We start from the raw sequence: 126,736 nt of genomic DNA, 5'->3' as shown, positions 1-126,736 counted from the left end.
TGGCGAGATGAACGTGAGGTGACAGTGAGTGGCGTGATATAGGGTTTCAGACGTGACGGGTGAACAAACCATGAGCGACGCCCGCACGCAACCCGAACGCACTGGTCCTGAACCACCTGAACAATGTCCACCGGACCCCGCCAGGGATTGAGCAATTTAGACGACGTCGCCAAGGATACTTGGGGGCAGTGTAACCATGCCTTGTCCCCCACAGACCATGCGTGTGTGGATACGCGGCGGTTGTGCAGACGTTCATTCGCCCGTTGCCTCGCCCCGGAATTTTCCTTTCCGGCTTCCCGCTCCTCGACCAACTTCTGTATATTCTTGTTTTTTTCGGTAAAGTCACGTAGAAGGGAAACAATAAAATAATAAAATATATATTAAAAAGCAATTGTTTTATATATTTCATTATTTTATTGTTTCCCTTTTACGTTTTATATATAAATATAATATATAACAATTTCAAAACAATTGTTTATATATTTTTATTATTATTTTATTGTTTCCCTTCTACGTGACTTTACCGAAAGAACCAAGAATATGAGTCACGAAAGCTTTAAATCAAAATTCAACTTCTGTATGTTGAACCGAATGTGGTCGGACAGTTTCGACCGCGACGCGGCTGGTTTGAACTGCAGTTGCACGTCCATGGAGGTGTCAACATCCCTGCCGTACATCAAGTAGAAGGGTGAATAAGCCGTGGCTGCGTGAGGTGCCAACCGGTACGCGGCCAGAACCACGGGCGTGCGGAGGTCCCAGTCAAGCTGCACCTCATCCACTTGATGGCACAACATAGAGGTGATCGTCCGGTGCAGACGCTCGACCATACCATCGGTCTGCGGGTGGTAGGGGGAAGTGCGCACCTTCTATGTACCTAACAGGTCGCAGACCTCTTGCAGGACAGATGAAAAGTTATTTCCCTGGTCGGTCAACAGCCGTTCCGGGGCGCCTTATCCAGGACATAACCCTGGAGAAAGGCCTCCGCAACGGCCGTCGCCGACTGGTTGGGGAGGGGCCAGGCCATGCGCCAGCGGGTGACATACAGCAATCTACTGCCGTAGGCGACCACGCACTCGACGCCGTTCACGACCTGCGAGAGCAGCCCCGCCAATGCCCGTGTTACTGGCATCAGTGTCCAGAATGAAAGGCAAGGAAAAGTTAGGGTAACACAAGGGAGGAGTGCTGACAAGGGCATCGCGAAGAGCCTTGAACGCCCTGTCCTCGACCTCCCCCCACTGAAACTTAGCAACTTTAGCCGTCAGCACATGAAGGGGTTTGGCTATTGATGCAAAACCCTCGACGAACTGGCGGTAATAGGACGCGAACCCTATGAAGCTGCGGACCTCGCCCCTTATAGCACGCAGAGAGGAGAGATCGTCTTCGTCCGTAACGTGAACGGCAATGTGCAGCTCACGAGCCAGCGTCAAAAGCTTCTCCAGTACTATGGCGTCGATGCCCTCGTCGTCCATGCGAGGGTAGGCAGCCTTGGCCAGTGCCAGCAGCCCACTTCGGAAGGCGAGGGGAGTCTCATCAGCCTCCTTCGTCCGGGTGGTGAAGCGATGCCTGATCTCCGACGGGGGCCCATACACAATAGCCATGTGGTGGAGGGCGTTCTGCAGCGTCGCACGCCGAGCCCTCGGGATGGTGAGAAAGGTGGCCAGTGCGTCGTCATCAAGAGCGGACGGGAGAGCCCGGAGTGCCACCTCCTCCGTCCACCCAGCCGTCTCACTATTGGAGATGAAGTGCCGTGAAAAAGCCGCCCAGTCACCACCCTTTGGCTTGAAAACCTGCAGCGCCGGCAAGCGTTGTTGGAGCGCCAGCTTCCAACCCGTTGACTCTTCTCCTGCAGCGGCTGCGGCGTTCGTGGGAGCGCCGGACGTCTGCATGTCCTCCAAAAACGGTGGTCGCGTAGCTGATGACGCGGCCGCGTCCAATTGGCGGGCGCTCCGGGTGGAAGTGACGTGTGGTTCTGGGAGCCCGTGCAACAACACTCACTAGGACTTAACATGAAGGGGTAATGGCCCCTTCCACCCACAACCTGTGGAGGTACAGCCTCCGGGCTATCTATCCTAGCCACTGACCTATTCCTATAGCCCTCCGGCTGGCTGGAGCTAAGGAGGCTGACCCACCGCTGGCACCGGTGGGTCTCTGACCACTGGCCCATCCAGACCCGGCCCTCAGAAGAACGTCGGGCTGAGGGAACCTCAGGGTCCTAGCCTCTCGGCCTCTGGCACCGCACTGAGCCCCGGCCCTTAGAAGGACGTCAGGGCTTGGGGTCCAGGGTCTCGTCTCCAGGTGGCTCCTCGACTTCGGCTAAACGCGAACTGAGCTCTGCTCCCAGGAGCCCGCCTTTTATACGATTCCCCACTGAGGGGTGGGATTCTGAGGGATCACAGATCACCCACAGCCCCCTCCCCTCAGGAGGGGTTCTGGCCACAGGTAGTCCAACCGATCTGTGTTTGTTTATCCCGCTTTCTGCCTAGGGGCAGGGTTCTGGGGGATCACCCACACACACTCCACAGCCTCCACCCCTCAGGCGGGGTCTTGGTCAGGGTTATCAATTACCCTGCCCTGGTAGGTACTGTGTAGCGTGTGTGTGTTTACAGAGTGACCACCACATATTTTTTCGTACAATTTGGGGACGTAAAAATTGCAAATGCTTTTTGGGGGCTCATTTCACGATGGAATTTTTTTTTCAATCCCTCGGTTCAATTTGTAGCCGACATATTTTGCAATCAGGAAATGTTAAAATTGACTCTGTGGACCTTTAGATTGTTCAGTAGTCAATCCCCAAAAGTCTTTGATCTGTCAATAAAAGCCGATGAAAGAGATTGTCATTTTGAGCACAGGGCCCCCCTTTTTGGAAAACCATTCAACTCAATAGCTCAAATGCAACTGTTTTTTGACTCGGGGGGCTTCATTGAGACATGGGGTTAACATCAGTGCAGTATATACAGATCTTCCAAACCATGTTTAAGTATGTTTTTCGTACAATTCTGGGATGCAGAAATTGCGCTATTGACAAGCAAAATAACAACTTTTTTAGCAATGTTTTGCAACAATTAGATTTTTTCCAATGGAAAATTGCATTGAAAAATGGTCAACTTTGCACTTTCATAACCCCTTAAGCTAAACCTATCCCTAATTAAATTGTCGATTTTTTTGGCGAGAATTTTTTTTTATATAATCACCCAATTTTATTTTATAAAGAGCATAGTATGACTAAAGGCAATTGGGGAATGCGCTTCTCATTTTTAAATGACGCGAATATTTGGCCAATTTTGGCTAAAAACGACGTAGTACGTTTAATTTTACAGTTTTTGTTTCATACATCACGTAGTAAGACTAACGTAAACGGAAGAATTCACAGTGGCAAGAATGTAACTACCTTGCCTGGTATACAGGAGGTCGTAGGTTCAACCACGTCCCTCACATTTGCTGTATATTTGTAGTTTGCATGTTCTCCCCATGGTCCCGTGGCTTCAATGCAGTAGTTTGTTACTTGAAAATCCGTGAAGAAATAAAGAATTGCAGTGCAAATCGGCCAGATAGTTTCGTTTTTATTACCGGCGCTTGACGTGTTACGTGTGCCCTCTGGTGGACACGTGCAGTACCACAAACATTCAATTAGTTGTTCAGTCTGCGATGTGGTGGATATGCGCGGTACAGGCCAACACAGTACACTAGCAATTGCCGCTGTCAGGCGTCACCCGCGCATTCCCCGCAATTGTGAGTCGCTGGTGCTGCGGTGTCCTGGCGTTAGTGCCAAGCGCGGTTGGCTGCAATGAAGCCGTGAAGACACCGCACAGTGCCACTGCTTCTGTTACCGCGCCGAGGCACTGCAGTTGTACCATGTGACCACACGGTGGCGATACGACACCATGTTGGTTAAGTTGTTTACCGAGTGTCCATGATGGTTAAGTTGTTTAGCGAGTGTCCATGTTGGTTAAGTTGACTGACTGGATGTGCTTCACATAATGTTTTTTCAGGTTTGTTGAATTCTCGTCTCTCATCTTTTTGTTGTATTTACCTCCGTGATTTGATCTTGACACCTGATGAAGATCGCTTGCGTTGTGATCGAAACGTCGTGATTGTTTTTTGTTTTAATATAATTTGAATGTATTTCTACATACGTGACTTTACCGAAAAAAACAATGAGTTGGTTAGGTTATTTAGCGAGTATCCATGATGGTTAGGTTAATTAGCGAGTGTCCATGTTGGTTAAGTTATTTCGCGAGTGTCCATGATGGTTAGGTTATTTAGCGAGTGTCCATGATGGTTAGGTTATTTAGCGAGTGTCCATGATGGTTAGTTTATTTAGCGAGTGTCCATGATGGTTAGGTTATTTAGCGAGTGTACATGATGGTTAGGTTCTTCTGGGGTGGCTGATCACTATTACAACGCTGTGGGTGATCACGATATAATTTTCTCCGATACCAAGGTTCTTTGCAAACCCACGGGTTTTTATCAGAGATTTGTTCACGAGGCAATTCAGATTTAAAATCCGAACCCTAACCCTAACCCAAACCTAACCCTAACTCTAACCCTAATAACCCTAACCCTAACCCTTAACCCCTAACCCCTAACCTAACCCTAACCCCCTAACCCTAACACCCTAACCCAGTGGTTCTTAACCTGGGTTCGATCGAACCCCAGGGGTTCGGTGAGTCGATCTCAGGGGTTCGGCAGAGCCCCCGCCACGGAGGTCCGGACACACTTGAATTATTGTGTAAATTTGTGATGACACACACGGCCCGCTTGGCCATCACTGGCTGCAGATGATCATGCTACACTGCTTGGCCAATCAGCGCTGCGGGGAATTTAGTGCGTACTCAGTAGTCAACGTGTGACTGTTGTTGTCGTACGTCGTGTGATTTCTTTAATATTTTATCCATACTAACTATGTCGGGCAAAAGAAGAAAGTGGTCGGACGAATATGTACAACATGGATTCTCATGTATCACGGAACGTGATGGGAGTGAGCGTCCTATCTGCATGATTTGCAACGCCAAGTTGAGCAACTCTAGTCTTGCACCGGCAAAACTAAAGGAACACTTCTTGAAGCTGCATGGAGACGGGGAATACAAGAACACAACACTTGCTGAATTCAGGGTGAAGAGAGCCAGATTCGATGAAACGGCCACTCTGCCTGCTCTTGGATTTGTACCTGTTAACAAACCGATCCTGACAGCATCGTACGAAGTTGCTTACCTGATCGCAAAGCAGGGCAAGCCACACACCATTGGTGAAACACTTGTGAAACCAGCTGCATTAAAGATGGCGAATCTGATACTCGGAACAGCGGCCGAAGGTAAATTATCCCAAATTCCCCTTTCAAATGACACCGTCAGTGACAGAATAGAAGACATGAGTAAAGACATCTTGGCTCAAGTAGTCGCGGATCTGATTTCAAGCCCGGCAAAATTCAGCCTTCAACTCGACGAAACCACAGACGTTTCTGATCTAAGCCAGCTTGCTGTTTTTGTACGCTATGTGAAAGACGACATGATAAAAGAAGAGTTTTTATTTTGTAAGCCTCTTACAGCAACAACGAAGGCAGCCGATGTGAAGAAGCTTGTGGATGACTTCTTCAGAGACAACAATCTTTCATGGGATATGGTTTCTGCAGTTTGTACGGACGGAGCTCCAGTCATGCTGGGAAGAAAGTCTGGTTTTGGTGCGCTAGTAAAGGCCGATGCACCACACATCATTGTGACGCATTGTATTCTGCACAGGCATGCGTTGGCAACAAAAACCTTACCTCCAAAAATGGCAGAAGTATTAAAAACTGTGGTGGAATGTGTGAACTATGTGCGAAAAAGTGCTCTGAGGCACCACATCTTCAGTGAGCTGTGTAAAGAAATGGGCTCTGAATTTGAGGTACTTCTGCTCCATTCTAATATTCGGTGGTTATCCCGGGGACAGGTGCTGAATCGTGTTTTTGCCATGCGTGTGGAATTAGCCCTGTTTTTGCAAGAGCACCAACACTGCCATGCAGATTGCTTCAAAAATCCTGAGTTCATTCTCATTTTAGCGTACATGGCTGATATATTCGCAGCTCTCAATCATCTCAATCAGCAGATGCAGGGTGGTGGAGTCAATATCATGGAAGCGGAAGAACACCTGAAGGCTTTTCAAAAAAAGCTACCGTTATGGAAACGACGAACAGAGAACAATAACTTCGCAAACTTCCCGCTTCTGGACGACTGTGCAAGTAAGATCGAAGATGTGTCTGGAATCGGAGATATTTCTGTATCCACGGAACTGAAGCAAACAATTGCCACGCACTTAGATGAGCTTGCAAAGTCTCTCGACGGATATTTCCCTACAAGAGAGTCATATCCAGCATGGGTGAGACAGCCGTTCACGTTTGCTGTTGAAACAGCAGATGTCAATGATGAATTCCTCGACGAAATCATTGAAATTCAGCAGAGCCAGGTTCAACAGCAACTCTTCAGAACAACAACGCTCTCAACGTTTTGGTGTCGACAAATGAACAAGTATCCAGTTATTGCTAAGAAAGCCCTGGATTTTTTTATACCATTTGTTACAACATATCTTTGTGAGCAATCCTTTTCGAGGATGCTGGACATAAAAACGAAGAAAAGGAACAGACTTTGCTGTGAAAATGACATGAGAGTGGCACTTGCCAAGGTGAAGCCACGCATATCTGAACTGATCTCTCAAAGGCAACAGCAGAAGTCACATTGATTTCCAGGTATGTAATTTGTTGTGAGTTTATGCATTGTGTTGGTTTTATTCTTTGAACAAGGTAATGTTCATGCACGGCTCATTTTGTGTACCAGTAAAAAACATATCTATGTCTTGAATTTGAAAAAAATCACATTTTATTTTTCACTAAAGAGGGGTTCGGTGAATGCGCATATGAAACTGGTGGGGTTCGGTACCTCCAACAAGGTTAAGAACCACTGCCCTAACCCCTAACCACTAACCCTAAACCCTAATGCGTAACACCTAACCCTAACCCTAAACCCTAACCCCTGACCCTAACCCTCAATCTAAACCCTAACCCTAACCCCTAAACCCTAACCCTAACCACAAACCCTAACCCTAAACCCTAACCCCAATCCCCTAACCCAACCCGACGCTGACCCTAAACCCTAACCGCAAGCCTAAACCCTAACCCTATAACCCTATAACCCTAAACCTAACCCTAACCTAACCCCTAAACCCTAACCCTAACACCCTAACCATATAACCCTAACCCCTAACCCTAACCCTAATAACCCTAATAACCCTAAATCTAATAACCCTAACCCTAATGGCCCCAACCCTAATAACCCTAACCATAACCCTAAACCCTAACCCATAACCCCTAACACCTAACCCCAAACCCCTAACCCTAACCTTAACCCTAACCCCAAACCCTAACCCCTAACCCTAAACCCTAACCCTAACACCCTAACCCTAAACCCTAACCCTAACCCTAACCCGAACCCTAAACCCTAAACCTAACCCTAAACCTTAACCTTAACCCTAACCCCTGACCCTAAACCTAAACCCTAACCCAAACCCCAAATCCCAAACCTTAATCCCAAAACCCTTACCCTAACCCAACCCGAACCTGACCCTAAACCCTAACCCTAACCCTATAAGCCTTACCCTATAACCCTAACCCTACAACCCTAACCCTATAACCCTAACCCTAACCCCTAAACCTAACCCTAAACCCTATAACCCTAACCCCTAACCTTAAACCCTAAACCCTAACCCTAACAACCCTAACCCTAATAACCCTAAATCTAATAACCCTAACCCTAATAACCCTAACCCTAATAACCATAACTCTAAACCCTAACCCATAACCCCTAACACCTAACCCCTAACCCCAAACCCTATCCCCTAACCCCGAACCGTAACCATAACCCTAACCCCCCTAACCCATAACCCTAAACCCTAACCCGAACCCTAAACCCTAACCCCAACCCTAAACCCTAAACCCTAACCCCTAACCCTAACCACTAACCCCTAACCCCTAACCACTAACCCTAACCTTAAAAACGAACCCTAATCCTAACCTCTAATCCCTAACCCTAACCTCTAACCCCTAACCCTAACCTTAAACCCTAACCCCCAAACCTTAAACCCTAACCCCCTAACCCTAAACCCCTAACCCCTAACCCACAACCCCTAAACCTAACCCCTAACCGTTATCCCTCAACCCTCACCCCTTACTATAACCCCTAACCGCTAATCCTAACCCCTAACCCCTAACCCTACCCTTAACCCTAACCCTAAAAGCCTAACCCCTAACCCTAAAACCCTAACCCTAAAACCCTAAAACCCAAACCCTAAAACCTTAACCCTAACCCTAAAACCCTAACCCTAAAACCCCTAACCCTAAACACTAACCCTAACCCCTAACCCTAACCCCTAACCCCTAACCCTAACCCTAAACCCTAACCCTAAACCCTAACCCTAAAACCCTAACCCTAACCCCTAACCCTAACCCTAAACCCTAACCCTAACACCCTAACCCTAAACCCTAACCCTAACCCTAACCCGAACCCTAAACCCTAAACCTAACCCTAAACCTTAACCTTAACCCTAACCCCTGACCCTAAACCTAAACCCTAACCCAAACCCCAAATCCCAAACCTTAATCCCAAAACCCTTACCCTAACCCAACCCGAACCTGACCCTAAACCCTAACCCTAACCCTATAAGCCTTACCCTATAACCCTAACCCTACAACCCTAACCCTATAACCCTAACCCTAACCCCTAAACCTAACCCTAAACCCTATAACCCTAACCCCTAACCTTAAACCCTAAACCCTAACCCTAACAACCCTAACCCTAATAACCCTAAATCTAATAACCCTAACCCTAATAACCCTAACCCTAATAACCATAACTCTAAACCCTAACCCATAACCCCTAACACCTAACCCCTAACCCCAAACCCTATCCCCTAACCCCGAACCGTAACCATAACCCTAACCCCCCTAACCCATAACCCTAACCCGAACCCTAAACCCTAACCCCAACCCTAAACCCTAAACCCTAACCCCTAACCCTAACCACTAACCCCTAACCCCTAACCACTAACCCTAACCTTAAAAACGAACCCTAATCCTAACCTCTAATCCCTAACCCTAACCTCTAACCCCTAACCCTAACCTTAAACCCTAACCCCCAAACCTTAAACCCTAACCCCCTAACCCTAAACCCCTAACCCCTAACCCACAACCCCTAAACCTAACCCCTAACCGTTATCCCTCAACCCTCACCCCTTACTATAACCCCTAACCGCTAATCCTAACCCCTAACCCCTAACCCTACCCTTAACCCTAACCCTAAAAGCCTAACCCCTAACCCTAAAACCCTAACCCTAAAACCCTAAAACCCAAACCCTAAAACCTTAACCCTAACCCTAAAACCCTAACCCTAAAACCCCTAACCCTAAACACTAACCCTAACCCCTAACCCTAACCCCTAACCCCTAACCCTAACCCTAAACCCTAACCCTAAACCCTAACCCTAAAACCCTAACCCTAACCCCTAACCCTAAACCCTAACCCTAACCCCTAACCCTAAACCCTAACCCTAAACGTAACCCTAAACCCGAATCCTAACCCTTAACCCTCACCCTTTTAACCCTAACCCTTCTAACCCTAACCCCTAACCCTAACGCCAACCCCAAACCCTAATCCCTAACCCATAACCCCTAATGCTAACCTCAACCCCTAACCGTAAACCCTAACCCCAACCCCTACCCGTAACCCCTAACCCAACCCTAACCCCACACTCCAACCCTAAACCCCAACCCCTAACCTCTAACCCCAAACCCTAACGCCAACCCCAACCTCATCCCCTAAGCCTGATCCCTAACCCCTAACCCCAACCCCTAACCCTGCCCCTAATCCCTAACCCCTAATACTTACCCCTAACCCCAACCCCAACCCCTACCCCTAACCCCTAATCCCTAACCCCTACCCCTAACCTGAATCCATAACCCCTAACCCTTACCCCCAATCCAAACCCCATCCCTAAACCTAATCCCTAACCCTAACCCCATGTGGCCACTGCGCTGTCCGAGCTCTCACGGAGCTTCAAATTTCTTACATTGACATGCTAATCTATATATATGTTGAGGCGTAAATGACGACTCGGAGGCAGATCTTCATGTAGGGGCTTGCGCCAGTTGTTTTATTAAGGACTTTTCTTCACACACGACTCCGTATACTGCACGCTCACTGCCTACACTCCACACCCCCGGGGAGGGGTACTGGGGAAGTCCCTAGCAAACCCCCAGGCTACTCTAGCCTGGTGTTAATTTCCCCCTACCCTGGTCTCACTCCCAGGGGAAGGGTACTGGGGATTCCCTAGCACACCCCCAGGCTCCCTGAGCCTGGTGTTAATTTCCCCCTACCCTGGGTCCCAACTCCCAACATCACACGTTCCTGGCTCCCCGCAACGACCTCGATCACGTCACGGGTCCCAACCTAAATATCCCAGGGGGACATGATGTCACCGTCCCGCCCCCTGTCCATGACGTCACCATACTTGACGTCATCGTACCGGTGGGCGAGCGTGACATGACATCACTAACTACTACTCTACATATATATAAAAGGGAAATTTGTGAATGTGTCTGTTCAAAATGTTTAGCGTACTTCCCGACATGTAACAAACTTGAAATTTGCCATGTGGGTACTTTCCAGACTGCACACCATGCAAAAATTATAAAAAATATATATATACTTTTTGAGGGGGGCGGCACAATAATGCATATATTTTGCACGGCAAGTGAGCTGTGACGTCATATCTGTTATGTAACCCGTATTTGGAAGTGTAAGGGAGCGTACCCGCTGATGTCACCTCCCCCAACCCTCCGCGGGTAAAGTGAAATACAAATATGTTGCAGTTCTAAGTCGTTTTTCGCGCAGCATTGGTTTATTATTTCAGTCGTTTACTGCCATACGCACCCTGAAAGTTGTGTCTGCAGCAAGCGCGTGTATGTGTACCTATGGACGCGCGCGCCTGTGTGTGGGGGGAGCGGTCGTGTAGTGGTTAGCGCGCTGCGCTACAAATCCGGCGACCCGAGTTTGATTCCTGCTCACGGCCACCACCGGTGACGATTATTTGAACCGGTCCTGGGCCTCCACTAAGTCGACTCAGCCTCAAACGAGTAACTGGTGTGGTGTGTGAACATCGCCACTGGGGGGACAAAGGGGGACGGGCGTGGTGAATCCAATTCCCAGGCGAAGCCGGGTAGTAAAGATAGTCTCTCATTATATAATGGCCACCCCCCACAGCTCCGTAGTACCTCCCCCATTTTGGCATTAGCTGCCCCGCCCATCTCTAAACCATTTGTTAACAGCTCTTTGGTGTAGACCTACTGCAGGTTACAAAAACCTCTCCTACGTTAAGATTGGCTGCCCCAACCATCTCTAAACCTTTATAAACAGCCTGCCTCGGCAGATTTCCCCCTCTTTTTCACCTGAAGATGATTGCTTGTGTTGCGATCGAAACGTCGTGATATTATTTTTATTATTTTTTCTATCTATGTGACTTTACCGAAAGACCCAAAGAATATGTTGGAAAGCAGACAAACTATTTTCTCGGCGAGACATAGGTCATCATCATATTGATCATACATCGGCCAAATCCCACAGGCATAAATCAGACCTAAATCTTGACTTAAAGCTTTCGTGACTGCAGGAATTCATATTGTTTGGGTCTTTCGGTAAAGTCACGTAGATTGGTTCAAAGAAAAAATAAAAATAACAAAAAACTACGACGTTCCGATTGCAACACAAGCGGTCGTCATCAGGAATAGGGGGGATAGCTACTGAAGACAACTGTTTATAAAGGTTTGAAAAGGGCGTAGCCCAAATATCAGCAGCCAATGTTAATGTAAGTGGTGGTCAGCGACTGCGGCGGTGGTGGGATTTCCACCAATCAAAGGGCTGCCAGGTAAAAATTAGCATGTTAATGTAAGATCGCCAAGCATCCTCCACGGCGAGCGCACCAAGGTGGCTATGTTAATGTGAAAGATTAGCATGTTAATTGAACGACTCTTTGTTGATAGCCAGTGGGTTTGCAAAGTACCTTCGTCTTACAGAAATCAATTTCGTGTGAGCCCACTGCATTAAAATAATTATCAGATCTCCCTTATGTTCACGAACACGGTCCGAAACATGTCACTTAGTTTCCCCAATGTAACTACTGCCGCAGGCACAGGTTAGTTTATACTCTTTGGTTCTTTCGGTAAAGTCACGTAGGTAGAAAAAAATGGCTGCTGACATTTGGGCTACGCCCATTTCAAACCTTTATAAGCAGTTGTCTTTAGAAGCTAACCCCCCTTTTTCTGATGACGACCGCTTGTGTTGCAATTGGAACATCGTAGTTTTTTGTTATTATTATATCTTTGAACCTATCTACAGTGAGGGAAAAAAGTATTTGATCCCCTGCTGATTTTGTACGTTTGCCCACTGACAAAGAAATGATCAGTTTATAATTTTAATGGTAGGTTTATTTGAACAGTGAGAGACAGAATAACGACAACAAAATCAGGAAAAATGCATGTCAAAAATGTTATAAATTGATTTGCATTTTAATGAGGGAAATAAGTATTTGACCCCCTCTCAATCAGAAAGATTTCTGGCTCCCAGGTGTCTTTTATACAGGTAACGAGCTGAGATTAGGAGCACACTCTTAAAGGGAGTGCTCCTAATCTCAGCTCGTTACCTGTATAAAAGGCACCTGTCCACAGAAGCAATCAATCAATCAGATTCCAAACTCTCCACCATGGCCATTACCAAAGAGCTCTCCAAGGATGTCAGGGACAAGATTGTAGACATACACAAGGCTGGAGTGGGCTACAAGACCATTTCCAAGCAGCTTGGTGAGAAGGTGACAACAGTTGGTGCGATTATTCACAAATGGAAGAAGCACAAAAGAACTGTCAATCTCCCTCGGCCTGGGGCTCCATGCAAGATCTCACCTCGTGGAGTTGCAATGATCATGAGAACGGTGATGAATCAGCCCAGAACTACACGGGAGGATCTTGTCAATGATCTCAAGACAGCTGGGACCATAGTCACCAAGAAAACAATTGGTAACACACTACGCTGTGAAGGACTGAAATCCTGCAGTGCCCACAAGGTCCCCCTGCTCAAGAAAGCACAAATACATGCCCGTCTGAAGTTTGCCAATGAACATCTGAATGATTCAAAGGATAACTGGGTGAAAGTGTTGTGGTCAGATGAGACCAAAATGGAGGTCTTTGGCATCAACTCAACTAGCCGTGTTTGGAGGAGGAGGAATGCTGCCTATGACCCCAAGAACACCATCCCCACCGTCAAACATGGAGGTGGAAACATTATGCTTTGGGGGTGTTTTTCTGCTAAGGGGACAGGACGGGGCCATGTACCGTCAAATCTTGGGTGAGAACCTTCCCTCAGCCAGAGCATTGAAAATGGGTCGTGGATGGGTATTCCAGCATGACAATGACCCAAAACACACGGCCAAGGCAACAAAGGAGTGGCTCAAGAAGAAGCACAATAAGGTCCTGGAGTGGCCTAGCCAGCCTTCAGACCTTAATCCCATAGAAAATCTGTGGAGGGAGCTGAAGGTTCGAGTTGCCAAACGGCAGCCTCGAAATCTTAATGACTTGGAGAAGATCTGCAAGGAAGAGTGAGACAAAATCCCTCCTGAGATGTGTGCAAACCTGGTGGCCAACTACAAGAAACGTCTGACCTCTGTGATTGCCAACAAGGGTTTTGCCACCAAGTACTAAGTCATGTTTTGCAGAGGGGTCAAATATATATTTCTCTCATTAAAATGTAAATCAATTTATAACATTTTTGATATGCGTTTTTCGGGATTTTGTTGTTATTCTGTCTCTCGCTGTTCAAATAAACCTACCATTAAAATTATAGACTGATCATTTCTTTGTCAGTGGGCAAACGTACAAAATCAGCAGGGGTTCAAATACTTTTTTCCCTCACTGTACGTGACTTTACCGAAATACCCAAACAATATGAATCAGACCTCACTAGTTTCTGCACAATTAAAATCACTCAAGTAAATTCTGCGACTGAGATAGACTGACAGAAGACACATTAAGCTGTTTAATGTAGATTTTTTATTGCCTCTTTAAAGAAAGAGATAACAATGGTTTTGAACCATGCAGACCGATCTGCATATCCGTCCATCCATCCTCCATTCCAACAAATACATAGAGATGCCCCCATTACCCCCTCATACCTTTCATCTACTTCCACTCCAAAACAATAGTTTCAAGTCCCTAATCTTTAATAGTGACTCGTGGAAGTATACCACCGGCCCATTATATGGTTGTGCTAACAATAGAATTAATCACGGGCACTCTCAGCCTTCAGGGGCCCCTCTGAGTCTGCGGGTCTGGGGTGGAGGTGCTGTTTTGGGGGCATCCCCTCTTCGCCTGTGAGAGGGAGTTCAGGACGCACAGCCATTGATTCGAATTTAACGTACATCTCATGCAGATACTCTTCCTCTGCTCACACACGTACAGGCATAATGCAGACATCTGGAGTTTGTGGCCACGTATGTATGTGTTTACATGTGTAGTGAGTCCAATTAAGTCGCAGAAGTTATCTCGGGAGCAACACTATTTATTCACATAACAGTACGCAACATAACACAACCTACACTCGGGTCTCGAATGCCCATCTAACCACGCTACAACACCACCTTCCAGGCTTCTCGAGCTCCTTCTCGAATGTTCCCGAGAGCCCCTCGGAACCACGTGACTGCCCCTCGGCCCCCGTCCACCGGTGGCCCCCCTCCAATATCGTCCAGTCACGTGACAACAGGTCAGCCAAGGTATCCTGCCCCAGAGTAACCCTGGCTGGCTGACGCTCCCTCTCGCTCCCTCACTGGGAGCCGGCACCGCACACTGCTCGCGGTGCCTCCGCGCTTACCAGCACTCACCCAAACACCGCTAGAGTTGGTACTGCAGTCCATAACCCAGACTGCCCGTAATCACGTTACCGGCGTGACTTCGCAAGCCTGGCACCAAACAGTGACAAATACAGACTGTATTTGTATTATACAGTCATTACTTATGCTTTAAATGTTAGTGGAATAATATTTTGGAGAATCTTGGTTAGATCCTACAGATTGTATTAAATTATAGACCACGTGATACTATGCCTCAGCGAACACAGGTGAGGCTTGTATAGCTTAACCTATTTTAGAAGTTCTAGATTTAAAGCTTTCGTGACTGCAAGGATCCATACTCTTTGGTTCTATTCGGTAAAGTCACGTAAAAAATAAAAAAAATAAAAAAAATTCACGACGTTTCGGCCACAACACAAGTGGCCTTCATCAGGTGAAGAGACCAGACTGTCTAGAGGACAGCGCTGGAGTGAACACAGCCAAGCTCAGACCGCGACCTTTAAGCTGCGTGAGAGGAAGCAGAGCGCCTTGACAAAGGAATTAGCATAAAAATTAGCATTTAATTGGCGGACTTAGCATGATGAACGATGTTCAGGGGGGGAGCTCCCCCCCTGAACATCGTTCATCATGCTAATTCCTTTGTCATCATGCTAATTCCTTTGTCATCATGCTAAGTCCGCCAATTAAATGCTAATTTTTATGCTAATTCCTTTTTCAAGGCGCTCTGCTTCCTCTCGCACAGCTTAAAGGTCGCGGTCTGAGCTTGGCTGTGTTCACTCCAGCGCTGTCCTGTAGACAGTCTGGTCCCTTCACCTGATGAAGGCCACTTGTGTGGTGGCCGAAACATCGTGAAATTTTTTATTTTTTGTTGTTTTTTTACGTTATTTTAGAAGGTTTAATCAACCGTAGTTAGAGTCTGAGACCAGGGTAAAATGGCAGTTGTCATTAAAGATGTGCACCACTAGATGTGCATTCTTAAATATGTAATATGTTATCACAATGAGTAAATGAATATCGAATCTGTGCTCTCCAGATTTTTGGGTGGAAAGTAAGCTCAAAACTCAATATTTCACAATGCGAGATAACTTAAACCAAATAAAGATCCACTCATTGATCACACCGGTACACCCTCAAGCATGACGTTGCGACTTCCTTCCCCACCCGCCCCCTTCCCCCTCCCGCATCTTCCCGTACCTTGGAAGCGCTGGCCATACATCCTCCGACATCGGCGCTTGACCGCACTGCAGCATAGCAGTGCGGCGAGTGGTGCGCTAATGACGCCGGCCACACACGCCACCACAGCGTTGATGAAGCGCTGCGTGCCTGCGGCATGTGCCGCCTCATCGGTGGAGAATACCACGCACTGCTCACGTCGCGGCATGTGCTGCCACCTTCTACCAATGCCACTCCGTGTTACCACACAAGCCACGTACGGGGCATACGGTTCCAGGCCTGGTACTGTGGCACGTGTGTGGTCAGGCGGCACGCGCAAGCGACGCATCTGTTGCTCGCCCAGGCGTGCGTACAAGATGCTGAACCCTCCAGACCCAGGAGCTCCCATCCTTCCTCGCCTTCCAGTTCCCCTCCCAGTTCCCCTTTCTTTGACAGTGCTACCTCCCTCTTCATTTTCCGTTCTTCCTTCTCGCTCACCGTCTGGATCTCGAGCTCTAATCTCCTCTGTAGGCCCAATGATGCCGTCAGTTCCGTGTGATCTTCTCATGTCCCAGTTAATGGGGCCCACGCGCCACGCCAGAACGACACTGTGATCTGTGTCCCCAAGCACGCGCACCGAATGTACCAGGATTCCTGGGCTTGAGGAGTCCTGTAAAGGTCGAGTTGAGGTCTGTATGCGTGAACATCATGAATGTGTAGTTGTGCGTTTACAAATAGAACGCTAGTTATTACATTCTCTTCAAATATTATTTTCCATTTAAATATCAATTGACATAACATCGCCACATTTGCAGTGGTGGCTTGTGGTCGCGGCTTTCAACCAGGCTGGTTTATATCCAGGGTTCAAATCAATGCAGCTGTAAACTGGGTTCTCTTGTGAAGCAAGTTGGTCGTCCGAGATTTGTCACAAATTACTGGACGAAAAACATTTCCATTATAGTTTTTGTTAAGTTCTGTACAGCACCTCCGGGTGAAAGATGCTTTAAGATTAAAATTATTATATATGCATTGTATCACCAATTATATAAGAACTCTGATATTGGAGTCACGTCATGACTCACAACAGTTCCAAAAGAAAATACCACAGCCCCAAAATATCAATAACGAACCCACTGCAAACGCTGATCTGATTCTATGTTCATTTTGTGTAGAGTATGGTTTTCCACATGTCATTAATCTGACATAGTAATTAATGTGAACTCAGTACTGGACTACATGAAACACTATCCCATTATATATTAAGTAGCCTGTGTAGATTCGGCTGAAACAGGTCACCTGTTCGTCGTGATAATTTTTTTAATTTTTCTATCTACGTGGCTTTACCGAAAGACTCAAAGAACAGTTCACCTGTTAAAATGTATAACCCAATTGTAATGATGGGTGGCAAGATCTAAACATAGGGCACCAAGCACGCTCATATAATATCGTGATAAGGAAATTAGACACTCAGCAAGTGTAAGGGAAGCCAAGAATATGAGGGCGTCAGGGTCGGGATCGAATCCACGACTCCCTGTATACCAGGCAAGGTAGTTAACATATCGCGGCTTTGGTTAATCAATGTTTGGTTAATCAAAAATCTGTATTAAATATACAGTATATGGGAACAGGCTGAATACATCCTCACCTGTGTTTGGCCATCAAAGCCCTTTGCCCCAGCATCTCCGATTGCTGGGGATCTTGCCCCAGGTTGATCGCGCCGTGTACGATTATATTGCCTTGGCTGAATTCCATTCTCTTTCTTCCCAGAGTTCTTTGTCAGGAATCCAAGGGGTAGCTGATTCGTGATGGAACGTGTTGTTGTTATATCACGCACCATCGTGTCTGTGGGGGAGCAAACCCTGGGATTTGATGCTTGACTACCACCGCGAGGCGAGCTACCACGGGCAGCAGCCTCTGAAAGATATTAGAAGAAATTAGTTTTGAATCATTTCTTTATAACTGCTGTTTGTGTTTAGTTTGTTATCCTTCCCCGCAGCTCCGAGTAGCATGATTGGCTACGCGCGGTGTGAAAGTCCAACATAGGCGTTGATTTTATTGCCGGTGTATGCCATGTTATTGCCACTGACAATGTTGTTTCTGAAGGAATTGTTTTTTTGGTTTACTCTTCTCATTCCACGATAATGGCCATTGCCGTTGCTATTGCTTATTGTGTTGAAAGTGTTATTTGTCAGTCTCTCGCTTTGTCACAGCGATGTTGTTTTCAACTATATCATCTAATCCGATGCTATTCGACCTGAACATCGAATTACTTTCACGTCTCACATATTCACCATGATTGAAAACCGTGGAAGCCTTCTAAGCACTCGACTCTTTGAATTGTCCCTTGTAAAAAAATATATATCGCTCACATTCTTCTCTTTGCACTCCAAACGTTCAATTATTCTGCCTAAGACATTGCTTAGTCTCTCGGCTCCAATGACTTTGTCTGCATAGTATAACATGGCTCCGTTTCTGCGCAGAAGTCTTTTCTGAAATTACATGCATAGCTGTGAGTGTGTTCATTTTGCTTCACGTGATCTGTAAATCTGTTCTCGTTGACAACTCGTGTCACTCAAGTAACTTACCCATGCCTCTACTGTTCAATATGCTCACAGATTTAACCCATGCAAGGTGATGGAAAGCATAACTGGGCCTAAGGCTGCATGGCAGGCAAATCATATACTGTAAGGAATGTGGAGCTACATGTTCAATTTCTTCAGTTGTCCTGGGGAAATTAAAACATTGGGCGATTTGTATGCATCTTCTTTCATATATAATACAATTATAATGTTAAAAATAGAAACTCTTAAAGCATTATATTCTTGGTTCTTTCGGTAAAGTCACGTGAACACAAAGCAGACCTGAAACACGGTAGGACCAACACCTCTGCCGTGGCAGATCACTGTTATAATTCAGTAGGTTCACATGACATTGACTTCTCCAAGACAGAGGTTCTTTGCAAGCCATCTGGCTACCATGAGAGATTCGTTCATAAGGCTATCCACATATACAAACACAGAGACAATTTCAACCGAGAAGATGGATTCTGGCTTAGCAATCATTGGAAGGATTTGATAAACCATTTTGGGTCTTAATTGATTCATCACGCTTAAGGTGGCTTTCAGACCGCATCCGTTATTTTTCGTCTCTCCCCTCCTCTTTTCCGAACATAGATGGATTCGTCCATCTGAATAACTGCCAAATCGCTCTCCGTGGTGCTAACGTTAAAAATAACCGCCACTTTTTTCAAATTTTCTTGTTGTGGTTTTCACACCTGACGATGATTGCTTGTGTTGCAGTCGAAACGTCGTGAGAATTTTATTTTTTATATTTTTATTATTTTATTGTTTCCCTTCTATGTGACTTTACCGAAAGAACCAAGAAAATGAATCCCTGCAGGCACGAAAGCTTTAAATCAAAATCTTAAAGCATTATAAATGTTATTTAAAAATGTTATTTTAAATTCTGTATTACATTTTGATATCATTGCATAGAATAATCAAAATAGTTCAGAGAATGGGTGAAATCATATTTAAAACATTTTATGTTAGTGTTGTAAAGTTGCTATGTAAAACTGAAAATACTAGAGGCCTTTCAGAGAACCAAGCTTCTATCTGGCTTCTATCTGGCTCACTCAAAATGTCAACCAAATACAGTAATACCCAGTTCACGTCGGGGATCCGTTCCTGAAAGATGCAATGACAAATATCTATCGACATCAATCAAAGCGATGTTGGCACAGGAGCTAAACAAAGACAGCGGAGGGTACGGTGAAGCTGTGTTAATGTTCAAATCTTACATTAAATTACAAAAAATACTGCTCCTCAACACTAGTGCACAGCAGTAAACTTTAACACAAATTATACAGAGTACAATGCCATTCTAAAAATCACCAAAATATTGTACGTAAATAATATATATTGTAGTCTACACTATATTTCATTATGCACGACGCAAAGTAGTTCCTGTACAGGTAGGTGGAGTTTAAGGCCGAGGTGATGGAAACGAGAATGGAAGGATGCTATCAGCAATGTAATTATGGGTTGAGGCAACACGAATCAGGGTAGTGGATTAATAAGGTGACGACGTATTTGTGAAACGACGTAAAATGGGGAGACATAAACCGGGGTAGTAATGTAGTAGGGTTTTATTTATTTATTTTGGTTTTGCAAATCAGTTTAATGTGTACTGAAACAACCTAGCTGTGTACAAGGCCTGCCATCCATTGGTGCCCATCATGGCTGCGACTGACCTTTCACACTCCAACACAGCGGCCATTTATAAAGTCTGCACGTATCAAGCAATTCAAATAGTCACTAAAATTTATTTGGATTCAATTATGAATCTCATTCCTTTGTGAAATGATAATCCATTTCGAAAATGATTATCTAAATATCGATAATTGATTAACAACTAGAGTTGTAGTTCAATAATTGCATTGTGGTAGAGTTGTGGGCATTAATAATATTAAAATTGTATATTTGAGTTGATGAAATACAAATTAGCAGTTCAAAACACGTGTCTGCAAGAGAGACAAAGGTGTGACAACCTCATGGATTATGTTGTGACAAGATGTGAGTGCACCTGTCCATGCCTCTTGCCCAGGAAGGGTGGCTGGAACAAAGTAGAATGGTAGCCTCCTCCTGGAAGCAGTCAGGACCACAAAGGAAGTGAAACAAATCACACTTATCATTGACGGCAACAATGTCCACATCGGATTGGGAACATGTAGACAATATGACTGCCTCTTCAGCTGCTACTATGTCGACCAAATGTAAGGACAACCTGATTTCCAAATTTAACCTCCTCTTCAACAAAAGACCGGACCCACACACCAAAAAGTTAGACGTTAACAAAGTCGTAATTAATTGCAGTAACAGTTCTATTTCCGATGGTCTGAAATCTGTTTTAGCTAAAGGTCTAAACTTTGCAGTCACACCTAAACACATACCAGTTAATGATATAATTGCCCAAGTAGACGTTGCTCTCAGGGGCCTGGGTCACATCGCTGCAGACGTAGCAAGATCTGAAATCGCTGCAACCCTCAAAAACGCTAAGATGCCAGCTAGCAACCTCAGCAAAGATGAGCGTTTTGAATTATATAAATAAAAAATAGGGATGATATTGTAGTCCTCTCAGCTGACAAGGGCAATGCTACTGTCATCATGGATAAAATAGAATACAACAAAATTAAACAATTACTCGACGATGGTAGTTGTACATTAATAAAAAGAGATCCCACCAACAGCCTCGTCACACAAACCAACAAAATAATTTCTGATTCAACCGCATTAATTGATCAATCTAAACAGTTTTCGTTGAAACCTTCTGCTGCCAGGCCACCAAGATTATACGGCTTACCAAAAATACATAAAGTAGATACACCCCTTCGTCCCATCGTCTCTACTATCAACTCCCCCACCTACAAACTGGCTCGTTTTTTGTCTGAAATCCTGCGTCCTTTCACTGGAAAAAAACACCTCTGCGGTTCAAAATTCTACTCACCTGGTATCGACAATCAAGGGTATTTCCCTGTCCCCAGACGACCTGCTTGTCAGTTTTGATGTAGTTTCCTTATTCACCAAGGTTCCTGTACCTGACACCATCGCAATCATTGAAGACTTGGATCATCAAGGACTAAACACTGAGGTACCCCCCTTGGTGAGACACTGTTTAACCAATACGTACTTCACTTGGAATGGAACTTTCTACAAACTGAGGGCACCACAATGGGCTCCCCCCTATCTCCGGTTATAGCTAACATTTTCATGGAGAAATTTGAGACTGACGCCATCCAGACTGCCACTCTGCGCCCAACCTTATGGAAAAGGTACGTGGATGACACTTTTGTCATCTGGCCACATGGCCGGCCTGCTCCAGACCAATTCTTCGACCACATCAATTCCATACACCCAGCCATCAGATTTACCATGGAAGTCGAAAAAGATGGCAAGCTACCTTTTTTGGATGTCCTAATTAAAAAGAGACCTGATGGTTCAATGAGCCACTCTGTCTACAGGAAAGCTACCCATACGGATGCTTATCTGAAACCGGATTCCCACCACCATCCATCACAGAAGAATTCTCTCATCAAGACTCTGTATCATAGAGCCCAATGCATATCCGACCAGGAACACATAGGCAGTGAACTCAAGCACGTACACCAAGCTCTTAAGGCTAATGGTTACTCCGACTATACAATCCGCAAAGCTATCACTCAAACCATGAAGAAGGACCCTCTTGAGGAGCCTTTCAAAACCATCACTTTACCCTACATTGCGGGGATCACAAAAAAGATCTCCAAAATCTAGAATTATCACAAGATCCAGGTCCGTTTCAACACATTACATAAAATCCGTGATCTGGTTCCGTCTGTAAAAGATGTGATTCCGGACATACAGTACCCTGGTGTCTACAAACTAAGTTGCCTCTGTCGTAGTAGTTACATTGGAGAAACCAAATGCCATGTCTCGGACCGCATTCGTGAACACAAAGCAGACCTTAAACACGGTAGGACCAACACCTCGGCCGTGGCAGATCATTGTTATAATTCAGTAGGCTCACATGACATTGACTTCTCCAAGACAGAGGTTCTTTGCAAGCCATCTGGCTACCATGAGAGATTCGTTCATGAGGCTATCCACATATACAAGCACAGAGACAATTTCAACCGAGAAGATGGATTCTGGCTTAGCAATCATTGGAAAGATTTGATAAACCATTTCAGGTCTTAATTGATTGTTCACGCTTACAGTGGCTTTCAGACAGCATACATTAATTTTTCGTCTCCCCCCTCCTCTTTTCAGAACATAGATGGACTAGTCCTTATAAATAAACTGCCAAATCGCTGCGCGTGGCGCTGGCGTTTTTTTTTTTAAATAAATACATACACCGTTTAAAAATAAATACATTTATGCAAGCCGACACACCTGATGACGACGGTTTGTATTATGGTCGAAACGTCGTGAGAATTTTTATTGTTTTTTATATATATACTTTATTATTTTATTGTTTCCCTTCAACGTGACTTTACCGAAAGAGCTAAGAATATGAATAGGAAGTGAAACAATTATTACAAGCTCTGTGTTTTGAATTTTGCTATGTGAGGTTTCTTTTGTACACTTTTGAATCTTGCTTCACCTTATTTCAAATGGCCGACTGGATATTTATTATTTAGCAGACCCTCCACCAACCTACTTATGCCATGGCTTTACGGCCACTCGGAGCAAGTTGGCTTGGTTGTTCAATGGCCTGGCCCCCAGAGGCCTGCATTATGGCAGCCATACCAGGCCATCCAATACCATGGGCATGTGTGGTGCCACGGCCACGGAGCAACTCTGCAAGCCCCATGACTCCCCCCTGCCCCCCACCTGAGCACACACACGCAGCGCACACGTGTAGTGTCCTGGTGGGGGATCGCCTGGTGCAACAGGTTTTCATCCGACGGGTCCCTAGGAGGAAAGTCCCACGGTTTCCCGGTGCCAGGAGATTGGCTGACTCTCGCAGGACAGATGACATTGCGGTAGCCCTGAGTTGGCTTAAAATTGTATGGGCGCAAAAAAAAAGTTCACTGGAGCTGAAATGAGTTATTCACGATATCGGGAGGGACTGAGGGTGGAATATTAAGCAAGAAGAGCAGACCATGACGTCAGGAGAATCGCAGCACGTCTGCCTCCCCCCTCCCGACCCCCGTACTGAATACACACTCGCAGGGTGTGTGTTTGCCAGCCGGGCTCCCTTCCAGACAATGAGCAACAAGGACAAACACGGCACACCAAGGAAGACACGGTAACAGGGGGCGGTAACCACAGGTAGGTGCACGATTGGCCGCGCATAACAACGCCACCCCAGGCCTGTGAAGTTAGGGGAATAGGCCATGCAGGAAAAGGTGCAAGTGAGCGACAATCACAGGTAAGCGCACGATTGGCCGCGCGGTACGACGTCACCCCAGCTTTTGAAGTTAAGGGAATAAAAAGAGTAACCCGGGACCATTTTCGGTCTCTTCTCCTTCGTCCTCTTCAACGTCTTGGCCGCCAAGACCCACTCTCTGCCTTCTCGAGCCGCTCGCAGCATCCGTGTGATACCAGCGAGTGCAGCTTCGAGGTACGTGGTAAGCTAGGCTCTTCTCACGAAATATTCCCCGAGGTAGTATGTATTTGCGCCGCGAATAAAAGCTAGCACAGAACATCGGTGTGGTGTCTGCGATTTACGTGCGGAGCGACTGCGTGGGGAAACGCGTTGTGAGAAGAGTGAACACAGAGCCGCAACATGTGCGCACGTGTTAAGAGGTAATCGCTTGCAGGTGTGGGTGTGGTCGTACCGCTGTGCGCCGCGTTAGTGTGAGTGGTGGTGTGCACGGGAGAGTGAACGCGGAGCCGCAGCGTGTGCGCGTGTGCTTGGAGATAATCGCCCGCAGGTGCGAGTGCGGTCGTGGCCCTGCGTTAGCGTTGGCTGTGGTGTACATGGGTGAGTGTGGGTTAACTCCGTGCGGCGGTGAGCCAGCAGTTTCGTTATGTCCCTCAGAGAGAGCGCTAGCGCGGGCGGGCAGATCACCCGGTCAGCGGGGGCCCGGCGGGGGCCCGGCAGAGCCGATCGATGCGGTGGAGGAAGGAGCGGAAGGGGCGGACGTCGTGTCTCACCTGCCCAGCGAGGGCGGTGGGATGGACGTCGGCCCCCACACATGCTGCTATGTGGGCCCACTACAGAACCAGTTGTGATGTCACAGGGTCAACATGGTAACAGGATGCCTCTCCATTACATCACTTCCTTTAAATTTTGATTTAAAGCTTTCGTGACTGCAGTGATTCATATTCTTGGTTCTTTCGGTAAAGTCACGTTGAGGGGAAACAATAAAATATATATTATTTCATTAATAATATATATTTCATATTCTTGGTTCTTTCGGTAAAGTCACGTTGAAGGGAAACAATAAAATAATAATATATAAAATAATAATATATTTTATTGTTTCCCTTCAACGTGACTTTACCGAAAGAACCAAGAATATGAATCACTTCCTTTAGTTTAACTTGTATGAATATGCTTAACTAGCCCACACTTGCATTAACTTTTGTTAATAGCAAACTTTTTAAAAGATAACAATTAACCCCCATGCTCCTGGGCATGCATGGTGGGAAGGGACAGGAGGCAGGGTGGATGGAGCAAAGAGGGCTGAGCCCACGGAGCCTCATGTAGATTTGACATGGGAGTCTTGGGGTGTTGCTCCTGTGCTAGAATTAGATGGAGATAGGCTGGCCAAGACTGATTCGTATCATTGGAGTACCAATGCAGACAGCATTTTCATTTGTGATTAAACAATTTCAATGATGGATGTTATTCTGGCTTTTGTAAACCTTGTTAAGGACAGATGCGAAGGGGGTGTGTAGTGCCACAGTTACTTGCACACAACGCCTGCTCGTAGACACTGCAAATGACAAACTTGCCTGCTGCTGGATTGCAATTCTTCCCAGCTGCAATTACACTTGCACAACCTACGCTAAATTGACGGCCAATAAAGCAATGGCAATGTTAAAATTTGCAGCCAATGATAAACTTATGTTTCCTTGAAAGGTGGTAAAAAAAATTTGAGAAATGTTGGTTATTTTACGCAATTTTGAAAACGATTAATTTAATAACTTTCATGATAATTCTAGTTTTACAATGTTAACGCGCAGATATGTTAAATTGCAATACAAAATCATGAGCAAACACAAGATCTAGGTCCGATTCAACACAGTACATAAAATTCGTGATCTGATCCCATCTGTGAAGGATGTGATCCCTGGCATGCAATACCCCGGTGTCTACAAACTAAGCTGTGCCTGCGGCAGTAGTTACATTGGGGAAACTAAGCGACATGTTTCAGACCGTGTTCGCGAACATAAGGCGGATCTGAAAAACGGCAGGACCAACACTTCTGTCGTGGCTGATAATTGTTTTAAAGCTGTGGACACACATGAAATTGATTTCTCCAAGACGAAGGTACTATGCAAACCCACTGGCTATCAACAAAGATTTGTTTATAAAGCTATCCAGATATATAAAGACAGACACAATTTCAACCGAGAAGATGGGTACAAACTGAACAATCATTGGAAGGACGTCATTAACCAGGTAAAGTCATAACTGGCTGTGATGCTTCCATCCTACCTGCCTTTTAGCAGTTATTTCCGACTCTCTGAGTTACATTACCTTATATTCTTGGTTCTTTCGGTAAAGTCACGTAGAAGGGAAACAAAAACATAATATTTATTGTTTTATATATTTTTATTTTATTGTTTCCCGTCTACGTGACTTTACCGAAAGAACCAAGAATATGAATCCCTGCAATCACGAAAGCTTTAAATCAAAATTTACATTACCTTTTAAATGTCTTTACATTAACAGGCTAAATGTCTCACTAACATAGCTGCTGCTCCCTTTTCCTCGATGCGGCGGTGGTGCTCGTTGTTTAACAGGCTGAATGTCTCTCATTAACACAGCCGCTGCTGCGGGAACCATCTCACATTGACATGCTAATCTCTAATCTCGAGCAATACAATGGCTTCTTCAGCACCGTATTCGTGGGGTTACATTAACAGATTGACATGCTAATCTCTAGCAATACAATGGCCGAGGTTTACCTAGCTCTGCGATCTTAATCTCTAGCAATACAATGGCCGAGGTATACCCTAGCTCTGCGATCTTACATTTACTTGCAAATTCCATCTCTAGCCCCGCCCACTTATCCTTGGGTTGTACCCATCTCAAACCATTATAACCTATGGCTGCAGTAGCTCTCTCGCTACATTTCTTCCTGCCTCAACAGTCCGCCTGCTGTATTTTTTCAGCTGAAGAAGATCGCTTGTGTTGCGATCGAAACGTCATGATTTTTTTATTTTTCTTATTTTTCTATCTACGTGACTTTATCGAAAGACCCAAAGAGTATGAATTCCTGCGGTCACGAAAGCTTTGTCAATATTTAATACAGCATTGCATCTATTTTTCAGTGTTAACATAGTTAAATGAAGCTAAATAACAAGGACGAGAGGACCATAGGAGCAAGAAGGTGAGTATGGCTTAATGGGTACAGCCTTTGGCAGCACCCCTTATGTGATGACACATGGCGTGATAGTATTGCCAACCCTGATCAAGTGGCAGATCACTACCAAACTCCACTAGAATAACTTGAGGCGAGAAATTAAATTAATATCATAGTATTGTACTGTGGTGCTGATGTGGCACCACTTATGATAGCACCCAAAATCTAGTCCCTGCCTATATCTAACCCCTAACTCGCTACTAGACCTCTTGAATGTATTAATCCAGGTCAACGACAGTGGCACGCATCACCCCTCACCTAAATGCCCTCTGCTGGATTGGATTTGGATCAATGCCAATTGTGAGGGCTGGTCCGCACTCAGAATGGTTCTGAGATGCGGGGGGGGTGTAAATATTGTCAATATGGATATCTGCCGGTGCTGAGTGCTGCCTACTAATGCTAATGTAGTGACTGGGAATGTCACTGTGTGGTGCCGGGCTTGTGAGGCCATGGCGGGATGTATGCTGTTGTGTGTACACCCCGGACACAGGGTGTAGTACCTTTCCTAGTGAGGGCTTGGGTGAGCGCTAGTCAAGCGCGGTGGCACCACGCACAGCGTGCGGTGCGGGCTCCCGTTGCGAGAGCGAGAGAGTGTCAGCCAGCTAGGGTTACGTTGTGGGCACGATACTCTGGCTGACCTGGGGACATGTGACTGGATGATCCTGGAGGGGGGCCACCGGTGGAGGGGGCCAATGGGTGGTCACATGGTCTGAGAAGAACTCTCTCGAGCCTTCGGGCAAGGGCGAGAGAGATCGAGAAGTTGGGCGGTGCGAGAGGCGGAGCCGGCCCCAGCCTGGCCCGCTATAAGGGGGGTGCCCTGAGATGGGCTCGGGGTTCTTACTGTTGGAGAGGCAGGAGATCCACGTCAAGCTTGAAGAAGCCTCCAGCCACGCGGTCCGGAACCCAGCTTGTGGTCCGGACCGGGATAGCGGAACCGTGTCTAGTTCCGCCGTAGCGTGGTTAGTTGGGTGGTCACCACCCGAGAGTATGTTGTGTTAATAGTCTGGAGTATGTTGTGTTAATAGTCTGGAGTATGTTGTGTTAATAGCCTGGAGTATGTTGTGCTAAGAGTTCATAAAACGTGTTGCTCCCAAGACAACGTTTGCGACTCAGTTGGACTCACTACACGAATGTCAAGAAGTGTTTAATAAGGTCGATGAAGGTGTCCATCTTTCCTGTAACCTAGGTGGGTAACAGCAAGGGTACCTCATCAAACCTCTAGACCACAAATATCGAGTTACTCTGTGTGTTCAAGCGCCTCATTAAATCATTTGACAGATCCTGGATTTGAGATCATTTTCAAGCAATGCTACCACAATTTGCATAACTTAATATGAAGATAGACCACAAACACAAAGCAAAGAACACCTTTGCTAAATTACGTATTAAAACATGCCCAATTGGTCAAATTCACACATCAAATACCACAATGAAATTGCAAAATGTAGAGAAACAACGTTTTTCTGACGAAATAGGAAACCTAGGTTATGAGCCGAATGTTAATCTTTATGCTGCCAGAGAGCCGCGGAATTAGGATGATGTTGATTAAGATTAACAATTTTGACTGTGGTTTCAGCTATATAATGACCCCATGAACCAAGACTATCAATCATATTTACAAAAGTTCATCATACATATTTGCACAGCGTGATGTAACAGAGGGGCATGGACTAATTTTGCCTTTTCTCATTTTAGAACAGCCCTACAATTAACATAAAAAATAAAACCATTACTTATTTAATATCCATAACGCTGAAAATAGCAGTACGACATGCATGGCATTTTCAAATGTAGAGTGTAGTAAACGTATTTACTGCACATTTATACTGTTGTGTTAATTCAAACGATCATTTCAAAAGAGTAATGTTAGACATCCACTGTAAGCGCCTTCCTAATTCAACGACGATAGTAACAGCGATAAATCAATGCCAAGTGGCCACCTGGCACCGCCGCTTGGGGGGGCAGTCGAAGCCTCCATCCTCTGGTCCTCGGAAAGGGCAGTGGATGGCGACAGCAGCAGCAGTGAAGCGACAACGAAGATGGAGGCAGAGGGGCTTCCCATGGTGACTATCTGGGATGCATTGCAGCTCTCACTTTTCACTGTCTGCTCTTGTGTATACTATGTTGGCTCTCAGACTCGCCCAACTCTCCCTCTTTCTGTTTTGTCTCCTTGGCTATATATTCTATTTCCGAGTATTGCTTCTCCCATCATATATGTGTATCCCAGAGCTCCTGTCCGTTTCAGCGCTCCCTTATCTCGGCATCTCTTGGTTCTCTCGCTCTTTCGGCTCTCCTCTCTCTGTCTTGGCTATTTCAGTGTCATCACAATCTCCCCTTAACCCAACCCCCACTGGGCCAGTGCATTTTAGCAACTGAGAGACCCCAGCTCAGCCAAGATTAGCACTAACACTCAGCCGCTCCAATTATTCTGAAGCTGTAAGTTAGGTATATTAAATGTGATATTGTTCCACAAATCGTTATATCCTATGATACGCGTTTTAAGTGCATATTTATACATGTGGTTAGTTTATCAAAAGTCTAATAACACCTGTCTTTGTGCATTATAGAGTGCAAAATGAGTTGCTTTCGTGACAGAATACACAGAAGGCCATTCATAAAAGAATTGCAAAATATGTTTACAGCACAAGTGATTGAATATGTCATTACAAAATAAGAACATAACATCTGCAAGACTGATCAATGGTAAATCGCAAATTATAGCTCGTGCAAAGGAATATGAACAAATCAACGCGCCAATGGGGACAACGAATGGAGACATTTTGGTAACAGTATTCATACAACACAGGAGGGGAATACACAGGTGAGAATCCGCTATGCAGAGGTTGCATAAACATATTGTAAAACACATCAGAACAGGAGTCAGGCAAGATATGCTTTCATGGGATATTTTAATGTATTGCGCCGTAATAAGGCGCTGTGGGCAGCTGACCTGCCACCACACTCACGGGCCGACAGGGGTGGGGGCTGAGGGGGAGGGAGACCCCCCCCCCACCACTTCCTAAGACCCCTTAAGATAAGAGCCTTCCCCCCCTCCTCCCCCGTGACCGGAGGTTGACACCCCAGAACCCCCAGGGGTGGGGGCTGAGGGGGAGGGGGACCCCCCCCCCCACCACTTCCTAAGACCCCTTAAGATAAGACCTTCCAGAAGGTTATAGGCGGGGGGGGGGTCATGAGGGGAGGGGTGACCCCGACCTGGGCATAAAAGGGCATCCCTTGGGACGATCGGGGCAGTACTCGCCAACTCAAGCTCGAAGACATCCGAAGATCTGAAGACTGGACCAGCGATCCGGGGACCCTCTACCATGGCTCTCGTAAAGCCGGTTGTAGCGGAGCCGAGGTCGCTCGGACCCCCTGGAGACCCTCCCTGAGGCTCTCACTAAGCCAGGGTTGAAGCGGTCCAGGGCGAGTCCTGTACCCTGGGTGGGTCGGTCGGTCCAGCCTTCCCATAGCCGCCATCGCAAGGGACCGGAGTGTGCATAGCCCGGAGTGGGTAGAGTACGCTAGAAGGGAGGCTGACTCTCCCTTAGGCTATCAAGTGGAAGGGGTCGTACCTCTCCGTGTTAACAGAGTAGTGGCTAACAGAGTAGCGTTTAACAGAGTGTTAAGAGTTGTTCAATAAACGCGTTTCCTCCAGCAGACGTTTCCGTGTGGTTAGTTACAGGATACAACAAATGTATAAAAACTGAATTAAAAAGAAGTACATTTGGGAAACAAAGGCACAAACATAAACAGAGAGAGTGTACGAAATTTTTTAAAATGCCTCTAATAAGGTCATTATAAGTAATCAAAATTAACCACAACAAATTTTGAAAAACTTCAGAAAGAAGCCTGCAACGTGGAATTAAGATAAATATGATCAAAACACAATTAATGTACAAGAGATGTATTAAAATTATAAGTATAGCTATATATTGTACCTAAGAAATTTATCAAAATCAGATCTAGATAATAACTACATAAAATGTCGAGCAACAGCAGAACGTTAGAAATAGGTTTTACCCTTTTAACTGGCACAAAAACTGACACCTTTATTCAAGGCATCATGTTTGCAATGGCCCCTTGCAGAACGTTAGTTTAGACATTTTAATTTAATATTTAAAATGAACAAATGAAGGTATGTATGTGTAGTGGAATAGCGCCGCACGTTTGGCCAGCAATGGCAACTGTGGTGGACGAGCAGGACCATACGGGAGGGGCACCAGAGTCGATGGCGCTGCAAGGGGCCATTTTTGGCCTACCGCGAAACGCCCGCATGAGGTTTCTCCAGCGGAAGCAAGGGGAGGCCGAGACGCCCTTCGCTTTCCGGGAGGCGCTACTGGTGCTGGGACGGAAGGCGTATCCCAAAATGGGTGAGATGGCGCTCGACTCCTTGATGGTGGAAAGGCTGTGGGCGCTGGCACGGGAGTCGGGGATCGCCCTGCCCTTCACCGAAGACGCGGGGATCACGTCCATAAAGGTAGCCCAAGAAATTCAGGACCACGATGCCCGCCAGCACTGGCCCAAAGTAGAGGCTTGGCCATGGTGGGTGGAGGACATGATGGCTGTGGTGGGTGGCCGGGGGATATGCGGGAGAAGGTCCCCGCAGGTGGGTTGGCAACCTGGGCAGCCCCCTCCTCCCTGAGGTCCCACGGCCGAATGTTTCAGGTGTGGTCAGCTGGGCCACATCGCCATAGGGGGGCGCTGGCAGTACCACCGACGCCCTCTGACCCGCCAGCAACGTCTTCCAAAGCTCTGCCGCATCCGAGTCTCTGATATTTTCCGAGACCACCATGTGCGAAATGTCGGGGGTTGGATCCTAGGGGGGCTACGGGGGAATCCAGGGAGGGGCCGCGCCCTTAAGGCCATTGTTTTCGTTCCCGTTCCTTGGAATCCCAAAGAAACAAGAACCTGCCAAGGCGGGGGTGACCAGTGTCAAGGACCGGCTGACGCGAGCTACATCCGGTAAAGGCGGACTATCCCGTGCAAGGTGGGATTCAGGAGGGATTGTATATTTTGTTGGGTTGCATTGTCAGTTTCGTGCAGAGGGGCGTTGCGGTTGTGCAGTCCCTGACGGGGTTCTTTGTCCATGCTGTGATTGCGCTGTGTGTTGTCGTTTCGCGGGACACACCACGGTTGTGCTGTGCGGTCGCGGGAAGGGTTGTGACCAGGGTTTTTTTTTGTGGGTTTGGTTAATGGTAAAAAGAAAAAAATGTTGCTGTGTTGATGGTGTTCTTCGGGGTTGGGGGTTGCTCTGCCTGTCTACCCGCTTGTAGTTGCTGGATATCAGCCGGAACGGCTGTTTTTTTAACAAGGGGAGGGGGGTGATGTCGTGTAATAGCGCCGACTGTTGTCCAGCAATGGCAACTGCGGTGGACGAGCAGTACACATGCCGGTGAACATAAACACGGGTGTGTCGGCAGGGCGGAGGAACTGTCGGTGTTATACGGTGAGGGTTGTGTTAAGGCTAGGCTAGACGACTAGGGAGAACATGAAGGCGAACATGTGAACCTGAAGGCGTTAATAAAGAAGGTGCTCCTGAAAAACCTTGTCTTCCGCTCCGCTGACACTACATTTAGAATAAAGTATGCAATCAGGGCATATGGATCAGAAACATCGATATTGAGTTAAAAAATGGAACAAAACTTGACAAGTGTGAAAATGGGATTGGATAAATGCATGACAAAAAATATACGTTGAGAAACAGAAATAGGAATAAATGGATCGTGGAACAAACAAGTTAGAGACGTGGCATTGTCTGCATTTTACGAAAATAGAAGTGGTCACTGGAAGGGAAGTTAGCCAATGAACGAGACTGGTGACAAAATTACAGCCATAGGATGGAACTTGCTCGAGTGGACGCCCAGTGTAGCAGTGGAGCGATGAGATCGGTCCTTGTGCATGCGTTAGTTTTGACAAAAGAGAAAGCTCCAACATAACGCTGGTGCAGAAGACTCATAGGACTAAAACTTAACATTATTTCATTTCGACACGGTAAAAATATACCCTTGTCTATTATTTAATAACTATATTACGAACAATACACCACGGCAGTACATAGTGCATGTCGTACTGTATTGCTGGACTGAGCTGAGCAGCCCCATGGTGTTTGTAAAGCGCTTAAAGTGAGAGAATAAGTCTGTGAAAGTGCCATAGCGCCAATCCTCATTACATTACCCAGCACAGCAAAATCAGGTAAAGAGATCACTGGCTGCTCAGGAGAAGCTGACAGACTCAATATATATTTTGATTTAAAGCTTTCGTGACTGCAGTAATTCATATTCTTAGCTCTTTCAGTAAAGTCACGTTGAAGGGAAACAATAAAATAATAAAATATATATAAAACAATAAAAATTCTCACGACGTTTCGACCATAACACAAACGGTCGTCATCAGGTGTGTCGGTTTGCATACATTTATTTATTTTTAAACGGTGTATTTATTTATTTAAGAAAAAAACCCCAGCGCCACGCGCAGCGATTTGGCAGTTTATTTAGAAGTACTAGTCCATCTATGTTCTGAAAAGAGGAGGGGGGAGATGAAAAATTAATGTATGCTGTCTGAAAGCCACTGTTAGCGTGAACAATCAATTAAGACCTGAAATGGTTTATCAAATCTTTTCAATGATTGCTAAGCCAGAATCCATCTTCTCGGTTGAAATTGTCTCTGTGCTTGTATATGTGGATAGCCTCATGAACGAATCTCTCATGGTAGCCAGATGGCTTACAAAGAACCTTTGTCTTGGAAAAGTCAATGTCACGTGAGCCTACTGAATTATAACAATGATCTGCCACGGCCGAGGTGTTGGTCCTACCTTGTTTAAGGTCTGCATTGTGTTCACGAATGCGGTCCGAGACATGGCGTTTGGTTTTTCCAATGTAACTACTACCACAGAGGCAACTTAGTTTGTAGACACCAGGGTACTGTATGTCCGGAATCACATCTTTTACAGACAGAACCAGATCACGGATTTCATGTAATGTGTTGAAACAGATTGGGAACATGTAGACAATATGACTGCCTCTTCAGCTGCTACTATGTTGACCAAATGTAAGGACAACCTGATTTCCAAATTTAACCTCCTCTTCAACAAAAGACCGGACCCACACACCAAAAAGTTAGACGTTAACAAAGTCGTAATTAATCGCAGTAACAGTTCTATTTCCGATGGTCTGAAATCTGTTTTAACTAAAGGTCTAAAATTTGCAGTCACACCTAAACACATACCAGTTAATGATATAATTGCCCAAGTAGACGTTGCTCTCAGGGGCCTGGGTCACATCGCTGCAGACGTAGCAAGATCTGAAATCGCTGCAACCCTCAAAAACGCTAAGATGCCAGCTAGCAACCTCAGCAAAGATGAGCGTTTTGAATTATATAAATTAAAAAGAGGGATGATATTGTAGTCCTCTCAGCTGACAAGGGCAATGCTACTGTCATCATGGATAAAATAGAATACAACAACAAAATTAAAGAATTAATCGACGATGGTAGTTATACAAAAATAAAAAGAGATCCCACCAACAGCCTCGTCACACAAACCAACAAAATAATTTCTGATTCAACCGCATTAATTGATCAATCTAAACAGTTTTCGTTGAAACCTTCTGCTGCCAGGCCATCAAGATTATGCGGCTTACCAAAAATACATAAAGTAGATACACCCCTTCGTCCCATCGTCTCTACTATCAATTCCCCCACCTACAAACTGGCTCGTTTTTTGTCTGAAATCCTGCGTCCTTTCACTGGAAAAAACACCTCTGCGGTACAAAATTTGACTCACCTGGTATCGAAAATCAAGGGTATTTCCCTGTCCCCAGACGACCTGCTTGTCAGTTTTGATGTAGTTTCCTTATTCACCAAGGTTCCTGTACCTGACACCATCGCAATCATTGAAGACTTGGTTCATCAGGGACTAAACACTGAGGTACTCCCCCTGGTGAGACACTGTTTAACCAATACATACTTCACTTGGAATGGAACTTTCTATAAACAAACTGAGGGCACCCCAATGGGCTCCCCCCTATCTCCGGTTATAGCTAACATTATCATGGAGAAATTTGAGACTGACGCCATCCAGACTGCCACTCTGCGCCCAACCTTATGGAAGAGGTACGTGGATGACACTTTTGTCATCTGGCCACATGGCCGGCTTGCTCTAGACCAATTCTTCGACCACATCAATTCCATACACCCAGCCATCAGATTTACCATGGAAGTCGAAAAAGATGCCAAGCTACCTTTTTTGGATGTCCTAATTGAAAAGAGACCTGATGGTTCAATGAGCCACTCTGTCTACAGGAAAGCTACCCATACGGATGCTTATCTGAAACCGGATTCCCACCACCATCCATCACAGAAGAATTCTCTCATCAAGACTCTGTATCATAGAGCCCAATGCATATCCAACCAGGAACACATAGGCAGTGAACTCAAGCACGTACACCAAGCTCTTAAGGCTAATGGTTACTCCGACTATACAATCCGCAAAGCTATCACTCAAACCATGAAGAAGGACCCTCTTGAGGAGCCTTTGAAAACCATCACTTTACTCTACATTGCGGGGATCACAAAAAAGATCTCCAAAATCTTGAATAAACACAAGATCCAGGTCCGTTTCAACACATTACACAAAATCCGTGATCTGGTTCCGTCTGTAAAAGATGTGATTCCGGACATACAGTACCCTGGTGTCTACAAACTAAGTTGCCTTTGTGGTAGTAGTTACATTGGAGAAACCAAACGCCATGTCTCGGACCGCATTCGTGAACACAAGCAGACCTTAAACACGGTAGGACCAACACCTCGGCCATTGCAGATCATTGTTATAATTCAGTAGGCTCACATGACATTGACTTTTCCAAGACAGAGGTTCTTTGTAAGCCATCTGGCTACCATGAGAGATTCGTTCATGAGGCTATCCACATATACAAGCACAGAGACAATTTCAACTGAGAAGATGGATTCTGGCTTAGCAATCATTGGAAAGATTTGATAAACCATTTCAGGTCTTAATTGATTGTTCACGCTTACAGTGGCTTTCAGACAGCATACATTAATTTTTCGTCTCCCCCCTCCTCTTTTCAGAACATAGATGGACTAGTCCTTCTAAATAAACTGCCAAATCGCTGCGCGTGGCGCTGACGTTTTTTATAAATAAATAAATACACCGTTTAAAAATAAATTTATGCAAACCGACACACCTGATGACGACCGTTTGTGCTATGGTCGAAGCGTCGTGAGAATTTTTATTGTTTTATATATATTTTATTATTTTATTGTTTCCCTTCAACGTGACTTTACCGAAAGAGCTAAGAATAAGACTCAATATAATTGTATCTTTCCTGTTTATGTACGAAGATAGTCACTTGATGTAAACAAATAAGATGTTTCACTTATTTTTGCACTCAGAAGCTATTGTTATGCATTTATAGCTCCCAACTTTTGTTGAATTCACCTTTTCTGTAACAAAAATGAGCAGTGTTGTATAGACTGCCCAGTGTGCTATACACAGTCAATGGGACAAGAAGCTACAAAAACAATCCACTTTGTCGCCGTGTTTGTTTGCGCGTCACTCTCCGTGTGTTCTCTATCAACCTCGATCGAGTTTCCAGGTGAAGTGCTTTAATAACAAAATAAAGCATTGGTTGGGGAAAATCCTGGTTGGCTGACAAACGAGGGGGTGGTGAAACCAAACCACATATGGCCGTCTTTGTTTTCCCAGTACTAATAATGATAATACTGCGCCAGGCTAACTTGTCATATAGTGGAGGTCGAGCACATGTTACGAATAGCGCGCATGGACTCCAGCACCGTGTCTGTAGAAGAGTGTGATGCTAAACGATGCGGCTCCTAAGCTCCCCAGCCCCATACGCACACACCCGAACATCCTCCCAGATTACGATAATAAATTAATACCCTCGTACAGTCGACTTAGGCGCGAACATAATCGCGCTTTGTGGTCTAATCTGATTTGCGACGATGTGTTTTGACCTGAGGGCCCAACATCTCCCCCTCTTTTATTCCGGTGAGTGCCACACATCCCGTCACGTGGCTCCCACGTGTATTGCAGCGCTCCTGGCAGCTCTTTGCGCCGTGTCGCCGTCACTCTTCCATTTTAATCTCCGAGAGTGCTCTCTCGGCTTTCAGATTCGTCGAAGTTTCATGGCGACTCCGTTTTAAATTACACGAAATGGATGCCTTTCAGCAGGGCCGGATCATGGTCCCGTGAGGCCCCTGGGCACATGTCTTTTGGAGCCCCCCCCCCCCCGATTTCCTATATTGTTATGTTTCTTGCTTTCTTCCTCGCAAAATCATCCACTAGATCGTCAAAATGTAGCTGTCTGACAAGGTCTGACTCTATTGACATAAGTGACAATGAGCTGAGACGTGTTTGCTCATTTTTTTGTCTGCCTAAAAGGAAAATTGTCCGCTCACCCTGGCAGTTTGTCACTGGCAAAGTTAGAAAAATCCGAAGTGCCACGAAAACAGTGGGGAACACTGACTGCACATGAAGTGCCTGCAACGTCTCAAGCAATTTATTTGGGCACTTCTCACCCTCAGAGTCAGACATGAAAGACTTGAATTGGATGAGTTCGTTGATGGATATGCAGCGGAGAGTGCATTTACCTTTTCCACTATTACATCACTGTTAGACACCTGATCTGACATGAACAGAACTTCAAAGAGACTGGACAAATGCTTGTAAGCGTCCTAGCGATGTTCAAGGCATGCCACTAGCTTATCAATGACCACATAAAATGTTTCTATTTTGAACGTCTCCCTCCCCTCAAGTGTCATACGTGGCTCTGAGCTCTCATCTGAAAATGTTTGGTGTTCCCTCTTTCACTGAAGATCGTGCTTATATGACTGAGAGACACCTGTCACATTTAAGGCTGCCCTATCAAAAGCCTCAAACTGGTCTCGCTGTCCTGCCACAAAGTCCCTCAACGAAGACAAAAGCTGTGCTGCTACAGAGATGTCAATGTCACTTTTCTGTAGGTGCATGCTTGTAGCATGGAACCGGTCAAATATGACGTCCCAGAAATGTGCCATGAACACCATCTCTAAGGTGTCCAATTTAGCTCATAGTCCAGCGGCCTCAATTCGAGTATCTATTTTCTCATTATCATCATTGCACGTACCACCGAAGGCCTCTCTTATGATTGTGTAATTTCTCCACAGTGCCTTGGTTGACTCTGCCTGAGCACTCCACCGAGTACTGGACAACGATTTTAATGTCATTCTGACATCTGTCTTCCGAAAGACTTTCCCCCATCTGTGTGTGGATGAAGAGCAAAATGTGTACAGTGACTGCAGCATATTGAAAAAACTCGTCAGCCTCTGGGCTACTGCCGGCTAAGGTGTTAACACCAACTAAGTTAAGTGAATGTGCTGTGCAAGGCACATACTCTTATCAGATGATTTTTTGTTTCAGGTGGGCCTGTAGCCCATTGTATTTTCCTGAAATGTTGCTTGCATTGTCATTATGACTGACCTCTACAGTTTGAGAGGTCCAACCCAAGGCCCTCCACCATCAAAGTCTCGCAGTCTTTACTCTTTGGTTCTTTCGGTAAAGTCACATAGTTAGAAATATAATAAAATAAAATAAAACAAATCACGACGTTTCGATTGAAACGTCATCAGGCCTCATGACGACCGCTTGTGTTGCAATCGAAACGTCGTGATTTGTTTTATTTTATTTTATTTCTAACTACGTGACTTTACCGAAATAACCAAAGAGTATGGATTCCTGCAGTCACGAAAGCTTCAAATCAAGATTGTATCACAGTCTGCTAAACTTTTACCGGTGTGGCTCTCAATTGGCTCAAAGCCCAGGAATCGCTCCACCACATTCCCGCTGATGTTAACAAACCGGAATATGAATGTCAATTAGTCCACATGTGACAGGTCTGGTGTGGAGTCAACAATTATTGAAAATATTTGGCATCCCGAATCTCATCTGCTATTGTTTGGCGAGTTTTCTGACCCATTAGCTCAATGCGTTCTTCACGTATTGTCGATGACAAATAGGACACTGTGCCTCTTCCTTTTCCGCCGAACTTTTTAATATGTTCAGCTAAGTAATGGGTCAAATTGTGATAGCAATTCTATGTCAAGGAAATTACCGTTATGGGTTGACCCAAACCGTTCATCATCTCCCCTAAACGCAAGTCCTCTTTCACCCAAGAACTTGATCACTGCTACAACTCTTTTCAAGATGTCCCTCCAGTATTCACGTTCCCTGTCAAGTTGCTGCATGAGATATGCATCTATAGCACTGCCCTTTGTCCGCTGGTGCAAGGCAAGCATGCATGATCTGTGTTCTGCACTCTTTTCGTATTCCCATATTCTTTCAGAGTCCTTCAAGTCACTAAACCCCTGACTAAAGCCACTGTGCTTGCTGGAGAAGAGTTTGCATGCAAAACAGTACACACAACCTGTTGAGGGTGAGTACAGTAGCCACTTTCTATAAAACGTCTGCCCATTTGGCAATATACAATTCAGAAGTTCATTGTTGAAACTTCTAGTCTTTCCACCACGCACTCTATCTCTGACTGAAGCTGGGTATTTTTCACTGCGGTTTTGGAAGGGGACTGCTACTCTTTCAATAAGCACTAACTTAACGATGTCACTGGAAGTGCTTTGCCATAATACAGGGTCAGTGACTTAATAGCACCATGAATGGCTTGGTCACTGATTTGATTCTTGTGAACTGCCCAACTGCTCCTGAGGTGGAAATGATGGTTCTTATATACCATTAGCTGTTGAGGGTTCGCCTTCAAAGGATGGCTCTGGGGGAGTGATAACATTACTGGAAACTCAACTCGTGCTAGTTCCTTTCTCACAGCTGACAATAGTGCTGCTGTCATCATTATTACTATCAGAGGGGTTTTGAATGAAGTTGGCAATGAGTGGAACACTTTGAAGGAAAACTGCCTTTTCTTTTTTGGCTTTTCTTTTGAAAGCACCACTATTCCAACGATTGTGGTCCACATTTCAGAACTAGTATGCAATTTATATTAATATATGTATAGCATATCTTAATAATATTAAAACATTATTGAATTAATATATATTAATAATGACAACACTCTTCAAATACTGTTGTTGGAAAATACAATCAAGTGGTAGTATTTATAGTCTACTTGTACCTAAAGGCAGCTTTGAGTAGATAAAAGAAAAAATAGAAAAGCATATGCAAGAAAATAACCCTTACCCTTTATTAAGGCTGTTAGAAAATAGCCCTTAGGAGGGATTGTTTAAATAGAATTTAAAAAGGCTGTTGTTTTAGAAAAAGATAAAAAAAAATCTCTGAATATATTACTGTGGCATACCAAGCATGAAAATAGGCATCTGTCTGTGGCTTTTCCTACCAAGAAATGTCTTATATACATGCCTGACACAGAGAGAATTATGTTGCTTGAAATTTAAAAGATAACTTGCTTTTCATTGGCTGAACAACCAACAAAGGTTTCTGATAAGTCAGTGAAATGACTTGGTGGAGACTGCACATAGGCCACACCCCATCGATGGGGAGGGGAAAAAAAGACCTCGTAAGAGCTGTCGACAATTTGCACGTCAACGTTAGCATTATCTACTTCCGTGGATCTAAAAACAGAATGTCATTGGAAAAAATGAATAGGGTTTTCCTTAATCTTTAAGTATGGATTGGGTCTCTTATATATGCGTTGGTGTATAAACAAATATAGCTTTTGGCATATTTTTTAATGTTTCACAAAACCGCGGTGTATTTTTAATAATTGATTTGTCAACGGCTAAGCTCTCAACAAACGACGAGCCCTCGGTCTTACTAGCTGGCTTTTAGTGCAGCTAATTTGGTTGTAAGGGCAGCTAGCTGGCAACAATGGCAGCTAGCTAACTAATTTCTGTTAAGCTGAATCATATGGGCAGCTAGCTAGGGAAAATGGGCAGATAGCTAAAATAAAGGGATAGCTAGTCATGGTAAGTCAAATAACGAACGGCTTGCCATAATATGACGCCCTTCAAACTGTCCTGTTATGCAGATTGAACCGACTTGTTGGTGAATATTGTATCATGTCACAGCATATTGTAGCGTGCCAACCAGTGGCTCAGTTGTACTGAAGCACTGTACTCTCCGAAAGGCTCTCGTTTTAAGCATGCACTGTATGTACCAAGGGGCCCAGGTGTTACGCTCGATGTATGCACCGTTGGCCCTGGGGGTCCTAGTGGTCAGCTTGTGTTTTAAACACCAAGGAGTCTGGGGGCCCTCACATAGTAAGCGCCGAGGAGTCAGGGGAGCAAAAGTGGTCAGCTCACGTTTTAAACACCAAGTGGTCAGGGGGAGGGGCTCACATTGTAAGCGCTGAGGGGCCCTAGTGGTTAGCTGACGCTATAAGCACTCAGTGGCCTAGTGGTCAGCTTGCATTGTGCGCACTGAGGGCCCTGGCGTTCAACTTCCTTTGGAAGTCTTGGGCCACGCATTGCGCGCGGCCTGAGGCTTGGAGGCTCCCTGGCAGTCCGAGGCCCCGGGGCACTAGCCTCACTGGCCCGGTCCATAATCCAGCCTTGCCTTTCAGGCGTTTCTTAGCGTACGTGAAAAACACCACGCACGAGCGCAGGAATAAATCTAGAGATATCTCAGAATTAAATAAATAAAAGTGTGACACTGCGTCGGCACAAATAACAACAAAATTAATTCGTTCATCAATAACACTGCCCTAAAGAGGGGAACATGTTTTAAAAATACATGCGTTTTAAAAAAGTATAATAGATAACGTTTTTGGCAATGGCCCTTCCTCATAGCAAAGCTCTCTGTTGATGGTCTGTAATTCTGTAATTCTTCACCATCAGTTTTGTCTCCCTTTTTGAAATAAGATAATAACTGCAGTTCATTCCTGTGTAGCCGTTTCAACGGCTGGTTCCGCGACTGAGATGATGTCCACAGTTATTTCATCTGGCGCAGGAGTTCTACCTTCGTCATTACTACACAGGGCAGTGGCTACTTTTTCCGACGTTATTTTCTAAACATCATGCTCCTCATCTGAGAAGTTAGCACTCACTAGCGGAATAGTACCTCCCTTTTGCTTTAGCGATCAGAATTACATTTCTCCATGGGTTTTATGATTATATTTTTAGCATGCAATGGTTGCATCTTCCTTTTAGGGTTACCATTTGTGACTTCCCAGTTACCAGTGTCCTTTATTTAGCTTTTGCTTATTATGACAATCACTTTGTGGTGTTCTCTGATATTTGTTCGCATTCCCTTCCTGATGGTTTTACAGAGTTTTGTACATTTCATCTTTCATTATGCATAGGCCTCAGTGTATCTGCTTTTTTTTTACTCAAGCCGAGATAAAGCGAATGCCGAAAAGATCCGCACAAGCAAGTGGAACAAGGGCTGTTAGCGAGGCCGGGTTGGCTCGAACCTTTGTGCCGCCAGTACTTATGATTTCACACTGCATCAGTTATTAATTTAAGGCCAAGTAGACCTAACGGTGGCCCAGGACCGGTTCACATATTCCCCACTGATGTTGGCCACCGTGCACTAACCACTACGCTACAGCTCCCTACCATGTGTGCCTGTAAGCACACACACACGTACACAATGTGCAAACACATATGTATATCGCATGTGCGCAATTTCCCTGAGATGGGACATCTAATCAGCAACCAGCAGCTGGTATGGGCTAAAGAGGCTACCCCACAGAGAAGGCAGGCTGGTTGGAGACTTCCCACAAAGTGGCCTCTGTGGGAGACGGGTGCTGAGGGGCAGCCCACAGAGGCCACCCTGGTTAGATCGGGATAGAGACACTAATAAAATATTTTGTAACAAAATAAATACGTAGGATCATGAATCTCCTTCATATTTCTGTATATCCGCATTAAAAAATGAGTATTTTTTTTACACTTCCCGTCAAACACAAGGCCTTATGGGAGTGCAAAAATAATGTAGAAGTGTAGATGGTTAGTGACACGTTTAAACGTCGGGCACCACATTATCTCAAGATTGAAGTAAGATCATTTTAAGTTATCAGCGTTTACCTCATTGGGGGGGAGGATCAAATTGGTTATTTGCAGAATATTTTAACTGATCATTTAAAATTCTTAATCATCAAGAGGCAACATAAAATTGTGAGAAAATTAAATAAATTTCAAATGAAGGTCATCATTAAATAGCAACGTTGAGTCAACTGCTGAGAAGCGCTGATTAAAAGAGATAATGTTGCTATTGTTATTTTCAGGAAGGATCTGCAAAGTTTTTTTTGCCAAAGGATGCGATTTTTTTACATGTAATCCGAACTGAGTAATTTTCAGGCATGTTTAGCATTGGGATGTCAGCTAAATACCAGTTAAATTGTAAGTGTTTTAGTTATGAGAGGAAACCAATGCAGAGAACACGCAAAGGAGAACAAAAACATCCATCCCAGGTCCTGCTTGCTGTGGCACAGTGTCTTGTTCGTGATCACGCCCATGACCACGTGTGCGCTCAGCGTGGAACAGCGGTGGGGAGACGTTGTGTCCACTGTGCCACCTTGCCGCCAGAATATAAATATTTAAATGTAACCCATTAGGAATATGTAGAGCCTAATCTTTCATATAGATTCGACTCGAGTTGTAATTGTACATGTATGTCCAAGCTATAAGTTTAGCTGCTGGTCTTAAAGCACAGAGAATGCCCTCGGAGAGGGCTCACAGTGGACACGACGTCTCCCCACCGCTGCTCCACGCTGAGCGCACACGTGGTCATGGGTGTGATCATGAACAAGACACTGCATCCCTTCTCCTTGTCGAGCAGCACACCTCCTCAGTTCGCCCATCTGTGTTTCCTTAAGCCGTATTGTGCCTGCAGTTCCTGGCGGCCCTCAAGACTGACCTCCCAAGTCCAGAATGAACACAGATCCTCACCGTCGCCAGACCTCTTGGCCTTGATACAAACACCGCGACAGGGATACCTTACCCCTACCCAACGTGTTGTTCACCATATAAACAACCCAATTCAATGGTAAACAATGTTGCACCTCCTCAATGCCATTCATATATTTAATTCTTATCTTTGAGCTAATTACGGAGTGAAATAATGGGGCACAGGTAGAGGAATCATAAGTGTGTTGACAAGGCTCTTCAGTGAAAGCACGTGTGTGTCCTTTTCCTGAAAAGATGCTCACGGACTCTCACATTAATCGATTACAATGTATATGGTTAAAATATTCAAATTGTGGCCCTCACGCTCAATTGAAATAATACATTATGTTCATTGACTATCTTTTCATGTACATTTGGATTCCTAAATAGTTATTTTGGGTTTTTTATAGGTTAACTTAGTTTATAATTAGAGTGCATTTAATTACGTGTAACATTTAAATTTCGTCGATTTGTGTTTTCATGATTCAGTCACCGAATCATTGACTGCGCCTCTCACTCCGAGCGTATCGTGTAACTTTTCTCAAAGCGTTATATTTTGGTTGTTTATAGTTTACTCCAGAACTTTAAATAGCCTTTTATTCCCATTTGCGTGTAACTTTTTTTCTCCTGCGTGTCTTGTTTGTATAATTGGCAACGTCTGTGGTGTATTAATATATATAGTTATGATGTTCTATTTGTCTTTATCTGTTTATATCTTTGCGAGTATTTGTGAAGGTTTTTTGTGCTTGCAAGTTTGTGGTTATAATAGGGTTTTTCCCCTTTTTCTGGCAACAAAACTGCAACCTTTTTACAAGGATTCATGTCTGCATTAACCACAATACCTGCAGTCAAAATGCAAACAAAAAACATACTATGATAATATATGCATTGTCCTTGAAACTGATTGGTCCACACCAAGGGACGACTTTCTTTTGAGCCTCGACCCAATTGGTAACCATCTGGCCTCGACCCAATTGGTGCTCATCTGGCCGAGCACCAATTGGGTCGAGGCTCAAAAGAAAGCCGTCCCTTGGTGTGGACCAATCAGTTTCAAGGACAATGCATATATTATCATAGTATGTTTTTTGTTTGCATTTTGACTGCAGGTATTGTGGCTAATGCAGACATGAATCCTTGTAAAAAGGTTTCAGTTTTGTTGCCAGAAAAAGGGGGAAAACCCTATTATTACATTTTGGTACTGGCAAAGGAGGTCTAATGATGAAGTTTGTGGTTGTTGTGTTCCCATTTTTACAAAATCTCAAACCAATTAATTCGCTTCCACAATCGTGCTCGTTGTTACTGGAAATGTGTTTCGATTAGTTTTCTTTGTAAAAATGCGATCTTTTTATAAGATGTATGAGGAAGTTAGCTGTGTTTCATTTGGAGATTTCAGTGTTTTTCAGTCTACAGCCATGCATTGAGTGGTTCACAGAATCTGTAGAACAGAGTGCATAATACTTCGTGAGATCTGGCTGCGTTCAGCAGGATTCGGCTTTGGTCGATATATGGGGACTGGGGTGGGTGGTTTCATAAAGGAATGGGGAATAATTGTCAAAAACACGCGGTTGTGTTCACAGTTCAGAAATAACCAAATATATAATGTCGTTCTGTTCCACCCTGGCCTTTTTATTTTATTCATGTTCCAGGGTCAAAACTTTGAATAACAATCCTTTCTTTTTCAAAGAATAATTGAAATGGAACAAAGGAACGTTCACAACATGGCATAAATAAAATATATTGGCGTCATTTTGGCTAAAATGTTTAACGTTAAAAACTGCAGATAACATTCTATATTAGTGTGTCATTTACTATAAAGGTACTCTAACAGTGAACACAGATATTAAGAATTGGCTAAACATCTTAAAGTGTCTGAAATGAGACCCTCCTGATGAAAACGTTGTACCTACTTCATGGATAAACAATTAGCAATTTTAGTATTCGGTACTTTGAGGCAGAAAATGACGTTTGCCATCCAACAATAATAATGGAAATCGCGTTAAAGTCAAGGTGCTTGTGCCCCATGCCGTGTAAACACAAAATGGATTGCCCACAATACATCCCGATGCAAAATAAGCATTAATAATAGAACATTGTCAATGAAAATGCTGTTAACTGCCTCCCTTCTCTATGTTTTCTAAACGTGGAGCCCTCTAAAATGAGTATCTGTACCAACATTCAGGCTAGCCTGCCTACGGTCCATTCTGGGTTTAACCAGACTAGACTGTGTGAGGAGTTCACAAATCCTTGAAAAATCCAGACAGTCCCATCAGTGAGCTCCTCTGGCAAGCGAGGCTGTGCTGGCTGGGTCATGTAACCTGCATGTCCATCCACTGCATGCCCAAGCAGCTTCTGTTCAACCGGATAGATGGTGCTAAACAGGCACGGCAAGGGCTAGAGAAGAGTATTTGGCTGCTGTAAATTTCCACATGATAAGCCACTTCGTTGAATTATCATTTGTGGCCAGGTCGCTTCTGAAAAGAGGTACATAGCTCAGTGGATGGATGTGGTACAAAAAAATGTACAGTTTATTGGACTTGCCAACATCGGCCTCTGTGGAGGAGGTTCGCGAAGGACGCTGCTGGGGAGTCGCCCTACAGCAACAACGGAGGGCAGAGTAGCGACACTCACAACAACGAGCGAAGTGCCGGGCGGTAAAACGCAGAGAACTGGCACAGTGGGGAACACAGTTGGTGCATCCACTGCGGTGGCGAGATTTCAACTCTTTAGCCTGGTATGTAGGAGGTCGTGGGTTCGATGCCAACCTTGACACCTGTATATTTGGAGTTTGCATGTTCTCCCAGTGGTCGTGTAGATATTTATTTGGGCCTCCGTTTTTTCCCTCCACTCTTTAGAAACATGCGTTTAGAGAATTGGCTGCAAAAAACTTCCACATGATACGCCACTTCGTTGGCGTTATCATTTGTGGCCAGGTCGCTTCTACAAAGATCTATATAGGTCAGTGGGCTTTTCTTGGTAAAATAAAAATAATTTTAATAGTTTCGTTTTTAAGAAGCAAGCAGGAAGAAAGTGCTCAGCAACAAATATATTTTTTGTTTAAATACAGTAAGTCTAAATAACTCAAACCTGCTGTTTACGTATTTTTAAATGTGTTATTTAACGTGGAAATTTTAAATCTGAATCAATGAGGATACAAACGCAATAAAGTGTAAATTACGTTGTGCAGGCATTTATATCTCATGGCGATTAGGAGCTTATTTTCACAGATCTCCCTTTATATTTAGCCAGAGTCTGAATAACACAACATCATCTATTACTATATTATCACGTGAGTTTAACACGTAGGCTTTCGCGACCAATATTATTCATAATAAAGGTGTTTGGGTTAGATCGCGTTATTTATAAATGTGTCGTAACCCTCCACCACCCGACACGGCCAATCAGCAAAAAAGTGTCACGTTGACAAATGACAATTAGTTCACTATTTAGCCCACCGGTGTGTTGAAGAGTGAATCCACAACATTTACAGTTTGAGTACGACGTTTCACTGGTAATTACATCCAGCATCATCAGGCAATTCGCCAGAATGGTAAAACCCTCACTTGCTCCCGGTCTTAAATAGAGCAGCAGGGTGACGTCATCATTTAACTCATTCAGGTGCAGTAATTATATAATCGATTGGTAATCAGTCAATGGTTATGATTAGTAATGCGTTCTAATGTGTGTTATTGTTAATATATGCTACGTTAGTAATCCGTTAATTAGTATGTGTTTCCCCTATAAGGAATTGTAATATGTATTATTTAATAATACGCTTCCAAGCTGCACTAAGCCTATAGCTATCAGAGCGATTAAAGTAATTTTTTATTTCTCTCAATTTCAATGCATTCTCTAATTAATCTTTGCCAGTAATAATTAGTTTTACACAACACTTCAACGTTATCAAAATCAATTGAGTGTCCTTGTTGACAAGCATGTTCTGCCACTGCCGACAGTTGTGTTTGAGATAATTTAATATTTATTTGGTGTTCTTTTAGTCTTATGCTGATGTTATGTCCCGTCTGTCCAATATAGCAGCTGCCACATAAACAATTAATCCGATATACAGCTTCTGTTGATAATTTAGGTAATTCCAATTTAGTGCAAGATACTAGTTTTTGAATTTTGTGTACTGTACCAAATCTTACTGTAATGTTTTGCTTTTGCAAAACACGGGCTAATTTGTCAGTTACTCCAGAGATATATGGAATTTTAATTGTTTTAACAATCTGATCGCTTTCAGCAGTGTTGCTTTGCGATCGTGATTTGGCATTCAGTGCTCTGTTAATTTGAGTATTATTGTAGCCATTCTGTCGTAATGCTTCTTTAACGTTTTTATCTCTCTCACTAGATCAAACACGTTAAAGAAGCATTACGACAGAATGGCTACAATAATACTCAAATTAACAGAGCACTGAATGCCAAATCACGATCACAAAGCAACAGTACTGAAAGCGATCAGATTGTTAAAACAATTAAAATTCCATATATCTCAGGAGTAACTGACAAATTAGCCTGTGTTTTGCAAAAGCAAAACATTGCAGTAAGATTTGGTACAGTACACAAAATTCAAAAACTAGTATCTTGCACTAAAGACGAATTACCTAAATTATCAACAGAAGCTGTATATCGGATTAATTGTTTATGTGGCAGATGCTATATTGGACAGACGGGACGTAACATCAGCATAAGACTAAAATAACACCAAAGAAATATTAAATGATCTCAAACACAACTGTCGGCAGTGGCAGAACATGCTTGTCAACAAGGACACTCAATTGATTTTGATAACGTTGAAGTGTTGTGTAAAACTAATTATTACTGGCAAAGACTAATTAGAGAATCCATTGAAATTGAGAGAAATAAAAACAACTGTAATTGCTCTGATAGCTATAGGCTTAGTGCGGCTTGGAAGCGTATTATTAAATAATGCATATTACAATTCCTTATAGGGGAAACACATACTAATTAACGGATTACTAACGTAGCATATATTCACAATAACACACATTACAACTCATTACTAATCATAACCATTGACTGATTACCAATCGATTATATAATTACTGCACCTGAATGAGTTAAATGATGACGTCACCCTGCTGCTCTATTTAAGACCGGGAGCAAGTGAGGGTTTTACCATTCTGGCGAATTGCCCGATGATGCTGGATGTAATTACCAGCGAAACGTCGTATTCAACCTGTAAATGTTGTGGAGTCACTCTTCAACACACCGGTGGGCTAAAGTAGTGAACTAATTGTCTTTTGTCAACGTGACACTTTATTTTGCTGATTGGCCGTGTCGGGTGGTGGAGGGTTACGTCACATTTATAAATAACGCGATCTAACCCAAAAACCTTCATTATGAATCATCACGTGACTTTACCGAAAGAACCAAGAATATGAATCCCTGCAGTCACGAAAGCTTTATATCAAAACATAACATCATGTTGAATTTTAGCGATATGTAATTTTGTTTTTTATCTTTATTTACAAATGAAGTAGGCCTGTGCATCATTATGTCATTAGCATGAACGTTTATCTCTGCATAAATCTAATTTGAGCTAATAGTAGTTATGGATAAGGGGTACAACATGTAAACGATAGAGCCTTAGAAGCAGGATAAATATCCGAAGATATGTTTCCAAATGAGAAACCGAATTGAATTCCCTCCAATTATTTGGTGATATTGCGTTGGCAGTGGTGCACAACCACAACTAACAAACTCAAACACGTTTGTCAATCGCACTGCCTTACGAGTAAAATATACATTGAGCAATGGCCTTCTTCATTGCATAGAGATGCCAGAGACGGCTCTATCAAAAGAGAGATGCCAGAGAAAACCTCTGCGATATAAAGAAGCGCCATTGCTCAAAACATTACCTATAATATATTTTCTTTTTAAAGACATTTTTACCGAATGCGTTGCGCTCTGCATTTCGTCAACATAATTTGAAATCGACTCTTCGTTTTATTGTGGGTCTATCAACTTAGAACGTAAAATATGATTAAAGTCTTGAATAAATCAGACAATAATCGTAATCCATTATATTTATATAATAATAAATGCATAATTTAAAGGCAGATATGATTAAGGATGGTAAGTGCTGTGTACTGAACTAAAGTGACAGATTGAAAAGAAGCTTCACTGCCGTAGGAATGTGCCCCCTGCACCGCGAGTGGCAAGCGACTTGGCGCGCTTGATATCGATACCGGCAGCACGCGTCCAACGGAGATGCGGTTCAACCGGAGGCCCGAACCTCAGACTTGAAGCGGAACACACAAATCGGAATCAGTGGACCGACAAAGCTGGTCGCTATTGCATAAGAAATGCACGCGAACGGAGCGTTTGTGATAATATAGTACACAGTATCAGGTGAATCTGCAGTGTGCGTTATACCATCGCCTACAATCGTGTACAGCTAATACGTTTCACGTGCACTTGATCACACTACATAAATACGAATATCGCAAACAATGGGCATGAGAAACAATATTTACACAAGATAATAAGAAAACACAGACCTACTTAAACTCAGCCTTGCATACCTTTCATGTTATCATCCTTTAAGTAATGACGACGTTCCACTACATCGCTGGAGACGCCTAGTTAGTTCGCACGTCCTTTTCGTCTTGAGTACGAGCAGCTTTTAAGTCGCGTCTTACGACAACTTCATTGGAGTTCGTTTCGTAGACAAGGTTACGCTTCGGAACTTTCCAGTCAGGGTCTTGAATAAGTGAGTCAATTACCAAACCCAATGTTAAAGGTCATAAACACATCCAATTATCATGTTAATTAAAAAACAATGAACCACGTAGAATTATCCTCTAATAGTCATTCAGTTGTGTCGAATGTGACGCGAACAGTGATTTTAATACAATACCCAAGACTGCTGAAATGATTAATGTGGCTCGCATGCAAAATGTATTGGCAATGTTCCAGATTGTCCCAGCTTGTCCCAGAACCATCATCCTGCTGCGCGCCGCGCACTAAATTCTGCTTGAGTTTCGGGACATAAGGGCCACGGCACGGCCATTATGAGCCCAAGAATGCAATTTCTAGATGCTTAATTTTCATGTCGCCACTCCTCGCCCCTGCCGGGCTCTCGTCATCGCATTTCCCTGGGGGCTGTGGGCCGAGTGGTGGGGTTTTGGTGGGGTTTTTCCTGCGGCTTGTGGGAAGGGGAGGGGTGGAGTTAAGGGATTGGGGGGGGGGGCAGCCTCGGTGCTTATCGGGACTCCGCACCGCAGCGCAGCCAAGGCTTCCCGTCAGGAGGGCTCGGCGCTGGGGGTGCTGCCCGCAAGGCAGCGAGCGGTCTGCGTCACCACGGGGCTGCACTCGCCTCGGCGCTCGAGCGCACGGCTGCTGTGCTCCACAGAACCGTCCAGTTCGGATTGCACGCGGACAGACGAATAGCCTCGTCGCGTTTTATAGCAGCGCTTGGCCATCATGGGATTTTCTTCGTATCGATTTATAATCTCCAATCGCACATTATACAAATTCGGAATGTGATCTTAATGTGTATTCATAATGTACACAACAAAGACAGTGCCATTTCCTTATTACAACCCTGAGCCAGTGGCGGAAATCCTCATTGCTTGTCACGAGGACAACCGCCGTTTTACTTCGCCACAACGTGGTGCTAAATGTATCAACCCCGGAGGGATGATGGGCTGTGTATCCAACCAGGAAATTAACTCGCAACCTCCTCTTGCTCGCTCTCCCGCCAAGTCACCTGGTGATACAATGTTAGCCATGGTTAGATGGTTTTACATTACTTGCTTTATATAAAAGATTCGCCATCAGTGTCGTACAAATAAATTCATAACAAACGATCGTGTCTTCTTTGGTTCTTTCGGTAAAGTCACGTAGAATGAGAATAAAATAATAAATTGATAAAATAAAATAACACAATAATATTCTCACGACGTTTCGGCCACAACACAGCGCTGTCCTACCAGACAGTCTCGCTCCCTTCACCTGATGAAGGCCGCTTGTGTTGTGGCCGAAACGTCGTGAGAATATTATTGTGTTATTTTATTTTATTAATTTATTATTTTATTCTCATTCTACGTGACTTTACGGAAAGAACCAAAGAAGATGAATCATTGCAGTCACGAAAGCTTTAAATCGAAACGATCGTGTCTTTATCATCTTTGGAAACATTTTATTTTATTTTACATTTCTATACAATATTCACGATACAGTATACACGATATTAAATGTTGTGATATGACGAGATTTGCGATATCAGTTTTCCATAACCTTATATTATTTGCAATTATTTATTCTATAGTGGAGCTTTCATGTTTAGCTGTAGTTCCACTGCTACGAGAGATTACCTTAACATTATTCAGCTGCAGTTCACTCAACATAAGCCTCAAAGTCTTCTAAGCACAGGATTATGTGTTTGCAATCAACGCTTATGACGCACATGCTTCAGTAGCACTGTGCCTTAAAATAAAATATAAAATAGACGACGTTTCGGGTAATTGGCCTTAATATAGCACATGTTAACTGTGCCTGTGCACCACTGCCAACGTAGCATCACCCAATACATTGGTTTCAGTTGAACTAATTTGGACGCACGTGCTGTCAGTTACACAATTAATAAAATAATAATTAAATTTCTAAATTATTTGATGAGCGCCGATACTCGCCAAATCGTCTGTGATTCCAGAAAACGTTTGTTGGACAATAGTTATTTATGTATGTTTTAATTATTATGTTTAGTAAATATTTTGTCAGGAAATTAAATGTTAAAAGAATCCGTCGTGACATTTACGCGATGTCACGCAGCCGCGCTGTGGCGACCATGGGACTCCCCACGTCTACTCCGATAACCTTGAATTTTACTTTGTAATTGAAAACAGCTTTCTAAGATTAATTTCAATTGAAGAATTTTAGGATTTGCCTTTTTTAAACGTTTTTCTCAAGTTCATACTTTCTATTGAAATGCAAATATTTTTTTTGCGTTTAAATTGTCCATTTGTATTGAGGTCATATGCTTATATTTGTTGAAATTTTAACACAATGAAGCCTTCCACCGATGGCTAATATGGGCAGTCGCTTTCTGTGTGACTGGTGTTTTGCATTCTTTTAGAAATGGCTTTTCAGAGCTTGGCCCATTGTCAGTTTTCAAATGGGATTCCCTCTCGTACGTGTTCTGTATTGCATGGACCTGCTCACTATAATAGCTGCTATTATGCAGAACATTCATGTATCTTAGCGGCTTGTCCAGGACGAGGTTCTATTAAATGTGTTGACCTACTCGATGTGGTCTAGAGAATAATTTAATTAAATGTCACTTGTTTGAGAACTGGTCATTCACATCGATGGGTCCGCGAGTTCGCAATGTGACCGGTGGCGAATCATTTAAAACTTGCCCGGCTCCTGAAGTGAGAAATATGATACATTTCATAATGCCTTTATATAAACAGTATATTTATATGAAAGCTGATTAAGAAGTTGGTTAGTTTTTGCTTGCAGTATTTTGCGGAGTAACTGTGGGGATTTGTCCACTGACGCAAGACTGCAGTGGAGAAGACCTTCGAGGATTGCACAGCCGCACTTGCACTGCGGCCTAGCGTCCCGACACGACCCGGAATAGCTTGCAAACATGCAATCTAGAGTGTGGCCTGATTTGCACATGCGCTGTAATAAAGCTGATGAATCGTGCACTGCCTGCTTTAAGCACACTGCTGTGACGGCAGAGATAGAATGCATTGTGCACGGAGGAGGCGACAATTGGCGACGGCTGTGCAAATGAGCGTACGCTCCACGAGCACAGCAATGGAGCGATGGAGGTGGGGCGGCCCCGTGTGGCTCCGGTCACGGCTCCGGTTCCACCGGGCCCGCGTGTGTCTGCGCTTGAGTATGGAGCACGGCGCGGGTGACTCAGTCACGGCTCAGTCTCGCGTGACTCATCCGTGCTGCGCGAGTGGAAACGGCGCTTGTTACGATCGCTCGAGGCATACATAGGAAAAATGAAAAGTTTCCAAAAGGTCAACTCCACATATGTGGCGGGGGCGGTGGCGCAGTAATTAGCACGTTGTGCTGTGATCCCAGACTAACGAGTTCGGTTCCCGACCGCTACAAACATCAGTGATGAGTGATAGCTGCCCCTTCACCAACACGCACTGACCAGCGTAGAGAAGTATGGTGAAACAACCCCTTTGATCGACACGGCATAGAAAGGTCTTTATCCAGCAATGTGTGAATCGAAGGCTGTACATATTTTAGTACATGCATTTACTCACTTAAATTGAAATGTACATTTACAGTCCCTTCTAGGAGAAATATATCTTAAAATGTGGGCTTCTTTAGAGGAATAAACATTGTCTGATTTCAACCACGGACAAACAGCTTCTCCACTTCACACAGGTTCAAGATTAATATTGAGATCGACATCTACAATCGTTTGTATTTATTCACGGCATTTCCCGCCGTATCAACGCTTCTCTCCCCATGACCTCTATGCCCAACCTGGATTATACTCACCAGGAGTGTGAGGACAGCGTAAAGGCCCAAAGCAGGTAACGACTCAATGCGGTTGTGCGTGCGGGGAGCTGAATGAGGTGTGGGGATTATTAACATAAAAGCAATGGTTATGACCCCAGTGCAATCGATGATTTAAATGATCTTAACGTGATTAATGTCGTCTGTTGAGATGATTAATGTTGATGTAATTCGGGTTCATTTTGTCATTATTGATTCGGGTATCAGTATCCCACTGGTCAAAATCTACAAAAGCCCTGTAAACCTAAATCGATACGATGCTCAGAAACTGCAGTTTCAGGGTTACACCTCGCTGGTAAATACAGCCGCAGGATAATTATGAACAATGGCCTCCCTCGAGGCTTGGTACGAGTACAGTCATGATTAAACATTATACACAAATGACCTGCCGTGTACATTCAGTATCTTGCAAGTTCATATGTACAGATCACACAACCCTTGCTGCACATTGCATACACCATAAGAACATTATTATACTTCTTTGTTTTTTTCGGTAAAGTCACGTAGAAAATAATAATACAAATAATTATATAATAGCATACGTTTCGATTGCAACACAAGCAATCATCATCAGGTACAGAAGAGCTAAATTTAAGAGAGAGAGGAAACACGTGACTTTACCGAACGAACCAAGAAGGTGCCATACTCTTTGGTTCTTTCGGTAAAGTCACGTAGGTATCAAATACAATAAATCACAACGTTTCGATCGCAACACAAGTGGTCGTCCTCAGGCGGAAAAAATATAATCCAGCAGTGGAACTGCTGAACTAGCGAGAGAGCAGCTACAACAAGGCTATTTATGTGGCGATGGGCAAGCAAGCGGGGTCTGAGCTGGAAAGGAATTCCACCCCCGGACGCAAGCACCTCAGTTGTGTTAATGGGGGATTAGGGAGAGAGGGATTAGGGAAGGAAATTAGCATGAATGGGCTTCCGTCGCCGCATCAGAGTATCATACCCGCATATGCGCACAACAGCAGTGTTAATGAGAGATTAGCACCATGAGAGTGCAATCCAAGGACGTGAACATGAGCATGCAATCCAAAGAGAGAGACACAGAGTCGGAAATAACAGCTGACATAGGCAGGTAGGATGGAAACATCACAGTCAGTTAAGACTTTACCTGGTTAATAACGTCCTTCCAATGATTGCTCAGTTTATACCCATCCTCCCGGTTGAAGTTGTGTCTGTGTTTATATATCTGGATGGCTTCATGAACAAATCTCTGAAGGTAGCCGATAGGTTTGCAGAGTACCTCCTTCTTGGAAAAAATCAATTTCGTGTGAGCCCACAGCGTTAAAACAATGATCAGCAATGTCAGAAGTATTGGTCCTACCATGTTTCAAATCCACCCTGTGTTCACGAACACGGTTCGAGACATGTCGTTCGTTTCCCCAATGTAACTGCTGCCACAACCACAATTTAGTTTGTAGACACCAGGGTATTGCATGTCAGGAATCACATCCTTTACAGATGGGATTAAATCACGCATTTTGTGTACTGTGTTGAAACGAACCTGGATCCTGTGTTTGTTTAAGATTTTGGAAATCATTTTGGTAACCCCTGCTATGTATGGCAAAGTGATGGTTTTGCTTGGATCCTCAGAAGGTTGTCTCCCCATGGCTGGGGAAGCAGCTTTGCGGATTGTACGGTCCGAGTATCCGTTCATCCTGAGGGCTTGGTGTACGTGCTCCAACTCACTAGCTAGGTGGTGCTGGTCGGAGATGCAATGGGCCCTATGGTGTAGTGTTTTGATGAGGGAATTCTTCTGGGCTGGATGGTGGTGGGAGTCCCGCTTTAGATAGGCATCTGTGTGGGTGGCTTTCCTGTAGACCGAATGTCCCAACGAGCCATCTGGTCTCTTCTCGATCAAAACATCCAGGAATTGTAGCTTCCCATCCTTTTCCACTTCCATGGTGAATTTGATAGACAGGTGTATGGAATTGATGTGGTTGAGCAATTGGTTCAGTGATGGCAGGCCATGTGGCCAGATGACGAACGTGTCATCTACGTATCTCTTCCACAAGGAAGGACGTAGGGTGGATGTCTGGATGGCATCTGTCTCAAATTTCTCCATGAAAAGATTTGCTACCACTGGCGATAAGGGAGAACCCATTGGGGTACCCTCATTCTGTTTGTAGAATGTACCATTCCAGGTGAAGTATGTGTTGGTAAGACAGTGCCTTACCAAAGATGGTACATCTGGATTCAGTCCTTGTTGGACCAAGTCTTCAATGATTGCAATGGTGTCAAGTACAGGTACATTGGTGAACAGAGAGACATCGAAAACTGACAAGCAAATCATCCGGAGAGAGTGAGATGTCCTTGATTAGAAAAACCAAGTTAGCTGAGTTAAGTATAGCTGAGGTGGACTTGCCCGTGAAAGGAAACAGGGTCTCAGACAGAAATCGAGCCAGTTTGTAGGTGGGTGAGTTAATGGTGGAGACGATAGGACGGAGCGGGGTGCCTACTTTGTGGGTTTTTGGAAGGCCATAAAATCTGGGTGGTCTAAGCAGCCGAAGGTTTTAGGGAACTCTGCTTGGTCTGATCGATTCAGTGATGATATTGTTGTTTTTTGTGGCTAGGCGGTTGGTGGGATCTCTATTTATTTTAGGATAGCTGCCATCATTAAGAAAGTCCTGAATTTGGTTGTTGTAAGTGGTTTTATCCATGATGACAGTGGCATTACCCTTGTCGGCTGAGAGGATGACAATGTAATCTCTGATTTAAAGCTGTCGTGACTGCAGGGATTCATTTTCTTGGTTCTTTCGGTAAAGTCACATAGAAGGGAAACAATCAAATAATAAAAATACAAAACAATAAAATCATCACGACGTTTCGACAGCAACACAAGCAACCATCATCAGGTGTGAAAACCACAGCAAGAAAATTTGAAAAAGTGGCGTTTTTTAACATTAGCACCACGGAGAGCGATTTGGCAGTTATTCAGATAGACGAGTCCATCTATGTTCGGAAAAAAGGAGGGGGGAGACGAAAATAATGGATGCGGTCTGAAAGCCACCATAAGCGTGAACAATCAATTAAGACCCGAAATGGTTTATCAAATCCTTCCAATGATTGCTAAGCCAGAATCCATCTTCTCGGTTGAAATTGTCTCTGTGTTTGTATATGTGGATAGCCTCATGAACGAATCTCTCATGGTAGCCAGATGGCTTGCAGAGAAGTCAATGTCATGTGAGCCTACTGAATTATAACAGTGATCTGCCACGTCCGAGGTGTTGGTCCTACCGCGTTTTAGGTCTGCTTTGTGTTCACGGATGCAGTCCGAGATATGTCGTTTGGTTTTTCCAATATAACTACTACCACAGAGGCAACTTAGTTTGTAGACGCCAGGGTATTGTATGTCCAGAATCAGATCTTTTACAGACGGAACCAGATCACGGATTTTATGTAATGTGTTGAATCAGACCTGGATCTTGTGTTTATTTAAGATTTTGGATATATTTTTTGTGATCCCCGCAATGTAGGGTAAAGTGATGGTTTTGAATGGCTTCTCAAGAGGGTCTTTCTTCATGGTTGGAGTGATAGCTTTGCGGATTGTGTAGTCGGAGTAACCATTCGCCTTAAGAGCTTGGTGTACGTACTTGAGTTCACTGGCTATGTGTTCCTGGTCGGATATGCATTGGGCTCTATGGTGCAGTCTTGATGAGAGAATTCTTCTGGGATGGATGGTGGTGGGAATCCGGTTTCAGGTAAGCATCCATATGGGTAGCTTTCCTGTAGACAGAGTGGCTCATTGAACCATCAGGTCTCTTTTTTATTAGGACATCCAAAAAAGGTAGCTTGCCATCTTTTTCGACTTCCATGGTAAATCTGATGGCTGGGTGTATGGAATTGATGTGGTCGAGGAATTGGTCTAGGGCAGGCCGGCCATGTGGCCAGATGACAAAAGTGTCATCCACGTACCTCTTCCATAAGGTTGGGCGCAGAGTGGCAGTCTGGATGGCGTCAGTCTCAAATTTCTCCATGAAAATGTTGGCTACAACCGGAGATAGGGGGGAGCCCATTGGGGTGCCCTCAGTTTGTTTGTAGAAAGTTCCATTTCAAGTGAAGTATGTATTTGTTAAGCAGTGTCTCACCAGGGGGGGTACCTCAGTGTTTAATCCTTGATGAACCAAGTCTTCAATGATGTAGTTTCCTTATTCACTTTTGTGAATAAGGAAACTACATCAATAGGCTCAAATGACATTGACTTATCCAAGACAGAGGTTCTCTGCAAGCCATCTGGCTACCATGAGAGATTCGTTCATGAGGCGATCCACATATACAAACACAGAGACAATTTCAATCGAGAAGATGGATTCTGGCTTAGCAATCATTGGAAGGATTTGATAAACCATTTCAGGTCTTAATTGATTGTTCATACTTACGGTGGCTTTCAGACCGCATCCATTATTTTCGTCTCCTCCTCCTCTTTTCCGAACATAGATGGACTCGTCCTTCTGAATAACTGCCAAATCGCTCTCCGTGGTGATAACGTTAAAAAACGCCACTCTTTTTCAAATTTTATTGCTGTGGCTTTCACACCTGATGATGATTGCTTGTGTTGCAGTCGAAACGTCGTGAGAATTCTATTGTTTTATATTTTTATTATTTTATTGTTTCCCTTCTACAGTGAGGGAAAAAGGAGTATTTGATCCCCTGATGATTTTGTACGTTTGCCCACTGACAAAGAAATGATCAGTCTATAATTTTAATGGTAGGTTTATTTGAACAGTGAGAGACAGAATAACAACAAAAATGCAGAAAAACGCACGTCAAAAATGTTATAAATTGATTTGCATTTTAATGAGGGAAATAAGTATTTGACCCCCTCTCAATCAGAAAGATTTCTGGCTCCCAGGTGTCTTTTATACAGATAACGAGCTGAGATTAGGAGCACACTCTTAAAGGGAGTGCTCCTAATCTCAGCTTGTTACCTGTATAAAAGACACCTGTCCACAGAAGCAATCAATCAATCAGATTCCAAACTCTCCACCATGGCCAAGACCAAAGAGCTCTCCAAGGATGTCAGGGACAAGATTGTAGACCTACACAAGGCTGGAATGGGCTACAAGACCATTGCCAAGCAGCTTGGTGAGAAGGTGACAACAATTGGTGCGATTATTCGCAAATGGAAGAAACACAAAAGAACTGTCAATCTCCCTCGGCCTGGGGCTCCATGCAAGATCTCACCTCGTGGAGTTGGTGAGGAATCAGCCCAGAACTACACGGGAGGATCTTGTCAATGATCTCAAGGCAGCTGGGACCATAGTCACCAATAAAACAATTCGTCACACACTACGCCGTGAAGGACTGAAATCCTGCAGCCCCCGCAAGGTCCCCCTGCTCAAGAAAGCACATATACATGCCCGTCTGAAGTTTGCCAATGACCAAAATGGAGCTCTTTGGCATCAACTCAACTCGCCGTGTTTGGAGGAGGAATGCTGCCTATGACCCCAAGAACACCATCCCCACCGTCAAATATGGAGGTGGAAACATTATGCTTTGGGGTGTTTTTCTGCTCAGGGGACAGGACAACTTCACCGCATCAAAGGGACGATGGACGGGGCCATGTACCGTCAAATCGTGGGTGAGAACCTCCTTCCCTCAGCCAAGGCATTGAAAATGGGTCGTGAATGGGTATTCCAGCATGACAATGACCCAAAACACACGGCCAAGGCAACAAAGGAGTAGCTCAAGAAGAAGCACATTAAGGTCCTGGAGTGGCCTAGCCAGTCTCCAGACCTTAATCCCATAGAAAATCTGTGGAGGGAGCTGAAGGTTCGAGTTGCCAAACGTCAGCCTCGAAACCTTAATGACTTGGAGAAGATCTGCAAAGAGGAGTGGGACAAAATCCCTCCTGAGATGTGTGCAAACCTGGTGGCCAACTACAAGAAACGTCTGACCTCTGTGATTGCCAACAAGGGTTTTGCCACCAAGTACTAAGTCATGTTTTGCAGAGGGGTCAAATACTTATTTCCCTCATTAAAATGCAAATCAATTTATAACATTTTTGATATGCGTTTTTCTGGATTATTTTGTTGTTATTCTGTCTCTCACTGTTTAAATAAACCTACCATTAAAATTATAGACTGATAATTTCTTTGTCAGTGGGCATACGTACAAAATCAGTAGGGAATCAAATACTTTTTTCCCTCACTGTACGTGACTTTACCGAAAGAACCAAGAATATAACGTCATATCTGTTTTTTTAATTTAGAGAGTTCAAAACGCTCGTCCTTGCTGATGTTGCGAATGGGTTTCTTAGCGTTTTTGAGGATAGCAGCGATTTCAGATCTAGCAACGTCTGCCGGGATGTGTCCCAAGCCTTTGAGGGCTAAGTCGACCTGGGCGATTATATCATCCACTGGGATATGTTTAGGGGTGACTGCGATATTCAACCCTTTAGCTAGTACCGATTGTAGGCTGTCGGGAATTGGGATGTTACTCTGATTGATGACAATCTTGTTAACATGTTACTATGATTGATGACAATCTTGTTAACATGTTACTATGATTGATGACAATCTTGTTAACATCGAACTTTTTAACGTGTGGCTCTGGCTTCTTTTTTGACAGGAGGTTGAATTTAGCGATCAAGTTAACTTTACATTTGGTTGACATTGAAGTTGACATTGAAGTAGCAGAAGAGACTGTCATGTTATCTACATGGTCCCAATCAGAAGTGGACATTGTATCTGTTAATTTTAAGTGTGATTGTAAGAGAGTCTTGTCTAAATTATCAAGTGCCACTTTATTCACTATTATTCCAAAAGTATACAACATAGAGAATATGGTCAACACTTTATGAAAGTCTTATTTTAGTTGAATAAAGTATATTTACCAATTAAAATCCCCTGTGAGATAAAAAAAAATAGGACCGCAATCTCTGTTTATATTAAAGCGTGACAAATGAACATTGCAATCTTTCCAACTGATTTGCATCACTGTGAACATTGCTTTCTTAAAACTATGCCGCATGCAGTGTAGGTATACGTGTCACGTGTACAGGGGAGGAGAATTACATCTACTCGATATATTTAATTGAGGCTTTAGTTTGTGAACGTTTGGATGACTGTAAGTGGTCTCAACTCCTGATAGTCCGTGGGCCAGAGCTGAACCCGGTAACAACTACGGCAGCAACATCTTAGCCATACATATTCTTTGGGTCTTTCGGTAAAGTCACGTAGAATAAAACAAAAACATTTACAATTGTTTTTGTTCTACGTGTTCTACGTGACTTTTCTGAAAGACCCAAAGAATATGAACTCCTGCAGTCACGAAAGCTTTATGTCAAGACTTAGCCGTACACATGTATTTGTGACCAATTAGAGTGAATCAAATGGGTTGTCACATAATTCACTGTTATTGGCCACAAAGAAATTGGATCCAGTAAAGCTATGCCACCTCATGTGGTACCGACAGGTGATTTATCTGCTCTGAGTTTATGGACTGTTCGCTTCGTCTCTCACCTTTTGTCGCTGGTGCCCATGATCTATTCTGCCCACTTCCATGTTTTATTTTGCTTTACCAACAGCATTGGTGACCCCTCTTCTTTCCCTTACTTCTTCATTACTTACCCTGCCCCTTAGGCTTGCGCCTGATAACAACAATAATAATACGAATATATCTTTCCCGACGTAACCAAAGCCGAAAAGGTATTGAAGTCGAATTAGACTTTCACGTTTATTAATGAAATACATTTAATCTTAAACATGTTTGATACAACAATTTACATAATTATAATTTCCACTCATTAACATGCGTGGTTTCATTCTATACGGGTTAAAGTAAAATGTTAAGGCCACAAATCTTGTAGGAAATCCCACGATAGCGAGAACGCAGCATCAGATTATACTCCGTGACGCCGCCCGGCGAGGATATTTCAAATGTAAACTCTAATCAGCTACAAACGAATCGGCTGACTTACCACTCTGATTACCAAACAACAATGCAATGTTGGTTAAATTGGAGGCTGCTGTTATATTTACGTACATTGTTAAAGTCTAGTTATATAATTGTAAATGTTACGATCGATGTGATTGTTGGTGGCACTACACGAACAGTGCTGCTACGAGAGCTGCCCACGTGAGATCCCGGACGGCGCGGACCCAGCTCTGCCCGGCGACGCCAGACGAGGCGGACTCTCGGGATGCTCTGTTGGGCAACACGGGAGGAGCGACGGGCGGTGAGGACGGGGTCGGCGGGGCCTTGCATTCAAAGGGGGGGGTCTCGGTCACGTTCCCTTGGGTGGACGCACAATCCGGGAGGTCTCTCCACTCGACGTCCTTCACCGGTCGTGATGCAGATTTGTGGCAGCTGACCGTGCCTCCTGAATTACTTTTGCCGTTTAGCCACTCGCTGAGAGGGCCGATGTCGTTGCACGAGCAGTCCCACGGATTGTTGTAGGCAATGAGCTCCTGCAGGTGGAGCAGGGCATCGAAGACACCCTGCTCCACGTGTGTCAGGTGGTTGTTCTGCAGGTACAGCTTGGAAAGGTTGCGCAGGTTCTGCAGCGCGGCGGCCGGGATGTAGCGCAGCTTGTTGTTATTGAGCCAAATCACTTGGGTATTGTTGGGGAGGGGACACGGGAACGTAACGAGATCACGGAAGCTGCAGTCGACGTTTCCTGGGCGAATTATGGAGCAGGCGCGTGGGGGTTCTGCAGCGGCAGAGGCGAGGAGGGAGAGCCACGCCGCGAGCCACGCCACGAGCCTGCACGTCGCGAAGGGGTGCAGTCGAATCATGATGACCAGCGACGCAGGCAGCAGCCGCCTCCCTGGATGTATCCTACGAGAAGAGTGGAAGGGAGCGCATGGTGAGGAAATAGGTGGGGATAGTGGGCAGAAGAAAGGAGGGAATTGCATGCCGAGCGACGCGTCAAACGAGAGAGGAAGAATGACCGGAAGTGCCTGATCAGCATAAGAGAAGGGAAAATGACGGAGAGAATAGACATTGATAGTGGGAAATAAAACCAAGAGTTGGGGAGAGAGGAATAATATAGGTTGAAAATAAGATAATTCATCAAGAGCAGACATATGGCGGGGAGCTGTTGTGAGTGTGCATGAAGACAGCGGAGATAGAGAAAGATGAATGATGAAGACAATAGTGAGTAGACAATATGTGGACTGAGATGTTCTTGGATATGGCCTACTCAGCTAATTTGATGAGATTGAGATAGAGAGATAATGGATGAAGAGACAGATCGTGTAAAGATAATGAGATATGGGAGACTGGCTGCTGACATTTGGGCTACGCCCATTTCAAACCTTTATAAACAGTTTGCCTTTAGAAGCTAACTTCTTTTTCCTGATGACGACCGCTTGTGTTGCGATTGAAACGTCGTAGTTTTTTGGTTATTTTCTTTGAACCTATCTAAGTGACTTTACCGAAAGGCCCAAAGAATATGGACTAGGTATGCTAACTCAGCATTCAGGCGGCAGAGGTTTGCACGTCTGCATTACCATCTGAGACATTTCAATTGTCTATACTTCAATTTCCCCTTTTGAACAATTGTGATGCGGTTTTTTTTCCTCTGCATACAATGTCCAAATCACACAGTAATCACAGACAGCAGTGTACCCACCTCTCGAGTCAATGACAAAACACGCATGCGCTGAATCCTGAACACCGGCCCAGAGTGCATGCAGGCAATGTTCTGAAACGCACGAACTGCTCGACAAGCACTGGCATCGTGCCCGCTGGAACCACCAAGACGCTTTCCCACTTCCGCCTAAGGACTGAGCCGGTTGATCCGGTGACTCGGTTTAGTTTCACCTCCCTGACAAGCAACGGCCCCAAGAAACCAAAGGCAAAGAACTCAGGTCCAGTCCAGGGTTTTGAACGAAGGGCTCCTTTTATCCTCAAAGTCTAGAGAGCGAGGGATTGGCTCTGCTGACATCGGCACATTCAACAGGGATGTACAAGACTCTGAAAAATCAGCTGTGCAGCCCGATTACAGAACAATTTCTCCTTCACAATCATCACCCAGGCAGTCAATTTGAGGGTTATGAGATAAAATCCCAGTTCCGGTCGATACAATTTTTACGGATTATGGAAAAGTTAGCAATGGCCGTTCTACAAAGTTTAAAAAACTGGCCACTGCCGTGGGAACATGAAAATTCCAGCAGAGTGTGCCGTCCTCTCCACACGCCCGCCTCGTGCTGCTGCTACTCACGGTGACTTACTGTGGGACAAGAACGCGCGCTTTGCTATACGAAATTCTGTGCAATGTTTGTATGTACTGTATGTTGAACTGCTTTCGAACCGTACCGAGCCAACCGTGCTAATCGGAGGTGGGGTCGAAGGATAACAAACTAAACACAAAAATCAGTTCTAAAGAAACGAGTTTTCAATCTAGATGTAAAAGTGCATAGCTCCGGAGGTCTTCCGAATACTGGAAGAAAGAGCGTTCCAGACGGCCAAAGAAGCGCATTTGAAAGTGCGCATTGCAGTGACCGTCTTTGTACGATGGCCAGCCAAAAGTCGCTGCTGCGAGGATGACCGGAGTTCGCGTGATGGTTTATGCTTGAGATCACCAATGTATTGTGGTTCATTTATGGCAAGCACTTTGTGTAATAAAGCCGAGCGAAGTGAAAGAGGGCGCGGTGTTGTGCAGGCCAAGGCGGCACGCGGCCCCAGCGCGACCGACCTGGTCCTAGCGCGACGGGGACTCCATAGTTATGTACACAAACAGGGTGACCGCGATATCATTGTTCACGATACGATATCTAAGTTAAATATATAACGATTATCCCGATACCAGTTTCCCATAACTGTGAAATTATGAGAAGAGGGTTTTCCCCTTTTATTTGGCAATAAAACAGGTGTTAAGTTGTTAAAACACCAAACTGAAACCTTTTACAAGGAATGTCTGCATTAACCACATTTGTGTCGATGTTGTGCTTTGTTGTATCTGGTAGTGCGAATAAAGATGAGTTCAGAGTTCTTCAAGTGCAGTTGACGCACGCAGACCTGACACGCGTCTTCTAAGGGCTGCGACTCCACAATCGATCGCGATTGGAGCGCACATGCAGTCAGTAACGCGCGAGACAAGAGAATGGACAGTGGACAATGACATCTTATTTCCACCATGCCGGCAATTAAATTTCATGGGAAACATCTATTTAGGTACAACTTTAATTTCAGGTATTTGTCGTAAAAATCATGTCAGAAAATACAATATGATACAGTATTGAAAAGAATCAAAACAATTATATAAGGCAAACCAAAAAAAGCTGTGTTAATGGAAGGTTCTTTTGCTAAACGTATGATACGATTATCGCAGATATACGGTGCGATATAGCGTAATCTCGCCACATCGCGTGTATCTTGTCTTTAGCGCTTCTCACATCACTGCACAGCCTCGTTGTGGCGCAGTTACTACAGTTACCCTATCAAGCACACGCGCCTGTAAAGAAACTGTTGACTGTTCATGTGTTCCTAATATTACAGAGACATTCCGGGTGGCTCAGCGGTAGAGCGGGCCACTCGCAATCGTAAAGTTGCGAGTTCAAATACCAATTGGGGCTGACAGACCATCATCCCTTCGAAGTGGATAAAATAAGTACCGTACCACTTTGTGGATAAGTTAATATTGGTTGTTTTATGGATAAACTCGCCCCCGTAATCGGAACGTGGAATGTACACCACTGTGACTCTGGGGTCGTAAACAGGATATGAACATGAGGTTTTTGGGTTAGATTGCATAAATGTAAATGTGTTGTTAAACCCGCCGCCACCCGACAGTGATTAAGGTTTTTAACGTCAGCAAAACATGCCAATTAGTTACGAGTTCAGCATGCCGGTGTATTGGAGAGTAACCCCACAACATTTATAATTTAATAAGTATCGCCTCAATGCTGTAAATCAGTTTGACTTCTTGACTTGAAGATCACAGAACGCGGGGGAAGCAACGTGCTGACACGTGACAGCACCATAATACGGACAGACGTCAGCTGTGTATGAGAGAGGCACTACCAACGCGATCTCTCAGCCATACAGGCGTGTTATTTACGTTCTCACACTATCATGGAGCAATAGAGTGCAGTGGTTATCGCACTGCACTGTGCACTTGGCGACCTAAGTTTGATTCCCGGCCACGACTTAGATCAGTGCCGAGCGATATCTGTACTGGCCTAAATATATACACAGAAATAGACGATACCAAACTTAAAGTTACTGGAATGAACATAATAACTACTTATTGACTTACGCTTAATACCGATTACCGGAACACTCATGACAATGTGTATTGTTTTCAGAATGCAACCTTTAACTATTCATGAAAGAGGTTTGACTGCATTACCAACGACTAGCATCCTTCGCATAACGCGCGCGACATTCGTTCCTGAAGAACATCGTGAGTCGAATCGTGCTGTCCGTCGTCTCCACTCTGAACTACTCAGGGGTGCTGCATTATCGAAGAAAAAATTTGGCCCTGCATTCACAAAATACGTATAAATGTAATACTTACTAACAATATTATAAACATTGCAAAAAAACACTTAACGAGGAGTTTAATAACAAATCATAATTAAGATTAAAAAGTTGACTAATTTATAAAGATGACTTAATAAGGAGTCACTTCAGGGCTTCTTGAACGGTTTCATGGACAGCAGGCAGCAGCACGCTCTCGATGACGTGGTGACGCCATCAGAAATATATTTCTTACTTCTAATTTTTAACTGTGAAACGCATAGCGTAAGTGTCAAGTATATCGCGTAACTGCGAATTTCATGGTATAAAACAGTACGCGGATTAAACATGTTCAATACGTACTCTTTGTTTTTTTCGGTAAAGTCACGTAGGTAAAATAAAATAAATGAAAACAACTCAATTAAATCACGACGTTTCGGAGGCAACACAAGCTTTCGTCTTATATTAAAACGATATATGTCATGGTTTATACGTAAGAAGACCACTAGTTTAACTTTTATAAAGACTGGGTCATTGTTTTACCAATTTCATTTTAGCGTATTGAACATTCTAGATTTGAAGCTTTCGTGACTGCAAGGATTCATACTCTTTGGTTTTTCGGTAAAGTAACGTAGGCAAAATGTAATAAATGAAAACTAAATTAAATCACGACGTTGCGGAGGCAACACAAGCTTCGGTCTCCAGGTGAAGAATCCAGTCTTTACTCTATAAAAGTTAAACTAGCGGTTTTCTTACGTATAAACCATGACATATATCGTTTTTATATCGTCTATTTCTGTATATATGTGTATTATTGTACAAATTTCATCGTACATTAGTAAGTATACGATCTACGCTGACACGTGTCAATGTAGGTCAGAGTGCAGGTCACAAGGCTTCCTCGCTAAATCCGGCCTCTTGGCGCAGCGAGTATTGCCGTGGATCCCATATTGTGAAAAATCTTCGCAGAAACCAACCCTTTAACAATCATCATCAACATCAGCCATGAGAAGAACACCTCTTGCCCGGGTCGCCGCCGCCTCCCGCGGCCCTGCGATGCGACGATCTACCCAAGGCACCTGCAACACGGAACGACCTCATAGCCCCATCACCGCCACCATCCCTTCTCTAGGCGTGTCCTGCCTCTAAGCACACTCATTTTAAAAGTCAACATTATATATTTAAACTGCGTAGGTTCTACAATCCACACGTTCGGTTTCTCAGTGTAACCTCCTCCATGCTTGCTTGCGCACTTGGAGCGTTTATTCAGTCCTCTTGGGTAGCGTCTGTTTCTAACTCAGCAGGTGCTGCGTGCGGATTCAAAACGTGCGGATTCAAAACGTGCATCTTCGGACATACTGGTGTTGCTTTTCACTCTCAGAAAAAAACTCAACACATTCATCTCCGATGAGCACAGTTGGCTACGTACGGTGCGAAAGAAGTTCAACATGCATACGAAATATATTCGTTTAATGCGCTGTGAAAAAGAATCATTGCCAGAAATGTCGTCTATTATATTTCCCCTTGAGGCCAATGCACAGCGTTGTTGACGAATGTGTCGACTTGTTCTTTTAATCGTGCACCACTGCTCACACATCGCCAAATCGTTTCATCTCTACGACCCGCTTCAGATTCCCAAAGGCAATGTCACCTGCTCTACTCCCCCTCTTCGTCGTTCTGATTGTCCACCTTCAACAGCTGTCCTGGGCCACTCTGCCGAGTTTCCCCGTTGTGCCCGTTCAGCAAACCAGTTGTACACATTGTGTTTTGCTCAAAGTTAAATACTTAAACGTGGCTCAACCCCGAATGGCAGCGAACTCAACAATTAATTCGTCTCCCGTGAGGCGTAATGCCAGGTCTGACAGAAAATGTCACGAACACTTCACCCTTCAAGTTAGCAGTTATATAGACAATAAACACGCGTTTAGTTAAAGAGTTAATTGTCATAATAGGGTTTTCCCCTTTTATCTGGCAACGAAACAGGTGTTAAGATGCAAACTGAAACATTTTACAAGGAATGTCTACATTAACCACAATACTTGTGGTCAAAATCCAAACCAAAAACATACTCTGATAATATATGGTGCATTGTCCTTGAAACTGATTGGTCCACACCAGAGAAAGCCTTCTTTTGAGCCTAGTCTCAAACGGTGTTAGACCAGAGGATGCCAAAAGGCGTACAGCACAAAGAGGTCCCATGATGAGTTAATTGTCGTTAACTCGTGCGCATAGCTTACAGCAGGCGAGTTGCCGCTGCGTGTCGTGTTCTCGGTACGTACTGAGAGCGTGAAGTCGCGGCGGGGTCGCTGCTCCGTCCCTCGAGTTCACAACTCTCCAGTGCGCCCCACCGATCCGCCGTCATGCAATCCACACCCAGCAGCACTCTATAGGTTGTTTGCCAAGCGCTATGTACTCGACCCGCTATGCAGGGATGGCTGTTGTGGTGACTCGGGCCGCTCGCTCACTGTGAGGATGTGGCTCCGTTGTGGGGGGTGGGGGAGAGCTGTGGTTTCGTGCTCTGCTGCCGGGGCGCAATTGGCAGTTGATATCTGAACCTCGTCGAGGCATCCTCTCGGTCGGCGCAGTCTAAAAAACACTATTTGTTGAGCCGAGGTAAAGGCCACCATGGTTGGCTACGCACGGTCCGAAATAAGTTAACATATCTCACTCCTCTCATGTGCCATGTTGAAAATTAGACTACCTGATGCTTGCTTAACTACATTTGTCCCAGGAGTCTAAACGATTTGCACAGGGCCCATTTGTACATGTGTTTACGTTTACAGAACAACGTACATGCGTGGCACTGTGAAATTGAACACGAGGAAATACAATATTTAATCCGTAGTTCAACAATGACCAAATGAAGCGTCTGGCTGTTAAGACTTGTACGCAGTGGAATAGCCCTCACCGAGGACTCGATATAACTGTGGGGTATTTGTGAGCTCTTGCCTCACTTGTAATTAAGCAGACAACTCGCTGCCTTCTCATTTCTTTCTCCGCATTATTCATTTTTTACACATCGCATCAGCCAGCCTTCTTCTGGGAGTGCATAATTTAATTAACATTGGTTAAACACACGTAAACCTCAGACTGGTTATGACATTCAGTGTATCGTCAGACAGATTAAAACAATTACGCTGCTTATAAATAAGGTTTATGTTGATGAGTTGTTACATTTTTCTAAGCCGTATTTTTAATAGTTATGGTCTTCTCTAAAATGCCACTCCAACGTGTTACAGAGGTCATTTACAACATGTTCACCATAAAGCTTTTCAAAACAATACAAATACCATATGATCCAGATCAGAGCTTTAATTCTCCTAATCCACGACGAGACTGAATTGCAGTATCCGCAACAGTTCTGCCAACCACTTCCCACAGCCTTATGGAGCGCAGGGTTTGAACCACCTGCTATCAGGTGAATAAAGGTGTCAGTTTTTTGTGCCAGTTAAAAGGGTAAAACCTATTGCTACACCTGCTATCAGTTCGCTATGACTAGAACACATTACAGTGGTACCTCGGTATACGTCGTTAATTCGTTCCAGAAGGAAGAACTTATACCGAAAATGACGCATATACCAAACGAATTTTTCCCATACAAAATAAAGGGAAAGGAAATAATCCGTAAAATGATATTTTATATGGCATTAATGGGGGTGTATAACATAATGTAGACACTACTTATTACTAAAATGCATACGTACATTAAAAAGACGAAAAACACGTGAAAATTCACAGAGTTATAGCAAGGGTTGTGCACTGAACGAGATCTACAGGCAGACTGAGGAGCGGCACTTTGTTTCAGTCGTGAACGGTGTATACGCGGGGACGCGGTGACTCATCCCGACCCATACAAGTTCTAGCAAGCGCGTCGTATCCCAAGACATTTTTTTCTCGTCAATACAACGACGTATATATCAAATTCGACGTATTCCAAAGCGGTCGTATACCGAGGTATGACTGTATTTGGTGATACCGCGTTTTTCGTGGTGCCCAAGCACAAGTAACAAAAAACTCAACACGTTCATCAACAATGCCGCTTTAAAATAAAATAAATATGCTTATCTTTTTTTTTATTAAATACTCTTTTTTATACAGGCAGTGTTGTTAATGAAAGTGTTAAATTTTCTGACAAAAAAAGATTTCTCCCAAAACAAAATACTTTTGGACATTGAGATTTAATAACAGTGCACATCCCAGTTTATAATACACACTTCACATTAAATACAATCCACTGTATAATTAACAATGTAAACAAAATATTGTGTGCACACGTACAGCGTTAATTGGGATACTGGCAATGCCACTGTGTAAATGGACGATACACGACCCCCCCCTGCAAACGCTCAGAATCTCTTCACCATGCCCGCAGCCTTCAGGTGCAGACTTCTGATAATTGGCGGTTACCAATTGTGTGTTTAAGTGTTCTGCAGAATCGCGTACACATGTACGTATGTTTTAGCAGGCAAAAAATGGGGTCCCGAATTGCTTGTATGCACTCTGTAAAACAAAAAGTAATCATCATAAAAATACACCTTATTGAATAACAATATATCTCATATATTTGCACATATCTACATCTACATAATAACCAATTCAAATTTAAGCATAATCTAATACATGTATTGATCGAGTGAAAATGAACTATAATGTACATGTATGTGTATAAACAAATACATGTATGTATATACACTACAGAGTGGGGGGCAGTGGCACAGCGGTTAGTGCGCTGTGCTCCAACCTCAGCAGCCCAAGTTTGATGCCGCGCTCACAACCAATAACAGTGACGAATATTTGATCTGGTCCTGGGTCCCGCCTAGGTTGACTCAGCCTTAAATTTGTACCTTGTGGTGCGTAAACATCAACATTGGGGAGACAAAGGTGGCCAGATATGGTGCTGTGTGGTTTGTCGGCTTTCAGCACTTGTCCCAAATGTATATCAGGCTATATGGAGGATCTTTGTCTTTGTTATACACTAAATACATATCGGGTGAATGCACTCTAATTTATAATTAAGTATATTATTCCAAACTGGATGGACACTTTTGAAGAAAACTAACATTTTCATCAACTATTAAGAACCCATTCTAAATTTGGAAATTTCAATTTTGTCAAGTGCATTTAACGCCCCTTTACAAACGGCATTTTCGTCGGCCTATGCTGGGAGATCAACAACTAATCAGGGGAAAGGGCATCTCCCAATTACTCGTGAGCCCACTGAAAGCGCAGCAACCGTTGTTCAGTATTCAAACTTCCTTATTTAGATTTTTTTTTCAATATAGTATTGGAGCATGTGTTTTCTGCAATTGACACACGTGTGAATGTAGATGTGCATTCTTACTGTAAATAGCCCAACTGGTCCTCCTGTATTTTGTTCGGTGTAGCGTCTCACTGCTTCTCTCACATGGACAGGAGTTATAGGTGAGCCAATTTTCTGCATGTAAACATAACACAGAATTTAAAGCAGAACAAAGTTACAATGAAGAATTATACCATGGCTAACATCAGAGGCGAGTGATATCTACACTGGTGATGGGCCTCCCTTTCACCAACCCATGATAACTAGTGTGGGAAAGTATAGTCAAACAACCACATGAGTGGAGAAGCCTTCATCAAGCAACGTATTGAAAAAGGGCTGACATATTGACTTTTTCATTCACACCAATAATAATAAACAAATAATGTCTACATAACAAATGTATTTCTATATATTTTTGCCAAATTTGAAAAAATAATCACATATTACTTAATTGGGACAGCCATTGCCTCCCCGACTGAAAACCTGGCAGCCTCCTGAAAAAGTTGAGTCTCAGCAAGGCCTTCCTGGGTAAACAAGCATATTAATAATAATCATAATTACATACCTGTACACCCATACTGCGTTGCGTTCCAAAACCCTCTTTCATTAGGTGAAGCTCCATGTCTCTTTGCACCAGAAGGGACAATTCCACAATCTAATAACATTAAACGGCAGGACATGATACTGAAATGATAGGTATGAAACAAATCCAGCCACTCGACCGCTCAATGTACATGTGGCTATAGATAAGAGGAATGTAAAAGTAGTGTGGTGCAGTGTGTGCTATGATCATCGACTCCCATGGGGACTACATAAGAGGGTGCTCCTGAATATGCTGCAGGCCTGTAGTTCCTGCACTGTGGAGGTAGTGAGGGTTTGTGGATCAATTTCATGAAACCTCCTCCCTTCCCATGGACATCAAGATCGCCAACTCCTGGCTTGCCAAAGTATGGCGGTACAGCAAGTGGAATGCTTTCCCTCTGTATGCCATCTCTACAGATATTGCATCTTACCACCACTCACACACGTGTTTTCTCCGTATACTATGGTTTACTTCTACGTATAAAACTCAATGGATTTGGTGAAACATCCCAATATAGGGCAGCAGAGCCTGGGAAATTGTTTTCACATGTTCTGGCTGCCTGGTTGTCTGTCATTTCCCATGCCTCTGAATCCTGTCACCATTTCATCGTCACTTAACATATCTCTCAATATAATCGGAAGTAATTAAGCAACATGGTACTTCACTGGTTCAAGAAGGATGACTCGATATTGAGGAATTCGGTGGGATACTGTCAAGAAAAACTGAAACTATTGAAAGAATCACAAGTTCTAAACAGAGGAAAATTTAAAACTCGGGATTTCGAAAGGGCCTTTGGCATATTTATATTGTGTTATATATGACAAAAGGCAATACAAATTGTGGAAAATTTTTCTGCCAGCTACAAGAACCAAACATTTTTACGTTGATGAAAGTGTTAAAACATCAAATGACTAATGCTATGAGGGAGTAAAACATTTCCAAGGCAGTCTCACGACGAGAGCCAAGCTATATTAAACTCAGTGAAGTACACTCGCGCGCGCGTTCCCGGGGCGCTCCCGGGGTGCGCTCACAGCAGCGGCTGGCAGGGCCATTTGTGAGGGGGCCGAGGGGGCAAAAAAGTTGTCATTTTAAGACGCACATGAGGGGCAACTTTCAAGATCGTTTCAAGAGTTCGATTCCAAGTCACACGGATTGAATGAGGTCGCGGTGTTCCGTCTCACACGCTTAGCAAGATGGCCGCCTGAGGCGCGCGCGCTCCCGGGCCGCGCTCCCAGCAGCGGCTGGCGGGGCCGTTTGTGAGGGGGCCCAGGAAGCCGACGGAGGGAGCCGATGGAGCTGAGAGGACCATTCACTCATCATACAGGTTCACTCATCGTGTGCTGGCTCACTCGCACATCATACACTCACTCACGGTGCTGCTGACTCACACAACATACACTGACTCACTCATCATGCGCTAACACATCGTGCGCTGACTCACACATCATACACTGACTCACTCATCATACACTCACTCCCACTACCACTGACTCACTCACACATCATACACTCACGCTGCTGCTGACTCACACATCATACACTGGGAGTGTCATGCTGCCAGCAATGGCTGCAGGTTTTGTCGTACGTGTTATGTATATTGTTTATTGTTAAATGTAAAATCATAGTTCCTATGATTACTGTTGTTATCATAGGAACTGTGATTTTTATAGCTTTATTTTGGTGATTCGAAAACATGGTTAATCTAAATTGTCTTATGGTTGTTGTTGTTAGCTTGCACCACATTGTGATTTTTGCACACAGCGTTTTAATAATTTTCTTCGTGTGGAATATTTGCTGGTTTATTCCAGGATGTTTCTGTTGCGCGTCGTCGCTTTGGGATGTTCTCTGTTCAAATTTTGTTTGTTGCGGTTGCACCCGACTTAAGAGCCGCATGGCTAACAGGGCTATACCTAATAAATGAAACTTCAAACACGGCTGCCTGTCATGTACACACATGCAGATATTGCATTTTCTCAGAAAGCACACTTATTTAAAATTATACTTTGCTTATTTGAACTAAAACAACACAAGTGTGGACAACGGTGTTGTGCTAAACAAGTTATTTTCCTATGTGTGTGCATCGTTACCATGGCGACTGTCTCTTGAGCCAAGTATGCCAGTGTTTCCATCGCCATGGCATTGGGCTTCACCTCTAGAGAGGACAAATCCAGCCAATCGCGTAGTTTCCCAATCTTCCGGGCTGGAAAAAGAACAAAATAAACGCGTAAATGCACACGATAAACACATTACATATTTTGATTTAAAGCTTTCATGAATGCAGGGATTCATATTCTTGGTTCTTTCGGTAAAGACTTTACCGAAAGAACCAAGAATATACATTACATATTCTCGCGCGTGTAGGAAGAACCGCCAGGTGGTGTGGCTTTAGAGCAAGTGGCCGGCTTTTGGAACGTTGTAAAATTCAAACTACTTGGGAGTTGACTCAGCCCTTCATCCCTCAGGGTTAATCTAATGAGTACTACTTTGTGGGGAAGTAATCCAACAGTGTATATATCATGGATAATGATGGTTCAATCTATATAAATGTTTACATGGGCATAGATTTACCAAAGCTGGCCTGTCGACTGTCAAAAAACTCCGCGTATGTTGCTGAATCCATTTCTCTTGTTTGTCGCTCAGCACGCTGTTTTCGCACACGCACACAAACACACGTGAACACTTTTAAATTTTGATTTAAAGCTTTCGTGACTGCAGTAATTCATATTCTTAGTTCTTTCGTGTGTCGACACACCTGAAGACGACCGTTTGTGTTATGGTCGAAACGTCGTGAGAATTTTTATTGTTTTATATATATTTTATTATTTTATTGTTTCCCTTCAACGTGACTTTACCGAAAGAACTAAGAACACGTGAACACGGCAAGCTGGGCATATTTTAGGTTTACTTGGGAGGCCCACATGGTGAAATGAAACATGAAATAGACTTCTCATGGACAAACCCCTGAGTGTCAGGGACGTCTCTGTCAATGGCAAATTTAACACAGGAAGTGATCACAGGCCGAAGGTGTGATGCAAGTTACACTTAAATATTCGCAAATAGAGGGCAAAACTAATTACAGGCAAATACACTTGATGTCACCACCATTCTTGGGTGCGTGCCAGCCAGGAATCCAGGCATGAATCCATCCAGAATGTTTTTTTGATAGAGTATGAAACGAAATAATCCAATATTTATACAATACCCACAATCCGTCGTACCAGTTAACAATGAGTTTAAGTTGCTGTTTTTGTGTTGGATGGGCCCACAGTTTTCATGGAGGGCTCTTTGCTATAACATTTAGTAGCCCAGCAGTATTTTGTTTAACAAGCCCGACTCTGCTATTGATGAGGCCATGGATATTAAAACTTGTCCAGAGCTTGCCTGCTTAAATAAATGACACAACACAACAGACAACAATCCCCCGTATAGCCTTAACAGACTGTTGAGGTACTTGCTGTTAGCGAGCACCTATGAAGGCTGGAACTGCACATGAGGGGGTAGGTGGCTAGCACCACGCCCGGCCGCCTTTGTCTCCCGAGTGTAAATGTTTACACATGGCACCAGTTACTCATTTGAGGCTGAGTCAACCTCGGGGAGGCCCATGACTGGTTCAGATAATCGTCACTGGTGTCGGCCTCGAGCGGGAATTTAACCCAGATTGCCGGGTTCGTAGCGCAGAGTGCTAACCACTACACTACCGCTCCCCACAAATAAATGATACTGGAATGAATTGGTTTAAAATGTCAACAAGGCAAGAGATGCATAATATATTTAATTGTACATGTAGACAGACTTCCTGTTAAGTATTCATGACTGTGTGTGTGTGATATGCATCACATACAGCAATACGTTCTTGCTTTACACCCTCGGTCTCAGAGTCCATTTGCCATGATGACATCATTCCTGTCTGGTCCAGCACACTTAGTACATCTGCACATACTTTCTGCCGCTTGCTTGCCTCTACAAAACAAGCCATACATTTGTCAATAATTCAAAGCGTCAAATCTTCTTAAACGTATTAAATAACACAAAATTCAATACATTTAGAACCACACAAGCAGGCTGGATGGGAAACATATAAACATTTCCCCAACTGTGATAACTTCGCAGGATCATCCTGAAACAGGTGGGTCCTGCGTAAACATGTGTCAATAAATAATGAGGCTGAAATGGAGAATGCTGGTCACATTTATAAAAAAGTTGTGGGACATGGCATACAGACAGAATACCATTGTCTGCCGTGGTATCACGAAGGGTTCTATGAAACCCAACACTGTCGGCCTTATAATGCATACTGATTTTTACACAGGTTGTTATAATATATATTTTGCATTTATGGTCATTTCATGAAGAAAAAAAAACATTTTAAAATACTTACGATTTGGCCCATATATAGAAATTTCTAACAGTAGACATCACAGATTTATCTATCCAGCTGTAAAAGTGAGCTGCCGTGGTATAATGGCTCGCACACGTGCAGAGGTCGCCCTCTCCTGGCTTGTTAGGGTATTGCAGTAAAAAAGTGCTCCGGTTTCCCCCCACAAATACCCACGATTGGAGTTGGACAGACATCCAAATATAGGACAATAGAGCTTGGGCATTTGTTGGGGCCAGTTCTGGCTGCTCTCCTGTATGTCTTTCCCAAGCTTGAGTTTGGTCTCTATAAATCTGCAGGAATTGATGTAATAGTATAATTTGTACTTCCATGCTTTATTCATATTTATTTTTAGTGACTTGCTTAACTTTCCTCTACCTTATTTTTGTATCCTTCATTGTATTTTGTTCATATAACTTGCTGACGCACCTTTCCGATTAGCACGGTTGGCTATATACAGTGTGAAAGAAGTTCAACATACATACATGTAAAATAGAGCGTCATAAATCATAAGATTCATACAGTATAAATATAATGATTTTGTCTGCGGTTCATCATGCCTTCATGTGAAATGTGTGCGTGTTATAAATACTACAGCGTTTTGAGAAGCAACTTGCATGAATAGTGCGACGTAAAAAATATATAGAACAAAAAATATATCCAAATATATTCAGTCAACTTGGCCCAGCAGAATTTTTTTTGTTTTGGTTTCTGCACGTGTAATTGTAGATGCTGCTTATTGCATCTGTACATATTGGAAGGATATGCAATTAAATAGTGAGCATGCACCACACACGCACTCCACACCTGGCCCAAAGAAATCCTCATCTTCCTGCACACTTTGTAGCACTCGTGACTTGAGGTCCCGAAAGTTGAGGTGAGCTATCAGACGACGCATCTTTCCCTGACCAACATGGCCAACACACACAATGTTACCAATAATGAATGACCGATGCTTTGTTGGTCAGCACATTTCCAACACAAGCAATATACATGTAAAATAAAGCATTCCTTGTGCAAACATATACACACATTGCTATGACCGATATGTATTCACTCTGCATGTAACAATGATGGTGGGGGTGCATTGTTAAAATCCGAATATTTATGCATGCTTAAATTCACAACACTGCTTAAACAGCACATTGAGCAGGTGTAACAACTATTCAATAAAAGCTGAAATTTCTGAGAGGAAGTTGAAAGTCAAGCTGAGTTTGCTTAGGAAATTATTTATAACCCTAACATATTCATTTGCAAGAGTGATCAGGGTCACCAAAATGACCAAAGCTGGCACATGATAAACAAGTACAGCAACGAACCAAACAGAGATCAGTGCAAACACAAGGAACTATACATTTCAGCAAAAACAACCGCATTACAGATTAAATAAAAAAAATAGTACAAAGCATTAAAATCGATTTTTAGTCACAGAAATTGCCTCAAATTACTTTTTTAAAAATTCACTGTAAAATTAAGTGACAAAAACATCAACTTGGATTTCGAGTTAAATTTGCACGAGTATATTATTTGGGTATTTCGGTAAAGTCACATAGATAGGTTTTAAGAAAATAACAAAAAACTACGACGTTTCGATCGGAACACAAGCGGTCGTCATCAGGAAAAGGAAGTTAGGTTCTAAAGCCAAACTGTTTATAAAGGTTTGAAATGGGCGTAGCCCAAATGTCAGAAGCTAATGTTAATGTCAGTGGTGGGCAGCAACCATGACGGTGGTAGGTTTTCCACCAATCAAAGGGCTGCCAGGTGAAAATTAGCATGTTAATGTAAGATAACCTGATTTCCAAGTTCAACCTTTCAAAGAAGAAGCCAGATCCACACGTTAAAAAGTTAGACGTTGACAAGATTATAATAATAGGGTTTTCCCTTTTTTTCTGGCAACAAAACTGAAACTTTTTACAAGGATTAATGTCTGCATTAACCACAATATCTGCAGTCAAAATGCAAACAAAAAACATACTATGATAATATATACATTTTCTTGGTTCTTTCGGTAAAGTCACGTAGAATGAGAACAAAAAAATAAAATAAGACAACTAAATTCTCACGACGTTTCGGCCACAACACAAGTGGCCTTATTCAGGTGAAGAGACAGGTCTGTATGGAAGACAGAGCTCGTTTCGAGCTCTGTACAGACCTGTCTCTTCACCTGAAGAAGGCCACTTGTGTTGTGGCCGAAACGTCGTGAGAATTTTGTTGTCTTATTTTATTTTATTATTTTATTCTCATTCTACGTGACTTTACCGAAAGAACCAAAGAAGATGATTGGTCCACACCAAGGGACGGCTTTCTTTAGGCTTTCTTTAGAAAGCTGTCCCTTGGTGTGGACCAATCAGTTTCAAGGACAATGCATATATTATCATAATGTTTTTGTTTGCATTTTGACTGCAAATATTGTGGTTAATGCAGACATGAATCCTTGTAAAAAGGTTTCAGTTTTGTTGCCAAAAAAAGGGGAAAAACCCTATTATTATATTTTTGTACTGGCCAAGGTGGTCTAATGATGTTGACAAGATTGTTATCAGAGTAACAGTCTAATTTCTAACAGCCTAAAATCGGTTCTAGCTGAAGGGTTGAATTTCGCAGTCACCCCTTAAAGGGTTGGGACACATTACTGCAGATGTGGCAAGATTGGAAATCGCTGCAATTCTTAAAAACGCTAAGACACCTATTACTCTTTGGTTCTTTCGGTAAAATCACGTAGCTTCAAATCAAGATTAAGACACCTATTAGCAACATCAGTAAGGATGAGCGCTTTGAGGTTTCTCCATTAAAAAAAGAGAGATACATCGTCATCCTCTCAGCCGACAAGGGCAATGCCACAGTCATCATGGACAAAACCACATACGATAACAAAATTCAGGACCTACTTAATGATGGCAGCTATACAAAAATTTAAAGAGATCCCACCGACAGCCTCGTTACAAAAACCAACAATATCATCACCGATTCGACATCTTTAATCGAACCAGCCAAGCGGTTTTCCTTAAAACCCTCTGCTGCTAAGCCACCCCGATTGTATGGCTTACCAAAAATCCAAAGAAGCTACACCCCTTCATCCTATCATCTCCACTATCGACTCACCCACTTACAAACTGGCCCGTTTTCTGTCTGAGACCTTACAACCATTCACTGGTAAGACCATCTCAGCTGTACTTAACTCAGCTCACTTGGTATCGTTAATTAAGGACATCTCACTATCTCCAGGTGATTTGCTTGTTAGTTTCGGTGTAGCCTCTTTGTTTACCAAAGTTCCTGTGCCTGCCACCATTGCAATCATTGAAGATTTGGTCCAACAAGGACTGAATGCTGATGTACCGGCCCTGGTGAGACACTGCCTCACCAACACTTACTTCACCTGGAATGGAACATTCTACAAACAGGTTGAAGGTACCCCAATTGGCTCTCCCTTATCTCCAGTTTTAGCCAATGTTTTCATTGAAAAATTTGAGACAGATGCCATCCAGGCATCCAATCTACGTCCGTCCTTGTGGAAGAGGTAAGTAGATGACACGTTCGTCATCTGGCCACATGGCTGACCAGCTCTGAACCAATTCCTCAACCACATCAATTCCATACACCCAGCATTCTAATTCACCATGGAGGTGGAAAAGGATAGCAAGCTACCATTCTTGGATGTTTTAATCGAAAAGAGACCAGATGGCTCAATGGGACACTGTCTACAGGAAAGCCACCCATACGGATGCATATCTAAAACTTGACTCCCATCACTATCTATCCCAGAAGAAATCCCTCATCAAAACTCTACACCATAGAGCTCGATGTATTTCCAACCATCATTACCTAGCCAGTGAACTAGAACACATAAACCAAACTCTCAAGATGAATGGATATTCAGACTACACAATCTGTAAAGCTATCACCCCAACCGTTATGAAAGAACACATTTGTTGAGTTTTTGTTACTTGTGTTTGTTGCACCGCTGCCAACGCAGTATCACCTAATAACCTATAACGACATGCACATTAAGTTTGGCAAAAATCATCTAACCAAGCTAAGCAAGAGGGAGCACATTACATTTTCACACCACCACCGAATCCCAGATATGAAAGATCCATGAGAAAAGGTGAGGAAGACAGTCAAGTACGCGAGATGCTGGAGAATCTGATGCTGTGAACAAAGGTGGGGCGTGCAGTCTCTTGCTCTCAGAAGAACAGGAAGATGACACCAACCCTGAGTTAAGGATAATGGATCCTTGTGAAATAACTGTGCAGGTATAAAGTGGACTAGGTATAAATCATTTTTGTGACCCCTGCTATGTATGGCAAGGTGATGGTTTTAATGGGGTCCTCAGATGGTTATTTCCCAACAGTTTACCTTTAGTTTAACACGAAGGCTTTCACGACCAATATCATCCATAATAAAGGTTTTTGGGTTAGATCGCATAAATATATAAATGTGTCGTTAAAACCCGCCACCACCAATTGGCATGTTCTGTTTACATGACAACTCTTACTAGTTGGCTGTATCGGGTGGTGACGGGTTTTAACGACACATTTATATATTTAAGTGATCTAACCCAAAAACCTCTATTATGGAGTTTGCCTTTAGAAGCTCACCCCCTTTTCCTGATGACTACCGCTTGTGTTGCGATCAAATCGTCGTAGTTATTTTGTTATTTTCTTTGAACCTATCTACGTGACTTTACCGAAAGATCGAAAGAATATGAATTCCTGTAGTCACGAAAACTAAGTTGAGATTTTTGCATGAGTATATAAACAGAAAAGGGTATATATGAAATACAATTCTAAGTAAAGTCATGATACAGAATCGATAGCTTAGCATCACATTCTGATTCCAAAGAGTAACCTCAGGCAAATTTGAAGCAAGACAAAATGAGTCTGAAGACGGTCGCTTGCGTTGTGATCGAAACGTCATGATCTATTATTTTGTCTTCCTACATGACTTTACCGAAAGAACCAAAGAGTAAAGACAAATTGAGGTTAGAAGAAGTTTGCAGAGAACCGTCTCAAGTCAATTGAAGTATATAAAATCGCTAAAAAAGAAGAGCCTGTATATGCAGTGTATACACAGGTTCGATTACTTACCTTATCCTTTCTCATGAGGAAAAGTATGTCTTCCAGACCAATGTGCTTACCCCCTCGCATCGCACACACATCCTGCAGGTGTGACAGCTGCACGCATTTGCACACACAAGCACAGTCGGTTGTTAACCTTCCGTCATTGATAGTTGCATCAGAGAGAAACTTATATTGGTCATGCACATCTTTCCATAACTCCAATTGTCTAATCCAGTCAATTTTCCATTAAAAATGTAGATGGCATGTCCTGCACATGTAAATGTTTAAGTGCAATTCGCCATCATACTTTGCCTTATTCACATATTTACTAACTTATTAAGGTTAGTCTGGATTTGTAAAATGCCACTCACCATTAGCGTGAGCTGTGTGTGAGTAACATCCTCAATGAGTGCAGCCGACTCATGCAAAGGACGGCGAACATCCCCCATTGCAAACCTGCAAATGAAAGTGCACACTCGTTATATCTATTGACAGACACACACCTGTTGTGCACCAAGGCCGTAATTATAATATATATTGGGGTGGACATATCCCCCTCAATATTCAAATATGCTCAAAATGTCCCCCCCCCCACCCAATATATTGCTATAAAACAATAATTGCTTTGCTATGTAAATAAAAACAATTTGCTAAACCTTGGCCACAATATCTGGACTTGTCTTCATATAAATCAATGCATAGATTTATGTTTATATGATTGTGGTTATGGTTGTACTTTATTAATCCCTAATCTCTGCAATTACGTACAATGAAACAAGAAATGGTAAAAAAGTAAAAACGGAGCAATGTAATACAATATACGATGTGACATTATTGTAAACAAATAAATAAAAAGTCCATCCCATGTGTTCGTGAATTTTAAACAATTTTAGGCAGGAAATATTTTGTTTTATTGCTTTATTCTCATTCTACGTGACATTACCAAAAGAACCAAGAAGATGAATCCTTGCAGTCACGAAAGCTTTAAATCGAAATTTAACCACCTCTACGGGGAGGGATTCCACACAACCTTAAGATCCTTCAACAAACTCCGAGATAAGAAGGCTAAACTAATCGAGTCTCTCACCTTTCTGAAGAGATGCCGTGACTCTAAGGTAATACCAACCGCATTTACACTAACCTCTACTGCTGCAACTTATTTTAATGCAAAACGAATTCTTGCTAGAACTAGCCTAGCTCTTATCATCTCAGAAAAAATCAGACTGACACGCACCGAACTAGATAAATTAGACAAGACACTCTACAAATCACACTTAACATTGACAGCAACAATGTCTACATCGGATTGGGAACATGTAGACAATATGACTACCTCTTCGGCTGCCACTATGTCGACCAAATGTAAGGACAATTTGATTTCCAATTTCAATCGCCTTTCCAACAAAAAATCGGATCCACACACCGAAAAGATAGACGTTAACAAAGTCGTAATTAATCGCAGTAACAGTTCCATTTCTGATGGCCTGATATCCGTTTTAGCTAAAGGGCTAAACTTTGCTGTCACACCGAGACACATACCAGTTAATGATATCATTGCCCATGTCGACGTTGCACTCAAGGGCCTGGGTCACATCGCTGCAGACGTAGCAAGATCTGAAATCGCTGCAACCCTCAAAAACGCTAAGATGTCACCTAGCAACATCAACAAAGATGAGTGCTTTGAATTATCTCAATTAAAAAAGAGAGATGACATTGTCATCCTCTCAGCCGACAAGGGCAATGTCACTGTCATCATGGACAAAATAGAATATAACAACAAAATTCAAGGACTACTCAACGATGGTAGCTATACAAAAAAATATAAGAAGAGATCCCACCAACAGCCTGGTTACCAAAACGAACAAAATCATCTCTGATTCAACAGCATTAATTGATCAGACCAAACAGTTCTCGTTGAAACCCTCTGCTGCCAGAACACCAAGATTATATGGCCTTCCAAAGATACACAAAGAAGATACAGCCCCTCGTCCCATCGTCTCAACTATCAACTCCCCCACCTACAAACTGGCGCGTTTTCTGGCTGATATACTGCGACCTTTCACTGGAAAAAACACCTCTGCGGTACTAAATTCTACTCACCTGGTATCGACAATCAAGGGCATTTCCCTGTCCCCAGACGACCTGCTTGTCAGTTTTTATGTGGTGTCCTTATTCACCAAATTTCTGGTACCTGACACCATCGCAATCATTGAAGACCTGGTTCATCAAGGACTACATGCGGAGGTATCCCCCCTTGTGAGACATTGCTTAACCAACACAAACTTCACCTGGAATGGAACTTTCTACAAACAGACTGATGGCACCCCAATGGGCTCCCCCCTTTCTCCAGTTGTAGCCAACGTGTTCATGGAAACATTTTTGAAACTGACGCCATCCAGACTGCCACTCTACACCCGACCTTATGGAAGAGGTACGTAGATGACACCTTTGTTATCTGGCCACATGGCTTACCTGCTCTAGACCAATTCCTCGACCACATCAACTCCATACACCCAGCCATCAGTTTTACCATGGAGGTCAAAAAAGAAGGCAAGCTACCCTTTTTGGATGTCTTAATTAAAAGGAGACCTGATGGTTCAATGAGACACTCGGTCGACAGGAAAGCGACCCATACAGATGCTTACTTAAAACCAGATTCCCACCACCATCCATCCCAGAAGAACTCCCTCATCAAGACTCTATACCATAGAGCCCAATGCATTTCCGACCAGGATCACATTGCCAGTGAACTCAAACACGTACACCAAGCTCTCAAGGTTAATGGTTACTCCCGACTACACAATCCGCAAAGCCATCACTCCAGTCATGAAGAAGGATCCCCTTGAGGAACCATTCAAAACCATCACCTTACCCTACATTGCAGGGGTCATAAAAAATATCTCCAAAATCCTGAACAAACACAAGATCCAGGTCCGATTCAACACAGTACATAAAATCCGTGATCTGGTTCCATCTGTAAAAGATGCTGTTCCAGACATACAGTACCCGGGCATTTACAAACTAAAGTGCCTTTGTGGTAGCAGCTACATTGGAGAAACCAAATGACATATCTCGGACCGCATCCGCGAACATAAAGCAGACTTGAAACACAGTAGGACGAATTCCTCTGCCGTGGCAGATCACTGTTATAATTCAGTGGGCTCACATAACATTCACTTCTCCAAGACAGAGGTTCTTTGCAAGCCAACCGGCTACCATGAGAGATTCGTTCATGAGGCCATCGACATATACAAGCACAGAGACAATTTCAACCGAGAAGATGGATTGTGGTTTAATAACCATTGGAAAGATGTTTTAAACAATTTCGGTTCTTAATTAATTGTATTTTACGGTGACCTTCAGACCGCAGCCCTTTCGCCGGCATTGCCTCTTAATACCTCTCACACCACGGTTAATGGTATGGTTTATAACATGAGTATAACAATTAATAGTATACTCTTTGGTTCTATTCGGTAAAGTCACGTAGGAAAAAAAAAATAACAAAAAATCACGACGTTTCGGCCACAACACAAGTGGCCTTCATCAGGTGAAGGTACTGGACTGTCCAGAGGACAGCGTTGGAGTGAAGACAGCAAGCCCAGGTCGCGTCCTTTAAGCTGTGTGGGAGGAAACAAAAAACGCCTTGACAAAGGAATTAGCATAAAATGATGTACTGGACCGGCACAGTGAGGGGGGGGGGGAGTTTACATAATGTTGGTGTGAAGGCAAATAAGCTGCTGTGAAAGTTTGGAATCCCACTACTTGAATAAATATACTGTACCATTGAAAATTAGTTTAATGTTTGGTTTGATTTAGAACATCTTTCCAATGATTGCTTAATTTGAAACCATCCTCTCGGTTGAAATTGTGTCTGTGTTTGTAAATCTGAATTGCCTCGTGGACAAATCTCTGATAAAAACCCGTGGGTTTGCAGAGAACCTTGGTATCGGAGAAAACTATATCGTGATCACCCACAGCGTTGTAACAGTGATCAGCTATATCGGGGAGACGAAACGACATGTCTCTGACCGAATTCGCGAGCACAAATCAGATTTGAAACACGGCAGAACGAATTCTTCTGCCGTAGCTGCTCACTGTTACAACGCTGTGGGTGATCACGATATAGTTTTCTCCGATACCAAGGTTCTCTGCAAACCCACGGGTTTTTATCAGAGATTTGTCCACGAAGCAATTCAGATTTACAAACACAGACACAATTTCAACCGAGAGGATGGTTTCAAATTAAGCAATCATTGAAAAGATGTTCTAAATCAAACCAAACATTAAACTTTCAATGGTACAGTATATTTATTCAAGTAGTGGTATTCCAAACTTTCACAGCAGCTTATTTGCCTTCACACCAACATTATATAAACTCCCCCCCCCCCACCGTGCCGGTCCAGTACATAATTTTATGCTAATTCCTTTGTCAAGGCGTTTTTTGCTTCCTCCCACACAGCTTAAAGGACGCGACCTGGGCTTGCTGTCTTCACTCCAACGCTGTCCTCTGGACAGTCCAGTACCTTCACCTGATGAAGGCCACTTGTGTTGTGGCCAAAACGTCGTGATTTTTTGTTATTTTTTTTACCTACGTGACTTTACCGAATAGAACCAAAGAGTACGGATCCTTGCAGTCACGAAAGCTTCAAATCAGAATAAATAGTATAACATTGTAATGTTTAACATAACTTATAAGGCAATATATAGCATCGTAATTGCATAGTGAATATACACTAGTGTGGTATATTTGGATTCATAGAATAAGACATAGTATAATGTTACAAGTCTAATATTTTATAGTCTAAAGTATAGGGTAGTGTAAAGTAACGCATTGTATAATTCAAAGGTGGAATTTGTCTGTGTTATACCATGTAGTTTAGATTGGAGGGTATAATATTGTATTACACAGTAGTGCTGTTTATAGCATGGTTATAATGCAACTCAGTATACAGCAGCGCACCTTGGCTTGTGGCACTTGTTTACCTTTTGAAATTGTTGTTTGTTTCCTACCAGCACCCCTCCCTCCTCCGCCCCGGAGGTGGGGGCTGGTAACATGCTAATCCAACTCTGCTAATCCAACTCCGCCCATACAGCTTTAAAAAGACTCGGTCCTTGCGTGACAGCGTCCATTCAAGCTCTGTCTCCTGGATAGACCTGTTTCTTCACCTGAAGAAGGCCACTTGTGTTGTGACCGAAACGTCATGAGAATTGTATTGTCTTATTTTGTTTTATTGTTTTATTCTCATTCTACGTGACTTTACCGAAAGAACCAAGAAGAGGAAATTAGTTTTCAAATTTAGAGATTTTTCTGGGTTGGAACCCCCAGACACCCTGGAAAATTTGGTCCCCCCCAATGTTGACTCCATGGCGATGGCCTTTTTGTGCATTTATTCGTGTGAGGTGTGCTGACATATCAGTGCAAAGTGTGCTCACATCATGCTTTGTATGTCGGAGACCAGGGAAGGGCGCGAACTCTGCTGCGCACCCAGTCCAGACACTGGGGCAGGGCTGCCACCGGAGGCCTGCAGATAAACATCGCCACACACAGTGGGCAACAGCTCAAATGGCACGACTGTGTGTTTTTACTGCCACTGAAAGACATGTTTTGATGTTTCAGCACCCTAGCCCTATTCAGGAAATATAATTCATGTACTTATTTACCCAGAAAACTCAGTCTGAAGAATCTTCTTTCTACCAATGCCACTGTCCGCGTTTAGCTATGGCAGGAAACCAGAGAACCCGGAGAAAACTCGTGCAGACCATGGGGAGAGAGAGAGAACATGCAATCTGTGTTTGTGGCCGGGTGTGGTGCTGGTCACCTACCCCTCGTGTGCCGTGCCGGCCTTCATATGTGCTTCGACTCGCTACCAGCACTTGCCCCGACAGTCTGTGTGGTCTGCACGGGGGATCTTTGTCTGTGTGTATATGTGCGGCAAAACAACCCCCTACGTCCTCGCGGATTCCTGGACGGGCAACTCTGTCGTGGACAGTGCTGTGGGGGGAGGGCCAATTCCGATTGGCCTCTCCCCTCATGGTGTCTGTGACCACCACAGTAGCTAAACGGGGGCTCTGGATGGATGCGAGGGGCTGGTAACCCCTCCACCTTCAAAAAATGACCACGAAACCACGATCTAAATATATAACTAATAAGCTTGTGCCGGAGGCCCCGGAGGGACAGGCGTCTATGACGTCTCCTGGCCAAACCCCAATTGGCGGAGCCAGGAGATTGAATCTCTACCCTCGGGGCTCCTCCAGAAACAACGAAAAGCCACTTTGTGTGGCCACGTGGAATGTTCGAACGCTCACTGTGGAGGAGAGGCTGCCACTCCTCTGTCAGGAGCTGGACCGGTACCGCCTGGATCTCTGTGGCATTCAGGAGATCCGGTGGACAAGTTCTGGCTCCTGCCACCATGAGGGGTGGACAGTCCTCTACTCGGGGCAGCAGACTGCCAAACAACAGGGTGTGGCCCTTCTTTTGAACAAAAGAATGAAGGGGGCGTGGGAGCGTGGCGGTGAGGTGTGGGAAGCTGTAAGCCCCAGGCTACTTTGGGCTCGCCTTCCCATCAACCGGAGGCGAGGAGTGGTGGTCGTGGTTACTTATGCCCCCACCGAAGACGAACATCCGTGAAGAAATGCAGGCAAAGCCGATGAGTCAGATGCCTTCTATTACCTCCTGTCACAGGTGCTGGCTAAAGTGGCCCCTCGGGATAGAGTCATCTTGTTGGGTGACTTCAATGCCCGAGTTGGTCATGATGCTGGCACCTGGTCTGGAGTGATTGGAGGGCATGGGCCAGATCAGCTCAATAACAACGGTAGGAGGCTGCTAGATTTTTGTGCAGCCCATGGGCTTGTAATTACCAACACGCTGTTCCGGCATCGGCGCATCCACACAACATCATGGATGCATGCCGGGTCCAAGCAAGAACATCTGCTGGACTACATAGTGACGGACCAGCAGATGCGAGCCCATGTCCTTGACACCAGGACCTACCGTGGAGCTGATCGGCCCTCTGACCATCGACAGGTCATCTGTAAGATGCGCCTACCATGCTTCCACTCCGGTGGTGGGTGTACACCCAGGACCCCATTCCAACCTAAAGTGGCCTGGTCTCAGCTGATGAAAGTTGCAAGCGAGAATTTCATCATCGCTTGCGGCTGGGGTTAGCATTGTCCCCCACTCCTCCTGATGTCGAGGGTAAATTGGCAAAGTTTAGGACTGTGACTCATGCAGCTGCAATGGCTGCTTTGGGTACGCGGTCCAGACCTCCTCAGAGACCCTGGCTGACAGAGGAGGTGTTCAGGATACTTGAGAAAAAGCGACAGGCCCACTGTCATCGGCTACAGAATCCCACGTCAGAGAATGAGGAGGCTTAACGCAGCCTTCGTTCGGAGGTTTGGAGAGCCGTGAGGCGCTGCAAGGATGGGTGGTGGCCGCGGGTTGCTGAGGAGATGGAGTCTGCCTCAGTGGCCCGTGATCACAAATCTCTATTTAACTTCATCAAAAAAGTAACCTACAGCACCACACCTATTACCATCATTAGGGGAAAAAATGGTGTTCCAATCTCCGACCCCCAGGAACAGGTTTTCAGATTTGCTGAGCATTTCTGTGAGGTCCTGGGGGAGGGGAAACCCCTCAGCTAGATAAATATCATGGCACAAAGTGGGGATGACCCTGCTGAGGCTGCAGTGCCTCAAATATTGGAAAAAATCACCCTCTGTGAGTGGCTGGCTGAGGTGCCATCTGTTGAGGAAGTACTGAAGGCGATCCAGAGTCTGAGACCAGGAAAGGCAGAGGGCAGAGATGATCTCCCAAGCAAAATGCTGAGGGTGGCGTTTGTGCACAGACTGCCCTACATGATATCATAACAATCTGGACCACTGGACGGGTTCCGCAGGATTGGAAGGATGCCCTGGTGGTCCCCCTCTTTAAGAAGGGTGACCGCACAGACTGTAACAACTACAGGGGCATCTCACTCCTCAGTGTGCCGGGAAAGGTCCTGGCAAGGATTATTCAACATCGCCTTGCTAGGCACGATGAGGAGAGGCTTGCGGAGCCCCAATGCGGTTTCAGGAAAGGGCGGTCCTGCACAGATGCCATATTTTCTGTCCGTCTGCTACAGCAGAGGTGTAGGGAATTGCAACAAGACCTACATTTCTGCTGTATTGACCTGGTCAAGGCCTATGATACCATCATTAGGCTTGGGCTCTGGGTTGTTCTTCGTGCTTTCGGAGGCCCTGACCCTCTGCTCACGATCATTAAGGACCTTTATTATGGTGAGTGGGCCCAGGTAAAACTACGTGGCCAGGAAGCAGAGCAATTCCCTGTACACCTTGGGGTGTGACAGGGATGTCCTCTGGCTCTCACATTATTTAACATCTATTTTGACCACGTAGTTCGTGAAGCCTTCAACAGCTGTACCGGGGGAATCTCCATTTGGTACAGATATAATGGGAGGCTGATCGATGCCCGGGTGCGGTCAAGGGATGGCTCCCGATTGCTCAACCACGTTATGTATGCCGATGATTTGGTAATAGCTGCTCTTTCAGAGGAGGAGTTGGAGATGCTGCTGCTGAGACTGGAGCGTGCCACTAAGAGATGGGGCCTTACCATCAGCCCCATCAAAACTAAGCACCTGCCTGGGTATTTTATACCATCAGACACTCCACCCCTACAACTCCCAATCGGTGATGGGGCAGTTGTGGAGAGAGTGGAGAGTTTCCCATACCTGGGCAGTGTGCTTATGACCGGCTCCAGTTTAACAGCAGAGGTCTCACTCTGAATCAGTCGAGCGGCAATATCTTTTCATCGGTTGCGTAACGCTGTGTGGAAGCTACCTGGTCTGTCGCTCCGCACTAAGCTTCAGGTCTTCTCGGCCACGGTCATTCCCTCCCTTCTCTACGCTTGCGAAACGTGGACCCCCCTAATGGAACATCTTTGCCAGTTAGAAACATTTAGACTAGCCTGCCTACGATCCATCCTGGGTTAAACCAGGCTAGATTGTGTGAGCTCACAAATCCTTGAAAGATCTGGGCAAGGTCCCATCGGTGAGCTCCTCCGGCGGGCAAGGCTACGTAGGCTGGGTCATGTAGCCCACATGCCCCGCCACCGCATGCCGAAACAGCTTTTGTTCGGCCGCATCGAGAGGGCTAAACGGGCGCGGCACGGGCTAGAGAAGAGATGGAGTGATGTGGTACAGGAGGACGTGGAGCTGAGTGGACTTGCCGATGACTGGTACCAGCGGTGTCAAGATCGGCCTCTGTGGAGGAGGCTCGTGAAGGATGCTACTGGGCAGTTGGAAGCAGTCGCCCTCCAACAACAACGGAGGGCGGAGGGGCGACACTCACAACAACGAACGGAGCGCCGGGTGGCTAAAACACAGCAGGTTGGCACAGTAGGGGGCACAGGTGGTGCATCAGCCAGTCATCTCAGTCAGTCGACCAGTGGCACCTGGGTCTGCCCCGTGACCTCCTGCCAGCGGGCGTTCGACACTTCAAGTGGCCTCAAGGTGCACATAGCCTGGCACAAGCGTCGTGGTGACGTCACCGCCACTTAGTGGCGAACGGCGGTTGTTGTTGTTACAGTAATGTTACACACACGTTACTCTGATCGCTATGATGTACGCGGCACCAGACACCCTGGACGCCCTTGCAAATGAGATGCTCCGTAGCAACGAGATGTGTTCATCTCAAGGGGGTTTCGAGGCGAACTACTTAAAATATGAAACTTAAAATATAAAACTTAAAATATAAAACAAAAAGTGTGCCTGGAGGGCGCCACCCCGCCTGGAGGGCGTTTGGGCCGGGTGAGGCCCCTGGGCCCGGGCTGCTCCCGGCCTCGTTCACCTTGCGGCCCCGCTCACCTTGCAGTCTGCGGAGCTCTCGGGCTCCTTCACCCGCTCCATCTTCCTCTTGCTCTTGGGCTTCGTCATGGCGCCTCGCTCCCCTCCTCCTCCTCGTCGTCGTCGTCCACTCTTCAGCGCGGCCGCGTCGGGGACGAATCGATTCGCGTGTCAACAGAATCGATTCGCGAGTTCGCTTCTCGCATCACGTCGCGCCCGGAGATGATGATGAGGATGGCGATGATGAGGATGTGCGACTCAGATATACCTCTGGTTTGCGGATTCTGCAGCTTGCGTAGACTCCAGAGTCACCGTACGAGACGCGGACATGGCCGATTGAATCATTAGCGAATCTATATTGGATCGACGCGGCGGAGTCGGAGAATCTCGGCGATGTCACCGCGAGATGAGACTCGGAGCAGAAGACAACCCCAGTAGACGCTCACACTCAGCCTCACAACCTCAGCCTCACACCACACTCAGCCTCACAACCTCACACCACACTCAGCCTCACAACCTCACAGCCTCACACCACACTCAGCCTCACATCACACACAGCCTCACACCACACAGCCTCACACCGCACACAGCCTCACATCGCACACAGCCTCACACCACACTCAGCCTCACAGCCTCACACCACACTCAGCCTCACAACCTCAGCCTCACACCACACTCAGCCTCACAACCACACAGCCTCACAACCACACAGCCTCACACCACACTCAGCCTCACAACACACAGCCTCACACCACACTCAGCCTCACAACACACAGCCTCACACCACACTCAGCCTCACAACACACAGCCTCACAAATCATCGCGTCACGAGTCCTCTCTGCCCGTGAGCCCTGGCCCTGGACCGCCCTCGCCATGAAGTGGGGCAGCTACAAGTACCGATTCGTCCCTTGGATGTGGCTCAATATTCTCAAAAACCAGAGGCGAGTACCGCAAGCACCACAGCGCCATGGTGCTGAGAAGCGACTGAGCTCCGTAGGGTCGTACATGGCTGTAACACGACTTAACATGTGTAAACACGGCGGTAGGTCGCCTCCTTATCATGACTCCTCACTGTTCCCGTGAACGCGAGCCAAGTCGTCAGCTGCGGGATTCAGGATTTGCACCTTGATATCAAGTTAAAACTACGTTGTACTGTACAGTGTTTATTTTTAACTCATCTTCAACGTCACGGGCTCGTTATGTATCTCTTTATTAGGTGTCTCCATCCAAGTTAATAGAGACCCCATTCCAAGCGATATATTTTTTTCCCAAGCTATGCAGTGTGTGCTGTGGTATCATCATCATCACTGTATCGAGCTCACCAGTCCGCGCCATAGCCTTCTTGGCCACTCGCACCGCTGTCATTGTCCCTTGACCCGGACCTGAGCATTCCCATGGGGCGTCCTCGCAATTAATCTTCATGGCAACTCGGAACGCGCCGCCGCCGCCAGTGTTCGCTCACTCGCGCAGGGAGGAACCTTAGACGAGGAGCCTGTGCCAACATGTGTCCTAGCTCTGCGGGCATCACCATATTAAGGTTTTGTAGCCAATTAAGGAGTGTTAAGATGTGGGAGGAAACCGGAGCACCCGGAGAAACCCCACACGTGAGAGGGGCGAAACACTGTCCTATGAAGAGGGAATAGGTATGCAGTTCTCTACATATTGTTGCTGTTTGCCACCTCCTGGCGAGTCAGGGGTGATGGCTCCTTTGACGCCCACGGGAAGGGCGTTTTACAACATCTGTGTGCGATCCACCAACCCCCACTGCTACCTCCACAGTGCTGGATTACAGGCCACCTGCGCAGGCCACGTCCGACCTACAGAGCCACAATTTCTCCCACGTTCTCCATGACATGGGTTTGACTCGATGTGTTCTCACCCGCTTGTGACCAAGCACCTGATCCGGGATCACGTTTGGCTCCTGGTCCCAGCACCGTCGACTGCAGAGGTTCCAATCTCCCTGGACCCGCGGACCCCTGTCAACCCTAGAAGCATTTTCACGGACCTAAATGCACTGATGAGAAAGTGAATTGAAACTCTCAAGTTGCAGGATCTGCAGGAGTTCCGCGGACCACGTCTTCCAGTGGCTCACAGAGCACAAGCGGGGAGCAGTCGTGTTTATTATTCACAACGCTTGTTTCAAATTACCATATAAAAAATAAATGCAAATATAATATGCTTCCTTATATTTGTGTGTTTTTACGCATCTCATCCACACGGCCTTCTGGGAGTGCATATTTTCAGTATCAGTGTAATACAAGCAACACTTCATTTTCATGGGGAGAGACACATAATGGGGAGGCATATTGTCTGTTCATTAATTGTTACTTTTATTCTCCACAACGACGCTTCATACTTAGTTTATGCTAAAACGGAATCCTAAATGTAACACGTAGGCTTTCGCGGCCGATATCAATCATAATTGATAATTGATGCTGGCTGTAACTACCAGCGAAATGTCGCGACCAGTTGTTGCATGCGTGTGGACCGCTCCAACACACCGGCCGTGCTACTGAAGCAGTAATACACTGGGCACGTTCGATTCACGTGACAACTTTATTTAGTGACTGGGTCGGGTGGAGGAGGATTTACGACACATTTTACTGATACGATCTGACCCAAATTGTAATTGCAAATCGGCAATGAACCCTTGCTCTTTAGTAAACACGTGTGTGTGTGTGTGTGAACAGGACACTGCGTGTGGTGTGTGCACGCGGTGACGGGGAGCAGCTGGGCCATGGCGAGGTGGGAGCACAGCTGCTTTTACTTCTCCAAGCCCTGAATAGTACGTGCATAGTTCGTAATATACCTTTACTAGCTTGTTTGCCCGTCCTCAGACGGAAGCTGTAATATTTACGAAAAAATTGTCCAGAGTATAATTGTATATTGTGTAAATTTAATGGCGGTGAATCTTGCACAAAACTGTCATAAAACGCCTCACTTCATGTCACTGTAGCACTGTATATACTTCAATTTGTTCAAATTCACTGCTCTGATACTTTATTCTCGTCTGCTTTCGGTCGCTGGGGTTGAAAGAAATTTGAATTAGATACAATATCTGGGAAATCACCGAGAAATGTCTATTTTACCATAATGTAGAAGCATAAATTAGACTTACCTTTTGTCTCACGTGCTGAAGAAATAAATAAAGGCACCAAATCCACTTTGTTGCTGCGTATAATTATTTATTAGATTCACTTTAAATAAAGAAACGTAAAAATTAAAGCGAATTTGTGGAAAAAATTCTGCCCCACCTGCGCGAGTGTAAAATTCACCCGCTCATGAATATTAATGAGGGGGGGGCATGTGGAGTGACGTCACGCGCGTTACACAGACATTCTTGGCTCATAGTCGTACTTTACAGTACTCAATTTCATACAATTGTCGTTGTAAACATACCCCTTGTTTGCGCGAGTTGCTGGGGAGTGAGTCTCCGTGGTAAATTATGGTCAAGCAACGCCCATGACCGAATGGTGTGTAGGAGGCTTTCATTAAGCAGTGGATTGCCTAAGGGGTTTACTTTTATTTATTCGCACTATATTGCTATCGGATTGAGATCCAAACGAGGGGAAAAAGATGGAGTGTTTTTGGGACAAATATAATACCTAAAATGCAGCTCCCCATGCTTCTTGGCTTATGTTTCAGTTTTTGTTCCATTTTATTTGGAATTGTCTTGAATGATGTGAGCACTGTGTGCTGTGAGGAGTGAGTATAGTGGCGTGAGCACTCTGTGTTGTCAGAGGAACCAGGGAGGCCCGTGGAGGTGATGCGCGCCTCTCTGGGCTTTGCTGTCGAGCGCGCAGCGAGCTCCGTTCCCGGGGCAGGTACCGGAGTGTTCGTCACGGGAGGCGCCGTCCCCGCCCACGCCCTCGTCTGCCTCTATCCAGGTGCAAGGGCACTGCCGCAACAACTTTTACATTTTACAAAAAATGTTACGTCTTTTGTCCGAGCCATCTTTCGTTGCTGGAAATTTGTAAATATATTTTTGTTTGCGTGCTGTTTCAAATTTCTTCTGTAATGTGGGTGCATTTGCTCTAATTTCTACATGGTTGTTTTTGTATTGTTTGCTTCATTGTTGTGCGTTGTGTTATTTTGAGTTCTCAGCTGGTTACACGAAAATAAACGTACACTTCCCACGTTCAATAAATACAATTTTTCATCATAATTTAACAACTTCGAATATTCATCATTACACTTCCCATGTTATGTATGTCACTTTACCACTCCTTCAGTGGGATTTCAAAACCATTTCGACCTGTTCACTTCCATATCCGCTAACAGCTTAAGGTAGGATATATATCCCAAATGAATAGCTACAAAAGTCCTTTATAATTATGTTTGTTTCTCAGTATCATTTCATTTGGTTGAAAAATCCCATATTATTGAAGCCAAATGATGTGAAAATTGTCTCTGTGCATGACAGGCACAGTGTATCAGAAGTTTGAGCCGGTGCTGTTCCAGTCGCTGGGGAACCCATTTATGTTCTGCTGCCTGGACGGCGTGCTGGTGGATGGCCGTGACCGCGGCCTCTCCCGGATCGTCTACAGGTGTCCAGCTGGCCTGTGCACCAGCACGTGGCTAATCCTAGGCTGAAGTTCCATGGCGCCAATTCACAGTGCCACACGGGCCTACAAAGTGCCACCCTCTTAGGAGGGGTGGCGCACTTACCACTATTAAATACGGGTCATGTGAAGTTCACCATAACCAACAATGTATTATACTTCATAATAAAGGTTTTTGGGTTAGATCGCGTTATTTATAAATGTGTCGTAACCCTCCACCACCCGACACGGCCAATCAGCAAAAAAAGTGTCACGTTGACAAAAGACAAATAATTCACTACTTTAGCCCACCGGTGTGTTGAAGAGTGAATCCACAACATTTACAGTTTGAGTACGACGTTTCGCTGGTAAATGCATCCAGCATCATCGGGCAATTCGCCAGAATGGTAAAGCCCTCGCTTGCTCCCGGTTTTATATAGAGCAGCAGGGTGACGTCATCATTGAACTCATATCAGGTGCAGTGATTAGAGGCGGAGGGGGGGGTATTGTAATTATATAATCGATTAGTAATCAGTCAATGGTTATGATTAGTAATGAGTTGTAGATTAGTAATTAGTTGTAATGTGTGTTAGTGATTATATGCTATGTTAGTAATCCGTTAATTAGTATGTGTTTCCCCTATAAGGAATTGTAATGTGCATTCATATTCTTAGCTCCCTCGGCAAAGCCACGCCGAAGGGAAACAACAAAACAACAAACATATATTCTATTATTTTATTGCTTCCCCCCAACGCGTCTCTACCGAAAGAGCCAAGAACATGAATTACTGCAGTCACGAAAGCTTTAAATCAAAATGTAATGTGTATTATTTAATAATACGCTTCCAGGCTGCACTAAGCCTGTAGCTGTCAGAGCGATTAAAGTTATTCTTATTCCTCTCAATTTCAATGGATTCTCTAATTAGTCTTTGCCAGTAATAATTAGTTTTACACAACACTGCAACATTGTCAAAATCAATTGAGTTTGTCCTTGTTGACAACAAGGACAAAATAAATTGAGTGTCCTTGTTGTCAACAAGGAAACTCAATTGATTTTGACAATGTTGCAGTGTTGTGTAAAACTAATTATTACTGGCAAAGACTAATTAGAGAATCCATTGAAATTGAGAGGAATAAGAATAACTTTAATCGCTCTGACAGCTACAGGCTTAGTGCGGCCTGGAAGCGTATTATTAAATAATACACATTACATTTTGATTTAAAGCTTTCGTGACTGCAGTAATTCATGTTCTTGGCTCTTTAGGTAGAGTCGCGTTGGGGGGGAAGCAATAAAATAATAGAATATGTTTGTTGTTTTGTTGTTTCCCTTCGGCGTGGCTTTGCCGAGGGAGCTAAGAATATGAATGCACATTACAATTCCTTATAGGGGAAACACTAATTAACGGATTACTAACATAGCATATAATCACTAACACACATTACAACTAATTACTAATCTACAACTCATTACTAATCATAACCATTGACTGATTACTAATCGATTATATAATTACAATACCCCCCCCCCCCCCCGCCTCTAATCACTGCACCTGATATGAGTTAAATGATGACGTCACCCTGCTGCTCTATATAAAACCGGGAGCAAGTGAGGGCTTTACCATTCTGGCGAATTGCCCGATGATGCTGGATGTATTTACCAGCGAAACGTCGTACTCAAACTGTAAATGTTGTGGATTCACTCTTCAACACACCGGTGGGCTAAAGTAGTGAATTATTTGTCTTTTGTCAACGTGACACCTTTTTTGCTGATTGGCCGTGTCGGGTGGTGGAGGGTTACGACACATTTATAAATAACGCGATCTAACCCAAAAACCTTTATTATGAATATTGGTCGCGAAAGCCTATGTGTTAAACTGAATATATTATACTCTTTGCTTCTTTCGGCAAAGTCACGTAGATAGAACATAAAGAATAGATCACGACGTTTCGATCGCAACACAAGCAATCGTCTTCAAGTGAAAACATACAGCAGGCGGACTGCTGAGGCAGGAATAAATGTAGCGAGAGAGCTACTGCAGCCAAAGGTTATATAGGTTTGAGGTGGGTACAACTCAAGGGTAAGTGGGCGGGGCTAGAGATGGAATATGCAAGTAAATGTAAGCTAGCAGAGCTAGGCATACCTCAGCTAATTAGAGGGGGGAGGGGGGGGGGCTGCCTTAATGGGTGAGAGGGTGCGGGTGAAATTCAAAGAGGGAACAGGGTGAGAGAAAAAGATCAAACTTAGCAAACTTAGAAATGTAATGCAACTCAGAGTCGGCCAACACAACAGTTGACACTTTACCTGGTTGATCGACATCCTTCCAAAGATTGCTAAATTTGCATCCATCTTCTCGGTTGAATTCATGTCTGAGTTGTGTGGAAATCCTCCCCATAGAGGCGGTTCCATCTTGATTTTAAGATTTCGTAACTCAGGAATTCATACTCTTTGGTTCTTTCGGTAAAGTCACGTAGATAGAAAAATAAATAATAGATTACGACGTTTCGATCGCAACACAAGCAATCGTCTTCAGGCCGACTCTCTGAGTTGCATTACATTTCAAAGTTTGATCTTTTTCCTTTTTTTTCTCACCTTGTTCCCTCTGAATTTCACCCCCTCCCCCACTCTGATTATCCGAGGTATGCCTAACTCTGCGATCTTACATTTACTTGCAAATTCCATCTCTAGCCCTGCCCAGTTGTACCCACCTCAAACCTATATAACCTCTGGCTGCAGTAGCTCTCTCGCTACATTTCTTCCTGCCTCAGCAGTCCGCCTGCTGTATTTTTTCACCTGAAGATCGCTTGTGTTGCGATCGAAACGTCGTTATCTATTATTTATTTTTCTATCTACATTACTTTACCGAAAGAACCAAAAAGTATGAATTCCTGCAGTCACGAAAGCTTCAAATCAAGATTCAACAATATATTGGTTTCATAAATTATCATTACGTACTATTGTGTCTGTGGCTGTGTGGTGCTGTGTAACGGGAAGTGGAAGTGTAGCGGTTAGCGCATAGGGTTACAAATCTGGCGACCTGAGTTCGATTTCTGCTCACTGCCAACACCAGTGACGAGAAGCTGAACCAATCCTGGACCTCTCCTAGGTCGACGGGCGTGATGCTGGCCATACTAGTCCCTACTATGCTGTGCTGGCCTTCTTTCATAACTGCTCACGAACACAAATTGCCCCAACAGTAATTAAGGTGTTTGGGGGATCATTGTGTAATGCTGGGAGCTCGCTAACAGCACTTCCCCTAACGACATGTGTAGACTATATGGGGAATCTTTGTCCTTGTTTTGTAATGCTGGGTGTGTGTGGTGCTGTGTGTAGGTCTTGTAGTGGGCGGGACAGGCTGGGGCCACACGCCCTGAGTGATGTCACGTGGCTCACTCCCCAGCCTATAAATCCACTCAGCATTGGCCAGTACATCAACAACTGCTCAAATGGTATCTATTACAAGTGCCCCATACAGTTTACCAACCACGTACTTGGTTTTATTTAGAACAGCAATTTAGCAAGTAAACTATACGTCTTGCCTCGACATGATGGGGAGGCAAGGTCACATCCACTCAGACCTCTTGCACTGCCAGTCTTATATGTGCTGCCTATCTTATCTGTGCTGTCACATCTCTTCCATTGTCACTGGACTTTCATTTTAAAATCAGATTTGTGGTTGTTTTTGTTCACATCTGGCAGAAAAGGAAGCGAATGTGTGCTACCAGGAGTTTGATGTGCCTCCAGAATTTCCCTTGAACCTGCGCCGGTTCCTACCCAACGTGCCCTACAGCCACCACATAGAAAGGTAAATGCCTAATGACCAGACGTACCAGTGAGTACACGTCGCTAATTGCTAGGCAACACGTGCATGACGATTAACAAGTGTACGGCTGCTGTCTCTTGGACCTTTACACCCGTCTTGCAAGCCATCAAGGCCGGTAACTCGTGTGTCGTTTGCCAACTCTTACATGTCCTTGTCCTGTTGTTTTTTTTTCAGGCCTCTGCGTTGTGTAGTATTGGTGTCCCTACGAAAGATCCTTTCAGGAGAAGAACTTTTCTCCAACTACTACACCCTAGTTCAGTGAATACCCATAGTGATGCTCAGGTCGTTTATCTCACAACGTCCCACATCAGCGTCCTCCCAGGCTTAATGTTGGAAAGTGATAAGGAAAGGGGAGCCACATTTCCTTCAGGGCTGCGGGTACTAAACTACCCTTGAAAAGACGAGTAAATGAATAACTGCGGCTCAACACTTGACTGCACCAGTGGAAGAGAAGACAGTGGGACAAAGATACAAGTGGGATGTAAGATTAGAATCCAGATACTTTCTATTGCTCCACCATTGCTGGCCATGGACCCTTCCTGCATCAACACAAACGCTCTCTTCCGAGCTATAGAGTACGAGTCCTTGAAATATATTTGTTCAAAACAGCCGTAAAATTGTGCATGTTAATTTGTGTTGTCATACTTGTAAGTTCAAGGAACCTCATGAACTACATTATTTTAAACTTATTTTTAAGGGACAATGTACCCCTGAAACATGCATGCCGCCAAGTTTGAAAGTCCATGGCATTTGCAATACAATTTTTACTTTTCTGATGTAAACTTGTGTTTTGAATTACTTCACACGAGCCACTGAAGCCTACACGTTTTGTTAGGAAATGCCACATATCCACCCTGCTGATTTGGGGGATGCAATCCCATACATACATTTAAAATTATTACACATGCGTTTTGCACACGTAGAAGGGTATAATAACAGTTCGTCCATAATTTATCCATTTAAGTCTGCATCCACGAAGATTTGTAAGCCTGGTAACCTTGGGTGGTGACATGGCCCAGTGGTACTGTAAACATACGAGCAGCCTGCTTCAGTTGACATTGAAGATCCTTGGAGGTCATTCACAAGAATAGGCCATTGTGTACGAGCATCATTGTCCATATTCAACAATTTGAAAAATGATACGCAAACTACTTAGTTGGAATTATACATAGCAATCATTGCCTCTGCTGTGAACACTTGTCAGGACCCTCATGGAAGAGTCATGAGACTCGGGCTTTCCTGGGTAAAAAAGCACAATAACCTGCATCGTGTACTTTAAGTGGTCTTGTAAAAGATCAGCATCACTTTTGAATTAACAAGTATGGTAGCCTGCATCTGTTATACAGCAGGTAGGCTAGCCTGTACAATTAGCATCCTGCATCCACTCCCCTACCCATATTGCAGTCATTCCAAGTTGTGCACTTTGTATGTGGCCCAATGGCATGCATGCCATATGATATTTCTTGAATGTTTGGCTGCTAGAACAGCGCCAATTTCCTTTGCTGTCCAGCCCCTCGTGTGTGCAGACCATTGGCCCATGGGGCACATAAGCTAAGAGCTAAGCACAAGCAGTCACAAACAACTTGTACCAAGAGCGGAGCAGTCAACCAGGTAGCAGACAACCAGTAGGGACGCGACATTGCCAGAAAATATAAGGATGAAGCATACATCCAGTAGGTTGTGGAAATGGCAGAAAGTACACACCAAAAGTAAATAATGGAACAGCCAACAAATACGAATATAAGATGTATTGGGTAGAAGTTTGCAAGTGGGTTACACTCCGGAAATTAAATAAAATCTAGTTGTGAAGAGACGTGCAATGTCCGTCCCTCAACATTTCACTTGTATGTTGAACTTCTTTGGCACTGTACATAGCCAACAATAATCGGAGGTGCAGGACTTGCTGTAACCTTTATGCATGGAAAAATTGTAGTTTTTCTTTACCATTCATGTCTTGCAGTTGAAACCAGAAGTAGGCCTCTCACAGGATGTATATTGCACGTTCTACAAACTGATGCATGCACAAGACGGTGGCTGATCCATCAGTCACCGAGTAGATGTCATTACATACAATATACAAAAGCCACTGCCTGCCACTTTAAATGAGATGCACTCAGATGTGCTTCACTGTTCCGAAGCGGTCGGCAAGAAACTGAGAGAAATGCGACACCAAATGTTCATGGTTATGAGCAATGATCGTCTCGTGACTAATTACCCCCATTCTACTTATGGAACGAAGTGTGGGGAAGGGTAAAGGGAGTGGGGGGGCAGATGTGGGGGGTGCAGAGGTGGAGCTGTGCGAGGAGCGAACCCGCCCGGCACATGGCACGGAAGAGTGTACGAGTGTCTTCACACAGGGACAGAGAAGTGTAGGCAAACAAACATATAGACACACAGAGGCACAGAGGCAGGCAGATAGACAGATACACAGACATAGGTACACACACGGGTAAAGGGATGGATATAGAGACAGAGAGAACATATACATAGAAAAAATAGAGACATCAGGCAACTGAAGGGGAAGGCAGGGTGGTTTGGTTGATTGGCAGGGTGTGTGGTGAGGAGTTGTAGTGTGATTATTGTAGCAGGATGTGGTGAAAGAAATGTGCTGGCTGTGTGGGCTGGATGGGTCAGTTCATGAAGTAAATTCCCATTACAATTCGGCTTTGATTTTGGATCTGGCAAATTAGCTAATTGAGGCATTTGCCAGGATATTCCAAAAGTGATATTCGATGCCTAACAGTGTATCTGCTTCTAGCTACTAGCACAGTAGAAAAGTATTTCCCACAGTACCATTACAAATCAGCCAAAGCCATACATCTCTGCTGCTGCCACATCTGCGTTTGCCATTTGGCCACCCATCTGCAGGGAGTTGGGATCAACTGGGAGGAACTCTCACTTGTTGTGACCGTCTCCTACATCGCTGTTGTGAAGAGAAAATCAAATGTACACATTGAGCCCAGTCACCACAGGCAACTTTAAAAAACCGATGCCATCACTTCATGGCAAACAAATAAACCACTAGACCTTTAAAATAAACAACACATCTTAAATCCTGCACCACTGCCACTTTCTGGTGTTCATTTTATGGTTTTTATTTGTTTTTTAGTTTAAAATCAAATAATTCCACTACATATATATGCGTATATATTTAGCATTCTGATCACAAAATCAAATGCTGGTATACAAAAAAACATTAAGAAAAGCTAGGTCTGTTGGTACATAACCACACAAACACATCTATTTGCTGGAGAACCGAGGACGAGGTGTAGGACGGTCAGGGAGGGCCCCCGGGCCATGGGAAGCAGCCGCGGAGCCCTCAGGGTGGGGGGAGTCTCTCACACATTCCCCATGCCAGACACCTCGGACGTTAGCCTGCAACAATAATTCAGAGCAGACACTTCAGGCAACACACTTGACACAATTCATATTCTTGGTTCTTTTAGTCAAGTCACGTAGATAGAAAACAAAATTTTTAAATTAAAAGCAAAGAACCCACGACATTTCGATCGCAACACAAGCGGTCTTCTTCAGGTGGAAAGAAAAGGAACCAAGTATATGAATTCCTGCAGTCACGAAAGTTTTAAGTCTAAGCTTGACACAATGTCCAAGCTGGAAAAAGTGATTATACAGTTATTCAATACATAAGTGCATTGCAGGCTAGGATGGTTTTAGTTTTTTATGTATCCTGTTTAAATTTTGATTTAAGACAGAGGTTCTTTGCAAGCCATCTGGCTACCATGAGAGATTCGTTCATGAGGCTATCCACATATACAAACACAGACAATTTCAACTGAGAAGATGGATTCTGGCTTAGCAATCATTGGAAGGATTTGATAAACCATTTCGGGTCTTAATTGATTGTTCACGCTTACGGTGGCTTTCAGACCGCATCCATTATTTTCGTCTCCCCCCTCCTCTTTTCCGAACATAGATGGACTCGTCCATCTGAATAACTGCCAAATCGCTCTCCGTTGTGCTAACGTAAAAAAACGCCACTTTTTTCAAATTTTCTTGCTGTGGTTTTCACACCTGATGATGATTGCTTGTGTTGCAGTCGAAACGTCGTGAGAATTTTATTGTTTTATATTTTTATTATTTTATTGTTTCCCTTCTACGTGACTTTACCGGAAGAACCAATAATATGAATCCCTGCAGTCACGAAAGCTTTAAATCAAAATATAAACCCCACGGTTCGCGAGCCAAATCTTTAGCAAGTTTCGTCCATAAACAGACAAAGAGACACACACAGACAGACACACAATTCCTTTTATAGGTAAGATTTGTATTATGCCGGACAAGTATAGTATAATTGACAGAAAAATCGGAGTTTAATTTATATAAGAATTTTCAAAATCTGTCATTCTGTTACTGCAGGGTATTACAATGAAGATTAATATTGGATTAAATGTGCACATTTTAATAAAGTGATTTCTTATTTTAAAATCAGTGTACAGTTTTCAGTCATGACAATTACCTGATGTAAATGCGTACATTGCACTGTGGAGTCATTTTACTATTTTGCTCAAATGTACGTGTAATTTGTGAGTTGTTTATGAAAAACGTACATTTGAAATATGAATTATATTTGCTGATATGATTTTAGTAACAAAAACGTCATGTTGGTTCATATTCACATATTTAATGTCCCAATATCTCATCAAAAAATCGAAATTCTTAAGTCAATGCTCATGGGTGATTTTAATCTTAATCTCAGAACTCCCTCTATTGCTTCCATCCTCTTTCCCTTTGTCACTCCTTCCCCTACTCATTCCTCTGGTAATATTCTTGGCCTCATTTTCACCTCCGTTGTTAAGCATCCCCCCTCTGATCCCTCCTTCCTTTCCCTCACCAACTCTCTCCACCCCTATCCCCCTGCCCATCCAATCCTCCGTCAATCTCCATGCTACCTCTCAACAAGTTATTTAATCTCCAGCATTTCCTCTCTCCTACCTGCTATATCTGATTTCAGCTTCCTTCATCCTAATTCAGCATCCACTACCCTCTCTAATGCACTTTCTTCCTTCCTCAACTCCCTGGCTCCCCTTCGCGTTCGGTCCCCTTCACGCAAGCCTCAACTCTGCATCAATCCCCTCCTCCAGTCAAAACGAATCCCTCTTGCACAAAGCTGAAAAGGTTTCACAAATCATCTCCCTCAACCAACAACCTGGCTTCATGTCATTCCACTTCTTATCCGACTTGGACAAAGCAAAGATTATTTTCTGGCCCTCATCTCCTCTGTTGCCCCTCATCCCCGTCAACTATTTTCAACTCCCAACAATCTCCTCCACAACTCTCCTCCAGTTATCTCTATCTTGTCCCTTCTGCCAAAGATTTCGCTCACTTTTTGACATCTAAAATGGACACCATCTGTACCTCCTTTCCTTACCCATCTCTCACTGTCCCATTCCATCAATCTTTTTTCACACATGCACCACAATACGACTCTAAATTTTGATTTAAAGCTTTCGTGACTGCAGTAATTCATATTCTTAGCTCTTTCGGTAAAGTCACGTTGAAGGGAAACAATCAAATAATAAAACAATATATATAAAACAATATAAATTCTCACGACGTTTCGACCATAACACACCTGATGACGACCGTTTGTTATGGTCGAAACGTCGTGAGAATTTTTATTGTTTTATATATATTTTATTGTTTCCCTTCAACGTGACTTTACCGAAAGAGCTAAGAATATGAATCCGACTCTACTTTCTCATCCTTTACTTCAACATCTCCACCCTACTTCTTATCCACTTGGCCTTCTTATCCCCTCCTCCTTCACACCCCATTTCCTCCCTCTGATTCTCCCCTACCTTGTTTGCCTATTCAATTCCTCCCTTCTCTTCTCCCTTTCTTATTTAACGACTTGAACGCCTGATCCACTCACGCCTCAATTAGTACATTCTGTACTACTGAGAGTAGGCTGAAACAGCCAACTCTCAGTACAGAAACATTTGTCAAACTCTGCACACGCCGGTCTTTCTACATTTTCATTCTACTCGACCTTACTGCAGCCTTAAATGCAGTTTACCATCCTACTCTACCCTTTCCTCTCTTGGAATCTCAGGTATCCCTCTTTGCTGGTTTCAGTCTCATCGCTCAAGCACCTCAGCAGTCTCATCCAGCCACGTCACTTCTCCCCCATCCCCCGTCACTGTCCCCAAGGTTGTGTCCTTGGTCACCTACTTCTTTCTCTCTACATCTCTCCTCTCGAATCCCTCATCTGATTGTTCAACCTTCCTCATAATTTCTTTGCCGACGACACTCAAATTTTCTTCTTCTCTTACACTGCTGACCTTGCTTCTCACATTTCTAGCTGCCTGATCGCCATCCAATCTTGGATGTCCCAGGACTTTCTCCCTATCAATCCTTCCAAAACCCAAATTATGTTCTTCCCTGCTTCCCATTCCCCTCCTCCCTGCCCTATCTTTCTCCCCTTTCTATTTTACCCTCGTCTCATCTGCCCATAATCTTGGCATCATCTTTGACTCCTCTCTCTCTCTCTATCCGACCACAAATCTGCCACTACCCATTCCTGTCGCTTTCACCTCTTCAACATTCTTAAAGTCAGCCCCCTCTGATCAACAAAATGTACTCCCTCATCTTCACTCAACTCGATTACTGCAACTCTCTCATGCTCAGTCTTCGCTATGCATTTAAACCATTCCAACAAATGCAAACTGCCGCTGCCCGGATCATCTTCAATTTCCCCTACCACTCCCACACCTCACATCCAGCAACAATGGCTTCCAATCTATTATCAGTGCCTTTCAAATTCCTCACCCTAGTTTAAAAATCTCGCTATGATCTCGCCCCAACGTAACTTGCTTCTTCATTTCATTCTACGCTCCTCCTCGCCCTCTGCGTTCACAACCCCACCTGTCTCTGCCTGTTCCCCCTCCTCTTTGTGCCCAATCACCATTCAGTTTTCTCTCACTTCTGGCCTCCTTATAATGGAAAGTTGCCTGACACGCCAAAGAATCTGCTTCACTGTCCATTTTTCATTCTTCCCAAACTCCTCTTCCCCATCACTGACTCCATCCCTCTCCCCAACTTCCTTACCCATTCACACTCGCTCATCAGTAACCACTCTTTCACTTTCATCATTGTTTATTTCACACATCATATCCACCATGTACTACCATCCTTCTCATCAACTCATCTCATCACACTATTCTGCTGTACAAATAGCAAATTCATTGTTCAGCGCATTGATCAAGGCACTATATAAATTAAACTAAGATGTTTTGTTGAAAAGAAAGCAACACATTAATTAATAACATCGTGGTCTTGAATATAAACATATATAATAGGTGATATTTGGGCAATGGCTCTTCATAGCATATAACATTTTATTGATGTTTTGAGATAATAATTTCTTGGTTTTATAATCCAGATAATTGACGCCATGGAAAAACCATGAATGTAAAATCGCAGTGTTTCAAATATCAGTCAGGAGTCACACTTCTTTAACAGTTAAAGGTTTGTCGTTGTCACAACATAATTAAAAAAATTCTCAACCTATTAAAATAAAAAGACCAGTTTTTCACACTTGGTAACTGACAGGGTAGTGTTGGAATCTTGGTTCTGGGGATTACTGTCAGTGTTATATTAAATGTCTCAACATAAATTGAATACTTTAGAAAATTGAAAGAGTTAATTAGATTTGAACATTTAAATCTGAAGCCTGTCTTTAATAACAGGCCACAAGCATGTATAGTCTTTGATTGTTCGCATTAAAGCAAGGTCAATTTGAGCCCATGCCAGTCCTGGGGATTATAGTATCCTATACTTATAGTATCTTTCATCAGATTGCTGACATTCTGTTATGCTGGGAAAAACCAAATGAGTCGCAATATTAAACTGTTAAGTGCAACAGCTATTGTTTTCTGGTAGGTTGCCAAGAGGGATATTCTCATGAGGACCTACAAAGGGTTATTCTGACATAAAAGCATAACCCACAGCACTCCCTGTCCAGTACTACACTGCTGTCATGTTTCAGCGGAGTAGCTTATACGTGGTGACAACATTGTTGGACGCCTTGGCAGGAATATGTAATGTTTTATCCAAGTAAGCAAACAGACTGATATCAACTGAGTCTCATCAGCAGTCTGTATCCTGTAAAGTGGTGTTGAATTGCTTTCCACAAACACAATTGTCTATTATTGAAGTGCAACAATAATTTTGAAAACTTGATACGTTGGGTTGGACGATAGTCGAAAGACAATGGTGAAAATTGCATGCTTAATCATCCTAAAACGTTGCATGAATTAATATTATTTACGGGAGTACAAATTATGTTAATCCTAAAGTAGTGAATGACCCATTTGTGAATTTACACGGACATGGTACACGAAATTACATATTAATTAAACTTGGAATACTGGTTCATGTTAAGACAACAGACTACTAGAACAGTGGTCTTACATTTTTAATCTTCTTATTACACAACAACCAAAGAAAATGCAGCTGCCAATTCACATATGGGTGGCCATGCAAAAAAGCACAACCGAGTTTAGTCGTGCTTTAAATTATTGAGATGCAGTACAGGTAAGATTATGTACGAGACAGAAGTAATACATGTACGTTTAAGCATATCACCAAAACCCAAAGGAAAGTCATGGTTTAAGGTTACAATGAAACATGCAACACACATGCCACTAACATACAGTATTTTCCTTAAGACGTAAAGCAACTCCAGCACGTAAAAAAATAAAATAATGAATGACCTTTTTTTCAAAAATTATCAGAATATTTATTTATACTGGAAGAATCCGATTAACTATAAAGCTCTTTTCACAGATGTCCAGATTAACTATGGGTGAGAATATGCTCTGCCCATTGCTAACATGTTAGATTTTATAAAGACCTGATTCTTGGTGGTGCTGTAGCTGACACAAGATTGAGCAGATGATACTTTTCAATTGGCCACCACATAGTGCAAGATACTTAAAAATATTAATTATATAATCTAAAACAAACTACCTCATATTAAAAATTGCTTATACATTATTTCCACAATAATGCTGAAATGTTTTTCTTTCCAAATACGTCAAACGTGTTCTGCTTGCCAATAATGCACAATGTAATTTAACGTTAAGATATGCAAGATGAGTGATTGTACAGCTTTTCTTTTCACATTCCTATTATCACAACATTGTAATAGTGGAAGGCAAAGCATCTGCATCATCATTAAATATAAAATTATTTAATTTAAATGTTAAAATGAAATGTTCAACTTCCACATTTGTATCCACTGTTGAAAAATTCAAACATCCGGGAATAAGGGAATTTACCTACAGTATCAAAAATACAAAAGGCTCGATTCAAGTCTGCTATGAACACATGTAGTTTACAATGCACATGTCCTTGTCGAGGCATAATTCCTTGTATCAAATAAACAACACTTATATCCCAATTAATGCTCATCACTGTCAAATGAGGGTTGTGCAGTAGTCAATAAGGCTTATAGCGATGTTCACTTTTGACGTCCATGTTAGCAGGGAATTTATTTGTTTGACCTTCCCCACTTGCATTGGAGGCGTGATCGCTTCCTGCCTGGCAGGGCTGAATCGTTGGGAGTGAAAGTGTGTCTACAAGGCCTGCTACAGGCAGCAACAGCGGGGAGCTGGGAGTAGCAGCAGCAGAGAGAGGGGTGGAGGGTGGGATGGAGGTGACAGCAAGGAGAGACTCCACTGGGCTGGGGGTAGGAAGGGTGCTGTTCAGTTGGCTGGACACAGGGGCGATAATGGGAGAAGGAGGAATAGCCAATTCCAGGCTGCAGGAAAAACAACACATGGTATTGAGTAAATAACATGGGACCACCTGTGTCACAGTACTCCATTGTCACAAAGGTAGCAACCACGCAAGTACATTTTGCCTTGCCAAAACGTATCAGCAGAAGCACAAAACACTTGCCAAATGCTGAAATCACAAGACTAATACTGCTGCACTTAGGTTTATATGTATTACAACATAAGAAATATCCAGTATAAGCGGGCAAAATAAAAATAGATTGTCAAGTACATAATTTATTATCAATATAAAATAAACCCTAAATACCGCAAATAATAAGTACAAATTATTAAGTAGTCATATACATCTCAAATTGGAAATATAGACGTATTACATTGTATTTTTCTTGTTGGTAACTGAAAAGAATCCACATCCACTGAGAGATAAAAATAACACATCTAGATGGAGGATTTTTTTTATGTACAGACTGCTTGCTTAAATGCCTCAGCAACACTCAACACTATCTTACACCACATCTTATCTTAACAATTTCAATGCCCTGCTGCAGTCTCGTCAAAGGACCCTTCCACCTGGCAGCGGTTCCTGTGTGGGAGCAATGTCTATACGGCACCAGCCTGAAAATTTACATCAGATTGCCAGTAGGGGGTGATGGCGCGATGTGGTATTCACTTTCAAGTAATTTGGCAGTAATTTATCAAATTTGGCCGACTACATATTAAGTTATACACATTAGGTACTAAGAGGCAATACCAGCGATACCGCAGTCCATTCGCTGGCACTGCCTCTTAGTACCTTTCACACGACGGTAAATGGTATGGTTTAAAGCATATTGTATAATAATAAATAGTATAATAGTGTAATGTTTAACATAATTCATAAGGCAATATATAGTATCGTAATTGCATAGTGTAGGAATAGGTTTTACCCTTTTAACTGGCACAAAAACTGACACCTTTATTCAAGGCATCATGTTTGCAATAACCACAACACAAGCAGTCAAAATGCAAACAAAAAAGACAACTCTGATAATATGCACTGTCCTTGAATTTGATTGGTCCACACCCGAGACAGCTTTTCTTAGAGCCTCGTCTCTGCTGTGTTGTGGTTATTGTAAACATGATGCCTTGAATAAAGGTGTCAGTTTTTGTGCCAGTTAAAAGGGTAAAACCTATTCCTATATCTTGTTTCTGGCAAAGGAGGTCTCAATGTAAATGCTCACCCCGAGCCCTCAATACTCTGATGGTGCGCTGTTTTTGAGTTGTACGCCTTTTGGCGTCTTCTGGTCCAACACCAATGGAGACGAGGCTCTAAGAAAAGCTGTCTCGGGTGTGGACCAATCAAATTCAAGGACAGTGCATATTGTTATCAGAGTTGTCTTTTTTGTTTGCATTTTGACTGCTTGTGTTGTGGTTATTGCAAACATGCCTTGAATAAAGGTGTCAGTTTTTGTGCCAGTTAAAAGAGTAAAACCTATTCCTATATCTTGTTTCTGGCAAAGGAGGTCTCATAATTGCATAGTGATTATACAGCAGTGTGGTATACAGTAGGGTTGGTAGAATAATGCATAGTGTAATATTACAAGTCTAATATTTGTATAGTCTAAAGTATAGGGTAGTATATAGTAACGCATTGTATAATTCAATGGTGGGGTTTGTCTATGGCAGTGTATATTACGGTGTACAGTTGTGTAATGTAGAACAAAGTTTAGTTGGAGGCATATCAATATAATGCATGTTAGAGCTTAGATTGGGCTGTGTATACGATTATACAATGTAGTTTAGATTGGAAGGTATAATATTGTAATGTATAGTAGTCTAGTTTATAACATAGTTGTAACGCAACACAGGACAGAGCAGCGCATCGTGGCTGTTTCTCTCTCCCCCCTCCTCCGTTCCGAGCATAGATGGACTCGTCCGTCTGAACAAAGCTCGTCGCTTTCCGTGGTGCTAACGTTGAGGAAAAAAGAAACCGCCACTTTTTTCGACAGAGAATTGTAATGTGTAACGACTTATTGTTAGTAGCTCAGCTGATGGAGAGTATATTGAGTTTATTGACAATATTGATGTAGTTTATATTTTAGTTTTTTTTATCAGTTTACTATATGGTATTCATTAGTGTAGTGTATACCCAGTTACTTTATGTTAATAGCTCAGCTTATTGGAGAATATATTGAGTACATTGATTATATTGATCTAGTTTATATTTAGTTCTTTCACATCGGTTTATTGTATGATAGTTGGGTAGTTGCAGTTATTTAGCGTCAATATACTAAATGCCTCTGTGGATATGTAAACTCTGACTTTAACATAGCTACTTCCGTGACCAGTTACATGCTAATCCCTCACACTAACATCATGCTAATCTCCCAGTTACATGCTAATTTCTTACTTTAACATCCTGCTAATCTATCACATTAACACAGCTACTTCAATGCTAAATTCTTCTGTTGATATGTAAACTCCTTTGTCAAGGCGCTTTGCTCCTCCCACCCAGCTTAAAATACGCTGCCAAGCTTAAAAGTGTTCATGGGAGCGCTGTCTTTCCAACAGTTGTTTCTTCACCTGAGGAAGGCTACTTGTGTTGTGGCCGAAACGTCGTGAGAATTTTATTTAATTGTGTTTAATTTTTATTATTTCCCTTCTACGTGACTTTACCGAAAGAACTAAGAAGATGAATCCCTGCAGTCACGAAAGCTTTAAATCGAAAAAAGCACATTGTTTTAGTTTAAAACATGCTATCTGAAAACAAATAAATCACGATGGGAGTTCCTTTGTGAATGTATTCATGCTTTGTATTTTTAACATTTTCGACCGGTTCCCGATATTCCTGTAACGTGTAAAACATGTACCGACACTGGCTTTTTGTATCGTGACCTATGTAACTTTGATTGTAACTATGATATTGTACTGTACAATATCTGTACCATTGCAGGATGTCCATGAATAAAAGCCGAAGGCCCTTCCTTTTGAAATATATCAAATACAATCGAAAATATAGATTCAACTTTTGTCGATACCTACAGTAGTGTGGCAATGGCTTGGGAGAAAATGTTCAACAAGCATCCCACCATCAATGATGTAGAAGCGTCAATGAGTGGTCAGATGATTGTATTTAATTCAGCTCAAGCCTCCCATAAATCACGTGACTTAAGTGTGGCCACCCCCATTCTGAACCCCTCCTCTCCCCACCCGCTGTTAGAACAGGCACTGCTCCATCCAACTCACTTCTACTTGATCCTTCCTTCTTGGGCCCCTCTCTTCCTTCCCCCTCATCATCACCCTCTCATCCCTGACATTGGCTTTGTCATTCCTCCTCCCCCTCTGCTCATCTTGAGCCGTGCACCCTTTGTCCATCTTGGGGACTTCCATCCCAGCATTCCCTCCCTATCCCATTACTTTCCCTTATTCCATGACATCCTTGACTCTACTCCCTCTGCCATGGTGTGCCATGGGTAACAACAAGATGTATTCATCACCATCCTAACCTACCCTATTAAAATGGATGCGGTCTCATTAAAATTGGCAATTTCAAAACTGCATTATTTAAATTGACAACTTGCATTAAAATGAGTCAGAACTGGAAGGAATGTAAATATACAAGTGACTATGGAAGGACATGTACCATAGAGAGCTGTGCTAGTTAACAGGCAAATTGAGGTGAGAATAAATGAAGCAGCAGCAGAAAGAATGGTACAAGTGCAGAGCAAATGGAGCATGATTACTACATTAAACATTTTTATGGTAGTAAGGGGGAAGAAAACAACAATCTTGAACTGGTAGATAATCCTAAAATGTACTGCAGCTCGTCCATTGAGAGGTTTGAAAATTAGGGTAAAAAACATTCCTACATGTTTCACTTGAGGAGCTTAACAGCAGCCTTCTGGATGATCTTCAAATATTTAGCTAAGAATGAACAAGAGGGTGTGTGATGGAAGGGGGTAGTCACAGGCCTCCGAGCCACAGGCCTGCTCACCAAATCAAACTAACAGCTATTATTAAGAGGCGTGTGGGAAAATGCAGGAGGGGCCGTGGGTTAGGGTGATGTGAAAAAACAAGCAAGAGCATCAGTGGCACCAAGATGGTGCTCAACGTGCCAAATGGTTGCACTCTGGTCAGTGGTATGACACTCAGTGGTATGACGCATGGCGGTATGCCAATTGGTGGTATGACATTAGGCGGTATGCCGCTCAGTGGTATGACATTCTGTGCTGAAATCCAGCAGCATGAAGTGGGTGACTATAAAAAAAATTTCCATGGGAACAAGCAGAAGGTACTATTAACAAGGCTCGGGAAAAGACTAAGTATAAATATATGCAGTTATACAAGTTTTCAGAAACCAAGGCCTCAAATAATATTTAAAATAACTACATTAAGGTCATTACAAAGACCCACAAAGACTACATCAAGTACCAACAAACACGTTAAAAGGAGATTCCAACAAGAGGACACGATCTCGCCAATCGGTTACAGCAACATCAGAAGATATTTTGTGAAAACTGGATTGTGTAAGTGTGGTGCAAGTATATAGCTTTAGAATTTCTCGTACACAAATGCTCATCAATTGCATTTCATGGTCAGGAATATCGTCTTAAACTTCATAATGCTATTAAGTGCAATTAAAGCTTCCTACACAAGGTTGGCACAGGTTTCCAACATGTCCTACTGTACACAACTTAATTTGCGATTTTACTTTGGTTTGGTGAATGTTTTTATTGCGTCTTTGAAATTTATATTTATTTCAGCAGCCTTTCTGTATTGGCCCAAAGTCTGGCTTACCCAAGTCTGGCTTCAGGTTTTACTGCACAATACAATTTACAGTACAATATGAATTTACATAACATCAACTTGGAGGCGCATCTCAAGCTGCTGAATGAGAAGTGGGGCGTCCACATCACAGGGAACCATCAAACAACAGGGGATATCTCTACATGTGATACTAGGAAGATACCTGGATGATTGTGGATTAAATCAGGCAAGTAAAATTTTGTAATTATCGTGAAGAATTTCCATTCAATTACACTCGTTCATATTGGTTGAGAACGCATACTTCAAAGGAATTATTAATCAACTACATTCAATGTTAATTTGTAAAACAATGATACAAACTTACCTTGCATTAATGAGGTACTGAGCCAGACTTATGTTGGCTGAGGATCCCGTAATGATGACCTGCCGATCAGTGGATCCCTCAATGGCATTGGCTATCTTAATCTGAGCACCAGACATTTGACGAATCTCATTGATTTTTGAGCCTTGTTTCCCAATGATGCATCCAATTAACTGCAACAGAAGTAATTCATAATTAAAAACAAGCCATTGAGCCAGTTCATACAGGAAGTCTCCACTCTGAGCAGGAAATCTATTTGACTTACATAGATTTAATGTAAATTACTGCACACTCTTTGGTTCTTTCGGTAAAGTCACGTAGATAGAAAAATAAATAATAGCTCTACCTACGTGACTTTACCGAAAGAACCAAAGAGTATGAATTCCTGCAGTCACGAAAGCTTCAAATCAAGATATAATTACTGCACAATTTTACAAAACATGTAACTAAAAATATAACGGCATTTAAAATGATCACGTCTTCCCACAGGAGGGGGGACATAAATTCTATCTGGCCTAGTGTTAGTGGTCAATCTGGGCCAAAGCTGGGGACCTGGCCAAAGCGTTGGTTGGTCAGGGGCATTGGCAGGGCCAAGGAGTCACAATACTGAGATGGAACAGAGGGAGACAAATATAACTGTACAGATTAAGTAGAATAGATAACATTTGACTTACATCATTTGGAATGCTGATTTCGTGTGTGCTGATTTGGCTATTCGAGTCAACACCTGCATAATAAAAACATGTAAAATGTCAAAATGTTATTCAGCACACTTTATGCGAAACGCTAGAAAGTAACGAGGAGCGCAGCAAAAGCGGGACGTCACATACCCTCAGCAGTCGGGGAGAAGCCTGTTGGGGTTTGCTGAGTCATAGGAGTGTATGGAGTGTGCTGCATAGCCAACTGGTGCAGCTTTGTCAGCTGTAACAGACACATCCAGTTTAATTATTTTACAGAATAACAGCACATGTATGCATTCTCTAAAACTTACAAAGGTGCAATGGTGTCACTAGACCAGACATTTGCTTTTAAACTTGACTTACATCTGGATTGGGGATAGCATACTGTCCTTGAACTGTGTAGGCCTGTAAAGAAAATACCAAAAACATATACTGAATTCCAAGAAATACTATTTCAGAAACACTTGATTTGGCACAACTTGCTGGCTACAATGTCGACATATTCCAAACATGACACCATGGGCCAAGTAAAAAGTAATTGTCTTTAAGCTCAACTAAACATTGGGAGCATATTATTCTGTGTTGTTCACCCAAAGACAGTAGGACATGTACAGTTGTGGAAAGTCAAGGGGCCAGTATGACATATGGATGGATCAGTAACAGTCATTAATTACATATGTAGAAAACCTGCAAAGTGTGCAAAAAAGCATAGAGTTGCATGCTTGGAATTACATGCAGAAACAGAATGAAACACATGTGGATTAGATAACATTGCAGGTTAATAACATCATCCAAACTATTAAGTAAAAGTAATTTGGCAGAGAGGAGATGTCGCCAGAAATGATTGCCAATGGACACCAATAACATTGGCAGCCAAGGAATCAGAATCTTTATTTACACTGGAGGAATCCAATGAGCTATGAAGGATAGAATGGATCCAAGAGGACATGCTTGAGGAGGAGAAAGAGCGATGAAGATAGTTCATGTAAGGTCAGAAATGTATTATTGCACTGCAGGATCGTGAGAAGTGGCGAAAGCTTGGGGAGAGGCCTTCATTCAGCAGTGGATTGACTATGGCTTATGATGTTGTTGACAGGGGTCACTGTCCTAACGCACAACTACTGCGAACTTCCCACAAAATGACGCTCATTTACAAATGGGAATTGAACTTGGCTTCCTCAAACTGTGATTCGACTGACAAATCACAATCCTAACAGGCTGGATAACACAGGTATTCCAAAAGCAATGAAAAATATGTGCCTAAGGAGGAAAGTTTTCAATCAATGAATATTACCTGCTTTGACAGACTAATATGACACATGCATGGAGAGATGCATTCTGCAAATTAGATTGAGAGACATGTCAATTGTCAAAAAAATTCAGTGAGCTTTGGTCGGACACATTGCCAGAAGGTGTGATGGCCGACGGATGAGACTGGTGATAAGTGACAACCAGGGGAGAGATCATATCCGTGATGGCCACCAAAGAGGTGGAGCAATGGGATTAGCTCATGTGCAGAATCGAGATGGATTGTGGGATCACAGGAGCATAGGGAGTGCTGATGATGTGCGGAGGCCTTCATCCAGCAGTGGGTAGAGCAGGGCGAAAATATGCACTTATGCGAGCATTATAAGATTAAGCTATTAAAAATTTGAAGCTTACAAAACTGGATAGTAACAATTAGTAAAGTAAAGAATGTATTGATTGCATACATACATTTCCACATTGTAATGGTCATCTTACGGAATACCTGATGCAACTCAAGGTCTGTGAAGATGGGGACGCAAATGCTGAACGCATTCATGCATCAAAGAAACCTATAATTTCTATCCACCATAACGGATTTAAAATGAGCATCTCACAGTTGTGGTAAACAAAAAAAGCCAGCATGTGGGAATGTGTGTACGCAGAGTGTGCCAACACTGCATAATCCCAGGATTTTAATACGAGCAATCAACTGCAATTAAATTAGCTTCTCAAATTGTAGTGTCTACACACGCACATGTACTGGTGTTGCCTTGCACTTAAATGAATGTCCACTTACCTGGCCTCCAGCAAAAATAACCGGATTGTTGGTGGTGGATGTTTTGGGGCGGTAAGGGATCGTGGCACCCTTAGGAGGAGACTGAAAGATGAACACAGCACAGTGCATCATCAATAGCTGACCATGACATGAACTTGTGTGAAAAGAGCATAACAGACGAATATTAATACAATACCAAACAAGCAAAACATAATGCAATACATTCAAAAAAGGAAATGATGCGTCCTTAGAAATACTTTCCAAACTGCCTTTGGTTCCACAACATAACACACTAATATGGAAACACAGACAGCATATTCATTTTTTACTGCCCTTATTTAGCATTGAAAAATATATAATTTAAACAAACCTACAGCATTTTCCGAATTACGCAAATAATCATATCAAGCACACACTGTATTAGCGATGTAAAAACGGACCTCCAGCATAACAAGGCAGATCTGCCTCATGCACTGCACGATGGCATCTGGTGTGCCAGAGATGGTCACAGCCCGCTCGGTAGAATTTGGCAGCAAATCTCCAGCCACCTGGACTTGGGCACCTGTTGACTGTAGGGAAATTGCAGACGACCACCATTTAATAAGGAGCACAAAACAACATTTACGACTGAATCATCGGGAATACTAAGCAGAGTTAAGAATAGACAGTGCTTGGATGGGCGGCCAGCATGCACACCAGGCTGCCATAGGCGGTAGCAGGACACCACGGTGGTCAGTAGAGGGCAGTGCAGCAAAATCCGCTTTTGTTCTGTGTGTCTACCCTGTATAATAAAGTATGGTCAAATAATCCCCACAACCCGCACGGTGCGATGAGGCCCTCATCAGCAGTGGCTTCAACAGAGGGCTATACAAAAAACACTTGGATATTGTAAAGGCCATTCATATTTTGTTCTTTACTGACCAATTACTAATCATAGAATATATAATGGTATTGTAGAATGATTTTTTTTTACATTTGCAAATAAATTGTTTTCATTAATGCTCTAGAAAAGTGACACAAGCAGCACTGGCATAAAGAGGTGTATGGAGTGACAGTGAAATTACTCGCGCATCAAAGACGCAGTACAAGACTTGTTGTACATACATTTTTAAAATGGTTTTAGCCCAATTACTATTATAATAGGCCAGAAATGTGTGTAACGAACGTGACGTCACTCCACATGCCTCACCCGCCCCCCCCCGTCATTAATAATAAAATTATCATGAACGGGTGGATTTTTACACTGACGCGGAAGAAGGTCGAGCAGAAAGATATTTTTTTTCACAAAGTCGCTTCAAATATGACGTTTCTTTACAGAAAGTCCAAAATAAATCTACGCAGCAGTGCTGCATCGGTACGTGAGGACACTGCAAAATAGACCCCCCCCCCCATTAATAATCATGAGCGAGTGGATTTTAACACTCCCGCAGGTCGATTGGAAAGACATTTTTTAACGCAAATTAGCTTTAAATTTGACGTTTCTTTGTTGAAATGTAATCAAATCAATATTTCTACGCAGCAACGTGTATTTGGTGTCTTTATTTATTTCTTCAGCACCTGAAACAAAAGGTAAGTCTAATTTTTGCTTCTTTTATTTATGATAAAAGTAGCCTATAGCCCAGGACAGGTGTATTGCAGTCAATCTGAAATATTCAATCGAAAATAATGACCCGCTCCTGATTATTAATGAGGGGGCGGGGCTGGGGTCCACATGAGTGACGTCATCATTCCATAATTATTGATGAGGGAGGGAGCTCCATGTAGAGTGACGTCATCCGCTCATGATTATTAAAGAGGGAGTTTGTCCCGCGCGTAACGTCACTCCACATGCCGCACCCCCCGTCATTAAGGTCGAACGGAAATACAAAATGTATTCGCAAATTCGCTTTAAGTTTCACGTTTCTTTATTGAAAGTGAATCTAATATATAATTCTACGCAGCAACAAAGTGGATTTTTTCTTCAGCACTTGAGACAAAAGGTAAGTCTAATTTATGCTTCTACATTTTGGTTAAATAGACATTTCTCGGTGATTTTCCAGATATTGTATTGCAATCCAATTTATTTGAACCCCAGCGACCGAAAGCAGAAGAGAATAAAGTATCAGAGCAGTGAATTTGAACAAATTGAAGGTCAGTTATATACAGTGATACAGTGAAATGCAGTGAAGTGTTTTATGATATACTTTCGTGCAAGATTCACTGCCATTCAATTTACACAAGATACAATTATACGCTCATTTTTTTCATAAATATTACAGCTTCCGTCCTAGGACGGGCAAATAGGCTAGTGAATAACATAAACCCATATCTATACAATAAATGCTTAGCTTACTTGGTGGCATCCAGGTAGAGATTTCCATTTCAGATTAGTCAGCATTGTGATTGTAAATAAATATCAATTATCAATACAAGTGAAAATACAATGGAAGACATACGTCCCTTGATATTAGGAATGGATGCATTCCTGCTGTCAAGTTGTCCGTAATGCAGAATGCTGTATATCGAACATTATTTTCCCAATCACTTCCATTATGTAGACGAGTATTGTGAGTAACCAATGAGGGGGTGAACAGAAGGAGGTGCGAGCGGGTTGACAGTCAACCCGCTCGCACCGTCACAGGTTGTGTAAGGGGCTTCGGAGAGCACCTTCGGGAACAAAGGCGGGGCCGAGCTGGGGGCAGGAGCCGCCCAAGGGGTTCTTAAGGGGTACCCCGTGACGAAGGCGGGGTCGTCATGGGGAGCCAGGGTAAGGATCGGCTGAAGAGGGTCTGCCTCCTCGTCGCGGAGCGGTGTTGGCTGAACCCCCACTCCAGGCAGACGTGTGGGAGAGCCAAGGGTATAGCCGAGGGTAGGGTCCCGTAGTATTCAGTAAAGGGTCGGCTGGAAGAGGGTCTCTCTCTCTCTCCTCGTCGCGGAGCGGTGTTGGCTGAACACCCGCTCCGGGCAGACGTGCGAGAGAGCCCAAAGGGTAGCCGAGGGTAGGACCCAAATAGTATTCAGTGTCCGGGGTAAAGGACCGAGATAGAGTGCACCTACACTGGTGTGAGTGTAGGATGTCGAGTGTGAGAGTGTTTTAATAAAGGGCAAAGCCCTTATAGTATTCCCCGGCTCCGCGTGAGTCTACTGCACAACAATTATATCAGTGGAGATGCATTCATAAGGAACATATTTCGGCTCCAAGATGTAATAAAATCATACTTAATAATGCAGACCTTTTTAAAGCATATTTAATAGAAATGTTGTAACAAAATGTTTTTCTCAAAATAAGTCGAAAAATTTAACTTGTACATTACTTACCAGAAACTATGGTGAAATGTGCTTGCTCGAAGACAAATGACAGACGATGCATTGCTCGATTTCCCCCCCCCCCCCTAAAAATGCAGCAAACACAATGATGTTTGTCTTTCCACATTGCGTACACGAGGGAAGCCTCCTCACCTCTCGCAGCTCTTTGATCTTGTTCCCGCTCTTGCCAATGAGAGAGCCGCACTGGCTGGCCGGCACCACGAGGCGCAAGGTGACCGGTGGGCGGTTCATCACTACGCTGTTCGCCATCGTGCTGATCATGTCCTGCTCCATGTACACATACGCACCAAGCGCACGTTGTTATTATTGTTGTAATTATTGCGAGTGCTTACCCAGAAAAGCCTCACCAAGTCTCAACTATTTTCAGGAGGGTCCTGCAAATTTTTTGTAGTCGGAGGCAACAATTGCTATTTTCCCAATAAAGTAATTATCTGGAAAGATTTCAAACGTGGCATATTATACAAATATTTCATGTAAATAATATTTTTATGCTAATAAAGCAACTTATTGAAGGCCCTAACAGCAGTGGGAGAGGTGTCAAGCTTCCCTACCCAGGTTCCTCATTACCATGTTATGGCTGACTGTAGCCACTGTTTCAGGAATTAGGCCCACATAAACATCTATTTTGATCAACAATTTAACGTTCAAACTTTCGTCATTTAAAGGTTTGTAAAAATACATTCTTGATTATATGTCAAACCCAACATCTAATTTCATAAAATATATTCTCTCAAAGGCAATTATTGCTCTTTAATACAAATATTTGATGCTTAAGCTGCAAATTTCCTAAATGTGTGAATTCAGAAGCTTACTTTCATGTGTTAAATATTGTCATATCACGGCCTTAAAACAGATCAACGGAAAGTATTTCTGTAGCGGTCATACCTCCTCCAGCTTGTGGGTCATCATTGTGAAAGCACGGAAAATAGCCTCGGTGGGACCAGTGACCGTGACAATACGCTCAGGACAGTTCCCATCCGAGATGTTAATACGAGACCCGCTCTGCAAGTATAAACACACCGCAAATCAGCCCCCACCCTACAGGATCGCACACTTCTGCTGCATCGATACACACTTTGTGTTGGTATGAACAAAGAAACATTACCTCATCACGGATTCTCTTCACAAAATCCCCTTTCTGTGAAGTGAATGAACGAGAGTTCACATAATCAGGTACATGTGCAGGTTATAGTGAATAACTAATTTAATCTGTAACAATATTAAACATTAATTCTATTGGTGAGGACCAGAAACACAATTGCTGTTATCCATGAATGTCCAAAGAGATGCAAATATGACCGCCACACAACAAGACAGCTGCTCAAGGCAACTTGGGAGGATACCCTTGGGATACCAAATTAATCCTAAGCCTTGGTGCTTCTTTGACTTGGTACATGCCTTGTACTCACATCACCTGCTATATGCAACATATCTAAACTTTGTAATTGTAACTGTATGCAGTACAATTAAGAGAGCTGTACATATTATGTTCTAACATTTATCCAAGCTAGATAATGCTGAACTGAAGATATGTGAAAACATCTTAAAAGCAATGTGAAACCCACCTTGCCTATGATGCTTCCCACTTCCTGTAAATAAAAGAAAAATATATAAATCAGTACAGAGGCATATAAAAGTAGTGTTGTTACTGTAGACAACACTGACACAAATTACAACTAAGAATCTAGTGAGTGGGCATGTATGTATGCTGAACTTCTTTCACACTGTATGCAGCCAACCGTGCTAATCGTAGGTTCAGGACAAATGCACAACTGTATGTATTCATTAAATAAAGACTGTATTTTACACAATAAATGAGCAAAGAATATCCTTAAAATGTTCCTCCACATGAAAAAAATTACACTTCCATTCAACTACAAAGCCTTATTCGAGTGCATAATTTCAGAAGCATCGGTTCAATATTTTAAAGAGAGGGTCCTTGCCTCTAACATCGGGAAGTTCATCAGCACTTGTTCAAGCAAGCCTGACTGCTGATGAGGCAATGTGTGACAAGACCAGTCCAGAGTTTCTTGCATTGACCCAATGCTGCTGAAATGATGCACTCCCAGAAAGCCTTGTAGTTGACAGGAAGTGTACAAAAATATTGTATGCCTTTATATGGATGGACAGGTGTGTGGAGGGAGAGTCCTGTGAACAACGTCCCACGGCCTTGCGGGCCGCCTGCTAGAAACAAATTAAATTGGATGCCAAGTCAATGTTGTGAGGTGATGCCTGGTGCTTTCTTTACCTTGCTGTGCATGAGAAGACGAATTGTAAGCGTCACATTAAGTCCACCCTCGGCTTGGCCACCGAGATGACTCATCTTGTTTTACCACACTCTGCAGGGTTACACCTGGTGGTACAAGCACAGTAAATATTATTTGGGTCTTTCGGTAAAGTCACGTAGAAAGGTTCAACGAAAACAAAAAAAACTACGTATCGATCGCAACACGCAAGCGGTCGTCATCAGTCAAGATTTAAACAGTAAATTTCAGCTTGGAATTCACTGTTACCAGAAGGTTAAACATTTCAACTTGTCTTTGTGCCTGGAATTATTACAATGAATCATGCATAACTGCTATGTCATGTGATTCGGAAACATGGACATTACCTAAGACAATAGAAAGCGTACAAAGTGGATAAGTGTTCAAAGACGCATAGAGGTGTACACTTTGAATTTGAGAGATATAAAGAAGAACAAATGGATCAGTCAACAAACACAAAGAGATCGTGTTCATCTTTATCCAGCAGTGGATAGATCATAGCTGATTATGATTAATGACTTAGGCATATCCCAGTCTCACCCATATTCTATTACCAAGAAAGATGCGGGGAACCAGGCAGCGAAAGGGAGGCAAGCATGGGCTTGGGGGATCAGTGGGGCTCAAATGCCCTTTGTTAATCTTGTGGAGGAAATTATAGATGTGCTTATGTCAGAATCCAATATCAGAATTGGAGTGATGTAGGGCGACAGAGTGGGTTAGTGGTACACTTATGCCACACAATATTGTGCTGGGTTCGATTCCACTCAGATGCATGTGTAGAGTTGGTATGTTCTCCCCCTGTTCTGCATGGGTTTCCTCCTATAGCTAAAAAAAGTACAATGCAACTGGTACTGCCCAAACATCCCAAATCTTAAACATGATCTGCAAGTTACTGAATTGGTATCAGACCTAGCAATATCGCCCCGCCACTGTTAAAACTTGACAGGACCCTCCTAAAAAAAGTATCTAAGTGGTCTAATTTACAAGTCTAGTTTTGGGTGCGGAATTTTAGGAGGCAGTAAAGAGTTGCACTAAGCAAGATGAGACGTAACAAAGGCATGAATTTGCAGCATACTCATCGCAGAAGGGTTGAGCCTTATCAGAGGTAATACAAATTTGGAGATGTGATGTAGAAGTCTTACAAATTAATATAAATGTGTTGGTCTTCTTCTCTGAATTTATACACAGTACTGTAGTTACACAGCACTGTACACAGTACTTTCTAACAAAGCAGTCTTTATCGTTCGTGCTGCACTTACAGCACCGCTGCGACAAAGCACTTTGTAGTTACACAGCACTGTATTTATATATCACTGTAGTTACAGTACTGTTCTTGCAGCACTATAGTTATACATCACAGTACTTACACACTGTGCTTACGAAAAAATCCGCAGCACTGCACAGTACTGTAGTTAAACGGCACTGTCCGGTTCACACAAATGAACACAATAGGCAACGTTTCTGCCAATGGCCATTCGTCATCGTCCCCGTACAGTAGCTATTGCAGCGCTGTGCAGGAGTCACACTACACCGGCCCCCAGCGCCGCGCCTATCGACCCCACATCGGCCACGTTTCTCCGGCCGTCCCGCGAGCACTCGCGAGCAGCAGCAGCAGGATGCGGGGGAGGAGGAGGCCCGGGCCCTGAGGATCCGCCGCACAGGCCGCTATCGCCGCCGCCGCCGCCGCCCCGCGGATAGATGGGGTGGGGGGCACGCGAGCCGGGTATCGGGGTGGGGGGCCAGAACGGTGAGCGGGGTCTGGCGGGGGGGGCTCACCTGGCGGGCGGGGGGGCGCGGGGGGGTTGAGGGAAAGGGGGGGGGCCACGAACCTCGCGCCGCGCTCCGCACGTTCGTAACGCACGGCCGTGACGTCAAAACACGGCTCCTCTGCATTGGCTCGTGGTTACCACGTGATACCGGCATTCGCCCACGATTGGACTGTGACCAGTGGCCGAATTTCGACAGCGGCACGAGCGGACCACGTGACGGCAGTGCGCGCGAGGGCGGGGTTGCGATCACGTGGGCTTCTCCCCGCAGAGCGCGCGTTTAGCGCCTCGGCCACGCCTCTCGCCACACCACGTGACCGACGAAGGGCTCCCCTTGTGTGACGTAACCGCCACGTGATGCGTAAATGTTTAGGAATGACCTCAATACTTGTCCGGCATAATGCAAATTTTACCTTTTGATTTAAAGCTTTCGTGACTGCAGTAATTCATATTCTTTGCTCTTTCGGTAAAGTCACGTTGAAGGGAAACAATAAAATAATAAAATATATAAAACAATAAAAATTCTCACGACGTTTCGATATCATCAGGTGTGTCGGATTGCATCAATTAATTAATTTTTAAACGGTGTATTTATTTATTTAAAAACACGTCAGCGCCACGCGCATCGATTTGGCAGTTTATTTAGAAGGACTAGTCCATCTATGTTCTGAAAAGAGGAGGGGGGAGACGAAAAATTAATGTATGCTGTCTGAAAGCCACCGTAAGCGTGAACATTCAATTAAGACCTGAAATGGTTTATCAAATCCTTCCAATGATTGCTAAGCCAGAATCCATCTTCTCGGTTGAAATTGTCTCTGTGCTTGTATATGTGGATAGCCTCATGAACGAATCTCTCATGGTAGCCAGATGGCTTACAGATGGAAAAGTCAATGTCATGTGAGCCTACTGAATTATAACAATGATCTGCCACGGCCGTTGTGTTGGTCCTACCGTGTTTAAGGTCTGCTAAAATAATAGACGCTTAAGGTGGCTTTCAGACCGCATCCATTATTTTTCGTCTCCCCCCTCCTCTTTTCCGAACATAGATGGACTCGTCCATCTGAACAAACTGTCAAATCTCTCTCCGTGGTGCTAACGTTAAAAATAACCGCCACTTTTTTCAAATTTTATTGTTGTGGTTTTCTCACCTGATGATGATTGCTTGTGTTGCAGTCGAAACATCGTGATAATTTTATTGTTTTATATTTTTATGATTTTGTTGTTTCCCTTCTACATGACTTTACCGAAAAAACCAAGAATACGTGGGGTTTATGTTTTTAAAAGTACCCGAATACCACGCAATAAGCCTCCGTCAACTTTAAAGTAGTTAAATGAACAATTTTGTGCTATTATTTATT

At 43.6% G+C, this 126,736-nt stretch overlaps 5 protein-coding genes across 11 annotated transcripts; 1 reads left to right on the top strand and 4 right to left on the bottom strand.

Annotated features, from left to right (window-relative positions):
* Nucleotides 1–10,145: 10,145 nt before the first annotated feature.
* Nucleotides 10,146–29,790, bottom strand: LOC142924242 (uncharacterized). 2 transcript variants are annotated; one of them, XM_076066228.1, is made up of 4 exons: nt 29,082–29,790; nt 20,646–20,704; nt 17,707–17,903; nt 10,146–16,731 (listed from the first exon to the last, which is right to left on the bottom strand). In XM_076066228.1, exons 1-4 carry the CDS (start codon nt 29,201–29,203, stop codon nt 16,024–16,026), a joined length of 1,086 nt encoding a protein of 361 aa, XP_075922343.1. In that variant the 5' UTR covers nt 29,204–29,790; the 3' UTR covers nt 10,146–16,023. The 2 variants fall into 2 exon arrangements, with proteins under 2 accessions (XP_075922343.1, XP_075922342.1); XM_076066227.1 differs by having other exon boundaries at nt 10,146–16,752; nt 29,082–29,786.
* A 32,411-nt stretch (nt 29,791–62,201) lies between these two features.
* LOC116940773 (uncharacterized) lies at nt 62,202–70,970 on the bottom strand. The gene is made up of 2 exons (XM_032950952.2): nt 69,237–70,970; nt 62,202–63,330 (listed from the first exon to the last, which is right to left on the bottom strand). Exons 1-2 carry the CDS (start codon nt 69,317–69,319, stop codon nt 62,595–62,597), a joined length of 819 nt encoding a protein of 272 aa, XP_032806843.2. The 5' UTR covers nt 69,320–70,970; the 3' UTR covers nt 62,202–62,594.
* A 146-nt stretch (nt 70,971–71,116) lies between these two features.
* SUPT3H (SPT3 homolog, SAGA and STAGA complex component) lies at nt 71,117–92,269 on the bottom strand. The gene is made up of 11 exons (XM_032950960.2): nt 92,132–92,269; nt 87,705–87,793; nt 82,643–82,727; nt 82,299–82,385; nt 78,022–78,118; nt 76,681–76,799; nt 75,408–75,483; nt 74,927–75,039; nt 72,822–72,911; nt 72,299–72,391; nt 71,117–71,457 (listed from the first exon to the last, which is right to left on the bottom strand). Exons 1-11 carry the CDS (start codon nt 92,198–92,200, stop codon nt 71,416–71,418), a joined length of 960 nt encoding a protein of 319 aa, XP_032806851.1. The 5' UTR covers nt 92,201–92,269; the 3' UTR covers nt 71,117–71,415.
* A 649-nt stretch (nt 92,270–92,918) lies between these two features.
* SETD9 (SET domain containing 9) lies at nt 92,919–101,253 on the top strand. Its single transcript, XM_032950961.2, has 7 exons — nt 92,919–93,051; nt 94,801–94,895; nt 95,851–95,997; nt 96,534–96,657; nt 99,982–100,097; nt 100,348–100,453; nt 100,646–101,253. The coding sequence occupies exons 1-7, from the start codon at nt 92,984–92,986 to the stop codon at nt 100,731–100,733; spliced, it is 744 nt and encodes a 247-aa protein (XP_032806852.1). The 5' UTR covers nt 92,919–92,983; the 3' UTR covers nt 100,734–101,253.
* A 951-nt stretch (nt 101,254–102,204) lies between these two features.
* On the bottom strand, nt 102,205–125,571 carry LOC116940775 (poly(rC)-binding protein 3-like). Of its 6 annotated transcripts, none has more exons than XM_032950959.2 (13): nt 125,442–125,569; nt 123,597–123,701; nt 122,914–122,937; nt 122,454–122,486; nt 122,234–122,350; nt 121,481–121,615; nt 118,483–118,611; nt 118,064–118,144; nt 116,383–116,424; nt 116,170–116,260; nt 116,014–116,066; nt 115,343–115,512; nt 102,205–103,846 (listed from the first exon to the last, which is right to left on the bottom strand). In XM_032950959.2, the coding sequence occupies exons 2-13, from the start codon at nt 123,669–123,671 to the stop codon at nt 103,810–103,812; spliced, it is 987 nt and encodes a 328-aa protein (XP_032806850.1). In that variant the 5' UTR covers nt 123,672–123,701; nt 125,442–125,569; the 3' UTR covers nt 102,205–103,809. The 6 variants fall into 6 exon arrangements, with proteins under 6 accessions (XP_032806850.1, XP_032806844.1, XP_032806849.1 ...); XM_032950953.2 differs by lacking the exon at nt 102,205–103,846 and adding an exon at nt 108,894–110,255 and having other exon boundaries at nt 125,442–125,571; XM_032950958.2 differs by lacking the exon at nt 102,205–103,846 and adding an exon at nt 108,894–110,255 and having other exon boundaries at nt 121,481–121,612; nt 125,442–125,570.
* Nucleotides 125,572–126,736: the final 1,165 nt, after the last annotated feature.

The sequence above is a fragment of the Petromyzon marinus genome, chromosome 10, assembly GCF_048934315.1.
Source record: "Petromyzon marinus isolate PM22_M1 ecotype Great Lakes invasive population chromosome 10, UKy_Petmar_22M1.pri1.0, whole genome shotgun sequence".
Taxonomy (NCBI): domain Eukaryota; kingdom Metazoa; phylum Chordata; class Hyperoartia; order Petromyzontiformes; family Petromyzontidae; genus Petromyzon; species Petromyzon marinus.
Note: the sequence above shows the minus strand (reverse complement) of the source record. Positions and strands in the feature narration are given on the sequence as shown.

Coding starts and splice junctions, on each gene's coding strand:
- LOC142924242 (XM_076066227.1), bottom strand. CDS start 29,203: ATGGGAAGCCCCTCTGCCTCCATCTTCGTTGTCGCTTCACTGCTGCTG. Junction 17,904..20,645: donor TGGGCAAGAGGCATGGACAG/GTGCACTCACAT, acceptor GCTCCCCCACAG/ACACGATGGTGCGTGATATA. Junction 16,753..17,706: donor GCTTTGATGGCCAAACACAG/GTGAGGATGTAT, acceptor TCACGCATACAG/ACCTCAACTCGACCTTTACA.
- LOC116940773 (XM_032950952.2), bottom strand. CDS start 69,319: ATGACGGCGGATCGGTGGGGCGCACTGGAGAGTTGTGAACTCGAGGGA. Junction 63,331..69,236: donor GCCGCGACTTCACGCTCTCA/GTACGTACCGAG, acceptor CTCTTCTCGTAG/GATACATCCAGGGAGGCGGC.
- SUPT3H (XM_032950960.2), bottom strand. CDS start 92,200: ATGACGAAGCCCAAGAGCAAGAGGAAGATGGAGCGGGTGAAGGAGCCC. Junction 82,728..87,704: donor TCCGACATACAAAGCATGAT/GTGAGCACACTT, acceptor TTTCATTTGCAG/GTTTGCAATGGGGGATGTTC. Junction 78,119..82,298: donor TCCTCATGAGAAAGGATAAG/GTAAGTAATCGA, acceptor CATGTTGGTCAG/GGAAAGATGCGTCGTCTGAT.
- SETD9 (XM_032950961.2), top strand. CDS start 92,984: ATGAAGTGGGGCAGCTACAAGTACCGATTCGTCCCTTGGATGTGGCTC. Junction 96,658..99,981: donor CTCTCCCGGATCGTCTACAG/GTGTCCAGCTGG, acceptor TGCTGTGTGTAG/GTCTTGTAGTGGGCGGGACA. Junction 100,098..100,347: donor CATCAACAACTGCTCAAATG/GTATCTATTACA, acceptor CACATCTGGCAG/AAAAGGAAGCGAATGTGTGC.
- LOC116940775 (XM_032950953.2), bottom strand. CDS start 123,671: ATGAGTCATCTCGGTGGCCAAGCCGAGGGTGGACTTAATGTGACGCTT. Junction 118,145..118,482: donor TCTGCCTTGTTATGCTGGAG/GTCCGTTTTTAC, acceptor TTCATCTTTCAG/TCTCCTCCTAAGGGTGCCAC. Junction 116,425..118,063: donor TTATTTTTGCTGGAGGCCAG/GTAAGTGGACAT, acceptor TTTTCTTTACAG/GCCTACACAGTTCAAGGACA.